The sequence below is a fragment of the Ixodes scapularis genome, unplaced genomic scaffold (assembly GCF_016920785.2).
Source record: "Ixodes scapularis isolate PalLabHiFi unplaced genomic scaffold, ASM1692078v2 PGA_scaffold6__148_contigs__length_123643588, whole genome shotgun sequence".
Classification (NCBI taxonomy): Eukaryota; Metazoa; Arthropoda; class Arachnida; order Ixodida; family Ixodidae; genus Ixodes; species Ixodes scapularis.
In genome coordinates this window covers 56,177,216-56,321,394 of record NW_024609881.1, presented here as the reverse complement: position 1 = coordinate 56,321,394, position 144,179 = coordinate 56,177,216, and the positions used below count along the sequence as shown (strand labels likewise).

At 45.5% G+C, this 144,179-nt stretch overlaps 3 protein-coding genes, 1 non-coding gene and 2 pseudogenes across 4 annotated transcripts; 1 reads left to right on the top strand and 5 right to left on the bottom strand.

Annotated features, from left to right (window-relative positions):
* LOC121838302 overlaps window positions 1-13,791 on the bottom strand; it is a 14,925-nt pseudogene extending 1,134 nt beyond the window's left edge.
* A 6,764-nt stretch (window positions 13,792-20,555) lies between these two features.
* On the bottom strand, window positions 20,556-45,217 carry LOC115331988. The gene is made up of 6 exons (XM_042294769.1): window positions 45,120-45,217; window positions 37,740-37,995; window positions 35,564-35,643; window positions 24,564-24,673; window positions 21,151-21,342; window positions 20,556-20,747 (listed from the first exon to the last, which is right to left on the bottom strand). Exons 2-6 carry the CDS (start codon window positions 37,772-37,774, stop codon window positions 20,556-20,558), a joined length of 609 nt encoding a protein of 202 aa, XP_042150703.1. The 5' UTR covers window positions 37,775-37,995; window positions 45,120-45,217.
* A 9,755-nt stretch (window positions 45,218-54,972) lies between these two features.
* Window positions 54,973-68,840, bottom strand: LOC121045885 (annotated as a pseudogene).
* Window positions 68,841-79,853: 11,013 nt separating this feature from the next.
* On the bottom strand, window positions 79,854-102,266 carry LOC115327221 (zinc finger protein 782). Its single transcript, XM_042294478.1, is given in 7 exon segments — window positions 79,854-81,065; window positions 81,067-81,686; window positions 89,862-89,927; window positions 90,552-90,617; window positions 93,704-93,769; window positions 100,337-100,402; window positions 101,786-102,266. Coding segments are annotated over 6 exon segments (909 nt in total). The 5' UTR covers window positions 100,353-100,402; window positions 101,786-102,266; the 3' UTR covers window positions 79,854-80,990.
* Window positions 102,267-102,291: 25 nt separating this feature from the next.
* Window positions 102,292-143,299, top strand: LOC8023266 (RNA polymerase I-specific transcription initiation factor RRN3). Its single transcript, XM_029988159.4, has 14 exons — window positions 102,292-103,038; window positions 110,560-110,806; window positions 113,162-113,251; window positions 114,473-114,605; window positions 117,917-118,010; window positions 118,844-119,012; window positions 121,255-121,338; window positions 123,921-124,050; window positions 124,767-124,909; window positions 126,173-126,303; window positions 127,381-127,562; window positions 135,928-136,189; window positions 139,565-139,643; window positions 143,109-143,299. The coding sequence occupies exons 2-14, from the start codon at window positions 110,609-110,611 to the stop codon at window positions 143,223-143,225; spliced, it is 1,812 nt and encodes a 603-aa protein (XP_029844019.3). The 5' UTR covers window positions 102,292-103,038; window positions 110,560-110,608; the 3' UTR covers window positions 143,226-143,299.
* Trnas-aga lies at window positions 132,095-132,176 on the bottom strand. The gene has a single exon. It is a non-coding gene; the product is annotated as a tRNA-Ser (tRNA).
* Window positions 143,300-144,179: the final 880 nt, after the last annotated feature.

Genomic DNA, 144,179 nt, shown 5'->3' with positions numbered 1-144,179 from the left:
GGACGTTCAGGCTATGCGTAGCAGTAGTGCAGACAGTTCACATTACCTTGCATGCAAAATGAACGCAAAACGTAGAGGGGCTGAGAGGGATTTTCTACATTGATTCTAGTCCAACGCCGACACGATGTCCTCATCGAAATCGGAATTATCTGAGCTAAAATCCAATAACTCAGTTGCATCGCTCTCACTGTTCGATGAAAGATTCATTTCCTCCTCTTCTGAATCTGAAGACACGTCACAATTAATATCTTTGTTTTCGCCCCAATTTTGAGGCAAGATCGTCACTACGAACGCAGCGATGAGAAGTTGATGCCGCCATTTTTACATACCCTGTTGCCTGTGTTGGAACAATTTTCTGCCAAATTCAAAAATTTACCAGGCTTTTATTTTTCGTGAAGCGCCATCTATCCACGGCAAAGCTCACTAGAAACCCGTGGACTAGCCCAGTTCGTCCATGGCAGCGTATTAGAGCCCGAATGAACGTGGACAAGCTCAGCTCGTCTTCGGGGGTTTCAGTACGAACGGTGTGGACGAACCCAGGTCGTCCATGGTAGGGAAAGGGTTAATGCAGATTTGCTGAAGCTATGCAGTATATGTTACTGCCCTTCTGAATTCAGCTCATGAAAGCGCTCAAACACAACTGACACCATTAATTAAGGAGAGTCCCTAGTCTTTAAAAGCAAAAATCGTAGGGAAAAAAGTTCTTTTTAAGCATTCTTTATCTCTAAATCACAATTTACATATCTTCTATTTACTACACTCAAAATGTGCGCATTTAGTTGCGTCTATCAAAAGTTTGATATCTATGGTGCTTAGAACCTCGTTTTACAAAATTCTTCCCGGTTTTTAGAAACATCTTTTTTTTCTGACAACAAAATGTTCTTTGCACGGTATTTTTGGATCTAGAATCTGGATCTGAATACTTTTGGGGGGCTGGATACTTCATTATTAAAGGAGCAAAACAAGATTTCAGGAGACAGTTAGATGAGGTTTTCTAATTGGCAAAAACTTAATGACTTCCTTCTAGTTATCAGTGAAAGAATTTCAACATGGGATGCAATCATATCTTATCCTTCAGGACTTTCACATAAACCGCCTGTTTACAAGCTCGCATGCAGCCGAAAATTATAGTGTCAGTAAAGATTCTTCTCCAAAATCAAAAAAGAAATATTAAACACTTATAATATTTAAATATTTAATTCAGTACGAAGAGACTGCCTGTGCTAGAAGGCCAGAGGGTCGCGGCTCATTGCACCTTTTATTTAGCAGAGGTCTGCCACAGTAAAGTTACCCAGTCAATTACAAAACATTACAGCACTGCAGGAAGCAAGTGGGTAGAAAAAACATAAAGGACCGATTTAATCGCGGAACAACAAACGAAACATGGCGGAGAGGTTGCCCTTTAAAAGCATGCCAACAATACCCGAACCAGAAGTAATCTTGGCTCGCTGTCATAACAGCCGGAAGTGGCCCGAATACCATGTATAGACCAGTGTCTGCTGTTTCATGGGTGCCGTCATGTCTGTTTGTTGACGCCATGACACAGTAAGGGGCTCCGCTTTTCGCAAAGATTTTGATTCTTTTAGAAACCTTCACACATATCGTGTGCAAAAACGTCAGAAGGCATAGTCCCGAAGCGCAAAGAACACCGATGGCAGAGTGTTGTAAAAAGCAAAAATCTTGTTTTATGTGCAGCCCCTTTATTTATAAAGCCTGCATTTGAGATTACTATTTCCCATTATCGCAGGGGGGCTAGGATTTTGGACACTGGTCTATACAGGGTGTGTGGAGGTTAACAAAAACAAATAATGGGGGAACTTTCGGGGGTATATGTTAGTTCCAGTCGGCTATTGTTTTTGCTTGTTTTTGATGACGTGCAGTGAGTAGCGAGTGCTTTAAAAGTCACACCGTAGAGTGCTAACAATGGTACTTCCTAGAATTTTATTATATGTGATCGACATGCCTTCTTGATTCCTTCAATGAAAAGAGCACTTTTTGTTTCTCAAATAAATAGCAATCTGCCAAAGGTATTGCGGGCACATCTTCAGGACTACCCGTTCAACTAGCCTGGTCCATATATTTGAGAATGACTTAAAACCTACAAATCCCCAAACGCATTAAACCGCCTCGATGACGCCTCAAACGCTTTATTGAAAACTGGCAGTTTGTATTAAAATGAAAGGAAACATTCACTCAGCCCCTGGATGTTTGTTGCTCTCCAACTTTCTGAATGTTTTCAACAGTACGACATGTTGAAAAACTATTCATTGGACACTTCAGATGGCCAGGAATATAGTATGCGAGTAACAAAAAAGATCTGGAGGACAAGTGAATGTTTTCTCTAATGTTAGTGTAAAATACAAATTTTCAATAAAATTTTGTGGTACTTTTTAGGATTAAAAAAATTAGGATGCAATGACTGACCTTTTATACTGTCCTTTGTTGAGAACATTAGCCCAGAGCCTGGCAGAGAGTCTCTTCCTCTAGCTTGTCTTCACGTGTATTGGCGAGGAGATCGAACTATAGGGGGTGCTCTGACCCGTTTGTTGTCCCCACACCTTGGTGTTTACCCAACACAACGCCTATGGACATGCCCACAGGCCTTGTAGGCATGTTCACGACTTAAAGTAAAAATAATAACCACAAACAAAGTGATGTCTATTGTTAATGCCGCATCTCTCCCGAATACAGTCGTCAGAGAATGCGAGCTGGGCATATGCAATGTGCATGCTGCATTGTTCATGCACGCCGGAGTGGTAACAGAATGCTCCTCCTCCCTGTCAGGCGACCGTAGAACACAAACTCCAGCCAAACGCTGACGTTGCGTTTGGTTAAGTCAGCCGAGCGCTGAGTCATTGTTACTTGTCCCCATCCATGTAGTTCTAAATTTAGCCACTTGGGGCACCACAATCTAATCTCCTCTCTAATAGGACACAAAATTTTACATCGCCCAATCCCCATTGCCATAACCTTCTGCGAAAATTCAATCCAGCATTACCATGCACATCTTCATCTGGGCTAGACTGAGGAAGCGTCCCTGGTGAAGGATCAATGATCCCGGACAAACCCCTGGGAGTCGGCGGAAAGCTGAACAAGCGCTGCTCTAGCCTAAAACTGCCTATTAGCCCCGAGAGCGAACACAAGCGTCGCTGCGGTCGCCGCGCTCTGATTGGGTGAGGTGTACCGTGACCGTCAGGGGGAGGACTCCGCTCCGCAATCTCGCATCGGCTCGCTTCCCAGCACCGGTTTCCTGGTTTGGCGTTGTGTGCCGCAAGCTCTTTGAGGAGCTGGACTTCGTTTACCCGGTGTACAAGACGTTGAGTTAGGCCGATATTGACGTGCTTCCGTACATTTCATAAACCTACTTGTCCCTTTTACCTTTAAAATTGGGTTACAAATCCCGAAAGCTATCGGCGGAGGCAATTCTGCCAATGAACCTCTCCGTCCGTCCACACGACAGAAGGCAATCTTGCGAGGGGTCGGTGAAGCGGTGGCGCAAGTGTTTCAGACGCTGGAATTCTCTTCCTTGCATGTTCATGATTTAGGACAAGATTACATCCCGCTTTCAAGGCATTTGAAGTGGCATTTATATCATGGGTCTTTGGGTGGTCGTCAATTTAGCTCGCGACCCTGACTCTGGGCTGCCACTCTGCATGCGCTAATTCGCAGATGTTTTAAAGGCCCTGCGTCCGATTATCTTTGAAGTGCTCGTGGAACAGGGTTGTTTTACATAAATGCAGCTTCTTCGTGAATTAATGATATAGTTCATACACGTGTGCAGGCATGTTTTATTTTTTTTTTAAATGCACAATTACTGGAAGTTAGTTTGTATGGTAGCAGCAAAAACGGCCGAATTACCCCCATTTGCCTGTATGATATGTATTGAACTGCCCAAAATATGCACAGCAATAGTGCCGTAATATGGAATGTTTATACTTTTTCCTGACATTCTTTATTCCAGCCTTGGGTATTCCGAAAATACACCGTTTAGTCGGAGTTGTCATTTCCAATTAAAAGAGACTGCTGCAGGTCCCCAAAAACTTCCTCAGCCTCCAAACTCCCTACAGCAGAACGCTCCGACGACAGAGGAAAACAGGAGTAAAAGCAAGCATTCGAACGGCTGTCCAGTGTTAGGTGCAGCACTAGTAGCAGAAAATGTGGAACCTGTGAAGGGCGACAGTCTGCGTGAGAAAAGTTTCTGGTATTTTAGCTTCAGGACAGTTCGATTTAAGTAAAATCTCAATTTTGGGGCTTAAGAGACTAATTATGAGCTAGACACCTTCACTTACATTTGTTATACATTACTTGAGGGCCGATATAAACAAGTCCACAGATACCACCCGTGTAGTCCATTGAAATACTATCCGAATCCAGTAAAGAAAATGTTCGTGTTTTTTTTTTTGTTTTTGGTTTTTTTACTTTGCCCCTGCACTTGGGCTGTCTTACTTGTGATTCTCTCCCCATGGCCCAGACTTAGTATGTTGCTCGAGCAGCATGCAGCTTTCTGCTTCGGCGACCTTGTTTAAAAACAGATACAAAAAAAAAAGAAATAGTATACACCAACTCAACTCTCCTACGTCACGCTGCGGTGGTGGCGCGCCGGACGCACTTCCGGTCTGGGGCGGTGGGCAGAAGTCGCCGTGCGAGACATGCATTCCTGTGTTCGTTTGGAAGAAACGAGACAAAAAACCTGCCTTCTCGTCAAAATGCTGCGATGGGGGCTTTACCAAGAGAGTCTGGAAAGGTTTGAAGATCAGTTTTCATGTGTTTCTGCCCCCTCCGTTCGTCTGAGAACGTGGATAGCAGCCGTGAAAAGAGCAAACCAGAAGCTGTCGAACTACGATTGCGTGTGCGGGCCACAATTTGTGGTCACCAGATGTATTTGCTTTGTTCCAACATGGACGAGAGAAAACCCCCAAGTTGTCCGGAACACCCACGGATTCAGTGCGTCTTCAAATTCACACGGCCGCCTGATCGTTCGAACTTTCGTCTGCTCTTTCAAAATTGTCTGCTTTTTGTCGTCTGCTCGTTCAAACAAAAGCGGCCCGTAGACCAAACTTTGACCCGGTGATTGCAATAAGAAGTAATTGCAGGCCTCAAAATACTTAAGTAGGCTCGGTGTAAACAGTAGATACAAGATGTTAATTATTGGTACCGGTGGCCATCACCTACTTGTTACGCTTGGTCTGTTTCCACTTCCGATTTTCAGTATTGACGTCGATCATCGCCGCTACCTTTTACACTTTTGCGGCACGAGCGACGTCAAATAGCTACAAGAATCTCATCATGGTTTTGGCGTCCATTCTGCAGCGTTCATGCGAATGAATCCCCGCATTACGGAAAGTTCAGCGGCGTAACGAGCCTTGATAATTTCGCTCAGGCGATTGAAGTGGTAAGACATTGCGATGAGGACGTAGAATCGACAACCACAACTCGAAAAAGAGTATGCAGACTCACACAGACGCCGACAACGTGACATTCGAATGGTTTGTTGACGCGGGACGCGGTGCTTCTTGCCCGTACTCCATTGCGCGTGCGTTCGAACTGTCGTCTGCTCTTTCAAATTTGGCTGTTTTTTGTCGTCAGTTCGTTCAAACAACAGCGGCCCGTAAACCAAACGTGGGCCCGGTACTTGCGATAAGAACTAAGTGCAGGCCTCAAAACACTTTTGAAGGTTGGTTGGGGTAAGTCGGCTAAGTGTAAACAGATACAAGAAGATGTTGATCATTGTTACCAGTGGCCATCACCGACTTGTAATGCCCGATTCTACTTGCGGTTTTCAGTATCGATGTCCACCATCTCAGCTACGGTCCACGCTTTTGCAGTCCGAGCGACGTCGCGACTGTAAATAGCGAGCAGAATCTCGACGTGGCAGTCAGGCTTTAGCGCCCATTCTGCGGCGTCCACGTGAAATGAATCGCCGCACGTCGCATTATTCACGCAAAGTTTTGCCTCGATAGTTTTGCTGAAGCCGCTCAAGTAGTCAGACATTGTTAGGAGGACGTAGAATCAACAATTCCAACGCGAAAAAGAGCACGGGGACTCTTACCGACGCCTACAACAACGCAATTCAATGGTTTGTTTATGGGCGACGGCGGGCTTCTTGCCCACCATCCACCGCGCATGCGCGGCGCCGGTGGCGTCCGCTAGGGGCGCTCCGGTTTGTTTGTAAACATGAGTTGGTGTATACATAACCTGCCAATTCATTCAGACCATCAGCAGCATGTATTGTGCGAGATGGAAATCTATAGTGATGCTCCTGCAATCCTGACCATATTTCTTTATTTTCATATACCAACTGTGATTCATGCGTTACCTACCGTCAACCGTGCTCAAAAAATTTGTTGAAGTTTCGCCTGTAGCTACAGGCCATACCTCAATAAAGGCACATATAAAAATTTACACTTCCTACGAAAAACACGCGCATAAAAAACTAAATAGAAACAAGCGTGCCGTCAGCTAGCGTCGTCACAGCCTCCACAGGGCGAGCGGGGCGAGTCGGGGAAAAATTCTCTCCTCGCCGTGACGTCACCCCCGATTCGCCGTAAGGGGGCGCCACGCGAACTTCTCGGGGCTAATAGTCTAGACCAGGGGTGGCCAAGCTGCGGCTCGTGAGCCGCATGTGGCTCTTTGCGTGTCAAAGTGCGGCTCGCGGCTCCGTCACCAACCCCCCCCCCCCCCCCCCCCGCCTCCCTCCCGTTCACACGAGCACTTCCCCAAAAAGAGCAATGGAACGCGTTTCAAATCGAAAAAGAGGTTGCGGTTCGGTAGTCTTGGTGCTACTGCTACCTTACGCACAGTTGGACTGCTTTTGACCCGGATAGCTTGAAAGTAGTTCAAGTTTCGTTTATTGCTCTGAAAAGAAGTTTGCCCCCCCCTCCCCCCCCCTCCTTCGCGGCTCTTGGAAGTTTCGTGGTATTGTTTGCGGCTCTTAGGCCGGGTCAGCCTGGCCAACACTGGTCTAGACACTGCCAATGTCCTCCGTTCATGAAAGAGGTTAGAAGGAAAAACATACCACAACTTGAGGGCAGGATCGGTTCCATTCGAGTTGCTGTCTGCAGTGAGGCTCCTAAGTACACCGGGACCATGAGATGACTAGAACCAAATGCAGAGAGTAGTGACATTAGTTAAGAAGAAAGTGGGCACACCCTCCAAGCACATCAAGCTAGCCAGATAACTACGAAGACAACACAAACAAGACACACCCAGAACTTTGCTACTTCCAGATAACAATGACGAATGGATGAGGAAATGGAATGCTTGTGTGCCTAGCAATGCGGAGAGGAAGTTCATCTGCTTCTTGAGAAGGGGTTGCGATGACGTCAGAACGCCAAGCTTTGACTTATTGGAAGGATGGTGGCTAGACTTCAAAACAGCTAGCATTGAGGACAACCCCCCCATCCCTCCATCTGAGCCAATCAGAACTCGGCATTCTTACAGCAGTGCAACCCCTGCGCAAGAAGCAGACAAACTTGTGCTCCACATATACGAGGGGGGACCCAAAAGAAACCAAACTAATTCTTTTTTAAGCAGAGCTTTTGCAGTACCGCGTTTTGCCACCAGGAGTTGATAGAGCGAACATTGCTGAGTCATTAGGCCTAATTCCGTCCTCGAAGAAGGTTAGGACTAGTTGCGGCTGGGTTTATAGTGGCAAGTGTTTTGTGTGGCCGTCGTTTTTGCAATGTCTGATTTCTGTGAACAGCGTGCGGCGGTTAAATTCTGTTTTTTGCTCGGAAAAAGTGGAACAGAAACTATTGAACTGTTTAAAACGGCGTACAAGGACGATTCCATGGGGAAAACTCAAGTGTTTGAGTGGTTTTCCCGTTTCAAGAATGGCGACATGTCAATTGATGACAAACCTCGTTCTGGTCGTCCTTCCTCGGCACGAACACATGAGAACGTTGAAAAAATTCGTGCAAACATCAACAAAGATCGACGACGGACCATTGACGAAATTATGGAGCTGCCGGGAGTGAGTTGGAGTTCATTGCAGCGAATTCTGACAGAAGATTTGGGAATGAAAAGGGTGGATGCCAAATTCGTGCCACGACTGCTGACTGCTGAACAAAAGCAAGGTCGCGTGGAAGCATGCTGTGCTTTGAAAGAAGAGTCCCGAAGTGACCCAAACTTTTTTTCAAAAGTTATTACAGGTGACGAAACTTGGTGCTATGGTTACGATCCTGAATCAAAGCAACAATCAAGCCAGTGGAAGACTTCAGGTTCGCCTCGCCCCAAGAAAGCTCGTCAGGTGAAATCAAACATCAAAACAATGCCGATTAGTTTTTTCGATGTGAAAGGAGTCGTCCATTCAGAGTTTGTTCCGCAGGGTCAGACAGTTAACCAGGCTTTCTACTTGGAGGTTTTGAAAAGATTGCGCAACAGTGTGCGGCGGAAGCGGCCCGATTTGTAAAAGTCGGGTGACTGGTTTTTCCATCATGACAATGCCCCGGCTCACACTGCCTTGTCTGTACGACAATTCTTGACCAAAAATGGTATGACCCCTGTTCTTCATCCCCATACTCACCCGACCTTGCCCCGTGCGATTTTTTTTTGTTTCCTAGAATGAAAAGAGAAATGAAAGGAAAGCGTTTTGCTGACGTTGCTGAGGTGAAGAAAAAAACGACGGAGGCGCTGTCAAGCATCACAAAAGATGAACTTAAACAATGTTTCGACACATGGATTAAAAGATTAGACAAGTGTATTAGTGCAAGTGGACAGTACTTTCAAGGAGATTGAACGTTTATACTTAAAATGGGAATAAATAAGTGCAAAAAAATTTAGTTCGGTTTCTTTTGGGTCCCCCCTCGTATGTGGTAGTTTGCGTCATCTAAAATAAACTTAGAAAGTATGCTAACACAATCAGTTTTCTTCCCCCCCTTTTTTTTCCACATTGCCAATACAATAAAAGTCACATCAGTAAAGAGGATAGGACTTGCAAAAGGTAAAATTTGAGATAACTATGCCGCTGGAATCCACCAGTTTTCCCCATATTTTTGCTAAATTTGTTTTGTAAGCAGCACTTTAGTTTTGTGGATAAATTTGATTGAACAGCGGGACGCTCCGGTTCACCCATTCAGGAAGGCTGCCATGTTCCTCTTTGCACAGAACGTTTAGAGTGTTGCTTAATGCTCAACATAACGAGCATTCATATACCAGCCATTTCTGTTGAATCTTTTAAAAATTTCTTCAAGCTGATTGAGAAAACAAGAACTCTTTTCGGAAAGTAACTTCTAGGCACAATGGACGTCAGGGATTACAAGGATGCACTAATTAGCAAGATAATTCCTTAAAATTTTATGAAAATAAACATCTGGTTTCCATTTGAAGCTTGCTATTTTTGTGACCTCTACATTGTGAGAGCTGATTTTTCCTGCATTCTCCCCTCCCACATTTTCCTTTCTGCCTCTTTCACTCCCTTTCCACTGAAGAAGTCTGTTCAACCCCATCACTTGTGTGCAGGTATTTAAAGGTAAGCTTTCTGGTTTAGTTTGTCCATTTCGTGTTCAACGTTTTGTGTATAAGTGCTTGAATACCTTCCGTGACTACCGCGTATCATCAGTTTCGGTTCACTTTTGTTCCCTGCACTCAAAAAAAGACCAGCCCATGTCCCCCACACTCCCCGATTTTGCGTCTTTCCATGTGCTTCCAGAGCCCATCTGCCTACTGTAATTTAAAAAGTAAAACCCACAAGAAGAGTGGAAGGCCCACGTGGGCCTACGGTAGTGCCATCCAGGTGTAAGTAGACTAACTGAAACAAAAGATTAAATACTGCACCTAAAATTCTTTGTCGAATTTCTAATGCTGATATAACTTATGATTTCATGCACAGTATCCGATCGCCAAAAGACAGTCCTGGTACCGTCACTCCTTTCCATATACCAGTGACCGCTTCAAAATGTGAACTTAAGTGGTAACCTCTCGAAGCCCGTCGTAGAAATTTTTGTTTATAACTTCTTTATAGTATTAATTATGAGCATTGCGGCGTCAACAAAACGAAATATTTATTGCAACCCCCTTCATTTCTCACAGGTGGGATCACTCCAGAAAAATTAGGTCCTATACATCTAAAGCCGAGATTTTTAAATACTCCTTTCTCCTGTGCAGTATTGCCACGCGCGTCGGCGAGCGAGTGCGTGCGTGGCCGAGTGGATACCGCGCTTGACTGTCACGCGGAAGGTCTAGGTTCGATTCCAGACAGCAGACTGCCCTTTTGTTTATTCATTCAACTTGGTGTTCTCGCAAGTTCGAGGTCCGAATGTTCTACGCCAGTGGTCTCGAACTCATTTAAGAGTGGGGGCCAGATACCCAACACTGGGAAGGCCGAGTGGCAACGTTGACGGGGGGGGGGAATGGGAGGGGGTGTCAAAAGACTTAAAAGAGGAGAGACCTCGTGTTCTATGCTTTTTGAAAACGCAGTTTTGCCAGTGACATTTTTAGATTTTATTTATTTATATGACCACTTTGGGCCATGACCCGATGTGATAACAATAATTAAGATAAAACCGCCCCGCCAACGTGCTCACATTTTTAATAGAGCAAGAGAGCAAGTACAGTGTCGTTCCCGTAGCTCAATTCACTTAGGAATTAACCAAGCTCGACATGTCTCTAAAAAACAAGCAGTTATTTGACAGTTCTTGCTTTCCTGGCGATTTGGATTACAACACCCATACTTGTCTTTTAATGGCGATATATATATATATTTTCAAGGCGAGAGTCCCGAGCTCGTACCTTGGTTCTCAGCAGCTACTCCTGCTGATCGAGAGTTTGCGCAGCCATGATGCATCCTTCAACAAAGAGTTCGAGCTTGCAGCCTAGCAGCGGAATTGTTATACATTACAAAAAGCTAGGAAGCAAAAGATAAAGCGAAACAAAGGCCAAAGGACCACAGATGAGTAAAAACTATATGAATATGTTCAAAGAGCGGAGCAACGTTTTGAGCGAAAATGAATCGGCGAGACGAGATCACGATGGCACATGCCATTTCTAGCGCTCGAGACATGGGAACCAGGACTTGTAGCCGGTTGTCAGAGGGATGCGTGGCAGGTGGAAGTGGGAGGTTTTCTACGTAAACACTTGTCTGCGTTGGAGCTGGGGGATCCTTTCCTGGTCAGGAATTCTGAAGAAATTTTAGAGTTCCTACAGGGAGGAGTCCTTTAGGGGCCAACAGGTTTCTCAATTGACGTGGAAGACCTTTTTTTTATTCGGTCTTCCATGAACACCTTTTTGAGGCTGTCAGACTTCGTATTGAGGAAAATGGAGAGGCCCCATTTCGCAATGCGTGTGGTCTCACAGTCGAAGGTTTTTTGGAGCTGCTGAACCACTACCTCAACTCCACTGTCGTTTCCTCCAAGGGAGAGTTGTTAGTGCAGAAACGTGGTATCTGCATCGGTTCTGCTGTAGCACCGGTACTGTGTGACATTTTTCTTGCAAATTGCGACAAGCGTATATCTGAAAAAATTCAACAGAAGGAACATGTTAAAAAATTTTCGTTACATAGACGATTATTTGGTGTGTGTTTCCCGCCCTGTAATTGCGGATGATCAAGCGATCGCCGGTTTTCTTAAAACTGTTCGCAAGCTGCGCTTTCGGCTTAAAATTCACCCACAAGATATCGGTCTCTGGTCGGCTGCAGTTTTTGGATCTTGGGTTATATTTCGGTGCGGAGCATACGTGTTGGGCGTATGAGCCCCGTTCCAAGAAAGGAATGTTGCCATTCAGCTCGGCGCACTCCAAGTTAGTGAAGAGGGGCATTGCTTCATCTTGCCTAAGGCCTTGCCTTACGTTCACAAGATGTCCAACAATCTCAAGAAGGTGGCCCATCGCTTTGACATACCAGTCGTTTTTTCAGCACCGAATAAACTATCTTCACTGTGTAAAAGGATAAGCAGATTAGGAGAGGAATCGGATGTGCCACAAAAGTCGTGCAAAAAACGACATGTCACCAAGTTCCGCGAGTGCGCCACTAGTGTCACGTACAAAATCCCCCTGTCATGTGGTAAGGTGTATGTTGGCCAGACGGGGAGGTGCATTAATGATAGGGTCAGAGAGCATGCGTTGACGATCAGGCAGTCCCCGCCTGGACACTTAGCGGTCCAATGTGACCGTTGTGATTGCGGGCCCAACTCTGAAAAGTGCAGCCCCATCTTTGGTGACACCTGTGTCATGGGCCATTACAAAACAAAAACGGCAAGAGAAATTCACGAAGCCTTCCTGATTAGGTCCCACCACGACAATACTTGTATAAGCGCTCCCTCTTTGTCCTTGACTGATAAAGGTTTCTACTATTTGAAGAACCAATGACGCTGGCATTTGAGGGGGGTGAGTTTTTAGACCATATATTTGGTGTTCTGCCAAGTGTGCCTGCTTTTATATTTTATATATTTTTTCAAATTCTATCATCCAAATAAACAATTCAGTTGAAAGTTACGCCGCGTCCTGTCTAGTTCTCCCTCCATTTTTTGTCCTGTTGTTTTGGCGTATTACACCATGATGCAAAACCAACTAGCTCAACTAGCCATCCTTATATAAATGTTGGTTGCTGCAATCTGTAGTTTATACATGCGATGACTTCCAGCAACTCGGCTGTCGTGGAGATATTTGCAGATGGCGTAAATTTCCGCAACCAGCTGACTACAAAGCAGCTGGTTAAGATCTTTCAATTCTTAAAACCGTTTATCCTGTTGAAAACTGATGATGCTGCCCGCGCAGAAGCGTGATCCGTTTGATCTTGGTATTATGCGTGAACCACTGAAAGGCTGCTGCTTAAAACTTGTTTGTTGGAATATCCAGCTAAACGTTTGGTAGGACACTCGATTTTGATCGTCGTGACAGGTCGATCAGATTTTAGCCTTGGTTAGGGCGTCGAGAACGTGAGTTTTCTCAAAGAAAATACGACGGGGCAAGATAGCTGATGTAGGTAAATGTTAAACATGATTATGTTGCCAGAGTCTCGGGTAAAGTCACTATGTTTAGCTTTCTCGGATGCTTATTGGGCGGTCACAGGCTCCTGCTGGGGTAGCTTTGTCGAGAAATGTTCAATTTTTCACCCACAGACGGATGGTGATAAAGATGTCGGGGGCCGCTGGTGCGTTTGTTCTGAGCATTTCTTTACACACCGATGTACTTGAGTCTGTACGGGAACACAGCGAATAAAAGTTGCAAATAAAGCACGGGTTGTCAATTGCTTCCTTCATGAAATAGCAGACGCTTATAATTCAAGCTCGCGTTTGATTCCGTTGCCCGCACGACACGATTTCTATAAGAAAATCTACTTTTTTTTTTTTTTTTTTTTTCTTTCGGTTTCGCTATTTGAACGACAGATCGTAGCAAACGAACACTCGTCGTCTGCTCACCCCTCCTCGCCGGAGCGAGGTATGACGGGATTGCACTTTGGCGCACGCTCGATTTTCTCGGTGCAGCGAGTGTATGCACGCTTGGGGTGCCGCCGCTGAAACGAACTCGGAAAGTGCAACCACTCGCGGAGTGCCGACCGAAACGAACCCGCTCCACGCTGCGAAAGGGCACGCGTGGACAAGTGTGCCGTGAAACGAACTCTCTATAAATAATTGCGCTGCACAGTCGGATGGCGCCAACTCAGCCATTCCAGAAGTCAAGGCACGACCACGAGCGGGACCATCGCCTAACGCTTCTATCGATTCAGTCTTGAGACAGTACCTGCATGCCGAGAAGTCCCCGAACGTGAAATTTAAATCGCCGACTTCACAATCATATGAGGGCCACTGCCTTCGGTTGAAGAAACCTGTGTCGTCTGTTGTCCGGCGGCTTTTGCAATTGCAATCCTAAACAAATAATGGATCAATGAACACAGCTGAAATTAAAGCCTCTCAATCGGGCGGTAGCTCGCGCCACCTCGTTACTATGAATGAATACACAAATTAAGTACCATACATTGCCTATAATAATAATAATAATAATAATAATAATAATAATAAAAATAATAATCTTTATTAGCACAAAGAGCGAACTGTGTTTTGGGAGGCCTGCGAGGCAAAGCAGATAAGCGAAAGCCCGTAAAGGTGTATCCACACGACGGACCAAATCGCTGTTTTGGTCCGCGGGCCGCGCATCACGTGATCTTACGTCACCGCTTTTCGAGGTCCGCCGGCGGTCCGCGGCCCGCGCTTGTGAGAAATGCCAAGCACTTTTCTCGCCCGGATCTTGGCGGCGGACCGCGGCGTTTTTAGTATAATTTAAGTGCTAAGTCTGGCAACAAGCTGACTTTTGTTGTTTAGATTGGAATCCAAATCCAAAGTCGTGTTCTTTTGGCGCCAACTGTTGAAGACGAAGAAGACGAACCTTTTGTTGTGCGACGATGGCGGCATGGTGCGACGTTGCAACTTTTTACTTCATCGCGCTCGTGGAGCAATTCCACGCTCTGTAAGACAATAGATGCATGCCCTCTTCGGTTCACTTCAGTCCTCCTGGTCCTCAATACTCAACGCCAGGACCACCGCGGCCAAAAGTCTCTTTCGTTCAACCTCCATCTTGGCTCTTTACAAATAGCCTCAAGGCAGCTCGTTGCATGCGTTGGGCGGAGCTGTGAGGTCGAGGGTTAGACCGGCCCGTTCACTCTGTCGTCTGCTCTTTTGGTCCGCGGTGTGGATGCTCATTGCAGCCGGGCGGCCCGCGGGCCGCGCATCACGTGATCAATCGGTCCGCGGCCCGGTCCGTCGTGTGGATACACCTTAAGCGAGAGCGTCTGCTGGCCGCGCTGGCTGGCCGACCCCCAGGAAACAAGGAATCAGAGAAACAACAATCAAGCAACCGGGAAAACAAACAATCACAAATTTCGAAAAGTTAAAAATGAAATATGATTTGCATGAAGTTCCTCTCTTAGCGTGTACAATCATTTTTTCCTTCCTGCTTTATAACAATAGTAGGGAATTTTAGTGGCACGTACGCAAGAGCCTTGCGTAAGCAAATGCACGCGCGCAGAACGCAATATTGCGTTTTCGCGCATGCACCTTCCGACCCTCAAAGCTCTTACGTACGATGCACTAAAACTCTCAAATATTGCGAAACGCTTCTTCATAGTGCTTCAGACAATTTCAAAATCCCTACAAGGATACACAGCAGTGGAAAATTGTTTATTAATCTTCACATCTTCATCCAAAAAGACATCCACGCCATGAAATGAACGAGTAGGCCAGGAGAATTACATATAGGTTGGTTCAAGTCGCCAGGCTCGATCTAAAATGAACCGTAAAAATCTACGCCTGCACGTAGCCATCTAAACTTTTCGTCAAAGGTGTATTTCACAGGTCAGTTTTTTCTTGTAAAATTACAAAGCATAACTCTCTTTCTGTAAAAAATAGGGCCAAGCAACTTGCCAGCGTCTATGGTCGGTGGCGACCCAGACGACCAAGTCCAGTAGTGGGGTGCGTTCGGAGTTCGCATTGATAGATGGCGTTGGGAGCAGCGTCTGAAGGTGCAGCCGACCAGCGAAAGATAGCAGACGACATGCAGACGAACTCCGTTGTCAGAAAAAGCGCCGCCGTTATGCAGACGCGTTTTTTTACTTTAAGTTTGTTTTTATTGTTCGCATTTATTTTTTAACCAAAGGTGCATTTCAGAAAGATTATATTCATTTTAATAAACCACGGTGGTTGCGAGCCGTCACGATAAGGAGGTAGCGCCATCTATCAATACGAACGCCAAACACACCCCGCTACTGGACCCCTGTCGTCGGCGTTGCTGCCCGCCGTCGACCCTGGTAAGTTTCTAACGAGCACTTCCTGCATGGAAGCGACAGATGCGGGAACAGAATGAAGAAGTTCTGTATACTGTAAACAACAAAAGTTTCGTGGGGACCTAGTTTTCGCAAAATTGCCTACAATTCGCGAAAAATACGTCCCGCGAACAATTCGGGCAATAGGCGAACGCTACGAAAGCTACATTCGATTCGAGAAAATTAGAACCCACAAATAATTTCAAATTTTCAGCTTTGACCCGATTCGCAAAAATTGAGTCGTTTACAGTATTTTACTACTTGGTTAAGGGGGTCACGAATTTTGTCGGATTTTGTCTGTAGTATCCTCAATATGGCTTCAATGGACCTTTTCCGAGAAGTGTTCTGCGCACGCGCGAGCGCCCGATGCCAAGCGGCGGAAGTCGGAACGAAAAATCGAGGAAATTCGGAAGGAGGTTGTATATCAGCGAGTAGAACACGTAACTGCAGCATATACATAACTGTGTTACACACAAAAAGAATGTCGACGGAAAGGAAAACACGACGTTTGGGTGGACGCCACGGATTCCGCCCTTTAAAGTCGCACTGGGCACGCGCAGCTGCTCAGAAAGCGAAGAAACTGGTAGTGTAGCCTCCATAATCGATTGGTAGCGCAGGTAGGTCACTTCCTCGATTTTTAGTTTGTGCAGCCACCGCCTGGTGCCGTCAGTATGTGAAAAACGTACATTGTGAGGGAATCAAGGTTGCATAACCTTGATTCCCTCAATTAACGCCTTCCCCCGGAGGCGTTAATCAATGCTTTCTAGTTTTACTAGCTGCTTCATACCAGGCTGTTCAAAATTAATGCCACTGAGTTTCGCTCATAAAGCAGTCTACAGCCGCAAAGTAGTCCTTCCGTAATGCTGCCTTGCAATCAAGTACGCCTGGCGGAGAAGGTGTGTTGCTCATTTCAAACCTTTTTGGCGGTTTTGTCAGCCTTGCGCTGCAAGGATCTCTCAAACCTAGCCGCATTGCAGTTAAGCTCGTGCAATCCCCCACCCCTTCAAACGTGACTTCAAACCGCAAACGGGGCATTGCCTCGCAGAGTCCCTGCAGCCTTTGATACCTGCAGCGCGAAACGTTGAACGTTGCATTACCCTTGCAAATTCTTCGCATGGACCGAACAAAGCTATAGAAATGTTTATTCCTAGCAGCGTTTCAACCTTTTCAAAAGCCTCTCATAACCCTTCAATATGGCCCCGCTGTTGCCTGCAATCGAATATTATCCTCAGGCACGTAGCCAGGGGGGCGGCCCATGGGGACTGTTCCCCCACCGAAATCTTTGATTTTGCTGGGACCTCCTCTCCCCCCTCCCCTCATACAGCATTTTGTCATGGGCAGGCCCCCCCTCCCCCCCCCCACCGAAACAAAATCCTGGCTACGTGCCTGATTATCCTTGTAGCAGCTTTTTCAGTGTCTCCTGAACTCTAGGCTAGTTTTTCAGCAAACCTCATTGACTTCACTCTGGCAAAACGGAAGGAGGTTATTTGGCATTGATCCGGCCTCTTCCGCCGCCTCGCGGACAGCAGGAATTACAATAGATGAATATGCAGCTTTGCGTTTCTTTGGAGTCAAAGTGGGGGGGCTCAGCCCCATCCTGAAAAATCTGGGGAAGGCTCTGGCCCCCCCCCCCACCCGCTTCCGGGGTCCCTGACCAGCATGCTCCATTTCCACGAACATGTATCCTTTGCTCAACTTGTGCCACCACTGAAATAGCCTCTGCCTGGTTACCCCCACATTCTCAGTCTATTTTCTCTATACTTCGATGCTTTCGTGGAATCAGTCTCGCTTTCAGCTGTTCAGTACAACTTTGGGGTTAAGTCAGTGGAGTTGGGTGAATAGCCCACCCAGATGACAAGATCACCAACTGTGTTGAGCTGGGCAGTCCTGTTATCCGGAGAGAGAGTTTGGCTGCTTTTTTTGCAGGGGTTTGATGGTATCAGAAGACTGAACCAGCAGCATAGACTTTCCATTTTCCCGGGGGGGGGGCAGGCTGAGAAGTTTTTTCCGGGGGGAGGGGGGGGTGCTTTTCTACGCAATTTTTTTACACCGGCAATTATTAGTAGTTTATTTTAGGGTGTACAATTTTACAGCGTATGTATATCGCCATGTATCCGTCACTGTGTGTCAATGTCAATCACCGTGCAAGCATAGCCCTGTGTTCATCGCAGGTACCACGGCGCATGCGCCGGCGAGCTCAAATCTGAAAAACGAAATGCTTGTGCCAGCTGCTAAGTTCGGGGAGTAGAACCCAGGCCCCTGCCTGGGTTCTACCCCCTAACTTAGCAGTAAAATTTTTGCGTCCGTATTTGCTCGCATAATGAACGGACCTATTATCCTGAAAAATCGAAGTAACTTCATATATCTTTGTGCGCGGCACACGACCCCCTTATCCAAACTGCGCTGTGCAAGAAAAAAGAAAAAAAAGCTCCTTTTTCTTTTTTTTTCTCAGTTCGTGTTTTTTTTTGTTTTTCTTTTTGCCGCCTTTCGCAAGCTGTTTCGTTTGCTTAGAGGGCTTCTCTACTCCTTTCTTACCTCCTTGCGCACGGCGTGCGACCCCCCCCTTCTAACCAAACTGCGCTGTGCAAAAAAAAGCTGAAAAAAAAAAGCTCCCCTTTGTTTTGTTTTTTTCTCTTAGTTCCGTGGGTTTTTTTTCTTTTTGCCGCCTTTCGCAAGCTGTTTCGTTCGCTTAGAGTGCTTCTCTTTCTTACCTCCTTGCGCGCGGCGTGCGAAACCAATGTCCAGACTGCGGTGTGCAAAAAAAAAAAGCTCCTCTCCATGTTCTTTTTTCTTGCTTCCGTTGGATCTTTTCGAATTTTTTTAACGCCTTTTGCAAGGCGTTTTGTTCGCGCACGCTGCCCATGCATTCGCGACCTCGCTGCACCAGGATAGAAAAGTGCGTTCATTTCGCGCTTGTGAGGGGGTCAAAAGTTTGACATCCGAGTTGGGGGTGCGTTTATTACGAGAGTGAAAAAAAAAAGTAAAAAATTTTGAGAGCCAACTTGAGGGGTGCGTTCATTGTGCGAGTAAATACGGTATTCTGATCAGCTCTCTTTGAAAAAGAAAATGTGGCAAACACAAGTTTGCGATCGGATAGACCGTTCATGACATCTAATCTGGTACAATTAATTGTAGAGCTAACAAAGTAAATCAAGAATGTGGCTTGATGAAGCACCGACTCTGGTAAGGGTATCAACAATTTGTGCTAAGTCACATGAGAAGGCAGTGTTCATGAGGAGTTCGGAATGCTTGACATTACTTCCCGTGGCACTCATATTCAACCAGTCAATATGCGGTAGATTGAAGTCACCTGCCAAGATAAGTTTTACTTGGCCAACCCGAAATTGTTGCAAGTAATCATATAAATCCTCAGGAAACACTAGAGTTGCATTTGGCGGCCGATATACCACACCAATTACAATCGTGATACCATAAAAATCTATTTTACAGAACACACTTTCGTGATTAGAGATGCCTGCTGGTAGAATTACCTTTACATCTTCTTTAATTACTATAGCGACTCCACCTCCGCGGGATTGTCGATCACACCTGAGTATTCTGTATGAGGGTGAAATAATTTCACTGTTCAACACATCTGCATGCAACCATGTTTCAGTCAGTAACGTAACGTGTGGGTCAAGATCAATAAGGAGTGCTTCAAAATCAGTCACTTTATTTACCATACTTTGAGCATTAAAAGAAAGTAAACGCAGTTGCTTGTGCGGTTGTGCTTGTCATGCCAGTATCACATTAGTTCTTTTCCCTTTGGTCCCGCTTTTATCTCTAATAGAGCAAGTAGATATAGCCGTGTCATTTGTCTCGACTCCGCCATCCCGCTCATGACTAGGTAGTTTAAATCTTCGATTTTTTTTCCTGGTCCCACACGTATGTCTCCTGGTTGATTACCAACTTATCATACCTAAGATACACTTTATCTTCGGGTTTCCTATGATCCTTCGCAGTCGACCTAAACAACTTTCGTATTTCACGAATTTTAGGCGAGAAGTCTTCCGATAATGACAATCTAGTGCCCTTTAGTTTGTAGGCGTTCCTTAGCAGCTCCATTTTTTCATTAAAATCAAACAGTCGTATAATGACAGGCCGAGTCTTGTTCACTCTTTTTTTTCCCAACCGATGAATACGTTCGTGACTGTTCACTTTGATTCCCAGCTTTTGTTAAAAGATTTCTGTTAAAACAGCTTCCCTAAGTGAATTGGTCGTTTCTGTTTCATTTTCACTGACGCTGTAAACAATCAAGTTATTACGTCGACTGTGGTTTTCTAGAACATCAATTGTCTCCTTTAGAGATGCAATTTTCTCGTGAAGGTCAGTAACCGAACGCTCACAATTTTCTATCCTCTGAGCGGTTTGCGCAAATGACTCTATTTTCCCTTCGATTGATGCTAATCTTCTGTTTGTATCGGATATGTGAGAGTCAAACTGGTTTTGGATAGCTTTTAGGTCTCTGGTGTTTGCCTTCTGATTTTCAAGAATTGCTGCCAGTTGCTCAGCTATCTCCGGCCCGGGGTTCATTTCCACATCACCGCTCAGGAGAAGAACAATAAAGCAGAGAGTCAAAACAACTCGCAATAGAATCGAGAGTCAAAACAACTCGCAATAGAATCGCACAACGCGCCTGGGCAAGGCAGCACAACCAAACACATAAAATCGCTCTTCAATTCACAACAATTTTGCGTCTTACTAACCTGTATCAAAAAGACAAACAAGTTTAGCTGTGGCCGCATGATTCGGCTGCTGCCTTGCCCACTGGCGAAGAACGCTTGAGGGGCGGTGGCCGTTGGTCCAGTTACCAATGTTGCCCGATGAATTCTATGCAGGACCAGAAAATGCACATGGCCACGGTCGATCCATTTCGTGATGCAGTGTCAGCGTCGTTGAGGGTTATCACTGGCAATTGCGCTTCCGATTCGCAGCAGCAGATATCGCTCGGGCCGGTGACATCTTCGTAGGTGACTGGGTCAATACCAGCAGCAAGAACCTGTATCAAAAAGACAAACAAGTTTAGCCGTGGCCGCATGGTTCGGCTGCTGCCTTTGCCCACTGGCGAAAAACACTCGAGGGGCGGTGGCCGTTGGTCCAGTTACCAATGCTGCTCAATGAATTCTATGCAGGACCGGAAAATGCACATGGCCACGGTCGAAAGTTCCATTCCGTGATGCAGTGTCAGCGTCGTTGAGGGTTATCACTGGCAATATCGCTCACGACTTACAGCAGCAGATATCGCTCGGGCCGGTGACATCTTCGTAGGTGACTGGGACAATACCAGCAGCAAGAACCTGTATCAAAAAGACGAACAAGTTTAGCCGTGGCCACAGGGTTCGGCTGCTGCATTGCCCACTGGCGAAGAACGCTTGAGGGGCGGTGGCCGTTGGTCCAGTTACCAATGTTGCCCGATGAATTCTATGCAGGACCGGAAAATGCACATGGCCACGGTCGAAAGTTCCATTCCGTGATACAGTGTCAGCGTCGTTGAGGGTTATCACTGGCAATTGCGCTCGCAACTTGCAGCAGCAGATATCGCTCGGGCCGGTGACATCTTCGTAGGTGACTGGGTCAATACCAGCAGCAAGAACCTGTATCAAAAAGACAAACAAGTTTAGCTGTGGCCGCATGGTTCGGCTGCTGCCTTGCCCACTAGCAGGAAAGCACAGCCGCTGCAACCTCGCACGCTGCCAGTACGGTTGGCTCCGTTGCCTCCACCGTGCTATCGGTACCGACGACGCTTGCCAACATTAAAATGGCGATACTCAGTGTCGTCAGACCACCAAGCAATTTCACATAAGGTCTATTCAACTAGCGATGTCCCAATAGGCAGCAGAAAGCACTGCGAGGCATCACACACTCGGATATCGACCCTCATCGAGGTAAATGCCACAAAAATGCCTTTGCTTGGTACAGGACACCAAAACGAAAAATCTCGGAAAAAGCTCCTTCACACTTATTTCAGTACTCAAAGCTACAAATGATGGAAGAAACAATAGTGTCAAGATTGAAACTGCCAATGTTTTATTCATTTTCACAGCAAAACAGAATTTTACTTTTTATTATGTTTACTTTCTGCAGGCTTGTTTCTTTAACATAGCAGGAGCTCTATCAAAAGAAAACAATAGATACTTTTTACAAACATACTGAACCTTACCTCAAAGCAGTACACTTCGAGCGAGTGCAAGGAAACTTTGAACAAGAGCTAAAGCATTATAATGCAATTAAATGTAAAGGTGCAAGCGAGCTGGACAAGAATGATGAAAATAATCCCTGGAGAAGTGGAACAAGAGGGACAAAGGACAAACACAAATCTCCAAACACAGCTAGGTGACTGGTGCGCCACAGAGTTTGCTCTACTGAAGTCTAACCCCTGGTTAGCTCAGTTGGTAGAGCGCTCCACCTGTAATGAAGAGGTCCCGGGTTCAATACCCGGACCAGGCGGATTTTTTCGGTCGCGCACCAGTCACCTAGCTGTGTTTGGAGATTTGTGTTTGTCCCTTGTCCCCCTTGTTCCCCTTCTCCAGGAATTATTTTCATCAGCTAAAGCATGATGCAATCTGTATTCTGATGAACAACATAGAGTATACTGCTGTAAAAAACGTTAAAGTTTCCCATTAGATTGCCCACCCTATTGCAGCTGGAAAGGAATCATTTCCTACTCTCCAATGGCTTTGTGTGATGACAAAAGGTGGCATTTGGACGAAAGACTCGTGAGCAATATGCCAGTCTAGCTCTGTGTGCAAAATCTCTGTGACCCACCACAATGGAATTCAAACTGGGCCTTCTCAGATATTGCTGGCATTTAAAAAAGCTATTTGCTGCCAATGTTTTTATGAAAATGGCCTTAGACTTTTAAAACATCAATTGGCATGTGTCAGATGAGGGGACACCATTTAGAAAATGACATGGGATGCTGCTGGCCTTAGTGACACTCATTGCGTACAAGTGCTTCAGTGTGGTGAACTTAACTATTAATCTGAGCATTGCCTTCAGATATTTTGTGCACTCGGGTATATATACATTTAAATGAAAATCTCATACAATGCTGCATGAGTGAAATTGTTACACGCATTATAAGGCATAGAAGGCTCAACTTACAGGTCAACCACAAGGCATTCAGCATATGCGCATCTGTAAAGTTCTTGAACAGTGTTCGAAAATGGCAGTTCAGACAATTTTGAAAAAAAGGCTTGGGGACAAAGTTTGCACTTCTGCCTTCTCAGATCTGAATTCAGAGAAAAGGCTTTTGGGCAAAGCTTGCACTTAAATGGCTTTTAAGCAGTCATTTCGTCGTTTACCCTGAGACTGGGGTTTTTTTTTAGAAGAGCAGAACAGAAAAAAAAACAGGACAGGTTTTCTGTTACTTCTGCTCTTCTAAAAAAAAACCCAGTCTCAGGGTAAACGACGAAATGGTTGACTTCCACCAGCAAGCCTGTACTTTGACTCTTTTCTTTTTAAGCAGTGTTTGGTTATGTTTTCTCAGAGCTGAATACAGAGCAAAGGCAAAGTGTGCCACTTAAATGGCTCTTCACCAGTGTGGGTCGCCGTATGGCTTCTCAAACCTGAATTCCGAGCAAAAGCTTTTGCACAAAGCTTGCACTTAAATGGTTTATTCCCAGTGTGTTTGATTATGGTCTCTCAGATGTGCATTCTGAGCAAAGGCTTGGGGACAAAGGTTGCATTTATATGGCTTTTCACCAGTGTGTGTTCGGTTATGCCTTCTCAGATTTGAATTCAGAGCAAAGGCTCGTGGGCAAAACTTGCACTTAAATGGCTTTTCACCAGTGTGTGTTGAACTATGGACCTTCAGATCTGCATTACGAGCAAAGGCTTGTGGACAAAACTTGCACTTAAATGGCTTTTCACCAGTGTGTGTTTGAATATGCCTTCTCAGATCTGCACTCCGAGCAAAGGCTCGTGGGCAAAACTTGCACTTAAATGGCTTTTCACCAGTGTGTGTTAGAATATGGACTTTCACATGTATACTCCGAGAAAAGGCTTTCGAGCAAACCTTGCACTTAAATGGCTTTTCACCAGTGTGTGTTTGGTTATGCTTTCTCAGATATGAATTCTGAGCAAAGGCTTTTGGGCAAAGCTTGCACTTAAATGGCTTTTCATCAGTGTGTGTTTGGTTATGCCTTCTCAGATCTGAATTCCGAGCGAAGGCTAGTGGGCAAAACTTGCACTTAAACGGCTTTTCACCAGTGTGTGTTAGAATATGGACTCTCAGATTTATACTCCGACAGAAGGCTTTTGAGCAAAGTTTGCACTTAAATGGCTTTTCACCAGTGTGTGTTTCACTATGGACCTTCAGATCAGCATTCCGAGCAAAGGCTTGTGAGCAAAGCTTGCACTTAAATGGCTTTTCATCAGTGTGTGTTTGGTTATGCCTTCTCAGATCTGCATTTCGAGCAAAGGCTAGTGGGCAAAACTTGCACTTAAATGGCTTTTCACCATTGTGTGTTTGGTTATGCCTTCTCAGATCTGCATTCCGAACAAAGGCTTGTGGGCAAAACTTGCACTTAAACGGCTTTTCACCAGTGTGTGTTAGGATATGGACTCTCAAATTTATACCCCGAAAGAAGGCTTTTGGGCAAAGCTTGCACTTAAATGGCTTTTCATCAGTGTGTGTTTGGTTATGCCTTTTTAGATCTGAATTCCGAGCAAAGGCTCGGGGACACAGTTCGCACTTGAACATATCACTCTTGTGCTTTTGAGCGTTGCTTGGCACTTTGGACCTAGAGCCAGAGGACACGGAAGGATGATGGCTCTTGAATTGTTTATCACCATGGGCAACCAGGTGGCTCACGATTCCACGCTGATCTCTGGTGACGTAGGTGCAGGAACAGCATCTGAACGAGATGTCCTCGGTGACTTTCAATGGGCTGCTGGTTTTCCTTAACGATGCAGTTCCATTATCTACAAGAAAAAAAAAACCTTGTGTAGTAGCACACACAAAAAATGCCCAACCAAGATAGCCACCACTTTGTTCAGAAAAGAGTAGCCATTAATGAGGTCTTGCTGAAGCTATGGAGTATATGTTACTGCCCTTCTGAATTCAGCCCATGTAAGCACTCAAACACAACTGACAACATTAACTAAGGGGAGTCCCTAGTCTTTAAAAGCAAAAATCCTAGGGAAAAAGTTATTTCTAAGCATTCTTATCTTTATCTCTAAACCACAGTTTACATATCTTCTATTTACTACACTCAAAATGTGCACCTTTATGTAGTTATGTCTATCAAAAATTTGATAGCCATGGTGCTTAGAAGCTTCGTTTTACAAAATTCTTCTCGTTTTTCCGAAATACTTTTTTTCCTGACAAAACATTCTTTACACGGTAATTTTGGATCTAGAGATTGGATCTGAATACTTTTGGAGGACTGGAAACCTCATTATTTAGGGAGTGAAACAAGATTTCAGTACGCAGGTGAGGTTTTCTAATTGGCAAAAACTTAATGATTTCCTTCTAGTTATCAGTGAAAGAATTTCAACATGGGACGCAGTCATATCTTATCCTTCAGGACTTTCACATCAACCGACTGTTTACAAGCTCGCATGCAGCCGAAAATGAACTTCAGTAAAGGTTGTTCTCTAAGATGAAAAAAAAGAAATATTAAACACTTATGTAAATATTTTATTCAGTATTAAGGAACTGCCCGTGCTAGAAGGCCGCAGGTTTGTGGCTTGTTGCACCTTTTTTTTTTTGCAAAGATCTGCCACAGTAAAGTTACCCAGTTAATTACAAAACATTACAGCACTGCAAGAAGCAATTGGGCACGAAAAACAACAAAACATCAATTTAATCGCGGAACAAACAAAACACAGCGGAGAGATTGCCCTTTCAAAGCATGCCCACAATACCCGAACCAGAAGTATTCTTGGTTCCCTGTCATGTCGGCCGGAAGTGGCCCGAATACCATGTATAGACTAGTGTCTGCTCTGTTCCATGGGCGCTGCCATGTCTGTTTATGTTGACGCCATGACACAGTAGGGGGCTGCGCTTTTTGCAGATTCCGATTCTTTTAGAAACCTTCGCACATATTGTGTGCAAGAACATAAGAAATGCATAGTCACGAAGTTTAAAGAACAACATCGATGCCAGAGTGTTGTAAAGCAAAAATCTTGTTTCATGCAGAGCCCCTCTATTTATAAAGCCTGTGTTTGACACTATTATTTGCCATTATCGCAGGGGGGCTAGGATTTTGAAAACTAGTCTATACATGGTGTGTGGAGGTTAACCAAAACAAATAATGAGGGAACTTCCGGGGGGATGTTACCTCCAGTCGGCTATTGTTTTTGATGACACGCAGTAAGTAGCAAGTACTTTAAAAGTCACACCATTGAATACTAACAACGGAACCTTCTAAAATTTTAATATGTGTGATCGACGTGCCTTTTTGATCCTTTGAATGAAAAGAGCACTTTTTGTTTCTCAAAGAAATAACAATCTGCCAAAGGTATAGTGGGCACATCTTCAGGACTACCCCCGTTACTAGCCTCGTCCATATATCTGAGAACGACTTAAAACCTATAAATCCCCAAACACATTTAACCACCTCTATGACGCCTCAAACACTTTCAGTGATGTGACTGACCTAAGCCATTTTGGGGCACCTTTTGGAGCAGCCAAAACAGTGTTTTGGAGCAGCAAAAGTGGCCTTTGGAGGAGCCAGTACAGTGTTTTGGAGCACCAAAAGTGGCTTTTGGAGTAGCCAAAACAGTGTTTCGGAGCAGCAAAAGTAGCGTTTGGAGCATATATTCTTAGAAAAATAAAAATATTTGTTTTAAGTGCTGGACGAACGAAGGACAATTTGTGCTGTGTTGGGATGGAACTCACTGTTTGTGTTTTTACTGCTGAGAAATCCCACAAGTAGAGTCCTGCATATCCGCAGGAAACTGTCGGATGTGGACAAAAATTAGACGGATTTCGGCAGATTGCGGATCGGATGCGGATGCAGTGATGTGATTGGCCTAAGCCATTTTGGAGCACCTTTCGGAGCAGCCAAAGCAGTCCTTTGGAGCAGCAAAAGTGGCTTTTGAAGCATCCAAGACTGTTTCGGAGCAGCAAAAGTGGCTCTTGGACCAGATGTTCTTAAAAAAAATTAAAATATTAATTCTTAAGTGCTGTACAAACAAAGGGCACTTTGTGTTGTGTTCTGATGTGACGATGGAACTCGCTGCTTGTGTTTTTACTGCTGAGACATCCCATAAGTGTACAGTGCTGTAGGCATTGCCGAGCAATTCCAAAAAACCGCTTGCCGCCGTTCTGCTGGTTCCTGACGTGCCAGATTTTTGTCAAAAGTAAGGAAACGTAAAACGATGGATTGCAAGCGAACTTGATTGCAAGCAAACTTGATTGCAAGCGAACTTGATTGCAAGCGAACTTGATTGCAAGCGAACTTGATTGCACGACAGAGGCTGTCGCCTCTGTTTTGCAATCAAGTTCGCATGCACATGAGGGAAACTTCGGCAGGCTTGCAGTTGCGCGTGCCTCGTCGTGCGAGCGGAGACAATGAATGTTTGATCGAAACCGAAACCATGCCACTCAGCTCCGCCGCCAACTGATTCCCAAAAGTGTATGCGAAATGTAAATGTGGGGAATATGACAAAAAAAAAGGTCCAGCGGCGCATACTTGCCAGGCCGGCAAACAAAGTACAAGTTAAACGTGCACACACACACACACACACAAAGAACCCGAGCACATCGCATCGCGAGTCAGGGTCAAAAAGTTCTTGGAGCGCTTTGTGCAACGACTGAACTCGAGACAAACAAGCGGGCTGTGCGGGTTCAGCGTGCAGGCATTGCCCTTCTTTGCGTTAGCTCACTTCTCTTCAACAACTTTCTTTCACGGCAGATTTTTCACACACCGTGGTCCCTCTCAGAACAAAGCCTGAGAGAAACCTAGGTTATCAATACTTCGACAAAGGAGTCTTTCAGTTAAAGAGGGATTTTTGTAGTAAAGTATGATTTAAAGAACAGGAATGTTGATGAACATGCGGCGGTACTTAGCTTCATTTTAGAAAGCGCCAAATCTGCAGCGACGCGGCGAAGGCAACACCCAACGTTGCGCGACCACGGTGAATAGAAGGGACCAAATATATTTTTTCCACGGTCGTTACTTTCAGGAGAGAGTGCTTCAGCTCAGAAAGTAACTCCCGTCGCACAAAAACATGGTTTCGTTTCACAGCATGACTGCATGGCTGGTACCCGGCACGCTAGCGTCGGAGCGTCCGCGCGAGACGAGACCCGCGAGACGAGACCCACGAGACGACCCCTAGCGCGATACGCGAGACGGTGGGAAAACTATGCAAGACAGGATGGACGATTGATGCAGGGTAAGGACAGAACGAGCGGGTTGGTATAGGATAATTCAGCTTGAGGAAGAAAACGAGAAAAGCGGCAGTTTGCACCAGATAGCACACGCAGGCTCAATTATGGTACTCAGTTTAGTTTGGGTTTTGAAAGACGACTGAAATTGCTTTTTTGGCGCAGGGTTAGCCCCCTGGCGCAGTTTGGCACAATTAGTGCAGCAATCACATCATTCTAAATTTTTGCCCTGTGGCATTCAGTCCGTCGAGTCTGGTGACGTTTCATCTACAGATCGTTTCGTCGACATGCGACGTTTGATGGAAAGGCTTCCCATGTTCGTTTTGTCGAAAGACCTGAGACGTGTCGTCGCACACAGCCCTGCTATTTTCGTAAAAAAACTTTTTGTGTCTCGCCTGGATTACAAGGAGGAGGGGGACATGGTTTGGTTAAGCACGCCTTAGTGAATCGCGCGCTAGCTTTTAGCGGCCCCGTGAAGAAATACATTGTCAACAAAACGTCGCAGGGGCATGTGCCCACAAAACGTACAGCGTCGACGAACCGTGTGTCCATGAAATGTATGTCCGTGAAAAGTTGTCCACGAAACGTATTTCAACAAAACGAGTTTCGAAGAAACGATAGAGACGCTAAGAAAGGCCCGATTCTCACTGAAGATTGCTTAAGTTAGTGCATTTCGATTCATCAAAAATGCTATTTATAGAAAAAGTTAAGAATGCAAGGCATCAATTGTCTTGATAAAGCTAGTTCTTTGGCAAGGAAAGAGCAAAAAACTTTCTCGGGAGAAAGAAAACCTCAAACGAATAAGTCACACGAAAGTAGAAAAAACCTCCCCCTCTCCGCAGAGAGTGGTGTGGTCATGATACGGATACCACAAACAAAACTGCTTCGACAGTGAGCGCGACCCTGTGGCACCAGGTTTGCAAAGTTTCGGAATCAGCGGTGCACACACAGGCAGCCAGTAAACTGCCTGTTTCTTTTTTGTATGCTTAGAGTTCTAGCCAAGAAAGTCTGGTAGTTGATATTCGTCCGGTTATGACGCCAGGGGGCCAGGGCGCCAGTTATGCCAGCGGCTGCAGCGCGCAACCTCCAAAACCACCCCAAGCAAAAAAAAAAAAAAAAAATTCTTTTAATATTTATATTTGGGCGCCTCCAGGCCGCGATCTTTCTCTAACAATACGTTAGTCGATCCGATCAGGCCTTGGACTCTGACTTAGCGGCACATCTGCCAGCTGGCTGACACGAAACACCGTGAGACTCGAGGCGGCCGCATACGCTCGGTAACATCACAGAAAGGATTTTGTCTTCCTACCACTGCTTCTCCTTCTCTCTTTCCAAACTTTTTTTTTATGACTTTTTTTTTTTTTAAACAATGAAAGATTTCAGGGTAGAGTTAAGGGGCCTCAGATGAAAGTTTCCGATTCTGCGTGCGGCGGAGAAGAACGCGGTCAGCGTTATTTCCGCTGATTTTGCTAGTCTAAATGTAATCGTAACCTCTGGTGGTTAGCAAGAACATCGACATGGTTCCACATTTTGCGAATGCAGTTCGGATATGAATACAAAGTATGCGGATGCAGATCGGATACGGATACAATGTAAAAAGTTGGTGGATGCGGTTCGAATGCAGAAACAAAGTCTGCAGATGCCAGTTCTCGTGCAAGTGGGCCAGTTGCCTATGCTCCGAGCTCACGTCTCCAGCAAAAATGGTCAGAACAAAACGCAAAAATCGACCTGAGCCAAATGGTGAGGCACATCCACAACAAAACACCATCGCGTTGAAAAATGTAAAATTGCCTGTGCGCCGTTAATGCCTTGTGGGGTTTCAGAGGCCAATTACACATTTCATATGTGATCAGATTTATACGACGGGCAGGCCCATTTGTTGAGCATGTAGTTTGGCTCTTTGTGGATTTCCAGGAAAACGTGATGACGTGATAGACTTGGGTTCCCAAAATTCTAGCTTGAGGAATTAAATACCTAAAAAATTAAAACAAATGAACTATTTTTGGGGCGGTCAGGTGTCTTATCTAGGTAGCTGGGTGATTATTTTGACCAAAACCACGAGACTGAAAAACACAAAAAATGACACACAGGTCGAGATATTGAGTTTGGTAAACCTAAAGTAGGACTGGTGCGGGAGTCATAATAAAAAAAAAAAATGCCGAGGTAAAAAATTAACTCGCAGCAATAAATGATAAAAATTAATTATAATAAGAGTTCAACAATAAATGCAATGACTGGCCAGGCAAAGATTCTGGGTCTGTGGATAGCTTTTGCACAGAGGTTAAAGCAATGTACAAGTCTTAATCTGGTTATTTTTCCGTGCCAGTAGTGGTGTGCAAAAATGAAAAAGATGAAAACGGGTAGAGTTTAAGGTTGTATAAAATATAGTGTAAGCACGAACATGGTACGCTGATTAAGACTGAAAGAGCACTACATTTTACAGTACCGTTGAGCGTATCAAAAGTTAAGGGTGCATCGAAAGCTAAATCTTGTACAAATATACTGCTCAGGACGTTATGTTTGAATGTTCATAGTACTTTATTACCCTCAGATTTGGTGTAAGTTGTCTCCTGATTGCTTACAACAGAAAGAAACATCCTAACTCTGGGTTGATAGAAAGACTCCATCTGCTGACAGCTACAAATCATATGATCGCCGATTATGAGTATTCACTGCATGCCAACAGTCGCGTGCTTAGAAAGAGTTTTTCCCACGTTATTTCATACAATCGCACTTGTTCTTGACAAACAACACTGTTTGCTCACGCAAGCGGCCACATGTGAAGTTTAGAATATTTTTATTGATTGTGGCACACGTAACAAATAGCATAGGCTTTTTTTACAATCCGCGAAATAGAATGCTCCAGGGTTACCTTGGTCTCTAATGCATGTAGCACGCAAAAGAGCCCGAGCTGAATCGCAGTGGGAAACGAAAACAATAATGATAAACAAGTGTGTAATCACGTGAAAACTGGGGGCATTGCATATATGCTAAAGGTAAGCTTTGTTTCACTAAATTCATTACCAATAATTAGTGTGCGAGTGAAGCAGAACATACAAGAACGAGCATGCTGCCCTGAACTACTCTTTCAGTGAACAAGCACACCATTCAAAGCATGGAGCTCGCTTTTATAGCTTTTGGTGCGCTTTTTTTTTTTAATTTTAAGAGCCATAGGCGCATTAATAAATGCGCCTATGGCTCTTTTTCTTCTTTACGTCTTTTGCGTTTCCGTGCCATTTTTTTAGTTATATAATCTCCTTCCAGAAGTCCTAGAACTATAGTCTGTTTCATCATAAGTAAGAGCCGCATAATCGAAGATGTAGACAAAAAAAAAAGATGTGAACGTGCAAACACATTTTAAAAATGCAATGTAATGGCGCATTCAAATTTAGGTGTTATTTTTTTAGAGAGCAGGAGTTTCGTAGGGCGACATTGTTACCCGTTGTAAATTATAAAAGTGCAGTACAACTGTTTTGCAGGAACCCAGGGTCCCTGCTAAAGCCCCTTGATAAAGGCCATTTTTACAAGCAGCGCCAACCACTGTTGTGGAAACACGCAAGACACGTGCCACGAGCGGGTGCTCCGCCGCCAATGTTTTAAGGGGCCAGTCATTTTAGTGCTGTGCCCCCATTTTCCTCCAGAGGCCGCTCGAGGCACGGCCCTCGTGCACTGGCACATTTGATGTTACTTGAAAGACCAACGCAAACACATCGAGGGGCTTTAGTCCCTACAGGTTCTGCAGCGTGAGCTCCATGCTTTGAACGGAGCTCGCACTCGCGCATTTCTCCACATGCTCTGATCTGCGGTGCCACAACACACTCGGCCAATGATCCCCCACCGTACTTGGTTTACCTATAGGATGCCTTCATGTGCGCTTTGCTTAGGGTGGAGACATCTGGCCATTTTGTCCCACACTTTTATCTTTATTTTCTGTTCAGAAGCCCAAGAAAGAGCATGCCCCTGCACGCGTTTGTGGCACCAACTGTGCTGTGGAAACATTTCGTTTTCATCGGTTTCTTTGTATTTTACCCGTCAGCTCGCTCTATTGGCGTCGGGTACTACAAAGGGCGGCATCACCCTAAACAAAAGGACATTAAGGCACCCTAGGTTTAGCCTGTAAGCTAAACCAAAGGAGCTACGCTGAGTATCAGTACTCTTTTCCCCAATATTTTTATGGGTGCCGCCATCTTGGAGGTTAGTACAAATTAAACGCAACTACCAATAGTCATGATTCAAACGTATGACTTCCTCAGCATTAGTTTTGGAGTTAGGAAGCACACGTATACGTGAGCTTCCTTACATCTTTGGGTTTTAAATTTTGGGGTTTTGCAAGTCAAACAAACAAAAACCACTTAACACACCCCAATAAAAAAAACGTGTTTATTTTGACTAACTGGATATCTTTTGACATGCAACTGAAATCTCAGATTGGCCTCCGTCAGACTGCGGGGCACCTCAACCGGTATATAAAGCCTACAAATAGATTCATGGGCTAGCGCGTTGGCTTAAAGATGCTGAGACGTTTTAATGTTTTGTGTTTTGTTTTAATATAATTGCCACTTAAGAGCCACCGAGGTGGTTTTTGAAACAAAATATTGTCGAACCATTCCGACAAGCAGTTTAACTGCAAAAATAATTTTTGCAAGTGATAAAAACATTCAAATGTTTTCGCACACGTGGCAGAATCCCAAATGGCGGAATCCTTTTCATGACGCCCATTTCATTTGGATAGCGTCGGGTATGTGTATTGATGTTCAGTAGCACGCGTGCAAAAACAGCTGTGGTGCACCCACAGCCACGCGCTTGTTCTGACATCTCTGGCTCGCTCACTGCGGGCATCCAGGCATCTGACACCCTGACATCTGGCGCTTTTTCTGTCGTTCACGTGGCGTCCCAAACGGCACACGATGGAAAATGCACATCAAGCTATTCTTGAACAAGCGTCACCATCCGTATTTTACATTAAGAAACTACAATTTTCCGTAACTGAATGGGAAAAGTTTGAGGTCTAATAACATTCTTAACGTGTTATATATCAATATGGAAGTTCTGGAAAATGTAATATCGAAGGATGTTTTATAATTTAATGTCGTGTAATTTTGATTAGTTGAAGTGTTGAAGCGCACCGATCTAGGAGATCGGTGCGCGTGATTTGGGAAATTCGGTGGTGCTAGAGGTTGAAGAAGACAAAGTTAAATAAAAAGAGTTGTCAGTCAGCGCGGTTTGTTTGAATTTTGCTTTATTTTTCGTGTGTAAGGTGTGAGTGTTGTTTGCTATAGTGCGCTGTGGTGTGTGTAGTTGAAGTGATTCCGTTTTTTAGCACCATTTTAAACTTTTTTTTATTTTAAATTTTACAATATTTGTAAGGCTTGTTGGTTACTTTTTGATTCATTATATCCATCGAAATGCTTACGTAAACTATTGTGGATGATGGGACGTTATAATTAGAGAAATCATTTTTTGAAGATTAGAAAGTGCGGTCTATTGAAAGCTGAATATTTAACTAACAATTAAAAATAAACCTATATAATTAACTAACAATTAAAAATAATCGTAATATTGAGACATTAAAGTATCGCTGAATAACAGCCCTTTAATTCGACATTAACTTTATAATTGTAGGATACGTAGAAAGAAAGTTATAAACCGTCAAAAAAGCACCTAAACATCATGCACGGTGGGGTTGCACCTTAATTTAGCTCACTTCTCTTCGCCAATTTTCTTTTGCGGCAGAATTTCCACGTACCGGGGGTCCCTCTCGAAAGAAAGCCCACTGAGAGAAACCTAGGTAATCAATATTCCGACAAGCAGTATTTGAGTTAAAGAGGGATTTTTGTAGTAGTGTATGATTTAAACAAGGACAGGAATCTCGATGAACAAGTTTAGAAAGCGCCATATCTGTAGCGACGTGGGGACGGCAACACCCGACGTCGCGCGACCACGGTGACTGTGGTCACGCGAGCATTTCAGCTCACAAAGTAACTTTCGTCGCCCAAAAACGTGGTTTTGTTTCACAGCATGACGGCATGGCTGGCACCCAGCACACTAGCGTCGGAGCGTCCGCACACGCCCGTGTCTATAGTTGAAAAAATTTAAAAAAAGACGCGAGACGAGATTTTCGAGACGACGAGGGCGCGAAAACATCGGGAAAAACCATGCAATACTGAGTGGACGATTAATGCAGGGTACCTTGTGTCGGGCGGCAGCTTGAGCCACCTAGCTCACGCATGCTCAATTACGGTTCTCAATATAGCTTCAATTTTGAAAGGCGACCGAAATTGTTCCTTTGGCGCAGGCTTGGTGCAGATTACCCATATTTTGGCAAAATGTAGCAGTATGTAGCAAGATTAGCCCCTTGGCACAGTTTGGCATAATTGGCGCAGCAATCACATCACTGCACTCTATTGAAAACTGGCAGTTCGTATGAAAATGAAAGGAAGCATTCATTCAACCCCCGGATGTTTGTTGCTCTCCAGCTTCCTGAATGTTTTCAACAGTATGACATGCTGAAAAACTATTGATTGGACACTAAAGATGGCCAGGAATATATTATGTAAGTAAAAAACAAGATCTGGAGGACAAGTGAATGTTTTCTCTAAAGTTAATTTAGAATACAAATTTTCAAAAAAGTTTTTCAACTTTTTATGAAAAAAAAAAAAAAAATTAGGATGCAATGACTAACCTTTTATACTGTTCCTTTGTTGACAACATCAGCCCAGAGCCTGGTAGAAAGTTTCTTCCTCTAGCTTGTTCTCACCTTCACATGTATTGGCGAGGAGATCGAACTATAGAGGGTGCTCTGACCCGTTTGTTGTCCCCACACCTTGGTGTTTACCCAACACAACGCCTGTGGACATGCCCACAGGCCTTGTGGGCATGTTCCCGACCTAATGTAAAAATACTAACAATAAACGAAGTGACATTTATTGTTAGTGCCGCATGTCTCCCGAATACAGTCGTCAGAGAATGCGAGCTGGGCATATGCAACTTGCATGCTGCATTGTTCATGCAGGCCGGAGTGGTAACAAAAGAGCCCTCTCTTCCCCTCGGGCGTCCGGGGAACCCGAACTCCAGCCAAACGCTGACGCTGTGTTCAGTTATGTCAGCCGAGCACTGAGTCATTGTTACTTGTTGTCCCCATCCATGTAGTTCTATATTTTGCCGCTTGGGGTGCCACAATCTAATCTCCTCCTTAATAGAAACCAAAATTTTACATTGCCCAATCCCCACTGCCATAACCTTTTGTGAAAATTCAATCCAGCTCCTAGCCTTCCTTCCCTCGAAGCAACCCGCTTTACCATGCACATCTTCATTTGGGCTCAAGTGCGGAAGCGTCCCTGGTGGAGGATCAATGAACCCGCACAAACCCCCGGGAGTCGGCGGAAAGCTGAACAAGCGCTGCCCTAGATTAAAACTGCCTATAGTCTAGACTCTGCTATGTCCTCCGTTCATGAAAGAGGTTAAAAGGAAAAACATACCACAACTTGAGGGCGGGATCGGTTCCATTAGAGTTGCTGTCTGCAGTGAGGTTGCTAAGAACGCCGGGACCATGAGATGACTAGAACCAAATGCAAAGGGTAGTGACATTAATTAAGAAGAAAGTGGGCACACCTTCCAAGCACATCAAGCTAGCCAGACAACTACGAAGATAACACAAACAAGACACACCCGGAACTTTCCTACTTCAAAATAACAATGACAAATGGATGAGGAAGTGAAACGCTTGTGTGCCTAGCTATGCGGAGAGGAAGTTTGTCAGCTTCTTGAGAAGGGACTGCGGTGACGTCAGCACGCCGAGCTCCGATTGGAAGGATGATGGTTAGACCTCAAAGCAGCTAGCATTGAGGTCTATCCCCTATCCCTCCACCAGAGCCAATCAGAACTCGGCATTCTTACAGCAGTGCAACCCCTGCGCAAGAAGCAGACAAACTTGCGCTCCACATAGGCGGTAGTTTTTTCCGCCAAATGTAAACTTTGAAAGTATGCTAACACAATCAATTTTCTTCCTTTTTTTGCCCCATTGCCAGTACAGTAAAAATCCATCAGTAAACAGGTTAGGACTCACAAAAGAAAAAATCTGAGATATCTATGCCGCTGGAAACCACCAGTTTTCCCCATATTTTTGCTAAATTCGATTGAACAGCGGGATGTTTGGATCCACCCATTCAGGAAGGTCCACCATGTTCCTTGTTGCACGAAACATTTCGAGTGTTGCTTAATGCTCAACATATCGAGCATTCATATACCGACCATTTCTGTCAAAACAAAAATTTCTTTAAAGTAATTGAGAAAACAAGAACTCTTTTTGGGATACTAAACTACTAGCAACAATGGACGTCAGGGATTACAAACACACACTAATTATAAGATAATTACCAAAAATGTACTAATTAACTTTTGAATTTGTGAAAATAAACATATGGTTTACATTGGAAGCTTGCTATTTTTGTGACCTGTAAGAGCCCATTTTTCCTGCATTCTTCCCTCCCACATTTTCCTTTCTGCCTTTATAACTCCCTTTTCCATTGAAGAAGTCTGCTCAGCCCCACCACTAGTGTGTAGATATTTAAAGGTAAGCTTTCGGGTTTGGTTTGTCCATCTCGTGTTTAAACGGTTTGTGTATAAATGCTTGAATACCTTCCGTGACTACCGCATATCATCCGTTTCGGTTAACTTTTGCTCCCTGCACTCAAAAGACGACCAGCCCATGCCCCCACACTCCCCGATTTTGTGTCTTTCCATGTGCTTCCAGTGCGAAGCTGCCTACTGTAATTTAAAAAGAAAAACCCACAAGAAGAGTGCAGGGCCCACGTGGGCCTGCGGTAGTGCCATCCAGTTATGTGTAGACTAACTGAAACAAAAGATTAAATACTGCACCTACACTTCTTTGTTGAATCTCTAATGCTGACATAACCTACGATTTCATGCACAGTGCCCGATCGCCAAAACACAGTGCTGGTACCGTCACTCCTTTCCATATACCAGTGACCGCTGCAAAATGTAAATTTAAGTGGCAACCTCTCGAAGCCCGTCATAGATTTTCATTCAAAACTTATTTATAGTATTTATTATGAGCATTGCAGCATCAACAAAAAAAATATTTATTGCAATCCCACATCATTTCTCACAGGCGGAAATCATTCCAGAAAAATTAGGTCCTATACATCTAAAAGTGACATTTTTAAATACTCCTTTCTCCCGCGCAGTATTCAATACTGGAACGATCTACCAGAGGATCTGGTGTCTAAAGATGTGAACTCAGTTTTTTTTCATGCACTCATAATGTTTGTGAAATATTCATGTTCACATGCATTTGCGAAGCAAGTTTTTACTTGCATGCAAGCTTCCCTTAAGCTGGTTGTGTCTGCTTTGCGTTTCACTTGAAGTAGCACACAATTTATTTTCTTATTTTTTATGCAAGTTTTTTTTATGTCATTTCTATGTTTGCCAGTCCCCTACTGTACTGCCCTTACAGGCGCTGTAGAGTATCTGAAATAAATAATAAATATATATTATAGTTCCATACCGCCATGAAATTCTAGATTGGTGCGTATTAGCTGGATACACTGCGACGGACAACATGGCGGCACGCAGCCCGTCCGTCTTTGTCTCTTGCTTTTGCTTTGTGCATTCTTGAACTCCATTGCCTCTCACCTATTGCAACAAGACACGATGATTGCCTGGCTCATCTTCAGGTACGTACGACATCGCTTGCACGAATCCCCGACACTTCCCGTGCTCTGGGCTCGCTCGGCTGCCGGCCGAGTGCTGGGCCTGAAAGAACTCCGATTCGCCCCATCCTCATCCGCCAGCCACAGATTCTACTGCCGCTGCTTCTTGCTGGTGACGAGTCCTCGAACCCTGGACCGCGTCCCGCGTGCCTCCCTTGTTATACAGGGGGGCCTGCGTCCTGCACAGAGTAACAAATGGAAGGCCTAGCTGCACTGCAAGTGTGAACAGGTCCCACCTCGCTCCTACAGGCATTTCATTGACAAACGAGGAACAGTATTCCTCGCTTCTACAGGCATTTCATTGACAAACGAGGAACAGTGGCACTTGCCAACTTCCAGAATTCTACGATGACCTGATTTAACGCCAGCTCCTCAGTGCTGTTCTGTGACCCTTAACCCTGAAACTGTCAGCACACTGCACAGCGTAGACCCCACGCCAATCATGCGGTGTGGCTTTTGAATGTCCGTTCCATAAAAAACAAACTTTCTGCGGAGGCTTTTTGTGGTGCCGCAACCCTCCAGGGTTCAATAAAGATTATTATTATTATTATTATTATTATGGACAAATTCTTATATATACTGCGAGTATCTCAGCGACACAGCGTGTACTCCTGACTCCGCTCGTCACGGTTGGATTCCGGGAATTCCTTATCCCTTTTCCAATAGACCAGGGGTGGCCAGGCTGGCCTGGCATAAGAGCCGCCAATAAAACCATGGAACTTCTAAGAGCGGGGGGGGGGGGGGGGGGGGGGGGGGGGGGGGGGGACAAATTTAACTTTTGTTCAGAGTCTGACGCTACGTATGGGGGCACAGGGCTGTACGACTGTACGTATGGGAGTACAAGGCTGTTAAAGTGCAAGCTGCAGTGTGCTTTATTCTGAAATCCTTTCTTTTTTTCCTGGGGAAACGCGAAAAGGGGCGAAGGGGGGGGGGGGGGGGGGGGGTCCCCTTACGAGGGATCCGCGAGCCGCACTTGGACCAGCAAAGAGCCGCATGCGGCTCGCGAGCCGCGGTTTGGCCACCCCTGCAATAGACTGTTGCAAAACATACAGCGCCAAGACAGTAAGTAATTTTGAGAACCCTTGGTACAGATCACACGCTTTCTCATTGCGCCTCCACGACTGCGCGTCAGTCGCGGAAGCTACCACCAGCAAACGTCGCAACCATCTCTGCCACCCCACCCATCCGCCGGAACGCCATTGACAGTATACCACACATGTGGCGCTGAAATGCAATGCAACAGGTGAAGCTATAGACCCTTTTTATGGTAAATGCCACCAGGTAGTGCTCCAGTGTTTGACATTCCAGAAAACTTCTAGTTTATAAAAAGAATGAACAAAGGCTACCTTAAAGGGGCCCTGCAATCATATTTAAGCATTCTAACTTTTTTGCAGTTTCCCCGTCTCTTGGGGTTTGGGCAAGCCAGCGAGCACAAAGAGAGTGACTAAATATCAGTGCATCATATTTTAACTGGACAACGCAGAAACCTCCTCCACCTACGGGGGCGACCTGCGGTGCCGAAAGCACGCCATACGTGAAGTCTTTGGTCCTGGCCTTACCACTGGTCATAGCCGCTAAAAGATTCTTTTTAGATGAAATACAAAATTTAAGTTGTGCGAAGCGTTTTAATTATTTATGAAAGTAGTTTTTGTTCAGTATTTTAGATTAGAAAAGAAACAAATGCAGTTTATGAAGTACGGAAACAAGAAATGACCCGTCAACATACCCACCACCGAACAGTGGAAAAGGCGGCGCATACTAGAAAGGGGTACTGGGATCAGGCACCGACTAGCGGCGAGCGTAGAAAGGTTTCGGATGTACACGGCGGCGCTGCGGGCGTATACGGGCTCGAAGATCCGACTGCTTCGAAGCGTTTCGAAGGCCTTCGGCGGCAGGCTTGGCTTAGGGTTTGGCCGTTTGGCGGTATGGCAGCGCGAAGTGGCTCCCCCTCTGAACTATCTTTGCCCCTAGTATGTTGTCGTTTGCCGTTTATGCTGAATTAGTGTTGAATCACGCAACAAATGCAATGTGAGCCGCCCTGGCCACCTGCTTCATCCAGCCTATCCAGCACGCTTTAGTGGCGCCCTCTCGAGCCGTCGACACAAAGTGCGGCAGCCGTAAGTGCTCGCTGAGCTCACTACCCCTCCTCTAGTTTACGGCCACTCAAGCTGTGACGAAGGACGTAATGAAGGAGGTTATTTTTCGCTTGTTTTTATCATTTTAATTTGCCTATAACTTTTAAAATAGAGCGAAATTCAAGAAAAGAAAAGCTTCATCAAGTTACTGCGTTCAGTGCGCTCAAGTTCAGTGCAAATTACAAACCAGTCAAAAAGTCACTGCAGGGCCCCTCCGAGAGCGCTGCTTGAAATGAAGATGAAACGTTAACCACCAATTCTCCAGGTGAATGCCAAAAGAACGAAGGAGTGAGAGATCCGATAAAATCTTTCGAGTATTCTTGTAAACCAACTTGGCATCCTCCAAGATGTAATATCGTACAGCCAAAGGCCCTCGTTAAATCTCTAAATTTATTGTTCGTGCAGCATTTGTGCTTTCTAGCACTGGTGACATAAGCAAGTTCAACAGGCTTGCAAAGACGGTGTGACCGGAAGTCGCTTAGGTTACAAGCAGCAGTTCATTTTTGTAAACGGAAAAAGGGTCTATTCATTATTTGAACATGTTATTCTTCGTAACTTACCTTCATGTCTTGCAGTGTCACCGAATCTACTTACTTTGCACAACAACCGCGGCAGGGTTCGACTAGGTTCGACAAAACGTCGGTGTAGCAGACGACGGAGCCAATACAAAGAAGAGGGATGAACAAGGGGCAGCCTCGCAAGATAGCCAACGCGATACCCTCAACCCCCATCCCCGTGCGCTCGTCGCTCGTTCGACTCGGCTGCTCAAATGTTGTTGCCTTGGGAACCTATATATCACATGGTTGCGGGAGGACAGATGATGAGAGGAGCGTACCGAGGACTCCCAAAAGTGGGCTCCTGGGATTCTTGCAAAGGGTATATTGCATTCCTCTCGATATTTGCTTCCCTCATCCAGACTCCCAGATATTTGTATTTTTCCGGCCCAAAGAGCGCTGGTTGCCTTTGGCAGTGCTTCAAGTGCGCGCAAGCTCAAGGTTCACAAGTCACCAAAGTGTTATCGAAGGAAGGAAGCTAGAGCTGGAGGCGGGAATGCTGAACGCCTTCTTCGCCGTTCGCATCCTGAGAGTGGGTACAAAGGTGGAAGAACCTGCTAGTCTGTTTTTTTTCTTTAGTTTTGATTGAACTGTTGTATTTTTTTTTATTATTGCACTTTTATTACGCAGTGCCGCTTGGTGTGCAGGTATTCAGGGAAAAGCAGGCGCCCATACACGTTTCGTGCCCCTGACACCGAGTGGACGGCGCTATAGGTTGACTAGGGAGATAGAAAATATGGGGGAACAGAAACAAACAAGTCCAGAATAATAAATGGAGTTGTGTGGATATTTATACAGTGTGTAGTCGGTCAGCCATTTCAAATATGCGACGAAGCACTCGCTGTAGATGAACAATTTAGCCAGTGCAGTACTGTATGGTGCATGTTAAAGACCTGGGGTCTTTAACATGCACCACACAGTAGTGATACACAACCTCACGCCTGCACGATGCTCATCCAGATCGAAACGGGCAGGGGTGGGGATTGAACCCAGGATCCCTGGGTTCTGCAGAGCGAGCCTTCGCTCCATGTGCTCCGAGCTTCTGTGCGCTAGCCCACTCGGCCACCGATCCCCCCAAGTTTAGGCACACATAATGTACAGTACCTAATAGCAAGTTTGTTTCACATGCACTGGCACCGTTCGAGTTCTCTCCCAGAATGGATCGCACTTGTGGAGTGTCACATGGAGAACTGGCCTCAAATAAACTTGCCAAATACACCGAGTGCAGAAGACTGACGGTGTCGCAATCTATGTTGTAGAAAGAGTACCGACTTCAAACCTAAACTAGCGCCTTTCTGTTCGACATGATAAGTGGAATGCAAGAGTGCATTCGCTGCCAATGTTTATATATAAATATTGGTTGCTGCAACCTGTAGTTTATATATCCTATGACTTCAAGCGTGGAGATATTTACAGATGGCGTACATTTCTGCAACCAGCCGACTACAAAGCGGCTAGTTGAGATCTTTCAATTCTTAAAACCATTTATACTGGAGAAAACTGATGATGCTGCCCGCGCAGAAGCTTGATCCGTTTGATCTTGGTATCATGCGTGAATCACTGAAAGGCTACAGATTAAAGGGACCATGAAGGCAGTTTCGAAGTTTTATTCGACGATTGAAATGGATGTCAGGCACGTCTTAGATACTGTTGACCAAGTTCTAGCCCGAACAGAAGTTTGGGTGCCGCACCAATCGAGAAAAACAGGCGCGGTAATAATAGCGCCGGGAACGATGCCTGAGACCCCACCGAGGCGGCGGCAGAAAGGTGAACTAAAGTGCGCCGAAGCGTGACGACAACGGGCTCCTCTTCTGGCGATTGGTTCAAACGATAGACGCGCTCTTGGTTTTTATTTCGTTGGTGAGACGTGATAAAAAAAGTTCATTTGAACATTGAATAATCTTTTGAAGTTGTAGTTGGGAATTAATAGGTTTCATACTGTGTATAAAAGCATAATCTGAAGCGATCCCTCAGTTTGTCACTGGTTGAACGCATACCGCACTGCTACCTCGGGCGCGTAACAAGCATCGAGCAACCATGGACAAAAAAAAAGGAAAAAGAGGTAGGAGCGCCGGGGGCGGCGGACTTTTGGTTTTGGTTTCGTGCGTCGTCTCGTGTTCGCTTTACGAACTGGTGTCTCACCAATCATGCCGCGTTTATGTGCAGTAGTACGTTGCAGTAGTATGTTGCGACCGATGCAGCAATGCGCAGCATTGCTGCATCTGTCGCCAGTCCAGAGTTTTGCGTCCTTAGCAGCATCTCCCGTTCAGTCGGCGTGAGGTCGCTGAAAAACAGCTCAAACTCGTTTGCGAGCGCGGCGTTGTCGTCCATTTCTTCCAGGTTTTCTTCACAGACCGCCGTGCACTAGAGCGAACCACGGGAACCACACTGAGTGTGCACTAAATCCTACCGATGCCAACAGTGCTCCCTGACGTCACTTCTCTTTCCAGAGGCGAAAAAGGGAAGAAATCTGAATGTTTGTTTCGGTTTCGCAAATTTATTTGCAGGTACAGAAATAAGAGTCGCAACGTTCTAGAAAAAATTGTGTGGCATGCCTGGACCCCAATGCTTCCGAAAACACTTTCTTTTTTAAAAAAAATTAAATTGCCTTCATGGTCCCTTTAAAACTAGTTTGTTGGAATATCCAGCAAAACGTTTGGTGGGACATACGATTTTGATCGTCGTTACAGGTCGATCAGATTTTAGCCTTGGTGAGGGCATCGAGAACGAGAGCTTTCTCAAACAAAATATGGCGGGGCAAAATTGCTGACATAGATAAATGTTAAACATGATTATGTTGCCCGAGCCTCGGGTAAAGTCACTGTGTTTAGCTTTCTCGGATGCTTATTGGGCAGTCAGAGGTTTCTGCTGGGGTAGCTTTGTCGGCAAATGTTAAAATGTTCACCCGCACACGGATGGTAATAAAGATATCGGGGGCTGCTGGTGCGTTTGTTCTGAGCATTTCTTCACACACCGATATATACGGTGATCCAAGTCACCAAGCTCGACGTAAAATGGACCATAAAAATCGACGCCTGCACGTAGCAATCTAAACTTTTCGTCAAAGGTGTATTTCACAGGTTGGGTTTTTCTTGTAAAGTTACAAAGCATAGTTCTCTTTCTGTAAAAAATAAGGCCAAAAAACTTGCCAGGGTCTACGGCGAACAGTGATGCGGACGACAGGGGTTCAGTAGTGGGGTGTTTGGCGTTTGTGTTGATAGATGGCACTCACTCCTTATCGCGACGGCTCGCAGCCACCGTGGTTTATAAAATGAACATATTTTTGAAATGTACCTTCGGTGAAAAAATAAGTGCGGACATAAAAAGCAAAACTTGAAGTAAAAAAACGCGTCTGCATAACGGCGGCGCTTCTGCTGCCAACGGATTTCGGCTGTGTGTCGTCTGCGCCTTCAGACGCTGCTCTTGACACCATCTTTCAATATGACTGAAAATTTCAATGGGAAAATGGAGCCCATTTTAGCCCGTTTTCGGGTTCTGGTGCCATAGAGCCCTATGTATTCGGAAACTCCATCCGCTGCCATTTTTTCATTGAAATTTTCAGAAAATCACTTGCAACTTTTGATTAAGTTATCGGACCAGGCTGAAAGTTTGGCATCTGGCTGTGACCCGGTCCCCTAGCGCTACCTTTGGGCCGAGAATAAGCGTTCGGCAATGCCTAGTTTATTTTTGCGGTAAAAAAGACCATGTAATTTTTTTTTTTTTTGAGACCCAGTATACTTCGGCGTCCGTACCTGAACAGAGCGCGCGCGACTAAAAACTTGCAAATAAAGCAGGGGTTGTCAATTGCTTCCTTCATGCAATAGCAAACGCTCACAATTCAAGCTTGCATTTGATTCCGTTGCCCGCAGGACACAATTTCTATCAGAAAATCTACTTTTTTTCCCTTCGGTTTCGCTATTCGAACGACACATTATAGCAGACAAACCCTCGTTGCCTGCTCCCCTTCTTCGCCTTAGTGAAGTATGACCGGATATCATTTTGGCCCACGCTCGATTTTTGTAGCGTGAGCTACACTGGCCGAGGTTGAGCAGTTTCGCGTGGCTCCCAAACAGCGTGCTGCGCATGCGCGAGGAGCAGTGACGTCACACGGCGCACAGCTGGCGCGCCGGAGCCGCCGCCGCCGCCGCAAAGCGCGCCTCGCCGGTCTGCGCATTCCAGAGTGACGTCATAGCCGCGGCAGACGTACTCGCGCCGCCGCGTGCCCAGCTGTGCGCTTCCGTTGCGCAGTAGCCAAGTCTGACGCTGCACCGGAGCCGCTTGATAGCGCCTTTAATTTTGTGCGCATAAGCTCACGCTACGTGTATCCTGGCATAGCCGAGCTAAACCACCGCAATTTTTTTCTGTGCAGCGAGTGTATGCACGCGTGGGGTGCCGCCGGAGAGTGCAACCACTCGTGGAGTGCCGACCAAAACGAACTCGCTCCAGCGGCGCCACGCTGAGTGGGCACGCGTGTATAAGAACGCCGTGAAACGAACTCGATTGGCGCCAACTCAGCCGTTGTAGAAGTCAAGGCACGACCATGAGCGGGACGTTGCGAATTTGATTTCAAAGACATCGCCTAACGCTTCTATCGATTCAGTCTTGAGACAGTACCTGTTTGCCGAGAAGTCTCCGAACGTGAAACCGAAATCGCCGAGCTGACATTCACATACGGACCGCTGCCCCGCTGTACTGGCTGTACTGCCTTCACTCAGAGCCGTATATGTAGAGAGTTTGGTCAATGGGAGGCGCGGGCAGAGCCAGGGCGTGCGGCAGACTCGGAAAGAGGGCTTGGCATGCTCTCTTGACCAACCAGAAGCCGAAAAGAATCCCCTAGCGGTGGTAGCGAGAAACAGTTCTGAGCCGATGGAGCCGATCGATCATCGAAGGTCTATGTTCGTATATGGTTTAAATAAGTGCGTAAGAGTGAAGTGTAGTAACTCTTTGTGGTTGAAAATAGGGTTCACGTGTTGTTTCATCATGATCATGCAGAAAGATGTAAGAAACGAATGCGCCGCTCAACTCTGTTTTGCGCGGAAAGAGTGTGACCGCTCTGATGGGCAGATTCCCGGCGCTCGGCGTTTGGCGTAAGGATTATGTCGATCTTTCTGCTAGTCGCACTCTTCCACCATCATTTTAGATGAGTCTGATTGAAACATCACGTGTACCATATTTTCAGCCATCAAGAGTTACTCCAATGCAGTTATCAGGTTTGTTTCTCGCGACCACCGCCAGGGTATTATTTCCGGCTTCTGGTTGGTCACATTCGAATTTCTGAAGACGCCCTGGAACACGCCCAGCCCGCTTTCGGCCAATGGCGCCGCTTCATTTGTCTCCTATACTTCCCAACGAATGGCCAAACTCTCTACATATACGGCTCTGCCTTCACTTGCAGAAACCTGTGGCTGCCTGTGGCCGCTGTGGCGGTGAAACGAATAGTGGATCAATGAACGCAGCTGAAGGTGACGCGCCTGAATCGGTCGGTAGCTCGCGCCACCTCGTTACTAAGAATGAATGTATAAATCAAGTACCATAAATAAATTTGTACTGAACGCTTTCTACGCTCGTCGCCAGTAATGTTGGCAATAACCACGTAATGTTTGACGGAGGCGCCCTTTCGCAGTCGGGCCTGCTAGAGCCTGCGTTGTCGTCGCGCTCCTCGCGCCGAACGAATTAACCCGCAAATGAAAATAAACATTTATCGGCGTTAGAGGAGAATGACAAATAGAATAACGTAGAGAATACCACCGTAACATTAAACAGAACGCTCCATTTCCACGAACATTTGTGTTTTGCTCAACTTGTGCCACCAGTCAGATGGCGTCTGCCTGGCCACCCCCAAATTCTCAGTCTATTTTCTCTACACCTCAACGCTGTCGTGGAATCAGTCTCGCCTTTAGCTGTACAGTCGTACAGTGTGGAGTTGAGTGAAGTGCCCACCCAGAAGACAGCATCATTAATTGTGTTGAGCCGGAAAGTCCTGTTATGCGGAGAGCAAGTTCGTCTGCTTTCTTTTGCAGGGGTTTGATGGCATCAGAAGACCGAACTGACCGAACTCTGATTGAAGGATAGGGGGTAGACCCCAAGCTGCCTTGAGGTCTCCAATCAGAGCTCGGCGTTCTGACGTCACCACAACCCCTGCAAAAGAAGCAGACGAAATTGCGCTCCGCATTTCCGCAGAGCACAGCTGTGCTCGGTGACAAGTGCACTGAATCGCCCGGGGCTTACCCGCCGCGATTATGCAGATTAGGCAGCAATGCCTTCACAGTCCGCGTTCATCATTTTTTTTTTTTTTTTTGTTTAAAATATAAGTAAAAATATTTGCATATAGCAGGCAGGTCTATATATCCCCTCGATTAGGGTAGCTGTAACAAATCTGCCGTTTACATGCCACAGTTATATAAAAATTAACCGAGCAGAACTGGAAGGTTAAAAACAACCTTCACGAGATCAGCTGAATTTTCATTCAATATTCAATATAAACATAACAAATATTATGCGATGGGGGCAAGTTTAATTTATTTTTTATTTTCGAGGATATTTTATATAAAATCAGATGTATCGTCGAAATTTAGATTTACAAATTATTTTAATCCACTTTATTAAAAAAAAATGTTTTATTTCATTTAATTTTTTTATTATTGCTGCTGATCATATTAACTTTCAATTGGCGCAATGCAATTTCCCCCTCTTCTTGGTGTATTTGTATCTTGTCTAGAAGTGATCAAAATCGCACCCACACTCTCGGAACGGCCACACGCAGCCTCCTCAGGTTTCGCTGCGAAGATTATACTGCTTGTTTTCGTGTTAAAATGCAGCAAGTAAATTTATTTGGATTGAGAACACTCGTGCTTGGCTAGATATTGTAGTTCCTTAATTGTGTAATGATGGCAACCGACATTTAATACTTCGTTTTAGCTTCAATGGGAGTGATCCTATGACTTATTCAAGCGCATGCATGCAGCCTAAATTGTTGTCCACTCTTTACAGGCCATGTGCGAGACAGGGAAGCACAGAGCATTGGTGCACGCACTGTAGTTTTGGCTTAGCTCAGACCTGAGGTGAAACGATGTAAAGAACCTTTGTTTTTCTGCTTCGACCCATTTGCCTGAAGAGATAACTAAGCAGGCGCTGATATCCATGTCTTTGTCAGAAGCGGATTTAGAGGTGGGGTCCGGATGTTTAGACCCTGCTCTTGATTTCTGCATCTGTAAATATTTAGGGCGTGGAAACGGGGAAGGGGGGGGGAGGGGTTCCTAAACACATGTTGCGCTGACCAACACCTGACCCCTCCCCTCTAGAAATCCCTGCATCCGCCCCGGGTCTTTGTCCAGAACCGACACTAAGTTGTTCGAGATGTGAATGCAAGGAATGTACGAATGCCCGTAATCTCACATCTCAAATTTTGGAAAATTTAAAAGAGGAACATGTCACATGCTGCATGTGGGAAAGAGGAAATATAGTCGAGAAAAGGACCAAACCACGTCTTCCTCAAGGAGCTGCAGGACTACATTCGGAACCTCCAGAGAGACGCGCAATCTGATTCGCCAAAACCAAAATAGCTCAGAAGCGCGCTGTGCTTCATTCCGATTTTACAGAGAATCTGACAGTTGCGCTACTGAACGAAATTCAAGAGTATACCATTGGCACTAACACGACATCTCAATTCTCACGTGTGTCGCATCAACTGCTAAGGGTTCTCAGAGCTTCGGCGTCATGTCTAAAGATCTCTCACATGACACACTACACGCTTCGCTGGCAATTCGAGTGATTGAAGACTGGTTAGAAGACAATGTTCCCGTTTATTCAAGCATCACCTACACGTCTGATGGAGAAGCATCCCACATTAAGAACAGCTACCTGCTCTTTGAATTTGCGCAAGGCGGCTCCGACAAAGCAAAATGGCTATTCTCGGCACTCAGCCACGGCAAGAGCTCATGTGACGGAGTTGGCGACCTTCTGAAGCACCTTGCCACAGTACACAATTATCGTTCGCAGGACTGCTCTTTGATATGGACGTCAAAGGACTTTGTTGAAAAAATTAAAACAATGACAAGAAACATTGTGCTTTTCGACTTACCTGAGAAAGCAATCGATACATTCAAGCACAAAAAAGGCTTGAGGTACATCTAAGCACTTCTTACGAGTTGTGAATGCGAAGGCACGCAAGCCGCTCTTCGCGCCCTTTTTTAATCTGCGGCGTACAACGGGCCGACCTTGGGAGTGGAACGGTGGAGCCGCAGCCTCGCGGACACGCAGCGCCATCGGGTGAGCGATCGTTCAAACTGTCTTGAGCCTTGCGGCGTGAGGAAGGAACAAACAGAAACATAGTTCCCAGCAGAACGAACCCCATGGTTTATTTATTCTATGCACCGTATATATTGCCAGGCGCCGTACCGATAAGAGGCGAGCGAACTCGACAATCACTTATAACACAACAGTGTGATAACACAGTCAGGATGACGCCACACAAACTGACGCGCAGCGGCCAATGGGAGCCTCGTCGACGCACGCCAGCCAATGGGATTGAAGTGTAAAAGGTGCCTATGGCTAGCTTTGAGCGTGGTGTCATTAAGGTGCCGTTATGCATGGTTTCAAAGCTGATGACGTCAGATTGCTCCACGAGACACCCAGTTAATGCTTTCGCATTAAAAAAACGGGCCTCCATAGGAGCTCGCAAACGGATACGCTCCTCACATGTGTAGTGCACAGTTCGCGAGCCAGGCCAGGAACCTAAAGTGACATTAACACGAGATGTGCAGTCGCCCGCAATATTAAAGACACATTCGCCCATGCCGTTCATGCAGCGGTGCCAAGTCCACCTTGGCCAGACACCCTTTAGCGTGAAGGAGAAAATAGAACAAACATTTATTTATAACCCAACCCAAGCAATAAGTGCCTAGCCAAGGCGAATCTACCGATGCCACCTAAAACTAAATCATAAAATCGGCTTTCCATATTCCCAAAAGCTGTACACATCTTTGCACTGAGCTCGGTGCAACGAAGTAGATAAACTACAAGTCTACAAAGACATAAAAAAAAGACAAAAATTTTTTTTTTATTTGTTTGGGACACGCGTGTCGAGAAATAAATTTTACGATAAAGCAAAAAAAGTTTTAGAGCAATATTGACGGCGAGAGATTTATTTGAAATTCTGCATGTGAAGTCCATGACCTCACTGGTCATTCCAGAATGACCATCTCGGTTGTGAAGGCAAAGCCGATTTACCTCTCCTCCACGCGCCCCAAATGCCGAGAGAAAACAAGGGGAAAGGAGGTGACCGCCGATTAAATCGCGTCTCGCTTTGTCATTTTTTTTCGCATAATTTAAATTTTTTTTACACGCGTGTCCCAACCAGACTTAGAAAAAACATTGTTTCTTCTATTCAGGGGCCCTTCAAGTGGCTAATTTTGCTGCCTTCTGTGCATATTGCGTGGCTCGTGAACTGGACTATTTAAAGCACAGCAATATATTGTTTTACAAGTGCATCCTAAACATAGTATATATGCCTTAATTAATAAAAGTGACTTTTTATTACAAATTGGCAATTATGTTCTGAAAAAAATTGTCTTTGCTTCAAGTATATTTGGTTCGTTTTCCCTACTTTTTTTCAGTAAACTGCTTTCCCTTCTTAAAGAGGGGCATATCATATTACATATCTTTGATATACATACTGCTGATAAAGAACAGGCATTTACATAGTTATTTGATCACACGCGAAAAGACACATCACGGGTTGGCGGCCCGTGCCAGGTGCTTCCGGGGTGTAACGGATGGGCCAATAGCACGAGGGGCCAGGCATGCTGTACGTGCCCGAATCTGGCGACATGAAGAGGTCGTTCCATTTTCTCTGCCTTTTGTGCCCTGGCTTTTCAGACCGGGTAATGGAACATCCGCTGCACCGGCTGGTAACGATCAGACTGAGGAATGTCAGTTGCCATAAATAGAAAATTCAGAAAACACCATGTGTAGCCAAGCACGAGTGTTCCCAATCAAAGTATATTTACCTGCTGCCTTTTAAAGCAAAAAACAAGTAGTGTATTCCTTGCAGCGAAGCCGACCTGCAGAAACTGTGTTTGGCCGTTCTGAGAGCGTGGGCGCAATTTCGATCACTTCTACAAAAGATGCAATGAAAAAAAGCGGAAATTGCATCGAGCCAATTCAAGGTTAATATGATCGGAAGCAACAATAAAAAAGTTGAACGATATAAAAAATAATTTTTTACAGCGGAGCTGTTAAGGGCTAGTTTGCCCAGGATCGTGTCCATCAGTAAAGAAATGATGACATTAAACTCTGGACAACTACCGCCGCCCATGAGCAACGGCAGCAACCAGAAAACCGGCTTGCTGGTTGTCTGGTTGCCGCCGTCGCTCATATATGGCGGCAACCTCTCCCGCATTTCCACCCTGGCTTGCCGACTTGTGGCCAGCCATTACTTCATTCCCACCATAGTACAGCTTCGCTAGTCCTCCTTCTTCACCAGAGTGGAAAGGCTGAAAGGTTTTTAATAAAGCAGGTTCAAAATATAAAAAATCTAATTTTTGATGATATTTCAGATTTAATATAAAATATTTCATACAAATAAAATAAATGTATGCTCGTCGATAGCACGTGGCACGTGGCGTCCATTACATGTATTTTATCTTTATTTGTGCGTCACGACGCTACAGTATTTATACTTGATGTTAGCACGAATAAACTTTGGCTGTAAGTCAGCGCCTTGTCCGTGTACCTTCTTGTTCTTGTTCGTGTCCTTGCGTTGTTTTAAGTGTTAATCATGAAATACCAACTAGCCCAAACATCTACACTAATCCACGGTGAGCTTAATGTGATGCCAGTTGTCGAATTATATAAATCTGATAGTTGCTGGCTCATCCCTTTTGCAAATGTTTCAAGCGCTGCTAACCACATTACCAGCATGTGGTTTGCAGTGGAGTGACGTGTACTTTGGAGGATGTTGCATCCGCTATACTGGTTCAGCTGTCATGTGAGCAGAAGAAAATATAGATGTTAGTGTACACTTTTACGTGGATAAGGTACGATAGAAGCGCAAGTATTGACGTCGCTAGCCAGCATTAAGGCAGAGCCTCCTCTGCGGGTGGGACGTAGGGAGCCCTTTCATCGGAGCAGCACAGCGCCAAGGGAGCAGCGGTTGACGGCTGCTGAGAAACTGTGGCTCGGCCTCTGGCATGCTGCAAGCCCTTGGTGGTTCCGACAAGGCTTGGTGCAAGCTCGAGCCCAACATTATATTTCATTCTCACCGAGCGCGCGGTCTGCTTGGCAGCCCAACTTGCCGACTGTTTCGATTAGCCGTTGGCTTCCAAAGAGGAAACGGTCAGCAAGCTCGGCAGCCAAACGGAACATACTTCTCATGATCACCCCTCGCCTCTGCTCGGAGATAATAAAATATAATCTCAGGCTCGACCTTGTACCGTGTCTCCACAGAACCTCCAAGGGCTCACAACATGTCGGCAACATGAGCGATCTTTTCCCACTCTGCGTCGACCGCTGCTCCCTTGAGAGAGTTCCCCAAGCCCCGTCCACCGAGGAGGCTCCGTCTTTTTGTAAGCCGGCGACGTCAACACTGAGGCCTTCTCACACAGCCGGCACCTTTCCCACTCCCATCTCGGCGCCGTCTCGGGAGCACGCCGGGGCGGTGACACGACGGCAGGGTGTCCGGACAGGCCGCGCAAGCAAAGCGACGGCAGCCGCGACGGCAGGATTGGATTGGATTGCTTATTTATCCAACCTAAATTATAAATGAACGTTAGTGCGCTCGTTTCTTTTTTTTTTTGTAAATGAAGTATTTGCATCTATAAGCAATTCCCGCCGAAAAGGAACAAGAAAAACAACAAAACAAGCGTTGGCTGACTGTTGGACACTGAACAATGAAAACTCTTCCAAACTTAGCGAAACATTACTATTTTGTGATTGGTCGGTTTTCGATGGGGGCGGGACTCCGTCATCTGTCAGGACGCCGGTGCCGTAGAGCAGCTCCCTACGTCGCGCGGCACAGCTTTCGGGCAAAAACCGGGACGGAAATCCTCTCCCCTGCCAGGAACGCCCTTTGAAACGACGCTGGGATGGGAGAAACGCCGGCTGTCTGAATGAGGCCTGAAGGATCATAATCGACCGTTTAATTTTTAAAAAGCCTAATCGTTGGAGCTGTAGACGTTTACAAGCAGCCACATTTCGACAACTAGTCTGACCACCATGGATGAAAAACGCTTTGTTTGGGTGCCAGTCTGGAAATCGTTGCGGTGCCCAGAGGTCGTACTTGCAGACGTCTTTTACTCTGGACCAATAGTTTGCAAATGCCTTTTACATACTAGACCGATCATCCTGTTACATTGTCTCCTCAATGTCCCAGGCTTCTTAAACGTTCCGTAAGCAGAGGCGGTCATGCGGCACTCTAAAGTGGTAGCCAGGCCGTCTGAAGGGCATGGGACGCGACCGGCCGCACTCCTACTCCTTGCTACATCTAGACACATTCTTATGGCCGCTGGATGTCCGTGCTTAAAAAACGGCTCATGAATATGAATGGGTGCAATGTTAGCGAGCGCCGACTTCATCTTCATGCAGTGCTGAGATTCATTATGTCATCGACGAGGCATTCGGAACTGAAGCCATGCCACTCCTCTCCATGATCACAAAGGTCCCACAATGCAACGCGTGCAGGGTTGCGTGCAGGGTTGCATGCAGGGATATCTGGGAGTAGTTTATTACAAATTGTTTTACGACGGTTCCTCCTTTTTTCCCATTAGCTCTTTAGCATTTATTACATCGAAACAACAGCCAGGAAGAAGAACATGAAGCAATGAAATACTGAAAAAAACCCAAAGATTGGGGAGAGTGATGTCTCAAAGTAGGTGCTGTATAAATGCATGATTCCGAGAGCCAGAGTTGTGACGGAAAGGGAATGAGTGCAGGCGTGTATGTTCCAAGTTCTCTAAACCTTTAGTCAATGTAGTCCTCAAGAGGCATTATGCAACATCGAATATGGGTACAATGTCGAGTTATAGAAAAACCTGCTGGGCAGTGCAAGAATAAACATACATATTATGCGAAATTGCTTGGTGGTCTGACAACACTCGGAGTCTTTTTTTTTTGTTGGCAAGCGTCGTCGGTACCAAAGCACGGTGGAGGCATCAGAGACAACCGTACGGGCAGTGTGCGATAATGTGGCAGCAGTGTTTTCCGCCTTACGACCATGGAATGTGGACGAACAGTGTAAACAGCCTACCGCAACTGTCTGACGAAACTGTCGGAGACTCCTCCGAGCCAGCGGGTCATCCGAAAAAGCTATGAAATGCAGGTAGAGCGCTCGTCCAACACACATATAATATACCCGCACTCATTCAATTAACAACTTTTAAGCACCACGCCTATTTACAATGTTAAACAAAAAACTTCCACCTTTTCCACTCTGGTGAAGAAGGAAGACCAGCGAAGCTATACTATGGTCAGACCATCTCAAGAACGACTTCTTGGACGGCTTCAAGGACGCCGCCTAAGGATGACGTCTAGGACGACCTCAAGGACGACCTCGAGGACGATGCCTAGAGGACGACCTCAAGGACGACATCTCGACAACCTCAAAAACAACGCCTGAACGACCTCAGGGACGACGTCTAGGACGGCCTCAAGCACGACTTCTGGGACATTTTCAAAAACGACCTCGAGGACGACGTCTAGGACGACCTCAAGAATGATTTCTAGGACCACCTCGAGGACCTCTCAGACGACATCAAGGACAACCTCAAGGACGACCTGAAGGATAACTTCTAGGACGACCTCTCAGACAACCTCAGGTACGACGTTAGGGACGACCTGAAGGACGACTTCCAGGACGACGTCAAGGACGACATCTAAAACGACGCCTAGGAAAAATCAGCCTTACCAGTCTGGTGAAAACCAGAGTGGAAAAGTTGTCGCCATCTATGCGCAAGGCTGGCAAGCCGATTGTCCGGTTGCTGCCGTCGCTCATACATGGTGGTAGCTGTCCAGAGTTTTGTGTCGACATTTCTTTGCATGAGACAGAATCCTGGGGAAATTAGCCCTTAACAGCACTGCTGTAAAGGGCCACAGTTTATGTATCTTGAATTGCAGACGTTCGTCCGTATAGAAAAAGGCAGTGTGTATGCTTTCTCCACTGGCTTCCACAGCGAAGGCGCAGGACTTTCTCCGCTGCCCCGACAAGGTTGTCGCCAGCATGCACAGGCCTCCCAGAGTCTCGTTAGACAGTTGCGGTAGGTTGTTTAAACTGTTTGTTTACATTACATGGTTGTAAGCCGGAAAGCACAGCTGCTGCAACCTCGCAAACTGCGAATACAGTTGGCTCCGTTGCCTTCACCGTGCTATCGGTACTGACGACGCTTGCCAACATTAAAACGGCGATACTCTCAGTGTCATCAGACCACCAAGCAATTTCACCTAAGGTGAAATTGCTTGCCTCCCAATAGGCAGCACAAAGCACTGCGGGGCATCACACACTCGGATATCCACCCTCATCGAGGTAAATGCCACAAAAATGCCTTTGCATGGTACAGGACACCAAAACAAAAAATCTCTGAAAAAGCTCCTTCACACATACTTCTGTACTCAAAGCTACAAATGATGAAAGAAACAACAGTGTCAGAATTGAAACTGCCAATGATTTATTAATTTTTACAGCAAAACTGAATTTTACTTTTTATTATGTTTGCTTTCTGCAGGCTTGTTTCTTTAACATAGCAGGAGCTCTATCAAAAGAAAGCATTAGATACTTTTTACAAACATAATGAACCTTACCTCAAAGCAGTACACCTCGAGCGTGTGCAAGGGGACTTCCGACAAGAGCTAAAGCATGATGCAATCTGTATTCTGATGAAGAACATAGAGTATACTGCTGTAAAAAACGTTAAAGGGCAACTCCGGCCAAAAATCAAAATAAAATAAATTACTAGCATCGCTGTAGTGACACAAAATACGACCCCAGCCAAAATATTACGTCCGTGGAACGCCGCATTCTCAACTAATGCCGATAATAAAATGCGACCCGCCGCGAGCCACTGCTCCTTAGCGGGCAGCCAGCGGGTTGCCGATCGCTAAAGCAACATTGGGCCGTGACGTCAGTACCGTTTTTTTTTTTGCCTCCAGTCCGGGCGTTGCACGAAGTGCGCTTCTTTGAACCGCTACCACCGCTACTTCGGCTTGTGATTGGTGTGTTTAGCCGCTGCTTTTATCTGTAGCCCGTGCAGCTTCGGGATAGCCTTTTGTTTATTTGCTTTAAAGGACTCCAAGACACGTTTTAGCGAGCAACTCAGTTCGCCCAAGACTGCCCAGCTGTTCCTCGAAAGATGCTGAGTGCAACTTGTAGCGCTGTGGGCTGCTCAAACAAGCCGCTGCGCAACTCTGAGATGCTTTTTCACAAGTTTCCAACGGACTGGAAATTGGAGAAGGTGTGGGTGAACGCTATTCGATGACTGGACTTTGAATTTCCGCTTTTACGCGCCCGAGGAAAAAAGAATGATAAAACAGACGTGAACAGCCGAGCACACGTGTGTTCGGGCGCCACGGCCTGCGCCGGAAAGCCTCAACCTCAAAGCTTCGTGTCTTGGACTGACCTGCAGCGCGAAATCGAGAGGGCCCCCAGTGCTGTACGTCACTGGCAGCGCAGTGTAGAGCAACGCTGCTCCGTCCACGGGGCCACGATGACTATTTAGGCCTAGAGACGAGTACGGAAGATTGCACACAGGGCGACAGCCGCCGAGTACGCCACCGTACGAGGTCAACGGTTTTCCAGTTGCTAGCTTTTGGGTATATGCACTAACTCTTGCTACATATGTTGGATAACTACCACGCATACAGAATTAAAACAAAATCAGCTTACGTCCTATCTTTAGACAGCTAGTGGAACAGAGGTAGGTGCTGCTCGGCCTGCACACTCGTTGAACGAGAACGATCCTGACATCACGTTCACATAGCAGCTGATTTCTAGTGTTGTCAGGGCCTCGAGTGGGTAGTTTCGGTTTTGTTGGCCGTGCCCCTAAACAAAACTTTGAGGGGTCTTTATCGTTAAAACTACGCACAATAACGAGAAAAAAATCACACCTTGCAATTCAGGGACGCTGACTGCACTAAAAACAATCATAATCCCAAAATCAAAAGTATGGACCGGAGTTGCCCTTTAAAAAAAGTTTCCCATTAGATTGCCCACAATATTGCAGCTGGCAAGGAATCATTTTCTACTCTCCAATGGCTTTGTGTGATGACAAAAGGTGGCAAAATCTCTGTGTGCAAAATCTCGGATCCACCACAATGAAATTCAAACAGCCTTCTCAGATATTGCTGGCATTTGGAAGGGCTATTTGCTACTAATGTTTCTTTGAAAATGCCTTTAGACTTTTAAAACAATATTGGCATGTGCCTGATGAGGGAACACCATTTAGAAAACGACATGGGATGCTGCTGGCCTTAGTGATGCTCATTGCTCACAAGTGCTTCAGTGTGGTGAGCTTAACTATTCATTTGAGCAATATGCCTTCAGATATTTTGTGCACTCAGGTATATATACATTTAAACGAAAATATCTTACATTCTGCATGAGTGAAATTGTTACACATTATGAAGCATAGAAGGCTCAACTTACAGGTCAACCACAAGGCATTCAGCATGTGCGCATCTGTAAAGTTCTTGAACACCGTGTTCGAAAATTGCAGTTCCGACAATAATTTTGAGAAAAGGCTTGGGGAAAGATCTTGCACTTCTGCCTTCTCAGATCTGAATTCAGAAAAAAGGCTTTTGGGCAAAGCTTGCACTTAAACGGTTTTTCAGCAGCGTGTTTGGTTATGCTTTCTCAGAGCTGAATACAGAGCAAAGGCTTTTGGGCAAAGTGTGCCACTTAAATGGCTTTTCACCAGTGTGGGTCGGCATATGGCTTCTCAAACCCGAGTTCCGAGCAAAAGTTTTTGTGCAAAGGTTCACTTAAATGGTTTATATCCAGTGTGTTTGATTATGGTCCCTGAGATGTGCATTCTGAGCAAAGGCTTGGGGGACAAAGGTTGCACCTAAATGGTTTTGTAGCGTTAGCTACACTCACCGAGGTTGAGATGTTTCGCGTGGCTCCCAAAGAGCCGTGCTGCGCATGCGCGAGGAGCAGTGACGTCAGACGGCGCACAGCTGATGCGCCGGAGCCGACGCCGCCACGCGCTCCGCCGCCACCGCGCGAGACACGCCGGTCTGCGCATTCCACAGTGACGTCATAGCCGCAGCAGACGTACCGGAGCCACCGCATGCCCAGTTGTGCGCCTCTGTTGTGCAGTAGCAAGGTCCGACGCTGCACCGGAGCCACTTGATAGCGCCTCATTTTGTGCACATAAGCTCACGCTATGTATATCCTGGCATAGCCGAGCTAATCCACCGCAAATTTTTTTCACCAGTGTGTGTTCGGATATGCCTTCTCAGATTTGAATTCCGAGCAAAGGCTTGTGGGCAAAACTTGCACTTAAATGGCTTTTCACCAGTGTGTGTTTTACTATGGACCTTCAGATCTGCATTTCGAGCACAGGCTTGTGGGCAAAACTTGCACTTAAATGGCTTTTCAGCAGTGTGTGTTTGGTTATGCCTTCTCAGATCTTCATTATGAACAAAGGCTTGTGGGCAAAACTTGCACTTAAATGGCTTTTCACTAGTGTGTGTTTGGTTATGCCTTCTCAAAGCTTCATTCCGAGCAAAGGCTCGGGGGCAAAGCTTGCAATTAAATGGCTTTTCACCAGTGTGTGTCTGATTATGGTCCCTCAGATGTGATTTCCGAGCAAAGGCTTTTGGGCAAAGCTTGCACTTAAATGGCTTTTCATCAGTGTGTGTTTGGATATGCCTTCTCAGATCTGAATTCCGAGCAAAGGCTCGTGGACACAGTTCGCACTTGAACAACTTATCACTTTCGTGCTTTCTAGTGTTGCTTGGCACTTTGGACCTAGAGCCAGAGGGCATGGAAGGATGATGGTTCTTGAATTGTTCATCACCATGGGACACCAGGTGGCTCACGATTCCACGCTGATCTCTGGTGACATAGGTGCAGGAACAGCAGCTGAATGAGATGTCCTCAGTGACTTTCAATGCGCTGCTGGGTTTCCACAACAATGCAGCTCCATTACCTACAGGGAAAAAAAACCTTGTGTAGTAGCACACACAAACAATGCCTAACCAAGATAGCCACTTTGTTTACAAAAGAGAAGCCATTAATGAGGTCTTGCTGAAGTTATGCAGTATATGTTGCTGCCCTTCTGAATTCAGCTCATGGAAACACTCAAACACAACTGACACCATTAATTAAGGGGAGTCCCTAGTCTTTAAAAGCAAAAATCCCAGGGAAAAGAGTGCTTTTTAAGCATTCTTATCTTTGTATCTCCAAACCAAATCTTCTATTTACTTCACTCAAAATGTGCACATTTATTTAGTTATGTTTATCGGAAATTTGATATCCATGGTGCTTAGAAGCCTGTGTTTGAGATCATCATTTCCCATTATTATCGCAGGGGGGGGCTAGGATTTTGGACACTGGTCTATACAGGGTGTGCGTAGGTTAACAAAAACAAATAATCAGGGGACTTCCCGGGGTATATGTTACTTCCAGTCAACTATTGTGTTTGCTTGTTTTTGAGGATACGCAGTGAGTAGCGAGTACTTTAAAAGTCACACCGTGAAGTGCTAACAACGGTACCTCCTAAGATCTTATTATATGAAATCGACATGCCTTCTTGATCCCTTGAATGAAAAAAAAGCACTTTCTGTTTCTCAAAGAAATAACAATCTGCCAAAGGTATTCTGGGCACATCTTCCGTCTACCCATTCAACTTGTTCAACTAGCCTGGTCCATATATCAGAGAACGACTTAAAACCTATAAATCCCCAAATGCATTCAACCACCTCTATGACGCCTCACTTTCAGTGATGTGACTGGCGTAAGCCATTTTGGAGCACCTTTTGGAGCAGCCAAAACAGTGTTTTAGAGCAGCAAAAGTGGCCTTTGGAGCAGCCAGAACAGTGTTTCGGAGCAGCAAAAGTAGCTTTTGGAACATATATTCTTAGAAAAATAAAAATATTTGTTTTAAGTGCAGGACAAACAAAGGGCAATTTGTGCAGTGTTGTGACGGAACTTGCTGCTTGTGTTTTTACTGCTGAAAAATCCCACAAGTGTACAGTGTTGTAAGTGTTGCTGAGCAATTCCGAAAAGAACGCTTGCCACCGTTTTACTGGTTCCCGACATGCCACATTTTCGTCAGATTAAGCAACCGTAAAACAATGAATTGCAACCATCCCGGCTGGTGCCTCTGTCATGCAGTCATGTTCTCATCCATGTGAGGGCAACTTCAGAAGGCTTGCAGTTGCACGTGTTTCGTCGCACGAGTGGAGACGATTGTTTAATCGAAACCGAAACAATGCCACTCCACTCTGTCGCCAACTGGATCCCAAAATAGTATGCAAAATGTAACTCCAGCATACGAGAAAAAAAAAAACAGTCTTGCGTCACATGCTTGCCAGGCCGGCAGGCGAGGTACAAGCTAAACATACAGAAAAAAGAACTTGAGCGCATTGATGCATGACATCGCGAGCCAGGGTCGAAATTTTCTCGAAGCCCTTTGTGCAACGACTGAACTCGAGACAAACAAGCGCGATGTGCGGGTACAGCGTGCAGACATTGCTTTCTTTAAGGTGCAACCCCACCCTTGGTTTGTAATTCTGAACCAACAGATGGCGGTTGGATCGCCTTCCAGGCCCTTACGTCAATGCGAGAAATTGTGTGTGGCGGCACTTGAATGTACCTAATTTGACATCCCTGGTCCTTCGCTTGTTTTTCTCTGCATGAGCTTTCTTTGGAACGCGCACAGCTGTGCCAGTTCTCGTGCAAGTGGGCCAGTTGCCTACGCTCTGAGCTCACGTCTCCAGCAAAAATGGTCAGAACAAAACGCGAAAATCGACCTGAGCCAAATGGTGAGGCACATCCACAACAAAACACCATCGCGTTGAAAAATGTAAAATTGCCTGTGCGCCGTTAATGCCTTGTGGGGTTTCGGAAGCCAATTACACATATTTCAATGTGATCAGATTTATATGACGGGCAGGCTTATTTGTTGAGCATGTAGTTTGGCTCTTTGTGGATTTTCAGGAAAACGTGATAATGTGATAGACTTGGGTTCCCAAAATTCTAGCTTGAGGAATTAAATACCTAAAAAATTAAAACAAATGAACTATTTTTGGGGCGGTCATGTGTCGTATTAGGTAGCTGGGTGTTTATTTTGACCAAAACCACGAGACTGAAAAACACAAAAAATGACACAAGTCGAGATATTAAGTTTGGTAAACCTAAAGTAGGACTGGTGCGGGAGTCATAATAAAAAAAAAAATGCCGAGGTAAAAAATTAACTCGCAGCAATAAATGATAAAAATTAATTATAATAAGAGTTCAATAATAAATGCAATGACTGGCCAGGCAAAGATTCTGGGTCTGTGGATAGCTTTTGCACAGAGGTTAAAGAAATTTACCAGTCTTAATCTGGTTATTTTTCCGTGCCAGTAGTGGTGTGCAAAAATGAAAAAGATGAAAACGGGTAGAGTTTAAGGTTGTATAAAATATAGTGTAAGCATGAACATGGTACGCTGATTAAGACTGAAAGAGCACTACATTTTACACTACTGTTGAGCGTATCAAAAGTTAAGGGTGCGTCGAAAGCTAAATCTTGTACAAATATACTGCTCAGGACGTTATGTTTGAATGTTCATAGTACTTTATTACCCTCAGATTTGTGTAAGTTGTCTCCTGATTGCTTACAACAGAGAGACAGATTCGGGTTTGCTCGATCGCAGTGTTTACTTGCGTTAGTTCCGACTTTGTCTTAAAAAGAAGTTTTGGACTACACATCGATTCGGAAACCGCAAGCGAAAGTCTCCGATGGCGAGGAAGCGCCGGAAAGTAGTTGCTCCTCCAACGCCCGTAAGTGAACCCTTTGTTGGAGCGCCGCTAGATGCCGCCTCCGAGCTTGCGTGTCTAGTGACTGGCACTGCAGACGTGATGGGTATGCTGGATGTAGCGGACTCAACAAACAGCGATCACACTCTTCAAATTCACTTGCAACCACAGTTTTTGTCGCCGGAAATATCCCGCAAGCGCACCGCGGCGGTTCGCGAGCCACTCAGTTCAGTGACCGCAATGGAGCGAAAGATGCTGCTTACCGGCCAGGGCAAAGATGCTGTGGGACCAGAGTGACCCGTGAGACCAGAGTCAGCTGATGAAGAATTATTTTGGTTCAGATCTCAGCAATCAGTGCTCTGTTGAACAACACGCCGTGCCAACAATGCTCGCGACCCGGCTTGGCCATCAAATAAGCACAAGGCTCAAGTTAGTCTTCAAAATGATCCTCACATGCCCCACATGCAATCCCGTCGAGAGTGAATGCTCATCGCCACGAAGAAACGAAGGCAGAACATTTGAAGTGAACCTGAGGTCCATCCAAGCCATCCAAAGTATTAGGGAAGGTTCTACAGCTTCTGGTCTATTATGAATGTGCCTCATAAAGGAATGCACCATAAGACATTCCAGGGCCACCTCAAGGCAAGCTTCAAGCCTGCTTCAGAGGCAGCTGCAGCGAGTGTATTTGTTGATGCTGTGGCAGCTGTATGCAAGGTCTACACAGGCATGGATCCCACATTCACAAAAAATGTGACCGTGGTCTACGACGGAACGTGGACGACTTGCGGTCACGTCTCGCACGTCGGTGTAGGAACTATCATTGAATTTTACACGGGTTTGGTCATAGACTCTGTCGTCCTCTGTAACTTGTGCCTTGGTGCAAGCTGGGCCAGAACGAAGAGCACGTCTGCCAAAAGAACACTGATGTGAAGTCAGGAAGAATGGAGGTTGAAGCTGTGCTGCTATTGTTTCGCCGTTCCCTGGCCAAGAACGATCTCCGGTATACAAACATTGTTTGTGATGGGGACAGCCGCACTTTCTCGGCCCTCAACGAGGATGCTATGTACGGATTCATCCCATTCACGAAGGAAGATTGTGTGAATCATGTTCAAAAGAGAATGGGTTCTGCTTTGCGAGCTCTCGTCACCAAAGCCAAGAAGGGAGAGCCGCTCGGCGGAAGAGAGGGCCTCACTCAGGACCTCATCAAGCGACTCACAAGCTACAACGGGATGGCTCTGCGGAACAACTCGGATGTAAAAGAAATGCAAAGGGCAGTGATGGCGACGTTCTACCACATCACGTCCACGGATGAAGAGCCGCGTCACAACCTCTGTCCTCTCGGTCCACTCAGCTGGTGCAGGCACCCAGCAGCACAAGCTGAACAGCGACCTCAACCAGTACACAAGTACAAGCTTGCAAGCCTTGGTTGCCACCGCACTCCTAACCATCTACCAGCGCATTTCAGAACCTCAACTCCTCAAACGGTGCAAGGGAGGGAAGACCCAGAACGCAGCTGAGAGCCTTCATTCTGTCATTTAGTCTATCCTACCCAAGGAAGAGCATGCCTCCTTGATAGCAGCAGAGACTGCTGTCAGCGAAGCAATCTGCCGGTTAAACTCTGGTGACCTGCGCGCCTACGAAGAGTTGTGCTACTCTCTCGGGATCCAACCAGGAGCACTGGCACTCCGCAGGGCCTTGGGGAAAGACGTCTCAAGGCAAAAGAAGGCTTCACGAGCTCTCCAAGCCAAAGGAAAGAGGGCCAAGAAGAGCCGCGCTCAAAAGGACACCAAAGACCATAACCCTGGAGGCTTTCGGGGCGTACAATGAAACTTTGAATATTGAACCTTTTTTTCTTAAAACTATAAATTCGGCTATCCACTCGGCTTGTGGAGCCAATATCTTGGGAAACACTTGGACTATTTGGGTTCTGTTTGTTTAGTATTACTCTTCTGGCTATTGCATACATCATGACATTCTCAGTTTTCTAAAATAATGTTCAAAAACATTGTAAAGCCTTCTTCAGAAAGTGCCACATGTGCATTCATTGAGCCTGGTGGAAAACAATGTTAGTTAAAAATAACAATGAAAAAAAATTCAAAAAGCAGAAATGTCATGATGTGGGACATGCATTTGGGCATGCACTCAGAGTCCAAGCAACTTTTTATATGTTTTGAAAAACCTGGAGGCCCTCATCTAACATTCAAAAAGTAAAATATTGTAAATAAAATGTTAGCAGATATATCCCAAAGAAAACTGGTCTGTTTTATAGCATAAGCATTGCCACTATGTATGCAAAGTTTGATATAAATCCACCCACAAACAAAAAGTTTATTGCCCATCCCCACCTCCTCCCTTAATTAATATTTTGCTACAGAGTCACATTATTTTTTTAATAAAGCCAAAAAACGCAACTGCTCAAAACCAAAACTCCCGTACTGCATGAAGAAGTGAAGAGGATACAGTGAGTGGCGGAAGTCACGTGGCTACACCCGACTGTGCGGGTTTTTTTGTTGTTTTTTTCTCCGCCTACAGCAGACGAAATGCGTTCGTTTGCCGTGCGATTCCTTTGCAGTTACGTTTGTTCCGCTCGCTGTTCTGTACTTCAAGATGAGTTGTGTTGTACATTTAAAGGACACATGCAAAGAAAAAAACTTTTTTTTTAAACAGCTTAGATGGAAAAAGGATGTTATAAAACAATTTTACAACGAAGGAAAAAATTTTTAGAGCTATATTTACGGCGTTATACGAATTTGTAGTTTGCACCCGCGGGAGCCGCTGCTGGTCACATGGTAGGCCCACGCGCCGCCGCGCTGCATCGCTACCGGCGCAAAGTCACGCTGCCACCGCACGCTGAGCGTTGTGCGAACGCCACTTCAACACGTTTCTCCCCGCCGCTATCGCCGCCGCCGCACAAGTTCATCTGCTTCGGGGCGCCGCCGCCGTCGTCTGACCGGCGCACAGGTCTATCACGTCTGCTTGCGCTTTTTCAGAAGTTTCCTTTGGGCTCTAAACGTTACCTATTAATCTTAGTTTTTTGTTATACTTCAAACAAAGATGAATAAGTTACTTTTAGACGCCATACGAAGCTTCCGAAAGGGCGCAAGCACCACGTGATAAATAAGGGGCAGTCACGTGATAAATAAGGGCCACTTTTCCGCGGTGCCGGCGGGCGCCAACTACAAATTCGTATAGCGCCGTAAATATAGCTCTAAAATTTTTTTTCTTCGTTGTAATATTGTTTTATGACATCCTTTTTCCATCTAAGCTGCTTAAAAAAAATGTTTTTTTTTTCCTTTGCTTTATGACATCCTTTTTCCATCTAAGCTGCTTAAAAAAAATGTTTTTTTCCTTTGCATGTCTCCTTTAAGTGTTGGCAATTAGTAGCGAGTGCCCGAGTGCCGTGGTGAATTCCCGTGATCGGCTCCGAAAAGAATACTCCCAAGATGTTGCGTGAAGAGCTGCGTCACATGTCCTGAATCTGAAAGTGGCATATTGTGCGACAGAGTGCACAAGTTTCCGAAAGGTCAACGGGTCGGGATCAATGGCTGGCTGCAATTCCTGTAGAACAGTTACGCGAAGCTCGGAAAGCGGACGCTACCCGATTCATATGCTCCTTGCTTTTCGTGGAAAGTGACTACATTGAGTTCGCAGGTGTCAAAAATGGAATCCCATACCATTTAATTCAGCGACGTATCGTTCACAACCATTTTTTTTTTTGCAGTAATGATTGTTAAAAAAGAAATGTAAACATTGCAAAACGCTTGACCAAAAAGAAAGAAATGGTACACCCACACCAGGGATCGAAGCCGTGCCCGCTGCGTGTGAATAGGACAACTTTCCCCTGAGCTACTGAAGGAACTCTTTCAGGCGTACAAATAAAGCCGGTAGACTGTATGTCGGAAGTTTGCTGCCGATTTCCCTTCCATACATGCACCCCCGGCTTGAAGTCGGGCCAGGTCACATTCGCACCTCGTAAAGAAACAGTATGCGTGCGTATTCAACTCTAAGTACGCATTTCGTGCTTGACGTTTGAGCAAGCGATGTCTTCAGCCACAAAAAGGGACGACGGCTCACCGACGTCTTCCTGCAATCGGCTCGCTGGTCGGGCATGTCGTACGGGATGAATATCAGTTCTTTTGATCGGTCCAAAACTTCTCTTTCGAAGGAAGACGGAATTCCCCGGTACTGTGAACGACAGTTCTGAAGTAGAGGTCCAACGCCCGCCGTCCGCTGCCATCCGCTAGTCCCACGATACGCGAAACGGCGCCATGTTGAGAATAATCCAGTGAACGCACAGAATGCTTGCGGTTGTCTGTGCTACCTTTCTTTTCAATCAACGTATTTGCAGCTTTTTGAAAGCCACAAAAAATGGGTTTCATATTTTTTTCTATTTCTAACATTGACTGTGTGTCTTCAATGACCCACGACTTTGATTAAATTTGGTGGTCGCGTCGAAACCTAAGAAAACGGCCCGCAACCACAGAAAGGAGAGTGAGCGTGACTCAAACCTGCCAGTTCTCGATCGGCGGTTTTCGGGCGGAAAAAAAAACAAATTTCGAGCCACAATTCTGCTCTGGGTAGTTGGGCTCTCACATGTCATGTACAACTAAAAACCTCGGCGAGCATAAATACCCTGTCAGTGTCCCTTTAAGAGACACTGAGGTGGTTTTTGAAACAAATGGTTGTCGAACCATTCCGACAAGCATAGTTTGATTGCGAAAATGATTTTTGCAAGTGATAAAAACATTAAAATGTTTTCGCATACGTGGCGGAATCCCAAATGGCGGAATCCTTTTCATGACGCCCATTTCATTTGGATAGCGTCAGGTATGTGTATTAATGTTCAGTGGCACGCGCGCGAAAACAGCTGTGGTGCACCCACAGCCTCGCGCTTGTTCCAACATCTCTGGCTCGCTCACTGCGGGCATCCAGGCATCTGACACCCTGACATCTGGCACTTTTTCTGTTGTTCATGTGGCGTTCCAAGTGGCACACGACGGAAAATGCACATCAAGCTGTTCTTGAACAAGCATCACCATCAGTATTTTACATTAAGAAACTACAATTTGCCGTAACTGAATGGGAAAAGTTTGAGGTCTAATAACATTCTTAGCGTGTAATGAAGTTACGGAAAATGTAATATCGAAGGATGCTTTATAATTATGGTTTCGCGTTTTCGGTTTTTATTTGTTCAAAATTCGGCGTACTTTTTTCAATGTTTATTTTAAAATTTTTTTTTTTTCTTCGGTGTATAAGTATTTATTCCCAAAAAGTTTACCTTTTTTTTTCCGGTGAATATGAAAGAAACACTATTGGACACCGGAGCAGATGATCCTTGTAGCTGTGATATTTGTGATCACTCAAAGAATAATGACACATATATACATACGTGGTCTTCGCTGCAACTTCCGTCAGGACACTCCTCAAAATCGCGGAATTCGCAGGCATAATCTTCAGCGCACTTCTTTTCCCTTCCCATTCTGACGACGTGGCCGTCTCAGGTGATGACCGTACAAAAACCAGCGGAATGGCAAAAAAAAAAAAAATATCCATAGTACAGTTAAACCTTGATTTAACGAAGTCACCAGGAGTCCCTAATTACTTCGTTAAATCGGGAACTTCGTAAAATCCAGGAAGGGAGACCTCGCGCATAGGCTGCGCAGGGAATTCAAACTTTTTCGCTACATCGGGAAATTTGTAAAATCGGTTTTCGTTAAATCGAGGTTCAACTGTATTTATGTTTTTAATTACATGTAAGTTTGAGTGAGGGTGTTAAGAAAGGCATGAACGGCTTTCCTCGATGCCCTCTGAAGTGCATGATCGAATAACCTTATACTAGCCCACATCCGAACTTTTTTTTTAGGACCAAGAACTTGACACACCCAGCCCGATCACAGAAAAGACACAGATGTCCCCGCGAAGGCCAATCCAAGACCTCTTTTGTTGAATGTTGAACCTTGGAAGAGGGCAATCACGAAGACGTCACACAATGTCGAACCTTGCAAAGCCCCCTCTCTCTCTCTCTTCCCCCTATCCCACACATCGACGCTGCCATAAAAAACTGACCTTTTTTGGTTAGAACCGAATTTCCAAAAATGCATTCGGCGCACTTTATTGGTTTTTATCGGTTTAAACCAAAAACTCCAAACCCTATTTATAATTTAATGTTGCGTAACTTTGTTTAGTTGACGGGATTCCGTTTTTAGCACCATAAAATAATACCATTTTAAACTTTTTTTTTTAATATACAATATTTGTATGGTTTGTTGCTTACTTTTTGATTCATTATATCCAACCGAACGCTTACGTAAAATATTGTGGATGGGACGTGAGAACTCGAGAAATCATTTTTTCAAGATTAGAGAGCGTGGTCTATTGAAAGCTAAATAATTAACTAACAATTAAAAATAATCATAATATTGAGACATTAAAGTATCGCTGAATAACAGCCCTTTAATTCGACATTAACTTTATAATTGTAGGATACGTAGAAAGAAAGTTATAAACCGTCAAAAAAGCACCTAAATATCATGCACCGTGGGGTTGCACCTTATTTTGGTTCACTTCTCTTTACCAACTTTCTTTTTTGGCAGATTTTCCACGTACCGGGTGTCCCTCTCAAAAGAAAGCCCACTGAGAGAAACCTAGGTAATCAATATTCTGACAAGCAGTCTTTGAGTGAAAGAGGGATTTTTGTAGTAGTGTATGATTTAAACAAGGACAGGAATGTCAATGAACAAGAAACGAAGTGACGTTTAACGTTAGCGCCGCATCTCTCGCGAATACAGTTGTCAGAGAATGCGAGCTGGGCATATGCAACGTGCATGCTGCATTGTTCATGCAGGCTAGAGTGGTAACAAAAGAGCCCCTCCTTCCTGTCAGGCAACCGTAGAACACAAACTCCATCCAAATGCTGACGTGGAGTTTGGTTAAGTCAGCCGAGCGCTGAGTCATTGTTACTTGTTGTCCCCATCCATGTAGTTCTAAAGTTAACCGCTTAAGGCGCCACAATCTAATCTCCTCCCTAATAAGAACCAAAATTTTACATTGCCCAATACCCACTGCCATAACCTGCGAAAATTCAATCCAGCTCCTAGCCTTCCTTCCCTCGAAGCAACCCGCATTACCATGCACATCATCTGGGCTCGAGTGAGGAAGCATACCTGGTGGAGGATCAACGAACCTGCACAAAACCCTCGGAGCCGGCGGAAAGCTGAACAAGCGCTGCTCTAGACTAAAACAGCCTATAGGCTAGACACTGCCAATGTCCTCCGTTCATGGAAGAGGTTAAAATGAAAAACAGACCACAACCTGAGGGCGGGATCGGTTCCATTCGAATTGCTGTCTGCAGTCAGGTTCTTAAGTATGCCGGGACCATGAGATGACTGGAACCAAATGCAGAGTAGTGACACTGATTAAAGAGAAAGTGAGCACACCCCCAAGCAGATCAGGCTAGCCAGACAACTATGAAGATAACAGAAAAGAGACACACCCAGAACTTTGCTACTTTGAAATAACAATGACGAATGGATGAGGAAAAGAAATGCTTGTGTGCCTAGCTATGCGGAGAGGAAGTTTGTCAGCTTCTTGAGAAGGGACTGCGGTGACGTCAGCATGCCGAGCTCCGATTGGAAGGATGGTGGCTAAACCTCAAAGCAGCTAGCATTGAGGTCTACCCCCTATCCCTCCATCAGAGCCAATCAGAACTCAGCATTCTTACAGCAGTGCAACCCCTGTGCTAGAAGCAGACAAACTTGCGCTCCAGATATATGCGGTAGTTTGCTTCGCCAAATATAAACTTAGAAAGTATGTTAACACAATCAATTTTTTTCCTTTTTTTTTTTCCGAAATTGCCAATACGGTAAAAGTCCGATCTGAGATAACTATCCCGCTGGAATCCACCAGTTTTCCCCACATTTATGCTAAAATCGATTGAACAGCGGGATGTTTGGATCCACCCATTCAGGAAGGCTGCCATGTTCCTCTTTGCACAAAACGTTTCGAGTGTTGCTTAATGCTCAACATAAGGAGCATTCATATACTGACCATTCCTGTCGAAACTTTCAAAAATTTTTTCAAGTAAGGCGATTGGAAAAACAAGAACTTTTTTTGGGATACTAACTACTAGGAACAACGGACATCAGGGATTACAAACACACACTAATTATAAGATAATTACCAAAAATGTACTAATTAACTTTTGAATTTGTGAAAATAAACATATGGTTTCCATTGGAAGCTTGTTATTTTTGTGACCTGTAAGAGCCCATTTTTCCTGCATTCTTCCCTCCCACATTTTCCTTTCTGCCTCTTTCACTCCCTTTTCTACTGAAAAGTCTGCTCAGCCCCATCACTAGTGTGTAGGTATTTAAAGGTAACCTTGCGGATTTGGTTTGTCCATTTTGTGTTTGAACGTTTTCTGTATAAATGCTTGAATACCCTCATTTTGTGTCTTTCCATGGGCTTCCAGTGCGAACTTGCGTACAGTAATTTAAAAAGAAAAACCCACAAGAAGAGTGCAGGGCCCATGCGGGCCTGCAGTAAAGCCATCTAGGTATGTGTAGACTAACTGAAACAAAAAATTAAATTCTTTGTCGAATTTCTAGTTCTGATATAACAACCCATTTCATGGACCGTACCAAATTGCCAAAAGACAGTCCTGGTACCGTCACTCCTTTCCATAAAACAGTGACTGCTTCAAAATGTGAAACTGGCAACCTCTCGAAGCACGTCATAGATTTTTGTCTAAACTTCATTATAGCATTTATTATGAGCATTGCGGCATCAACAAAACAAAATATTTATTGCAATCCCACTTCATTTCTCAAAGGCGGGATCATTCCAGAAAAATTATGTCCTTTACATCAAAAACTGACATTTTTAAATAATCCTTTCTCCTGTGCAGTATTCCGTATTGGAACGCGTTCTTGCATTCTTGAACTTCATTGCCTCTCACCTATTGCAACAAGACACAATGATTGCCTGGCTTACCTTCAAGTACGTACTTACGTACTACATCACCTGCACGGATCCCCAACACTTCCCGTGCTCTGGGCTTGCTCGGTTGCCAGCTGAGCGCTGGGCCCGAAGGAACTCAGATTTGCCCCATGCTCATCCGCCAGCCACGGGTTCTACTGCCGCTGCTTTTTGCTGGTGACGTGTCCCCAAACCCGAGACCACGTCCCGCGTGCCTCCCTTGTTACACAGGGGGGCCTGCGTCCTGCACAGAGTAACAAATGGAAGGCATAGCTGCACCACAAGCATGAATTGGTCCCACTTCGCTCCTACAGGTGTCTGTCATTGACAAAACATTGACAAGTATTATGGCACTTGCCAATTTGCAGAATTTGACGACGACCTGATCCAACGCCAGCTCCCCAGTGCTGTTCTGTGACCCTTAACGCTGAAACTGCCAGCGCCCCGCACAGCGTAGACCCCATGGCAATCTTGGAGAGTGGTTTTCGAACGTCCGTTCCGTAAAAAACAAACTTTCTGTGGTGCCTTTCTGTGATGCCACAACCTTCCAGGGTTGAATAAAGATTATTATTATTATTATTATTATAATAGATGAATTCTGATATATATTGCTAGTATCTCAGCGGCACAGCATGTACTCCGGAAATTCCTTATGCCGTTTCTAATATCCTGTTGCAAAATGCATAGCGCCAAGACAGCAAGAAATTTTGTGAACCCTCGGTATAGATCACGCCCTTTCTCGTTGTGCCTCCACGACTGCACGTGAGTCACGGCAGCTAATGTTAGCAGACGTCGCAGCCTACTGCCATCCCACCCATCCACCGAAAGGCAGTACGTCGTTGATGGCGTACCGCACATGTGGTGGCGAAACGCAATGCAGGTGAAGCTATAGACCCTTTTTATGGCAAATGCCACCAGGTGGTGCTGCACTCTTTGACGTCCCAGAGAACTTCTGGTTTATAAAAAGAATGAACAAAGGCCACCTTAAGACCGCTGCTTGAAATGAAGATGACACATTTAACCACCAATTCTCCAGGTGACTGCCAAAAGAATGAAGGAGTGCGAGATCTGATAAAATGTTTCGAGTATTCTTGTAAACCAACTTGCCTCCTCCAAGAGGTAATATTGTACAGCCGAAGGCCTGTGTTAAATCTCACTCTTCGTTCTCTGTGTAGAATGTTTGCTTTCCAGCACTGGTGACACAAGCAAGCTTAAAGGGGCCCTGCAATCATATTTAAGCGTCTACATGTTTTGCAGTTTCCACGTCCCTTGGGGTTCGGGCAAGCCAGTGGGCACGGAGAGAGTAACTAAATATCAGTGCGTCATATTTTAACCGGACGACGCGGAAACCTCCACCGACGAGGGCGACCTGCGGTACCGAAAGCGCGCAAAATGTGACGTCTTTGGTCCTGAGCTTACTACTGGTCAGAGCCGCTAAAAGCTTCTTTTTAGTCGAAATACAAAATATAAGTGGCGCGAACCGTTTAAATTTATAAAAGTAATTTTTGTTGACGATTTTGGATCAGAAAACAAACAAATACACTTTATAAAGTACGGAAACAAGAAATGACCCGTCGACATACCCGCCACCAAGCGGTGGAAAAGGCTGCGCATACTAGAAAGGAGTAGTGGGATCAGGTGCCGACACGGAGAGGTCCCGGATGTACGCGGCGGCGCTGCGGTCATATCGACAGGAGGATCCGACCGGCTCCGAGCGTTCCGAAGGCCTCCGGCAAGAAGCTTTGTCTCGCGGATTGGACGTTTCGCGGTATGGCAACGCGAAGTGGCTCCCATTCTGAACTGATCTTTACCCCGCGTTTGCTCTCGTTTGTGGCCAATGATGCGTCATGCCGAATTAGTGTTTAATCGCGCAGCAAATGCAATGAGAGCTGCTCTGGCCGCCTGCTGCATACAGCCTATCCAGAACATGCTTTAGTGGCGCCCTCTCGCGCCGTCGACACGGAGTGCGGCAGCCGTGAGCGCTCGCGATAAGCCCACTACCCCTCCTCTAGTTCACGGCCACTCAAGCAACCAAGGACGTCACGAGGGAGGTTATTTTTTGCTTGTTTTTGTAATTTTAATTGGCCTATAACTTTTAAAATAAAGCGAATTTCGAGAAAAGAAAAGTTTAATTTAGTTACTACGTTCAGTGCGCTTAGGTTCGGTGCAAATTAAAAACCAGTAAAAAGTCCTTGCAGGGCCCCTTTAACAGGCTTGCAAAGACAATGCGACAAGAAGTCACTTTGGACGCAAGTGGCAGTTCATTTTTGTAAACGGGAAAAGGGTTTATTCACTAATTTGAATATATTATTCTTCGTAACTTACCTTCACGTATTGCAGTGTCAATGAATCCACTTATTTTGCACAGCAACCGTGGCAGGGTTCGACTAGGTTTGACAAAGCGTCGGTGTAGCAGACGACGGAGCCAGTACAAAGGAGAGGGATGAGCAAGGGGCCGCCTCGCAAGATAGCCAACACGATAGCCTCAATTCCCCTTCCCATGCGCTCGCCGCTCGTTCGACTCGGCTGCTCGGACATTGTTGCCTTGGTAACCTGTGCCTCCTTGCGTATGCGTGGTAGCGGGAGGAAAGACGATGGGGAGGGGCGTACCGAGGACTTCCATTAATCGTCACATGGCGTGCGCGGGCTTTTAGGATCTTTGCAAAAGGTATATTACATTCCTCTAGACATTTCCTTCCCTCATTGAGCCAGACCCCCACATGTTTGTATTTTCACAACCCCAAGAGTGCTGGTTATCTTCGGCAGTGCTTCAACTGCGCACGTGCGCTCAAAGCTTACAAGTAACCAAGGTGTCATCGAAGGAAGGAACCTAGAGCTGGAGGCGGGAACGCAGAACGCCTTCTTTGCCGTTAGCATCCTGAGAGCGACTACAAAACTTTGTTTACCTGCGAGGCCTTTTTTTTTTTTTTTTCTTTTTGTAGCTTTTGTAGTGTAGTGTAGCAGTTTCGCGTGTCTACCGAACAGCCGTGCTGCGCATGCGCGAGGAGCAGTGACGTCACACGGCGCACAGCTGGCGCGCCGGAGTTGCCGCGCGCGCCTCACCGGTCTGCGTATTCCAGAGGAGTGACGTCATTGCCGCGGCAGACGCACTGGCGCCGCCGCGTGCCCAGCTGTGTGCCTTCGTTGCGCAGTAGCCAAGTATGACGCTGCACCGGAGCCGCTTGATAGCGCCTCTCATTTTGTGCGCATAAGCTCTCGCTACGTCAACGTTACTAAAACACTCAGTTGGGAAACTCGCCGTCGAAACCTGGGCCGCTGGCGTCCACCGAGACCGAGCTAAATGCGACAACAGCGCCACTCTTTATCATTTGTCTGTACTGTGGTCACCTTGAGCTTTTTGAAAGCCTGTTTTTGCGTAAAAACAAACGGAAAAGACTCTTTTTGTATTAAATTTATTGGAGTTTAGTAGCAAATGATGGGCGCGTGATGTTTTTATCATCTCTATTTCGCAAGGTTTTTCGGAACAATTAATATTGTTTTTATAAAACCATGCCTCAGCGGGCCTTTCAGGTAGCGCGTCCCGACCTAGGTGCATTTTAACTTCGCTAGTTCGACGCGGCGCGTCCGCCGGGGAGACGGGGGTCCACCCCTGTCAAAGCCAAAAATAGAAGTCACGTGCAGTTTCTCGAGTGGCCGCTGCGGGAGAAATGGTGGCGTTGTGTTCGTCATTAGCTCGATGCTCGGAGACAGATTGGGGCCATATTTTTAGGGCTGTCTCTATGGGAGTTTCCCAACTGAGTGTTTTAGTAACGTTGCGCTACGTATATCCTGGCATAGCCGAGCTCAGCCACCGCAATTTTTTTTTGATCAAACTGCTGTATATACATTTTTTTTTTTTTTTTGCACTTTAATTACGCAGTGTTGCTCGGTGTGCAGGTATTCGGTGAAAAGCAGGCGCCCATACACATTTTGTGCCCCTGACACCGACTGGGCGGCGCTATAGGTTATCTAGGGAAATAGAAAATGAGGCGGAACAGAAACAGACAAGTCCAGGCACACATAATTTACTTACGGTACCCAAATAATTGCTCTGCAGAGTCGGATGGCGCCAACTCAGCCGTTGCAGAAGTCAAGGCACGCCCATGAGCGGGACCTTGCGAATTTGATTTCAAAGACATCGCGTAACGCTTCTATCGATTCAGTCTTGAGACAGTACCTGTTTGCCGAGAAGTCTCCGAACGTGAAACCAAAATCGCCGAGCTGACATTCACACACGGACCGCTGCCTTCACTTTAAGAAACTGTGGTAACTGTGGTGTGGTTTTGGTGTGGTTACAGTGGTGTGTGGTGTGATCAACGAGCTTGAGTCTTACCTTAGAGCGGTAAACCGGAACCCACTGCCTGCAGCGGAAATGGCACCCCCCCGGTTGCCGCCATCTTGCCTGTTTGCCACATTAGTGATCACGTGACGTTAAGATGGCTGCGCCCAAAGGTGGGCCAGATCAGGTTGGCCAGATCGCGGTCAGCAGATGGGCACTCTGGGGCTGCGTTCGAATCTTACTCGAATGGCGCCGAGTTATTCCGGCGGATCAAGTCACGTGACAAGACAGATGCAGCAACGCTAGACGCCGGTAGGTTTTCGAACGCAACGGGTATGAGAACTTCACCCAGGAGTGAGATAAAAGCTGCGTTCGATTAACTTGCACCTCCTTCGCCGGTGCAGACCAGCGATCACCTGTCTTTACTCCTTTCTCCCTAATTTCGTAGTTCAGCTGGTTTAACCGTTGTAATATGCAGACAAGTGTAGGGCAGTCTACTTCCGGTCTATCTCAATACATATACCGGAAGTAGACTGCCCTACACTTTTCTGCACCGGCGAAGGAGGTGCAAGTTAATCGAATGCAGCTTTTATCTCACTCCTGGGCAGGGTGTAAGATAGACAGGTGGGGAAACGGCCCATAGAAGCCTACCGCAGCGCCGTGACCGGATTGTGTACTCGTCTGCTTGCGGGTACCCCCGATTTGCGACAGATGGCGCTGCGGCGAGAGGAAAAAAATCGGAATTCGTATTTGCATGGAACTTTATGGGAGAGTGCGCAAAATAAACTGAGAGCACGACATTCCTTCATTGAAAATCCACGAGAAATCATCTCCGTCAATTTAGCCGGTCGCCACCGGTCGCCTACCGAGAGTGAGAGTTCGCGGTGCTCCACATAGATGGCGCCACAGAAAAAGAGAAACCCGAGGGGGACACAATCCGGTCGCTCATGCCGCTGTCGTTTCCCCACCTGTCTATCTTACACCCTGCTCCTGGGTGAAGTTCTCGTACCCGTTGCGTTCGAAAACCTACCCGCGTCTAGCGTTGCTGCATCTGTCTTGTCACGTGACTTGATCCGCCGGAATAACTTGGCGCCATTCGAGTAAGATTCGAACGCAGCCCCAGAGTGCCCATTTGCTGACCGCGATCTGGCCAATCTGATCTGGCACACCTCTTGGCGCAGCCATCTTAACGTCACGTGATCACTAATGTGGCAAACAGGCAAGATGGCGGCAACCGGGGGGGTGCCATTTTTGACCGCTGGTTTACCGCTCTAAGTTTACTCAAGCTCGTTGGGTGTGATGGGTTCTGCAATTTGCAATCCTAAACGAGTAGTGGATCAATAAACACAGCTGAAGTTGGAGCCTCTGAATCGGGCGGTAGCTGGCGCCACCTCGTTAGTACGAATGAATTGATCCAAAAGGGTCTTTGTTCACTTGACTGATTGACTGACTGGCATAAATCAAATACCATATATAAATTCGTGCTAAACACTTTCTACCCTCGTCGACTATGTAGCAGTAACCAGTAGCGTTGCTGAAATGCCCAAGCATCAAGGAGTATTCAGGGATTGGTGTTCCACGCGCCACACGCGTGGAGAAGAAAACATTGAACCGTTTCTCGTCGTGTCTGTTCATTTCTTTTCGCGATTTTCTCCGTCGATGAAAGCCGTTTCAAGCGTCCGTAAGAAACGCACCGGTATTTTGAAAGTAAATAAACACCGAAAAACATACTATATGATGGTCATAAGTTTATTTTATTTTCACGGAATATTTTATATAAATTCAGATATGTCATCGAAAATGAGTTACCAATTATTATAATCCACTTTATTAAAATCCACTTTTTATTTCGTTTAATTTTTTTGATTATTGCTGCCAATTTCCCCCTCTTTCTGTTGTATTTGTATCTTCTCTAGAAGTGATAGAAATCACACCCACGCTCTCGGAACGGCCAAACACAGTTTCCATGGCTCGACTTCGCTGCAAAGAAACATTTATTTATTCCCCAAACCAAGCAATGTGTGCCACGCCAAAGCGAATCTACCATTACCACCTAAAATGAAATCGTCAAATCGGTTTTCCGTATTCCCGAAAGCTGTACAATCTTTGCACTGAGCTCGGTGCGACAAAGTGCATAAACTACAAGTCTACGGAGACATTAAAAAGCCTCTAAAAAGAAAAACAAAAAGTTTTTTTTTTTTAAATCCGTTTGGTTGGGAGTTGCGTGTCAAAAAATAAATTTTACGCAAAAACAAAAATATTTTTAGAGCAATATTGACGGCGAGATTTATTTGAAATTCTGCATACGAAGTCCACGACGTCACTGGTCATTCCGGAATGACCCTCGTGAAGGCAAAGCCGATTTACCTTTCCTCCATGCGCCCCAAATGCTGAAAGAAAACAAGGGGAAAGGAGGTGACTGCTGACTAAATTGCGTCTCCCACTGTCTTTTTTTTTTTTTCCGCATAATTTAAACTTTTTTTACACGCGTGTCCCAACCAGATTTAGAAAAAACATTTTCTTTTCTTCAGGGGCCCTTCAAGTGGCTGATTTTGCTGCTTTCTGAGCACTCGTGAACTGGACTATTTAAAGCTAGGGGTGTCGCGAACCGGCCGCGGTGCGAGTTCGACCAGGTTCGACTTTTTCGAACTTTTAGTGGAAAGTTCGTCGAACCTTGTATTGAGGTTCGACTCGTGTGCGCATGCGCGACAGGCTGGCCAGTTGGCTTCGGATTGGATGGTAATGGCTAAGAGATGAATTAAGTGCAGCGCTGATCGGCTATTTCAGTCAATACAGTACTAAAATTTAAGTTATTAACTTCTTCAATGAATAGAATTAGTTTCTTTTAATTGCAGTTGTTCACACAATAAAATAACCTTTTGCATAAAAAACGAAATTCTCCAAACCTAGACATGCTTGTATCAAGGTCTGGCCACACTGTCCACAAAGTCGAACTGGCCGAAACTGGTGAAAAGGTCGAAGGCTCGTCAAACCGGTTCGACCCAGTCGAACCCCGAAAGTTCGACCAAAAAATCTGGTTCGACAAAAGTTCGCGACACCCCTATTTAAAGCACAGCGATATATTGTTTTACAAGTGCATCCTAAATATAATATATATGCCTTAATTAATAAAAGTGACTTTTTATCACAAATTGGCGTTTTTGTTTTGTAAAGAATTGTCTTCGCTTCATGTAAACTCGGTTAGTTTTTTTCCGCTTTTTTTCATTAAACTGCTTTTCTTGGCATATCATATTACATATTTTTGATATACACACTGCTGATAAAGAACCAACACTTACATGGTTATGTACGGTACAGGCCGCATCAGGGATTGGCGGCCCGTACCGCGTGCTTTCGGGATGCAAAGGAGACGGGCCAATAGCATGACAGGGCCGAGCATGCTGTTTGTGCCTTAAAAGCTATGTACAGCGCAGACAGATATATGACCCTGGTCTGGCTACATGCAGAGGTCGGTCCGTTTTCTCCGCCTTTCGTGCCCCGGCTTTACACACTCGGTAATGGAACATCCCCTGCACCGGATGCTAACGACCAGACTGAGGAATGTCACTTGCCATAAATAGAAAATTCAGAAAATACAATGTGTAGCCAAAGACGATTATTCCCAATCTAAGTATATTTACCTGCTGCCTTTTAAAGCAAGAAACAAGTAGTATATTCCTTGCAGCGAAGCCAACCTGCGGAAACTGTGCTCGGCCGTTACAAGAGCGTGGGTGCAATTTCGATTACTTCTAGAGGAGATACAATGAAAAAGGTGGAAATAGCATCGAGCCAATTGAAGGTTAATATGATCGGAAGCAATAATGGAAAAAGTTTAACGATATACAAAATATTTTTTTACAGCGGAACTGTTAAGGGCTAGTTTCTCCAGGATCGTGTCCGTCAGTAAAGAAATGATGACACTTAAGACAGCTACCGCCATCTATGAACGACGGTGGCAACCAGACAACCGGCCTGCTGGTTGTCTGGTTGCCGCCGCCGCTCGTATATGGTGGCAACCTCTCCAGCATTTTCACTCTGGCCACTTCAACGTGTGGCCGACCATTACTTCATTCCCACCATAGTACAGCTTCGCTGGTCCTCCCTCTTCACCAGGGTGGAAAGGCTGAAAGTATTTTTATACAGCATCTTCAAAATATAAAAAAAAAATCTCATTTTTGACAATATTTCAGATTTATATATAAAATATTCCGTGAAAATAAAATAAACGTATGCCCATCGATAGCCCATGTATAGGACTACACCCACATAGTATTTGGCAAGTGACAAATGTAATAACTCATCAGATTCAAGGCTCTGATTATGCCACCAGATTGTCAGAGAGACAATGGGTGGCATTTTTCACCTCGGTCAAAAACGAAAATACTAAAGTATTTTCCATTGAACTAAAAAAATGGTTGGCATGGTATACAAGCACACAAAAAATTTCTGTCAGTTTTGTATGCTTTTTGTGTTCATATCAGGGTAGAGAATGGGGTAGAAAAATCATATAGTAAAATACAGATTTGCTCCCTGCTCCACTTAATACTTCTTGGAAAAAAAAAAAGTTCTTTTTTTTTAATTTTGAAAAGCAGTTTTATCTTTTAGACCTGAAGCAATTACATATATTTTTTAAAAAAAATTGAAAGACCTACCCCGACAAGTGTTTTCGATTTCAAGTGAAAACCCCCGTCTAGCATTTGTAACATGGAAACAACAGCCAGGAACTAGAACACGAAGCAATAAAATACTGCAAGAACTCAAACAATAGAAAAAGCAATGTCTCAAAGCAGGTCAAATTTTCTGACAGCCAGTGTTGTGAAGGAAAGGGAAGTAAGTGCAGGCATGTTAGTTCCAAGTTCTCCATACCTTTAGTCAGTGCAGTCCTCAAGAGGCATTACACAATATCAAACTACAGAAAACATGCTGGGCAGTGCAGGAATTCCATTAGCAATGCCCCAATTGGCCGCAGAAAGCGCTGCAGGGTGCATCACGCGTTCGGAAACTGATGCCTCGTCGAGGTAAATACTACAAAGAGGCCTTCCCATGACACAGGACATCAAAACAAAATATCTCGCAAAAAACTACTTCATACTTACTTCAGTACTCAAAGCTAGAAACGATGGAAGAAACAAGTGTGTCAAAATTGAGACGGCCAACCTTTTATTTTTCTTCACAGCAAAACTGAGTTTGACTATTTTTAATCATGTTTACTTTTTTGCAAGTTTGTTTATTCCACAAAAACAGTAGCTCTATCAAAAGAAAACAATACAGACATTTTTACAAACATAATGGACCACACCTCAAAGGAGTACACCTCGGGCGAGTGCAAAGGAACTCGGAAGAGCCAAAGCATGACCCAATGCGCACTCAGATGAACATGAAGAGTATACTGCTTTAAAAAACGTAAGACTCCCATTACATTGCCCAGCCTCTAGATTGCAGCTGGCAAGGAATCCTTCCCTACTCCCCAATACATTTGCGTGATGACAGACGGTGGGATTTGGGCAAAAGTCTTGGGAGCAATATGGCAGACAGTCGGGCTCTGCGTGCACAATCTTTGTGACCCACCACGTCGGAATTTAGAATGAACTTTCTCAGATATTAAAGGCATTTGAAAAAGTTATTTGCTGCCAGTGTTTTCATGAAAATGACCCTAGGGTTTGTCAACCTCATCTGTTGGCATGCGCCTGATGAGGAAGACCGTTTAGAAATTGACATAGGACACTGCTGGCTTTTGTAAGGCTTATTGAGCATAAGCACTTCAGTCTGGCGAGGTTAACTTAACCAATTATTCTGAGCAACGACCTTGAGATTTATCTTGCTCTAAGGTATATGTACATTTAAATCAAAATAGCACACAGTTCCGCATGAGTGAAATTATTACGCAGATTATAAAGCATGGCAGGCTCAACTTACAGGTCAACAGCAAGGCATTCGGCATGTGTGCCTCTGTAAGGTTTTTGAACACTATGTGGCTGAAAAAACACTTTGCGAATGGTTTCTCCACTGTGTGTGTTCGACTATGGTGGGCAGATAGAAATTTTGAAAAAAGGCTTGGGGGCATAGCTTGCACTTAAAAGGCTTTTCACCTGTGCGTTTGATTATGGCTACTCAGATGTGCATTCCAAGTAAAGGCTTGGGGTGGAAAGCTTGCACTTAAATGGCTTTTCACCCAAGTGCGTTTGGTTATGCCTTCTCAGATCGAAATAACGGGCAAAGGCTTTTGGGCAAAGCTCGCACTTAAATGGCTTTTCACCGGTGTGTGTTTGGTTATGCTTTTTCAGATCTGAATTCCGAGTAAACGATTGTGAGCAAATCTTGCATTTAAATGGCTTTTCACCAGTGTGTGTTTGAATATGGTCTCTCAGATATACATTCCGAGCAAAGGCTTGGGTGCAAAGCTGGCACTTAAATGGCTTTTCACCAGTGTGTGTATCGTAATGTCTTCTCAGATCTGATTTCCGAGGAAAGGCTTGTGTGCAGACCTTGCAGTTAAATGGCTTTTCACCAGTGTGTGTTTGAATATGGACTCTCAAATTTGCATTACGAGCAAAGGCTTTTGAGCAAAGCATGCACTTAAAGGGCTTTTCACCAGTATGTGTCTGATTATGGTCTCTCAGCTGTGATTCCCGAGCAAAGGCTTTTTGGCAGAGCTCGCACTTATATGGTTTTTCACCTGTGTGTGTTTGATAATGCCTGGTCAGTCGGTAATTATGAGCAAAGGCTAGAGAACACAGTGTGCACTTGAACAACTTATCACGTTTGTGCTTTTGAATGTTGCTTGGCACTTTGGACATAGAGCCAGAGGACATAGAAGGATGATAGCTCTTGAATTGTTCATCACCATGGGCAACCAGGTGGCTCACGATTCCACGCTGATCTCTGCTGACATAGGTGCAGGAACAGCATCTGAACAAGATGTCCTCAGTGGCTTTCAAAGGACTGCTGGTTTTCCCCAATGATGCAGCTCCATCACCTGCAATAAAAACCTCATCTGTATTTGCACACACGAGAAATGCCCAACCAAGATGGCCACTTTGTTTAGAAGAGCAGCCATTAATGCAATCTTGTTGAAGGTATGCAGTATATGTTGGTGCCCTTCTGAATTAAGTTCATGGATTCACTCAAACACAACTGACACCACTAATTAAGGGGAGTCCCTAGTCTTTAAAAGCAAAAATTCTAGGGAAAAAAGTTATTCTTAAGCATTCTTATATTTATCTCTAAATCACAGTTTACATAACTTCTATTTACTACTCAGAATGTGCACTATTATTTAGTTATGTCTATTAAGTTTGATATCCATTGTGCTTAGAAGCTCATTTTACAAAATTCTTCCCCTTTTTCAGGATTTCTTTTTCCGACAACAAAATGTTCTTTGCACAGTATTTTTGGATCTAGAATCTGGACCTGAATACTTTTTGGGAGCTGGATACTTCATTAATCAGAGGCAAACAAGAACAAGATTTCAGTAGACTGCTAGATTAGGTTTTCTAATTGGCAATAATTTAATGACTTCCTTCTAGTTATCAGTGAAATTTCAGCATGGGATGCAGTCATATTTTGCTAACATGAATGCCTCGCTATAGACAAAATTTGGTTGGACCGATTCCTCCCAATGCAAATCTGTCCCATTAATATAGGAACTTGTGGTCTGGACTATGCACAGCTAGTTTTGGGAACAAACTGGGTAAATACATGCCGAGACATTCATTACTCTCTGCTGCTCGTTGCCCTTCCTTCGAGAAGAGATAAGACATGGGCACAGAACAATGGTTTCATTTTACGAGGCAGTCTAATCAAATGGGTCACCTGCCCTTCTCTCCCTATGTGTCACAGCCATGAATGACAAACATGAGGAACATGTGTTGTGTGGCTTGCAGTGCAACGAAGGAACAGACGACAACGTAGTTCTCAGCAGAACGACCCCAGAGTTTATTCTGCATGCCGTATAATAGCAATGCGCCATACCTCCGATACGAGGTAAGCGAATGCAGGCATGAGCAGAGATCAGTTAGTATGACACGTGAGTGATGATAAAATCATGATGACACTCCATCTCCCTCGTTTTTCCCATTAATACAACATATCAATTATAAAACATCCAGCAGTGAGAAACAGAACAATGCAACAAAACAAAGCAACTTCTGTAAGTCAAGATACAACCATAAAATTTAAGCCTCTTCACGGGTCGTTCAGAACGAGTGATGTACGCGCCCTGCGTACTGCTCTCCTCTGGAGCTGCTGGATCAGAATTGGGTGCGGAAGGCTCTGTCAAGATCCCCTGGTTTCCTCGCTCTCCATCTCCCGCTCTCCAGGATCCTCTGGAATTTCACAGGAGGAATCGCCTTGTCCCTCTTCTTTATAGTGTCAGGCCTCGGCGGTTCTTTGCAGCTGTGCTCCTGTTTTTGTTTGCACCGGATAGGACCGTCGCCAAAAGGCTGGTCTCAGAACAGTAGCCTAGACTCGACAGTCCTTTACCCAGACCCAGTCTCCCAGTAGCAACCATGGAAGCGATCTCGCCGCGTGGCGGCGGCTGTAGTTGCGCCTTTGTGTCAGAAAGCTTCATCCTTCACTCTGAGACTCTGAAGGCAACTTGGACTTGACGGTGTAAATTCTTTAGGGTGCACAGGCAGCGTAGAGTGCAGGCGTCTGCCCATGAGCAGTTCCAATGGGCTTTTTGCCAAAGGACCGGGGGTACTCCTGTACGCCAGAAGCGCCAAGTATGAATCGGCTGATTTCTCGAGCAGCCGTTTCACGGTTTGAACTATGCGTTCAGCCTCTCCATTATATTGTGGGTACCTAGGGCTCGACGTCACGTGACGGAACTCGTAGCTTTTCGAGAAAGCTTCAAACTCTGCGGATACAAATTGACTACCGTTATCAGAAACTAAACGTTTTTAAATACCATGCATGGCAAAAAAAGCTTCTGAACTGTACAATTACAGCAGCAGAAGCTGTTGACGACAGCACAGCTACCTCTGAAAAACAGGAAAAATAGTTAACCACCACAAGGTACTCTTTTTCCTTGAAATGAAACAGGTCTGCCTCTAGCTCTTGCCATGGCAGAGCAGGGGTTTCTGATGGCAGCATTGGTTTTGCTCTATGAACCCAAAGCTTTGCACATTCCAGGCAATCGTTTACCAGAGATGCCAACTCTGAGCTCAGATCGGGCTACCAGACCACTTTGCAAGCCCTAGCGCGACACCTGACAATACTCTGATGACCTTCATGCAATGAAGAGAAAACTTCAGACTTTCTGAGAAATCACAAGGCGAGACCCACACATAAGTTCAACACCGCAAATAGCAAGGTTTCCACTTTCTGACCAATAGGGCCTGAACCAACTGTTCACATCTGTGAAGCACGGCCAGCCATTACAATACAACAAAAGCTGTTGGCATAAGCCATCTCGTTCTTGTGCCCTCCTTACTTTGTCAAGGAGCCCCGACAGCTTGACCTTGACCTCACTGATGAAGCCGGTTACAAAACTCAACACGCCCTCAAGTGGCAAATACCCCAAAGTGAAATCAGTTTCTCTCCGGGGTGCCCGAGAGAGGGTATCTGGAGTAACAATCTGCTTTCCGGGCACGTAAACAATTGAGAAAGAAAGTCGCATAAGCCTCTACCAAAATCCTTGTGCTCTTGGTGGAAGAAAATCTACTGGCAATTTCCCGAGGAGCGTCACCAATGGCTTGTGATCAGTCTCAAACAGAAAGTCAAGCCCCCTCAGAAAACATTCCAATCATTTGGCTGCCCACGTCAATGCCAGTGCTTCTTTTTCTACTAGTGCATATCGTTGCTCGAATTGCATTAACGACTGAGAAAGATGGGCCACGGGTAGTCCTTGCCCATCTGGCTGCACCTGCGTCAGAACCGCACAGATCCCGAACGATGACGCATCGGCTGATAAGACAGTGGGAAGCTTTGGATTGAATTTCGCGACACATTCCACACAAGAAATTAGCTCCGTCAAGGAGTCGAAAGATTTTTGCTGTGACAAGTCCCAGCAGCAATCCTTATCCTTCACAAGTAACTCGCGCAGATATCTCGGAGAGATTCGGAACAAACCTTGCCAGGTAGTTAATCATTCCCAAAACCCTGTGCACATCTGCAATGGATGAAGGTGTAGCCATATCTTTAAGGGGGGACGCGGGTTTTAAAACAGTAAAAAATCGCGAAAAAAACGTTTTTGAGAAAATTGTTTTTTTGAGGCCTTCATACTCTAAACTGCCTCTATGCAAAAGATCTATGCCGAAAACTATCTCAAAGCACGATAAAAACAACTTTATCATGAGCCGCGCTACTCCGGAGCGATGCACGAGCGTCGAAATGAGGCTGCACTTCGCGCAATCGCGATTCCGAAACTGCTCCACGAATCGCCGCCATTTTGATATCATTTGAAACCTTGTTTCGCGCCCTTTCTTTTGCCACCACTCAAGATGACGTCGGCGCGGCGCAGCCGATGCTGTCGCCGTTTTCCCGCGGCACGATCTCGAGCCGCTCATTGGCTGAAGCGCGCGCTCCCGGGAATGCGTCGCGGCTATTGGCTACTCTCCCCCCGTTTCTTTTTCCCGGCGCTTTCCACTCGCACGCGCCGGTCTCCGTCGCGAGCTCTGTCGTCTGCTCTTGTGTCTCCGCATGGTTTCGTTTTTCTGCTATTGGAGCGTTTTTCAAGATCGTCAAGCTTTGTCTTTGTAGATGTCTTGCTCGTCTGAGTAAGTTTTTCTGTCGTTGTTGTTCACGCACTAGTGTACACGTTTTCTGCGAACTTTCTTTCCGCATTTCTGTCACGCTGCACGTGGCGAAACGTGGTTACTGCGAGGAGCTGTGCTTTGTTTGAGAGCCTCGCAAGCAGCATGCGCGGAGATCATCGCTTGAGGTTGCGGACCCGTCAAGCGTACGGCAAGAAGCGCAAACGTGCTTGGAACAAGGGAGTGAAAGAGCCGATCGACAGTGCGCTGCATTCGTCGGAGCTGCGTGGGGATGACTCCGTCGATGACCCCGTCGACACCAACCCCGTCACAGCCGATCTCGAAGCTACGCCAAGTACGTCGGGCTTCGATGGAAACCGGATTGACACCACGTACTACACTGCGGAAGAGGAGTCCGAAGCTTTGAAAGAAGCTGAAGAAAAAAAGCGCCATTTGGCGTCGCAGTCTGCGAGTCAGCGGAAGTTCGACCTGCTCAACGTCGATTCGGAGAGAACTGAAGTTGACGGCGGAACGGAGTTCATCATTGTGAGCATGCAAGTACTGAACGATTTTTTTTCGCGAACTGCAAGGGGTGTGGTGCAAACACTGTGACCCTTGAGAAACGCGGGTCCGACTACGGCTTGGCGCACAGACTGGTACTAGTGTGCTCAACGTGTGAGGTGCGTGAGCAGCGCTTTTCATCGCCAAGGGTGGCCGGCGCCAACAAGATCACACCTTTCGAGGTGAACATAAGGGCGATGCAGGCAATGCAAAGCATCGGGAAGGGGTCGGCTGCCCTCACCGACTTTTGGGCGTGCATGAATGTGTCTCACCGGGGCCTCCATCACAAAACTTTCAATGGCCATATGGACAAAATGTTGCAAGCTGCTGAGGCAGCTGCTGCAGCCAGTGAAAATGAAAGTGCTGCAGTAATCAGGAGTCTTTACAAAGACTTCCTGAACCCTCCAGGTAACATTGATGTTATCTTCGACGGGACCTGGAAAACTCGGGGCCATGACTCGCAGATCGGTGTGGGATGCATAATTGAACTCTACACCGGCCTCGTGATTGACCACGAGGTGGTATCGAACTTTTGCTTGGGGTGCACGGTGGGGCCAAAGCCTGACAAGGAGAACTTTGAGGAGTGGCAAGAGAGGCACAAGTGCCAGAAGAGCAGCGACTGTAAGGCAGGCCGGATGGAAGTTGAAGAAGCCCTAGCCATGTTTCGTCGGTCCCTCGCCAAGCACGAGCTGAGGTACACGACCATCCTGTCAGACGGTGACAGCCGTACCTTTCATGCCCTGACGGAGGAGGAAGTGTATGGCTATGTGACCGTGCAGAACAAAGACTGCCTAAATCATGTACAAAAAAGGATGGGGACAGCTCTGCGCACTCTTGTGGAGAAAAAGAAGGCCCAAGGGAATCCCCTTGGAGGAAGAGGTCGGCTAACACAAGATAAAATGAAAAAAATAACCAACTATTATGGCTATGCCCTCAGAGGTCACAAACACGACGTGCCAGGAATGAAGAGGGCGGTGCAGGCTACGCTTCTGCACATGACCTCAACAGATTCTGCACCTGACCACAGCCTGTGCCCACAGGGTGCAGAGTCCTGGTGTGGCTTCAACCGCGCCCTCTCCGAGGGCAAAAAGCCACCTGTGCACAGGAACAGCCTGCCGACTGATGTCCGTGTGGCTTTGGAGCCAATATTTGCCCGGCTGAGCGACGAATCCTTACTGCAGCGCTGCAGTGACGGAAAGACTCAGAATGCAAGCGAGTCTTTACATTCTGTGATTTGGAGCCTTTCACCGAAGACTCAGCATGCTTCCCTGTTCAGCGTGCGGAGGGCAGGGGCAGAGGCAGTTTCCCGGTACAATCAAGGCGTGATGAAGACGAACAAGATTGTCACAGAGAGTCTCGGCTTCGCTCCTGGACATTGCCTTACCCGCAGGAGTCACGAGAAGGACCAACATCGGCTTCACAGGGCCAACAAGGTCCACTCAGAGAGTGAGAAGACTGTGAGGAGACTGGCCAAGAGGCACACAAGGGACAAAGACCAGGACTACAGCCCTGGACTGCTTTGAGATCTCATAAGGTGTTCGTGAACTTCGGGTGCCTGTATCTCTGTTCGTGTTTTCTTGAATATAACCACCACCTTACGGGCTTTTTCTCAGGTTTGCCTTGGGCGGTCAAAACAATTTTGGTATCATTTGATTCAGGATGGATAGAACTGTGCGGTGATGCTATTTTCCATTTATTATATGTTATGTAATGAACACAATTAATTATTTCTTGAAATTAATAGCAGGCCGATTTTGCAGCTTCTGAACATACATGTTTTTATACATATGTCACCACTAATGTTGGTCTAAAATAGCATCACCGCACAAAGCACACCTTGGTGAACACATTTCTATAAAAATTTCTGAAACTTTATGAAAACTTTTGCACTAATTACCCGTAACAAAGGGCCCAATTACATTTGACAAATTTGTTATAATTCAAGTTCCACTAGAGCTATCCGAAATCTAATTACATATTTGAAATCAGCAAGAAAAACCATGCTTACATGGTGAATATGATGAAGATCCTAGCATAAATAAAAAAAATGGCTCAAGAACCCACATGTCCCCTTAATTGCTCGTACCTTTTTCGAATCTGACCTCATTCCCATGGTATCCACAACGTAGCCTAAAAACGCCACTTCACGAACCGCAAACATACATTTGTCCCAATTAAGCATGATACCAGCCGTTTTCAACCGCTCCAGAACAGCAAGCAGCCTCACATCATGCTCCGTCTTTGTGGCTCCGAAAATTAAAATGTCATCCATCATGTTTGCTACTCCCTGCAACCCATCTGACTTTACCCATCCACTTCTGAAAAGATTCTGGAGCTGAGCTGACTCTGAACGGTAACCGCCGGAAGCAGTAGCGCCCAAATGAGATGATGAATCTCGTCAGCGCCTGACTTTGCCCTACCAACTTGATCTGGTGAAAAATCGAGTTAGTGTCTAACTTTGAAAAATAGGAAGCACCAGCCAATCAGCCTAAAGTGTCGTCCACTGTTGGCACTGTTGGCAAGACAAAGCATTCAAGCCGTACACTCTTGTTCAATTGAGCCAGATCTATGCAGAGGACAACTTCGCCGGAGGGTTTTTAGTACGGGCACTATGCCTGCACACCAGTCGTCTGGACTGTCTACCTTCCGAGTCACTCCATTGGCTTCCACCTTAGCCATTTCCGCTCTTACGGCATCCTTTAAGGGTATGGGAATTCACCCGGGAGGGAATATAGTGAAAGGTATCGCGTCGGCCTTCAAGCAAACGGTGTACTCGCCCGACATCGCGCCAAGACCAGAGAAAAGCTGGGGGTAGCGTCGCTCATACTCTTTATCTTCAAAAACATCCACAAATTTTACAACGCCGAGTGCCTCAATGGTTGGAAGCCCCAGCAAGACGGCGTGTGCCGATTGCACGACGTACAAAGTCTGTTGTGTAGTTTTGCACCTCCAAAAGACGTTGTCTTCAAACGTGCCTTTCAAACAAAGGCGCCGATTTCCAGCGCCAGTTAACACCGCAGTTGATGCTGTTAACTTAGACGGCATGCCTGGAAAGCTGGGTGGAACTATTGACGCTTCTGCTCCCGAGTCCAACCCTGCCGACACCAGCACCTCATTTATGAATAGTCAAACAAACCTAGCCTTTGAAGCCACAACCAATCCTACAAAATAGCCAGGCTATTCACACTCAAGCAAAGAAACGCCGACCTTCGGGTTCTCGAACTTACTGTGGCAAACTGCAGCAAAATGTCCCCTGGTGCTACAATGGTGGCAATGCGCCGAGCGTGCGGGGCACCGAGTCCTGATGCGATTCAAGCGTTTGCAATACTGGCAGAGTTGCCACCGCTGGTTTTATGGCGAAAGTTGCCGCTGGTGCTGAACTGTAGGTCGCTGACTGTGCATGTCGCCGAATGTCCTGTTTGCGCCGGCCGTCGCTGTGCGAGCACTCTGTTGCCCCATGGCGTCCACTTTCCCCGACGTTGCTGCATCGGTGTTCGGCCGTAGCTCCTGCCGCCTGATGACGAACAGTCTCCTTGAGCCGGGCCATAGCTGGTGCCGTTTCGAGTGTGAGAGCGGCATCCATTTGGAAGTCTTGGCATTTGTGTAAATGTATGCACCTCGCACGATTTGCGAAGACAAAAATTTATCCAATGTCGACAGAATGCAAGAGGCTGTACATCTCATTCAAGCATTGCCCAGAGACAACCTACGAGCTGTGGCCACCGTCTATCATCAATTCTCAATAGGACTACCTTTGTGGTCGAGACACTAAAGATTACAAACGTCTGGCAACACAAGGGCCATGGCTCCTCAAAAGCAGGCGTCATTTAAGTATGAAGTGACTGACACTGATAACTTGTACGGTGAATTCATGAGACTGAATTGATGTTACTTACCTTCGGCCATTGCCGAGGTTGATTCGTCACTCACGGCTGGGCTCCAAGGCTGCATGCTTGCGCCATCTGTTGGGACGATAGGCACACAATCACATCATTTGTGTAAATGCATGCTTCAGCTCGCACAATTTCTGAGGACGAACTTTTACCAAATGTTGACAGAATCCAGGAACAAGCTGTACGTCTCGTTCAAGTATTTCCCAGAGACAACGTACAAGCTATGGCCACCATCTACCATCAACAACCTGTGTGGTTGAGACACTAAAGATTGTTAACGTCTAGCAACATGAGCGCCATGGCTCCTCAAAAACAGGCATCCTTTGAGTATGAAGTGACTGACACTGATTGTGAAAAAATTGTAAGGGTGCAGGCGAGCTGGTGGAAGTTAACCATAGTTTTGTTTAACCCGAGACTGGGGTATTTCGGAAAAGGGACGAGAAGAAAAGAGGCCACAAGGAGGCGACACGCCTCCTTGTGGCCTCTTTTCTTCTCGTCCCTTTTCCGAAACAGACGTCGCCTCCTTGTGGCCTCTTTTCTTCTCGTCCCTTTTCCGAAACAGACGTCGCCTCCTTGTGGCCCCTTTTCTTCTCGTCCCTTTTCCGAAATACCCCAGTCTCGGGTTAAACAAAACTATGGTTGACACTGATTACTTGTACGGTCAATTCATGAGACTGGATTGGCGTCACTTACCTTCAGCCATTGCCAAGATTGCTTCGCAGCTCATGGCCGGGCTCCAAGGCTGCATGCTTGCGCCACCTGTTGGGACGATAAGCACACAATCACATCATTTGTGTAAATGTGTCCTTCAGCTCGCACAAGGACAAACTTTTACCGAATGTCGACAGAATGACAGAATGCAGGAACAAGCTGTACATCTCATTCAAGTACCGTATTTGCACGAATATAACGCGAGGGCAGGTTTTGATGCCCTCAAGAAAAAAAAAAATATTACTATTAGAACGCGAACCGAGGCCGCGTCAATTTTTCGCACTTGGGGGCATAGCAGATGTGAAAAGTCAATGGAATTAGAAGAAATATCAGTTTATGTTTTGACTGCACTCATCCTCACTGCTCAGGTCCTTCCGTTTACAATCCACTTGGCGACTACGCAGATAAGCAGCAGCACGGCACCTGCTTGTCTGGTAGTTCCTTTTTCTTCCGTGCGAGCTCCTCAACAGCCCACAATCCAAACAAGGCACGAAGCACAAGCACCAACACACAAACACCAGATCACTCTGGAGCAGAAACTAAACAAGGCGCAGAAGAAAAAAGACTGCTGAATCCGATACACGATCGCACTTCTTGTTCTGGTCCCTCTGCATAAACAAATGCCTCGTGTCGCACGATCGCGTAACGCGGTTGGTGGTCTTGGCTTGGCTTGTGTTGACTTGACTTGCCCAGCTTGGCTTGGCTCGAATTGGCCAGTGCCCGCATTCCCGCATGGCGTGTGCGCGCGCTGAGTTTCTGCGGCGTGCGCGCGTTGTACAAACGCAAAAAAGATAAAAATATTTTTTTATGTTTTCTATTTGCCCCTGCACGTGGCCCAATAGCTAATAAATTCCCTTCCCCGCACTCACTTCTTTTCTCACCGGATATTTTGCATTGAGCCAAAGGGATGGCTTTCTCCTCTGGCTTGCACCAGACTCGCGCACCTCGTGGCCGAAATCTATACCGAATATAACGCGAGGTGCGTTTTGGAGCACGTAATTTCGAAAAAAAACTCGCGTTATATTCGTGCAAATATGGTATTTCCCAGAGACAACCTACGAGCTGTTGCCACCGTCTACTATCAATTCTCAATGGGACGTATTTTCGCAATTCTAAGCACCACCCCACTCTCAAACATAAACACCTGGAAAAAAAAGTTTGTATGCGAACGTAAGCACCCCCCTCCCAACAAGAAATATGAGATTGGAGACGCCGGTATCGCTGAGCGCCGGAGCCGCAAACGGCCGCTGGAGCTTGGTTTCAACGTCAGTTAATAGATGGCAGCACATAGCGCCACTTTCCACTTTCGCAACCGTGCAGGTAGTGTAGGGAGTGCAGGTGCGTTGCAGAGTTGTGGTGCATTGCCGTACCCTCTATCGAAGATGTTTTGTCTGTTTGGTCTCCTTGTGCTTGTTGTAGTCGGTTTAGTCTGTTAAGCCTATTCACCTGCGTAGATCTCGCAATCGCACTCCGTTTACTGTATGCACGTGGTTTGCGGAAGTCGTCTACCATGAGTGCGAAAAGGACTTCATACACAATGAAGTTCACGAGAACGGGCATTTCTTACAAGGAAGACAACGGAAATCACGGCGCTGCTAAACAGTTCGGAGTGGACAGAGCATCTGTGATTCGGTGGAGGAGACAGTGGGATCAGATTTCCAAGGGCTCCGCGACCCGCAAAAAGTTTTAGGGGACTGCGCAGGGGCCAGCACACGGAGCTCAAGAAGGAGGTCTGCGAATATGTCCGCAGAAAACAATGCGGTGGCTTTGCTGTCACTGCCGATTCCATACAAAGGAAGGCTACGGAAATCGCCACACGAACGCAAACTCCCCGTTCGGCATTCCACGCAAGCCGAGGCTGGGTAGAGCGGATGATGAAGAGGAACGGCTTCTCTTTGAGATGCCGCACCACTATCTGCCAGAAGCTACCGGTGGACTTCGAGGACAAGCTTGTCAACGCTATGTGATGAAGCTGCGTCGCAAATCTCGCTATGGACTCGGGCAGATCGGTAATGCCGATGAGACCCCGGTGTACCTCGACATGCCAAGGATGTGCACCGTGAACGAAGTAGGCGCTCGAGAAGTAAAAGCGCGTACGACTGGCTATGAGAAGCAAAGGGTGACCATGATGCTGTGCATCATAGCCGACGGTCGGAAACTTGCACCCTACATCATCCTCAAAAGGAAGAACATGCCAAAGAACAAGACTTTCCCGAAAGACGTCGTCGTAAGGGTACAGAAGAAGGGGTGGATGACGAGTGAGCTGATGCAGGACTGGATCAGAGTTGTGTGGCAGCAGCGGCCGGGAGCATTACTTGGCGGTCCCAAAGGCACTAAGTACATGCTCGTGCTTGATCCGTTCGGCGGTCACCTAACCCCGGAGGTGAAGGCAACGCTGGACAATAACTGTGACCTGGTGGTCGTTCCAGGGGGGATGACGTCTGTGTTACAGCTCCTGGACGTCTCCGTGAATAAACCGTTCAACGAAACCTTGCAGCAAGAGTATGAGAAGTGGATTCGTAGCCCCGACCGGAAGAAGACGGCGACGGGAAAGCTACAGAAAGCCTCTCCATCGACCGTGGCGACGTGGATCTCAGATGCTTGGAAGAAGGTCTGTGCCGATGTTGTGGTGAAGTCTTTTAAGAAGTGTTGCATCACCAATCGTCGTAAAGGCACCGAAGACGACCTCTTTTGGAATACCGACAGCAGCAGGAGCAGCAGCTCCAGGCGGGGGCACCGACGACTCGTCGTTAAGTGATAGCGAGAGCAACTAGTCGACCGTGGTGCAAACTGACGGCAAGCGGGCTACTCTCCACTCTTTACTTTATTTCCTCTAGAACATTTATTCTTTCATTTTGATTATAATAAATTCATATTTCTTTTGCAAATTTCGTATTTTCGGGACATGTTCCAAATCTAAGCACCCTCCAATCTTTGAACATCGCGTGTGCGAAAAAAAGGGGGTGCTTAGAATCGAGTAAATCCGGTACCTTTGTGGTCGAGACATAGAAGGTTTTTAACGTCTAGCAACATGAGGGCCATGGCTCCTCAAAAGCAGGCATCTTTCGAGTATGAAGTGACTGACACTGATAACTTGTACAATGAATTCATGAGACTGAATTGATGTTACTTACCTTCGGCCATTGCCGAGGTTGATTCGTCACTCACGGCTGGGCTCCAAGGCTGCATGCTTGCGCCACCTGTTGGGACGATAAGCACACAATCACATCATTTGTGTAAATGCATGCTTCAGCTCGCACCATTTCCGAGGACAAGCTTTTACCGAATGTTGACGGAACGCAAGAACAAGCAGTTCATATAATTCAAGTACTGTCCAGAGACAACCTATGAGCTGTTGCCACAGTCTATCACCAATTCTCAATGGTACAGAGCCAATAGACTCAGAAAAAGATGCCATGAACAGCCATTACCTTTCTGGTTGACCCATTGAAGGTTTTTAAAGGAAGCTGAAAAGCTTTTAAAAAAAAAAGAGTTAATGGTTGATTTTGACACGTTTCTGCCTGCCGAGTCCGAATATCACAACCGTTTAACCCAAAATAATCACTATACAAGAAAAAAACAGAAGCGATCGCCGCAGCGGCACGCCATGGGCTAGTCACGCATGACGCGCCATTACGTCCCCATAAGAGGACCATCTCGATTCTCAATTGAGGAAGTGGCCGTGCGCCGAGGCTTCTGCTCTTGTAAATCGGGTTCGGCTTTGATTTTTAGAAACCTTTCGGTGGATCCGACAGAGAAATGTGTCCAGAGGACCCTCGACATGACAAAGTATGCGTTCCAGCTGTTGGCAAAACAGAAAAGTTACCCCCCGCAGTGATGAGGGCGGACACAAGGAACCGCTTGCGCCAACGCGGCATGGTTGACTTCATTCGTTCAGGGACATACTAACTGCTACTTATTGTAACGTAAAACGTTGACAAAAAACGGAGTGCTATTGATGGGACGCGTCAAGCCAGATTTGCGTGACCCTCCCCGAAATGGTCGCCAGAGGACAAAAATTCTGCACACATCGGCCTTCATGCTTGGCAGCTGCTGGACACGCGAGTGTGCAGGCTGCATTGTTCACCAAGGCTGAAGTGGTTTGAAGGGACATTATAATCGGCTTTGGGTGACGGGAGAGCTTCCCCTGAGGCGAGACGGGTGATGAGACAGAGTCGCCGTTCTTCCACCATGATGTCCTTGCATACTATGGGAATAACTGCGTACAAGGTCCGTCCATGTGATAGCGATACCCTCTACTGCATTTAGTTTGTTTGCCATCAACTATTACGCCATTACAGCTTTAGAAAAAAGCGGAGATGTGTGCCCGGCAGCCGTCATTTTGATGTTGGATTCGTGAAAGCTTTCTGGGCCTCTACATTCACATACTTCTATAAAGATTTGTTGCCTGCATTAGACCGCCACCAAGCATTATCATTGTATGATCACATTTCTACAGCACAAAGAACCATTGCATGACACAAACTTTATACAGAAAACACTGCGTAACTTGTAAAAAAAGAACTCAATTCACAACAGAATGTCACATGCTTTGTATCTCAAAAAAACTCTCCTGAAGAGAATATGGATCTATGGAAGGAAAATTTAACAAAAAAACAAACTTGTAAAAAAAAAAAAAAAATCTTGGATAGTGGAGTTGGTCCAGGAAATATGATAAGAAACCAACATTTAAACACTAATATATGGCGGTTAACACAAAAGAGCCAGTGGAAGCCCGGTCAATATTAAGCCACATGATAGCGACTTTTCTAGTACACTGCACAATTTATTATTGACGCTCTATCGTTCTCCTTTAGTGACTTCTTCAGTGCTTCCAATACACATGAGATTGATGCTAATTTTTAGTGGCAGTTTTTTTCATATATTGTTCTTGACTGCGTTTAAAAATTTGTGCTAAAAAAAGTGAAGTTTATGAATGAAAAAAATCCGTGGATAAATAGGGAAATTATTCAAATGCGCCGTAGACTCTTTAGACTTTGCAAACGATCGAAAGACGCAAACCTCGTTGACCAATTAAACCACAAGCTTAAGGATACAATCAAAGAAGCCAAGCATTGACTCTTTAATGTAACAGAGCCCTCCTTTCTCAAGTCCTCGCCTGATAAGTTTTGGCGTTCTATATCGCCCTCTAAACCAAAAGCAAACGAGTTGAATGTTAATAATGAAACTGTGGATGACCCCTATTATATTGCTCATGCTTTAAATAAATATTTCACGCCCGTTTTCAATTTGGACAATGGTCACAGTCCGGTATTTGATGCAATTCGAGAAGACAGCGATTGCGCTAGGAACTGTTTGCCAGACACAGTGATGTGATTGGCCTAAGCCATTTTGGAGCACCTTTCGGAGCAGCCAAAACAGTGTTTTGGAGCAGCCCAGACAGTGTTTCGGAACAGCAAAAAAGGCTTTTGGAGCAGATATTCTTAGAAAAATAAAAATATTCGTTTTTAGTGCTGTACATACGAAGGGCACTTTGTGATGCATTGTGTTCTGATGTGGCGTATTCTGACGGAACTCGCTGCCTGTGTTTCTACTGCTGAGACATCCCACAAGTGTACAGTGCTGTAGGCAGTGCCGAGCAATTTCGAAAAACCGCTTGCCACCGTTTTACTGGTTCCCGACGTGCCAGATTCTAGTCAAAAGTAAGCAAACGTAAAACAATGAATTGCAAGCGTCCCGGCTGGTGCTTCTGTCGTGCAGTCATGTTCGCATGAACGTGAGGCCAACTTCGGCAGGCTTCCAGTTTCGCGTGCTTCGTCGCGCGAGCTGAGACAACGGTTGTTCGATCGAAACCGAAGCCATGCCACTCTGCTCCGTCGCCAACTGATCCCCAAAATTGTATGCAAGATGTAACTATCGAGCATACGACAATAAACAGTCCAGCGGCGTGTGCTTGCCAGGCCGGCAAACAAGGTACAAACTAAACATACAAAAAAAAAAAAAAAAAAAAAAAGGGGGTGGGGGAAGTACCTGAGCTATCGATGCAAGACATCGCGAGCCAGGGTCAAAAAGTTCTTGGAGCGCTTTGTGCAACGACTGAACTGGAGACAAACAAGCGCGCTGTGAGGATTCATCGTGCAGACATTGCCTTCTTTGCCTTAGCTCACTGCTTTTCATCGACCTTCTTTCGCGGGAGATCTTTCACGTAGCTGGTTCCCTCTCGAAAGAAAACCCACCCAGAGAAACCTAGGTAATCAATACTTCGACACAGCAGTCTCTGAGTTAAAGAGGGATTTTTGTAGCAACGCATGATTTAAACAAGAACAGGAATGTTGATGAACGTGCGGCGGTACTTAGTTTCATTTTAGAAAGCGCCATATCTGCAGCTTCGTGGGGACGGCAACACCCAACGTCGCGCGACCACGGTGACTGGAAGGCAGGGACCAAATATAGTTTTCCTACAGCCGTTGCTTTCAGGAGCGAGTGCTTCAGCTCACAAAGTAACTCCCGCCGCGCAAAAACGGGGTTTCGTTTCACAGCATGACGGCATGGTTGGTACCTGGCACGCTAGCGTCGGAGAGTCCGTACCAGGGTGTAAGATAGACAGGTGGGGAAACGAGAGCCAAATGAGCGACCGGATTGTGTCCCCCTCGTTTTTCTCTTTTTCTGTGGCGCCATCTATGTGGAGCACCGCGAACTCTCACCCCGGGTGGGCGACCTTTGGTGACCGGCTAAACTGACGGAGATGGTTTCTCGTGGATTTTCAATTGAGGACTGCCGTGCTCTCGTTTTATTTTCCGCACTCTCCCATAGAGTTCCATGCAAATCCGACTACGATTTTTTTCCTCTCGCCGCAGCGCCATCTGTCGGAAATCGGGGGTACTCGCAAGCAGACGAGTACACAATCCGGTCACGGCGCGGCGGTAAACTTCTATGGGCCGTTTCCCCACCTGTCTATCTTACACCCTGGTCCGTACACACCCGCGTCTATCATAATAATAAAAAAAAAAAAAAAAAAAAAAAAAAAAAGGCCCGAGACGAGATTTACGAGACAAGAGCGCGAAACGCGAGACGGCGAGAAAACCATGCAAGACCGGATGGACGATTAATGGAGGGTACTTAGTGTCGGGCTCAATTGCTCATGCTCAATTACGGTACTCAGTTTAGTTTCGGTCTTGAAAGGCGACCGAAAGTGGTCCTTTGGCGCAGGCTTGGCACAGATTACCCGTATTTTGGCAAAATGTAGCACGATGTAGCAGGGTTAGCCCCTTAGCGCAGTTTGGCGCAATTGGCGCAGCAATCACATCACTGCAGACATAACAATTTCGGAGGAGGGTATTCTAAATTATATCTTGAATATTAACATTAAAAAGGCAGTTGGGCCGGACGGAATTCCCGATGCTTTTCTGAAAAGGTATACAGAATGGAGCGCTAAGTATTTGAGTGTAATATTCAGAAAGTCGCCAGAAACTTGCACTGTACCTTCAAAATGGAAAATAGCAGAAGTGATTCCTATCTTTAAAGCCGGTGACTCAATGGTTGTCTCCAATTATCGACCTATTTCCTTGCTCAGTATTTGTAGTAAAATTTTGGAACATATTGTATTTAAACACATATCGGCATATCTGGAGCAAAATAGTTTTTTTACTAAGGCGCAACATGGTTTCTGACAAAAAGTGTCTACCATCACCCAACTGACGGAAACAGTGCACGAGTTGGCGTCAACAATCCATACTCGAGGGCAAACTGACGTTGTATACTTGGACTTTCCAAAAGCGTTCGACCGCGTTCCACATGAGAAGCTACTAACAAAATTGGCGGTTGTCTTAAGTAATACTAATATCTTTAGGTAGCTAGAAAGTTATTTGACTATGAGACAACCATTTGTACAATTTAATAGAGCGTGTTCCGGTACTACACACGTTACGTATGGTGTTCCTCAAGGATCAGTTCTCGGGCCTCTCTTGTTCTTAATATTTGTTAATAATATTGTTTGTGAAATCCCAGTCAAGATATAATTGTTTGCAGATGATTGTGTTGTTTTTAAGGAAATCAAAATTCTCGGAGACTGTGAAGTATTAAATTCCTAGCTAGAAAGATTGTCTAAATGGTGTGCCGATTGGCAAATGTCATTGAATTCATCATAGACTTGTTTGTATGTCTATAACTCGCAAGAAAAGTCCTATACTTTTTAATTGTTCTATTGGTAACTATAGCCTTCTTAGAGTTTGCTCATCTCACTATCTGGGTTTGACTATAACATCCGACGTAAAGTGGAACACGCATGTTAGTAACATATGTGGTAGAACAATGAGTAAGTTGGGTTTTCTTCGCAGGTATATGAAGGATGGCCCCCTGAGACAAAGTTATTATTACTATAAAACTCTGGTTAGGCCAATGTTAGAATACGCTAGTGTCATCTGGGATCCCCACACATCATGTTGTACTTCAAAACTCGAGAGATTTCAGAGATTAGCGGTGCGTTTTGTGTACAATATGTATTTTTCTTATGTGTCCCCCACAAAACTTTGTACTGAGGCGGGCCTGGAAACCCTACAGGAAAGAAGAATGAATTGTATAAAATTTCTCTATCTTCTTGTTAAAATGAGCTTGGAATAGACAAAGATGATTACATTACATTTTTTTGCCACAGGTCTAATAGGCATTTTCACAGCAAAACAATAAAACCATATAGTTATAAAAATGACGCATTTAAATACCCTTCTTTCCTCGAACAATTATTGATTGGAATAGTTTGCACCTGATGTTGTAAATACTACTAACTTTTTAGATTTTTGTTTCAAGTTATTGCAGCAAGTGCAACCTGTGTGATACTGTTTCATCCACTCCTGTAACAAGATCGAAAGAGGTTAACAGTATTAATAAAGAAAGAAAAAGAAAACTCTAATAACGTAATAGCTTTTTTCTAGAAGAGTCGACCTACCATTCCTACCTAGGTTCATCTCCTCTTTGCGTGTTCCTTTTAACGCACTGAATTGCCTTCTACCTTCAAAGATGGTCGGCAGAACGTCGGGTTCAGGCGAGCCTTCTTCAGGCCCAACCGATACACACATTGTTCTCATATGTGCCGTCCGGAACACGTTCCGAACCAAAAACTGTGTACTTGCTCAAACTCCTGTTTGCATAGCGGGAATCCACCCCTTTAAAATCTCGGTGTCAGAGTCAAAAAGGCGGTAAGCGGGAAGAACAATTTCAACGAGCGCTGTACGGGGGAATTGATGGCTACACATGAGTAAGGCATTGTGCAACAGCACGAGTCAGTTGGTTCGGTGCCACGAGAATTCCGCAAACCCGTGAACAAACAAGAGAACAATCAACACGTCAGGCGATTAAGTCAATAGTAAGAGCGATCAATGGATAAAAGCAATTGCGCTATGCAGCGGCAGGACGATGACGGCTTGAAAAGTCAGTAGAGCAGCCTATGAGGGAAGCGCAGCCAGCCGCGGCGGGGTCCCCCAGCCAAACTTTTTGTGACGTCGGCCAGCGGGCTTCCTTCTCTCTCCACTTTCCCTCTGCTTTGGAAGGGTATGGCTTCAGCACTACTTTGAAGGCGCTTTTCCGGTTAATCCGTGCATGAAATGACCAAACGAATACAATATTTGTGATGGCTGAGGTCTAATTAACTATGCTCAGGTGTTTTTTCTCATATTTAAAACTGCTTCAGCTTCCCTTTAACAGCTAGCAACATGAGAGCCTTGACTCCTCAACCACAGGCATCTCTTGAGTAAGAAGAGAGTGATGCTGCAGAGCACTGATAAACTCAAAGGTGAATTGATGTCACTTGCCTTCAGCCATTGCCATGACTGCTTCGACGCTCACAGCCGAGCTCCCAGGCTACATATTTGCATCACCTGTTTGAACAAAACATACAATCCCAGAATTTGTGCAAACGCATGCTTCGACTCACACTATTTCTGAGGACAAACTCTTACCAAATAACAGAATACGAAAAGAGCTTGCACCTTGTTCGTCTATCGCTCGGCAGATCAATGCCACCTATATTGCATCAATTTGTCTTGTTGTGGTATTTCAATACTCGTATGCTTCGCAAGAGTTAGTCGTTTTCAAATGTGTCAACAATTATCGTCCCGCCAAAAACATGCCAGTAATGCCTTTTTGAAGACATGCCTTCTGCAAACAGTAACACGACCAATTATGTATTAAGCATTTTGACAAACTAGGTGTAAATCAAATAAACTGCAACCAAATATGTCCCAGTTTTTCCTGATTCTTACAACTCACCTACTGCAGTCGCTAACTTCAGAAGAGCAGGTGTAGAAAGCACCTCACTAAGAGGCGAAAAATCAGCTGAAATCGGCCCAGTAGCATCCAAACTATGCCACTGTACCGCTTGTTATAAAATGTCCTTAATCATTTTAAAAACCTGACCCTAAAACCCTAGCTAACTAGGATGAGTAAAGCTATGCACTACGTAGTGCATCTCAACCGGAAATGGACATACGCACAACGCATTGAGCTCGGGCCATTAGGATCACGCTTTTCGGATGGCGCGTGCATCACAGGGGAGTGCGTTAACCCACCCTCCTGCCTGCAGTCATGCCGCTTTGCGGCGACGGTCTGTGGCTGCTAATTACAAGACTATTGACCCACTTGGCCCTCCAAAAAAAGCTGCTTTGCGGCGTCCAGCCGGCAACCCGAGCCCGCTGTCCCTCATTGCGCCTCCATACCATTTAGTTCAGCAAAGTTTCGTGGACAACATGTGGTTTTTTTTACAGTGATAATTGTAAAAAAGAAATGTCAATATCACCAAACAAATGCTGCAGATTAAAGTCGGGACCGCTGCATATAAAGCTTATATAACAAGACACCTCTCTACTATGCTACGCCACCACTTCAGAAACTTTAGTTTTGACCAGTCGTTTATACGAAACCGAACAAGTTTCGCGTCATGCAAGCCTATAGCCATTTCTGGTCGAAATGCATGATGTAGTGCGTATAGCTTTACTCATCTAAGATAAACAATAAAAAATAAAAAGAAACCCTCCAGAGTAGTGATAAACACATCTCACACGAAAAATGACCGAATTGCGAACCAAAATAAACAGTCCTTGGAAAGAAACTCGAGGTTAGTTATTCTTATTAAACTACCGGAAAGCGAAACGATTTAATACGAGATGCAAACATCTTTTTTAAAGGCGCGCAGAACGAACAAACGGCCATAATCACGATCGTAGGAAGAATAAGTATAGAGTTCAAAGTACAACTGTACTTACATCACACAGATCTATGTCGGGGAGGCCGCCTTGCATGCGTCCGTAGTTTCAAGTGCGCGAAAATCGAAGGTACGGCGTTCGGTTTTAGCTTGCGTTTTCCGCCTGTTTGGTGTCTTTCAAACGCGTCTGGCGTAAAATGATCTTGTCGGTTAAAGAGGAACGTGCATGCCCGACGAGCGACGATCTCGCTTGCCCGATGGCCTAAAAGCTTGCCCTAAAAGACGACGCCACAGGCCACAAGGTCACCGCGCTGCGATGACTTCGGTCGTCGGAGCTCTTTTAGATTTGCTTTTCAATAAACGTTTTCATCCATCCATCCATCTTCCTGTCGTTCCTGACGAAGCCTGGCAGATCGCCACGAGAAGCGTCCGCCGAAAAGGAAAAGGTGGAGCAGCGGCACGGCGGCACAGCGGCAGACAACGGATGAGAGGAGAGCCACGTGACTGGCGCCCCGCTGCGGCTAGGGTTGTACGAGTTGTAAGGGGACCAGGGGGACTATCCAACCTGTCCACTTCGCGGAGAGGAAGAGAACGAGGTTGGACCTGAGTTGGACGCTTGGAACGCTTGGAACGGGACGGGACCTGCGGATGCAGACGACGACGTCGCGCGGAGGGAAACGGAAGACACGAAGCGCTGCCTGGTGATGCGGGAGAGACTTTGCCACAATATGGAAACTCGCAACGGCCGTGGACTTCAGAAGTGAACTGAGTGAACTTTCATAAAGTGAACACTTTATTTTATTATGAAACCAGAGGCACTCTTCGAGAATACCCGCCCTGATCTAAAAGGGACTTTGTTTGCTTTGTTCACCTGAGCTTCAGTCACCTGGTGTGGAATGCTTAAAACTTTTTTTTTAACCCATATATTATTTGTGAAACAAGTCATAACATCTATGGGTCGCCCTATATTTAGGATAATAATCTCATTACTGGTGGAATTACTAACAACAAGGAATCTGACGGTTCTTTGAACATTGTTTGATTGAAGCAGTTTTATTTATGCCAGTGAGCCAAGTCAAGTCGAACCGAGCCACAAAACATCTCTCTTCGTGCAGCCATCGCAACATCTGCGGTTTGCGATTACGATGTGCGTGTTTATGTCAAATTTAATATTTAGACGCCGGCCGCATTATATTTTCAATCGTGCCTGTGCCTTTCGAGACATCTTGAAGAGCTTCCCAACTTCCTTACGTCCATCGGAACGTTAACCGGGGCAGAGCGAGCGACAGAAAAAACAAGTTACAAGCCGGGCACGTGAGTACACCTTCCTGCAAGTCCGTCGACTGTCCGTGTTGTCCGGCATTGATCGATTCGTCATCGGTTGTTTCGTTCGTCTAGGATAAGCCTACACACCCGCCAGTGTCTCCTCCTTCCTTGATAACTCATGTATGTATGTATGTATGTATGTATTTCTGACGGCAATTGCTCTTTTTAACGAGCGTCTATAAAACACACCCGTTTGTGTTTGGGTTCGGACATTTCTTCGAACGCCGTTTCATCGAACACCGTTTAATCGAACGCAGTTTCATCGAACGCCGTTTCATCGAACGCCGTTTACTAGAGCAGTAGGAATTCTACATCTAGGAAATAGGTTTCTTTTAAGCGCCGGGAGGGTAACAGCGTTTTAATATTTATTATAATTTATAAACTTATCTATATATAAAAGGAAAAAAAACCTTTTTTTGTCGCCTTCCATTTTTTTTTTTTTTTAGTAAATGATGACCTGTCTTAATGTGGCCAATAAGAAACGAGAACACTGACAACACTCTTTAAAGCTGTGATCATCAGGTGCAGTGATGAACCCATGTCTGTTCAAGGGCGTATATATCTTCGTCCTTTAAGAGACCTGCTTCAAGACGAAGCCGTCCTTGAAGCAGTGATCTGTCTCTGTGTCCCATGATACGGGGGGGGAGGGAACGTGTCTCCCCTCTTTGTTAATTGATTGTAACTGACAGACCCATAGACCTGCCGGATATTCGACATATACAGTATATATACTGCATGTCAAAGATCCGACAGGTGCACGGTTCTGTCGGTTACAATAAATTAACAAAGAAGGGAGACACATCTTTTTTAAGAACATATATGTTCTGAAAAAGAAAGCTATTCTCCTAGGATAAAATGTAAACACTGGTAAATCGACAATTACAAAACAAAAAAGGCGCTGCGCAGAATAGTTGTTTCTCTTAAAGACCGATGACTAGTTCGCGCTTTCCACTTTTCCACCGCTTCCTCATCTGCCCCTTCTACCCTGTCTACCGTTGCCTGTTTCCTCCTCTCCCATGGTGAGGTGAATTTTCTGCCTTGCGGAATCTCGAGTCTGGTCGTCGGCCTTTGAGCAAGTGCCTTTCACGCGTGAATAAATAGAGGGATGAAGTAGGGACAAGTGTGTGGCTGAGAACAGCCACCTACCTCGCAAGAAAATAAGTGGCGTATCCAGTCAAGTTTTGACATTATAGTTACCTTCTATGATTCAGTAGCCAACGTTTAGGTCGACAAAAAATTGACCGGGTAATTCTATTTCTGGTAAATTTAGAGCAGCGTCGAAACTATTTCAAAAGTGATAGTAAATTATGTAAAAAGTTCTGTATTACTACGAAATTCAGTAAAGGGAAAATCAATGAAACGGCGTCAAGTGATTCAATGAAACGGCGTTCGATTAAATGTCCACTTATTCAATGAAACGGCGTTCAATAAAATGTCCGGTACCAGCTAGTGTCTCCTTCTTCCATGATACCCCATCTGTATATGTATGTATGTATGTGTTTCTGACGGCAATTGCTCTTTTTAACGAGCGTCTATAAAATAGACACACCAATTAAGAAAAGAGGAATATAATGAAAATAAAAGGAACTACAAAGTCAGAGAAATGGTTCTTAGTCACTCCGAACTATCACGAGTAGAGTGTCCACCATGCCTCGAGCTTCCTCTTTGAGCACATCACCATGTTTGTTCCCCTCCGTAAAACCTAGGACCTGCGCAATGCGGGTGCAGACGTCTGTCGCAGGTACAATTGCCAGACACTCAAGGAGCAAGTGTTGGATAGTTTCTTCCACCTAACCACATGCGCTGCACAAGGGTTTCAATCACGTTCACGTTGGACCGCTGCCTGTAGATGCGGGTGCGCAAGTCACCACCGCAGGCCTCGGCAAGGAGCCGGCTGCCCAGTGTATTTCCACACCAGTGGACGGGAGCGGTGTTGGTCTTGATAGCCGCATATGGTCCATGCTGGAATGTTCTTCCATGTCAGCTCTCCACCGGCTCTTCTCGGCGGTGTTTATCTGTCCTCTCACCTTCGCAACCCAATCTTTCTTTGTAGGGGGCTTGTCGCTCATCGAGAAGGTGCCTTACTTTGTCTCTAGTCAATTGGTACGCCGCCTTCATGTCGTGTGTAGGTTCTTTAAAATGAATGTATATAAAAACCCTTCGTGCCCAGCGATCTCCACTCATATGTCGCAGTCTGGCGTAATACTCCAGCTTGCTGCTGGCCTCCCGTGCCTCAAACGAGGGCCAGCCAAGGTCAACTTGGACAAGCCGATCAGCCACTCTCCCGTGGCATCCCAGCGCCTGACGCCCAATCTCTCTTTGCCGTCGCTCAAGGTGTTCCCTAATCTCGCTGGGGACACGGCATTGACGAAAGTAAGGCCTGGCACAGCGACAGCTTTCCACAGTTCTCGGGTTATTAAATAATGGTCGCAGCTCCACAGGCTCTTTTGACGAAGCGCATTGCATTTTCTCAGTGCCGATGTCTTGAGGTTCTGGTGGTGTTCTGCCAGATAATCCGCTGAAGTAGTTAGGGTCACCACGAGGTGTTTGTACTTGGTACTAACAGGAAGCAGAGCGTTCTGAATGACAAGGAATTCAAGGCCTTCCATTTTTCCAGAGAAAAGGACAATTGCAGACCTTTTGGCATTGAACCGTAGTCGAAGTCCAGCCACTTCGGTTTCACAAGCAACCCACAAGCTGCGTCTTTTTTTTTGGCTATACAAACAAACAAAGAACCCCTCAGTCATGCAAAAAATACATAAAATCTGACGTTTTACTAGCCATCCCGCACGGCACCATACTCGCGCTGAAAAATACAGGTAACCTTGATTTGCTGCATAGTTCAGCCCTGCACGTGTAGCTGTGGCTGTCTGCTGTCATGGTTGTGAGGATGGCGATGTGCCCAAAATGCACCGCTCATGCGCCGCACATTAAATACACCTTTTTGTTTATTAAAAAAAAAAAGAAAAAAAGGTGTTGGTTTTTTTTTTTATGGGACTGGGTGGGGACCTTTTTGTCAAGTCTGAGCCTCACCAGCTGGTTTCAAAAGCCATTTTCAAACGAAAGGTGCAGCGAAAAATTGCTCCCATTGTCAGAAGGCTGTTGTTTTGTCGAACAGTCAAAATGTTTGCGTTCGTTGTGCTGTTGGGACTGGACCACAAGTCGGCATATACAGCTTTTTAAGAAATACTCAACCCCAGGGGCAAGGGAATGTTTTCCAGACACACTCTCTGTGTTTGAGGCTAGTCTCTTCCCGACATTCCTGACAACTTTCGCCGAGCGGGCTGTGGTTCTGCTAGCTGCTGCCTACGTAGGTGCAGTTTTGGACACTGCTGGCAGTGAAACTATCACTTTTTTTCTTTACTTTTACGTTTCATGGTATATATTTTTTCTCGAGGGCATTGAGAGAGCACTGCACCATCTTTGGAAGTAAAAACAAACAACTCTGAATTATTTTTGTCAAATATGTGCGCGGTAGAAAAAATGCAACTAGAACATTTGTTACATTAAATTTTCAGACCGCCACGCACTAAGTTTTTCATCGTCGAAAATAATTGACAACATAGAATAGTCGAAAGGCATGGGTATTCGTCACACACAAATTACGTATTTACTGCCTCACACAGAAAATACTGTAAGTCTCGGCATTCAAATAATATACTGTGCATACCACACGATGCCGCATCATCCGGACAAAGTTTATTTGAAAAAAAATCTCAAATAACTGAGCACATCCAGTCAACTGTATTGACGTAATTCACTTCGCAGCGATCGGACGGAATTCAAAAATAACTTGCTGCGGGCACACTTGGAGAGAGCTTGCTTTTTGCGCAGCAGCAAAGCAAAGGAATCAACACGAGTGATCTGGCTCCCTACCTTAAGCCGATGAGCTATTTTAGGGAAAAGCCAAGGAATCTCCGGGGGTTATTTCGATGGAAAACAGTTCTCATCGTTTGCAACGTCGTGGGCTGTTCGACGTTGTTATTTCTGTTTCCCCGGAATGTCAAGCAGGAATGCCCAAGTAGCAAGCACTCGGGCTATGAGCACTGGTTCTCACAAGGAAGATGACGCAAAAAAAGTACTTAGCACAAATAAAAAAAAAAGAAAAAGGAAGTGACAATTTTTAAGAAAGCTTGGAATGCACAACACAGGTGGAGAGCTGCGCTGAGCGGGTGTCAGCGGCCCAAGAAGGTGGCCAGGCCCTTTCTAGCCACTAGCGGTCGCAGGAGTCGCTTTACTTGCATCATCGTTGGCAACGTGGCGGTAGCCTAGGAGCTTTTTTTTTCGAAAAGGTATATTTCAATCTTGAAGGAACCATAAAGGCAATTCGGACATTTTCTTTAGCAATTAAAAAGGGCATGAGGTATGTCTCGGACACTGTGGTACAAACGTGAACTAAAGGGCACTGGGTGAAGTCAAAGCACGATGACAACAAACTCCTCATCGGGCGATTGGTTTAAGCGAATGCTGCACTTTGGGTGTTGCGGCAGCATCGGAGAGCTCGCATCCCACCACCAAAAAGTCGGTGGCAAGTCTGGGGCACCCTCGTAAAGCGCCGGTCCAGAGTTTCGCTTCCCGAATGGCATCTCTCGTTCTGTTGGCATGAGGTCGCCGAACGTGAGTTTAAACCCGTCTGCGACCGCGGCGTTGTCGTTCATTTCGTCCACTTGACAACAACTAATGTGGCCGCTTCTTCGCGGACCGCCGTGCACTGTTGGCGACGAGATGTTTTGGTAGCGCCACCTCGCGGGCGCCCTCCTGTGACGGAGCTGGTGGGATGCGAGCAGACGACGCACTGTGTCAAAGCACGGAGTGGCTATGTTAGTTCGCACCTATGCCGATTAAAAATGAATTTCTTAAAAAAATGCGTATGAAGTTTTTGAGAGTGATCTTTCTAACAAATAACAGTGCCTCCCAGTTGCTTTTTATGTTAAAAAAGCTTTAAAATTCTTGTCTTTTTTGGGGGGGGGAGGGGAGGGATCTGTGGAGGCTGCTGTAGAAAAACGTTTTTCATTCGCCTGAGTAAATGGTGTGCTGTCATTGGTGTGCACGTGTGCACAGTTGTGTTGCAGAGCTCCGCACACTTGGTTTAGCTGCATCGAGCTTGACGATACCGGCGTTTCTACCCAAGTGTGACTTGACAGTTGCTGAAGAGCAAATGCTCGTCAGCAACTGACGCTTTGCTCTTCCTGCATTGGATGTGTGGCAAAAAAGTTTGTCTTACCGCGACACTTGCTGGAAAGAAAAGCAGAAAATTTCATAACTTCTTATATTGTCTGACATGGCCTGGCAAATTCAGGCGATTGATTAAATTGCTCTATCCAATTTTTACTATAAATCGTTTACAAATTTAAAATGGCTCGCTGAGAAGTGCATTACACATTTTGTGCATTTGGGTTAGCAAAATTAAACATACAAACGGTAGTAATTGATAGCAGGCGTATACCTAATTTTTTGGGACGCTGAAGTGTCACCGACTTACTAGGTTTAAGACTTTGATCGCAAGGGGGTCTCACGCGTTTCATACTGACCAGGTGAACAAGCAGATATTTCATTGAAACGACTCAGGAAGCCAGCCACCGCTTCTTCCTGCCAGTTATTTTGAGGAAATGTTTGTTTACTGGTTTACAAAATTCAAGAAAAGGAATCAACTTGGAACTAATAAGCGACCAGCATTCGCAGAACACATTGAATATGTATACACAAAGTCGCCTTCACTTGAGTGTTTACTACATACACGAGACAATCTCGAATTTGGATTTCCTATTTTAAATTTGATGAGATGTTCCTTTCTCAGTTTTATTTTGTCCAAATCATAATAAAAAAATACACCCTATTCATTGTGGCAGACGTAGTGGAGCGCTGGATATTCTATATGTAGGGTTCCGCGTTTTCTGTTTCTATTTTTTCCAAGTTCGGCATACTTTTTTCGGTGTTTATTTTAAAATTCAATTTTCGGTTTTTTTCGGCATATATTTATGCCCACAAAAGTTTATCAGCTTTTTTCGGTGAATATAAAATAAACACCAACGGACACCGGATCAGATGATCCTTGTAGCTTTGATATTTGTGATCGCTCAAAGAATAACGACACAAATACATTGAAAAAGAAAAAGACCGAACCTAAAACACAGAAGTACAATCAAGTCAGATAGGAAGCCTATGCCCAAAAAACATGGAACTTCACCTTCTGTACATCAGGATTACTTGATCTCATTATAGTTCAGACACATGTACTTTCCCAAGTTTTCTTCGTTGATCCGCACTCTTCCTTTCCTGTTAATATGATCCTGAGCTTTGAGAATGCCCTCTCAATGCTAACACTGGACACTGACTGGCTGAGGAGATGAAGCGCTGCCTGAGCCAAAATCGGCGAATCAACCAATTGTGACCGCCAAAAGAGACACAATGCAACGTTTTGAAGCACAACACAACATGCAGAGCTTGCATCAAGTCAGTCTTCCTTACAACCAGTTTGAAAACACACTCGTACATGGCGAAGTCATGGGGTATTTCAGACTTCACGTTCCGATCGATGATACGCACATTAAACCAAAACGTCGTGATGGCATCCATGTATCCCATACATTCAGACACGTTTCGATAGACGCTGTCGTTCCACTTTTTCGCCACGGCTCTGCGGTACGACTGGAAGGTCAAAGTGACCTCTTTTGGTTAAAACTGAATTTTAGAAAATGGGTTCGACATACTTTTATCGGTTTTTATTGGTTTAAATCGAAAATGCCAAACCTAAAACTGACTTGTTTTTGGTTAAAACCGAATTTCCGAAAATGAATTTGGCGTACTTTTATCGGCTTTTATCGGTTTAAACCGAACACTCCGAACCCTATCTATATGCAATATCCAGTATTTTGTGCTGGGGTGAGGACAGCACACCACCATCCCAGCACTTCGACACCTCAGCGCCAAAAGTGTTTGTTAGCATGACTACGGATGCCACGTTTTCAAACTTTGGTAAAATGTCCTACTACAAATATCACTTCACCAAGTAAACACAATGCGTGAAACAGGTTTTGCCGCACGTTACCCAAACAGCACGTGAAGCGAGCTGACAAGCTGAGCGATCCAAGATCTGAGCGGTTTGTCTCTGACTGTCCTATTTATGACGTCACAAAAGATGATGATGATAGCTAGAGGAGTGCCCCCTGTAATTCGCACACGCTGCCAATACCCATCCGCTGGAACGGCACTGAGCGTCCGCTAAATCCTACCGAAAAATAACAGTGCTCTTCGACGTTACTTTTGAACGTTTCTTTCGATTTAGCAAACTTATTTACAAGCACGAAAATGAAAGTCACAGAATTCTACAAAAAAATTAGTTGCATGCTAGGACCCCGATGCGTATGAAAACACATTCTTTTAAGAGATGTTGTAATTGCTTTCATAGTCCCTTTAACCTACCAATTGCCCGTGGCTAGAAGGTACAAGCTACTTCCCAGTACAAGGTACACAGCCACCATATTCATCCATCCATTCATGCTTTTCCAGATCGTCAGTCTCGGGGGCTTCTCGGAAGAAGCGAGCCAACGAAACAAAGATGGCTGTGCCGCCTTCGATCCTGAAGAAGAGGGGCAGCAATGCCACGAGCCACGCGGAGTCGGCTAAGGTCGGATTTCGACTTCCCTCGGCCGACGAGGTGGACGTGGAAAAGGCACTCTTAGAGGGGTCCAAGTGCAGCTCAATGGACGGCTCGTACAGGAACCTGCTCAGCGTCCTCAAGTCGGAAGACACCGACGTAAGCGGGGTTTCTATAAGTTGGGAAGGGGGGTGAGCCGAAGTTATAGTGCCCCATCAAAACTCAACTCGCGGATCTGTTCACTTGCCTCAGAGCCTAATATCGAGAGAGTTTGGTCAATGGTAGGAGCCGGCGGAAAGTGGGAGTGCAGCGGCGAAAGTGTCGCCGCCGGCAGCGCTGCATGTTTCCCCTGTGACAATCCTGCGAAGTAAAATAAAGCCGAGATGACCTTGAAGGAGCCGCACATTGCAGCGCAGGTATATTTTGTTGCTGGATGAGGCTGAGAGTACATAATTGGATGATATTAAGACATTGTTGGAAATAGGGAATATCAAGGTGCTGTGTGTGTTTACTGAGCCAGAAAAGGTGACATAAACGAGAAAATATTCTGAAACATGAGGGGAAACTGCGAACATAAGGTGCGCGTTCAGGGTTAGGGCCGAAATTCCCACGGAACCATGGCCACGGTTTCAATCGTCCACTCGATTGTTGCCACGGCTGCGACTGCAATCAAAAAAGAGATGGAGTGCATTCGGAATGTCGCTGTGACGCTAATGTCGCGTGCGTTGCCCTTCCAGTTACGAAGAGTCGCAAACTTTGACTCTAGCATGTTGAAATGAAATGCTTGAATTCATTCTTACCTAGATATTGTGATTGGAGGGTATTTGTTAAGCTCATTGCCTCCGCTAGGGGAATATTTGTGACTAGTGGTTGGTCACAAGAGCTGCCAATCATCACGCCCAACGTCATTGAAACAATTTCGGCCAATGACGTGCCCTTAATTTCACCCTATTCTTACCAATTAATGACCAAACTATCTACATATACGGCTCTGACTTGCCTCACTCTTCATCACCCTTGGACGTGAGGTTAGGGTGAGTTCGTCAACCTCGAAAGTTTGTGAGTTTGAGGTGTAATCAGGAGCATGAGATCAGTGAGGAGCGCGAGTTCGGTGAGTGCATGAGTTCAGTGAGAACCCAAGTTTGACGGGTTTGGCGAGTTCACGAGTGAGGGATTGAACACAAGTGCTTATTGTGAGGGGAAATGAGTTTCAAGTTTGTTTCTGGTCGCATGTTTGAGGGCGAGGAAATGACTATTCTGTTATGACCTTGGCGTAAGTGAGTGAGTTCAATCTTGTGATGCCGATCTCTGACTGAAGTAGAGGCATTTGTGCGCGTAGATCCCCAGACTAGTGCACTGTTGTGTTCTGTTTTTGGCAGCCAATTGGTTGAATGTGGCAATGGAGAGCATTTTCCAGACTTGCAGTCGGTTTGGCAGGCTTGTGATCTCCGCTTTGGTTTTCTCTCCGAGTGAAGTGGAGCGTTGGCTTGAAGGGGCACCTAACTCCCACAGTTTACTTTTTTTTTCGGACGTTGAGTTAGGCCTAAAGCACGAAATGCCTTCATTAAAGACGTCGCATAAGTATTTCCAATTCTAAAGCGTGCTATGTCTTTGTGCAAAAACAAAACAAAAAGCATTATTTGAGCCACAAGAATTTTCGCGAGCGGTAGAGCCCCTGTAGATTCTGTTTGGGTACAAGGTCTTGGCAGGCGTAAATACTTCAGTCTGTGTTTTGCTAATTGAAGGTGCTGCCGTGGCTTGGCATTTCTTGTCGCGAGGAGGGGAAGGCAGAGGAATTACTTTATATGTCTAAATAGGCTTCTTGAGTCCCGATTCTTGCCTGCCTTAATTTCTGCGTAGGTACAGAAGGCATGGGGTTCATTCGGCCACTTTCTTTAGTCTGGAATTGTTTCATCACGCCATGGGAAAGTTTCCCCTAGGAGCAAATTGGAACACCAGAGGCGCGCTGCCGACAACAGGAGTCGGGCAATCAGATCGCTCAAAGAACCTAACGGATGGACGTAGGTTTGGAGGAGCCACCGCGGAGAAAGTTGCCGGGTGTGTCTAGTCTTCTGTAGAACCCCCCGAACCCGTCGGAAACACAGTCCATACTTGACACTTGGGGGGCACATTATTTCGTAATAACGAAATGCTTCGTAAAAAGTGCTATATATTATTGAAAAACTATTATCCAAATTTGAACTGAATATCAGGGTGCGAATAAACTGGCAAATATTAAGTGTGACAAAAACCCCACTTGCATTATCGCCACTTGCGAGGAAATCTACTCGAAGTTTCCAGAACAGTTGGTACTTTATCTAAGGAGCGTAACTGAGCTAAGGGAAGAGACTTGACGGAAAAAATTATCAGTGCAAAGGACAAGGGCCAGTAGAAGTAGAAGACAGGCCAAGTGCTGGCTGGCTGGCATACAAACAAACTGAGGCACTTGACTGTTTCTTTAGTGGGGCAAAAAGTGTGCCAACCTTTTTACTCGTTGACTTTTGCAATGCGAAGGATGCAGCCCTGGCGAGGCTTCTGCGAAGGATCAAGAACCATGCGCAGCTCATCGAGAGGCACAGCGACCAGGTGGCAGAAACCTTGCTCGTGAGTGTCCTTGCACATTCTTTTCGTCATGAGGGCCACATCGCCTTGGCCCGGAAGGTCCGCTGCCACTGCTTTTGCCCAGGCAGCGCGACCTGTGATGTCGGGGCGAGGCAAATCCCGGTAGTGAAGTTACGTAGGGGAACTGTAAGAGAGTGCTGCAAAAACCTCTCGGCACCATTACAGTCTAAGCTGTTATAACAGACGATTTTGACCAAGATTTCGGTCTGTTGTAAAAGGAGTATGTTGTATGCAGATATTAAGTTAGTCAATAGTGCATAGAGGAAAACCAACCAAACTTCACAAATCAGTATGTTATATCCAAATGTCTGTTGTAACCAGGTCTTTTGTAATGAACTTAGACTGTGTACTGTTCGCCCCTAAACTGACGGCGCGGTGGGAGCTACCAATCGCGGTACCGGTTGGCCGCCTTCCTTTCGTCGCCCAACACCGCTCTCTACGTGTGGGTGCGGGAGGGAGCGCGATTGCGTGGTGGAAGATGCACGTTTGACCGGCCCGGCCAACGAGCACACTGCTTCCGCCACATTGTCGGCTTAGGGTTAAACAGAGCACAGATCGCGTGCATACATATTTTTATATTCTTTTTTTTTACTCTTCCCTTGTGATTGTAGGCTTGAAATAATTCTGACAATGTAAGTGTCCATCTATTTTATGAATAGTGCGAAGATTTGGTTTTGCAAGAAGCACAAAACGTTTGGCCTCGCAAGTAGCACAAAACCTTTGGTCTAGTCATACGGTGGTCAGACGTGTTGCAGGGCTGCACGATCGATGTTGCCAGTGTGCCAGTTTGTTTCCTTTTCTTAAAGGGTTACAAGCAGTTGCAAAGCAGTCACTTGAAGCTGGTTCATTCGAAACACTTGCGATTTTGCGTATGTCTTCTCATTTTTTTGGGGCTCTTACCACGGCTCGAAGAACTTTTGACTGCTTTACGAATGACCATTTTTCGTAGACAATACATACATTTGATCTTGCAAATACTGAAAAACCATAACTCTGGTTAAATGACTCTCGGGGCATAGACGACGTTAGTGTATTCTCCTGTAAGTGTTTACAACGAAGGACGATGCTACACAACGCACTCGGTTGCCACAAAATGCAAGTGCGTGAGCCAGGTTTTAAACGCAAACATGCGAGCCACCCTCGAATCGGCAACGGGCCGGCTCTCTCGTGCCTCAAGGCGGTCCGGTGCCTTGTCTTCCACAGAAACTGAAGGTGCTGCGCAGGGGTGCAGACGTGATGGAGATGTTTGCCAAGCTCGTCTGCGACCTCGTCTGCCTGCACCCGTTCTTCTTGCACCACGTCATCACGGCAGTCCTCGGCATCTTCATGTCCCCAGGTGAGGCCTCTGGGGGCTGGCACGGCGAGGTGGCGGGCAACGAGCGCCCGACACGATCGGTTTGGCCATATTCTCGAATAGACCTTTCCGGAAAATCCCGCGAGGCCTCTTACCAACCCCACATTGCACTGCACGGTGCGGGGAATTGTGAGGCCATCTTGACGTACGCTCAGGCCGGCTTGTATGCTTGGTACACCCTCCGAGTTACTGAGTTTTTTCTCTCTTACCACTGCGAGTTCGGAACACTGAGGAAACAAAGCGTACGCATCACATAGCCGATGCATACCGTTTTGTTATCGTTCTGCTTTCTTTGCCTTTGGAAATCTCGAAATACTAAACAAACATTAACCGCTCCTTCTATTTATGAGCGCTCCTTCACGTACTGTATATTGGATTAGCATAGTGCATCAGAAAGACGATGGGAGGCTGTGCTAATTTCTGGAATGGTCTATTCATTGCACCCAACTGCTTCGTTAAAAATAGGCGATCGCTCAGGATAGGGTGCCTTCATGTGCGCTTTGCTTTTGGGGTGATGACATCTGACCATTTTGTTCCAGATGCTTATTTTTATTTTTTGCTCTCAAGCGCTTGAAAGAGCATGTCCCCGCACGCACTTGTGGCGCGGACTATTCTATGATGACATTTTGTGTTCTGCAATTTTTTTGTATTTTCTCTATGAGATGTGCTGTCGGCTACAAAGCATGGCATCACCCTAAACAGGAGGACATTGAGGCAGCTTAACTTGGGACAGCTTAAGCATGGTTCAGCCTGATAGCCAGGCTTGGGACAACATACATTAGTGGTGGGTCGGTTTTTACCGGGCCTACATCTGGCCTGGGTCTGGTGTGCCGATGAAAATTTGTCTACGTGAACAACTTGGTGAAGGTTATCTTTAAAAGCCTATTTGTGCTGCCTTGTACCGCCTCTTAAGCAAGACAATCTTTCATTGGTACCATGTCGGGCCTTGTCCAGCCTAGATCAGATCTGGGTCAGGCAAGTGTTTTTAAAGTCTGCTGTGTCAAAAACGTCACGAAATAGTTCTCCAAGGCCCTATTTTTAAACAGGTTGTCTATCAAATCATTCCTGTTTTTCCCTGCCTAATGTCAGGTCTGCATGCCAGTTTGGTGGTCACACCAGGACCACCTAGAAAATGGGGCCTTTCCTCCCCCGACATGCTTGCTAGAGACAGTTCAGGTGGGGTTCTGTGTTTTCGGATAAATCCAATAAAATCCGAAAAACACTCGCCAGTAAATATTTCTTTGATTCAGATTTATCGAAAAAACTCCAAATTCCGAGGTCACAACTACAAAAAACAAAAAGCAAGAAAGACGGTGTTTTGCAAATAAGCTTTATAAGAGCACAGGGTCAGTGGTCCTGAGGAGGTGCCACTTCAGTTTCCTTTGAAATCTAGAACTACTGACAAAGGGGTTTGCCTTGAAGCACGTCGAGGTTTCCTCAGCACAATGGGTCATGACACCTAATGTTTTTGAGTTTTGTTTTTGAATTTTGAAAATGTAAGAACCCTGTAAAATAAACTCAGAATTTCAGACAGTTGGGAATCTAACAAAAATAAACTCTGATAAATCCTGATAAAGAGCATTTCTTCTCAGTTTCAGTACATTGAACATCTTTGTTCGGGAGTAAATACTATTTGGGCAAAAACACCATAGAAGTCCAACTTTATCGTGAAAGAGGCTATGCATATGGCCAAGAATCGAAAAGCCCTCCCTGATTGAACAGAAAACTAACTAAAACCAACATTTGTTTGTAGAAAGTCATGTGCGATTGTCTGCTTTTGTATTTTGACGATGCTTGCTGATGCTGGTTTGTGTATTGCAAGCATGTCCCAATTCGTCACTCGTTTCATTATCAATGTCCACATGTCGACAACAAAATGACACTCAAAGAAAGCGTTTTAAGCTCGGGCTTACACAGCAAGGTCATGCAGGAGACCGGGTGTAAGCAGAAGGGGCACCGCCTGTGCTCTTGGTGCCTTTTAGTTGCCACCACCACGAATAAAATAAAATGTAGTGGTGTGGAAACTTCAAATAGGTTTCTCTCAGTTTCACTTTTTTGCAGTAGCTTTTGTTTTAGGAAATGTGTTATTTCAAGGAATTACAGAATTTATTCTTTGCTGTTGATGTTTCTGAACTGAAATTTAATGAGGAATGAGGCTAAACATTTATTTTTCTATTTATTTAGATGATGTTCTTATTGCCAAAAAGTATGGTTTTGATGAAAACAAAATGCCCCATTATGTGGAATGCCTTTCAAATTGTCATTTTGCATAGAAAAAGTGCTGCTTCCAGGGTAAACGATAGGCGCACCCCCTGTTCAATATTTTGCAGCAATTTTATACGACAGATTTCTTTGCCAAGTGAAGCAACTTACATCAGTAGCTGTATACCTCCCCCTGTAGCTTATCCGAAAATTGTCCAACGGAGATGAAACATCATACAGTGCATTTAGGCAACGAGATGAATAGAGCCTTTAAAATATGTCAATATTGGGCGACTGGTTTAAAAGTCCACAGTTGAAGGTGGTGTCAACCGTGAACCTATGACTGACTGTGGTAGGTCCAAGCAGTGTGCCTGGCCAGTGTCCAGGTCAGCGCGAGTGCAATGCCATTACACCGCGATGCCAAGACGGGAGTGTTGGCCGTTTTTACGCATTCTTTTGTCATGCGTCGGCGAGCTAGCTGCCGAGGCGGGTCGGAGATACACTGACAATGACATTGTGCTCAGGCCTCGCCTTCTGGACGCCATGCCGAGAGCAAGTCGTCTGCTTCTTACGCAGGAGTTTCAGTGCAGTCAGAATGATGCCGAGCTTCGATTGGCTTTGATTGAAAGGATAGTGGGAAGACCTCAATGCTAGATGCCTCGAGGTCTTCCCACTATTTTTTTTATCATCCCATACGAGCTCGGCATTCTGACATCGTCACAAACCTCGGGCAAGATGTAGATGAACTTGCGCTTTGCATCGGCTGCCCCCACGTAAAACGATTTTACTAGCAGTCGTCTTTCGCGTATTAAAGAATAGTTCTTGTCGCTGTGCACACTGAGAGTATTCTCGCTTTTCCAACGTTAGTTTACGATGGTGGCATTTTTGAGAAACAAGCGTTTTTTCCCTGCACACCGTAAAATGCCGAGCATCTGCCCGTTCAACAATAAGCTTTCATCCCCCAGTTTTGCTCGATTATCTCTAAATTTTGAGTGGGCGCTCGCTCGGGATTTTACGGTAAATTTTTTTCGGTTGGTGGCACTTCGGGGAGCTACTGGGGTTTGCATGGCGAAACCTCTGAATGTGCGCAGACGCAGTGTCGGACGAGATACCGGCGTCGCAACGTCGGGAGCGGTTCGACCAGCTTCACGGCATCTTCCGCGAGATCTTCCGCCTTGTGCCAACGTGAGGATCTTTTTGTTTTATTTTGTGTCTTGCCGATCGTTGCTTGTGATTTTTCTCTAGTGAGCTTCTAGCTTTGGAGGGGATATAATGTATGGGCTCAGTGAGAAGAGGCTAGAGTCACTGAATGTTCCCGGAGGCCTATTACATCATACTTTGTAAAACCAATTTTTACAGCGATGCCTGTCATGGGGCTCTTCGCATCACTGGAAATGATGTTCGTTGTTGATGATGTGGTTCTTGTCATTGATGTTATAGTTGGCATAGTAGGGCGTAGGGTGTCCGGTGTTGATGTTGCGAAATCCCGAAGGAAAAAGCGCCCGCCGTTCGCGGGAATCGAACCTGGGTCCTCTGCATGCGAAGTGGAGACATTACCACAGAACTGTGCCACTGCACTAACAACCCGGTTTATACTTAGGGTTTTTGTAGTACCCAATACCCACTGCACACATGCGCAGACTCTCTGAAAGAATACAAATAAATAGCCAACAACAATATACCATTGTAGTGCTGTCAATGCCGAGAGCTCGTGTCGAGAGACGCGCTTTCAGGTGCTTCAGGACAAACAGGAAACAAAAGCGTTTGGAACAAGATGGTCAGGTGTCTATTTTGCTCCAAACGTTTTTGTTCATGCACCGTACTTTGCGTGAACGTGACGCCAGTGCCCAACAACTTCGCCGCGACGTGTTGCAGCTATTGCTGTGACCGTGCTCTGGTTAACTCAGGACTGCTAAATTTTTCACTGTATTTTGAGCGGTTTCGATCCATTGTGTAGATCTTCACAAACTTGGTTCGTGGACTGGGAGCCGAAGCGTGTGCCTTTCTCGCCGCCGCAGGGCCCCCTTGAGTCTGGTGTCGGTGGCGGCAGACACGTTCCCCTACCTGAATCGGGCCGGCGTGCAGCAGGCATGCCTCGTCAGGCAGCTGCTCGTCGTGGCATCGTACATCCCGGACCAGCGCCCGGAGCTCCTGCAGCTCCTCGCCTACAAGGCCCTCCAGATAGACGTAAGTTGATCCCGCAGCGACTTGGTAAGCTACGCGTCGGAGTATCAGCCAGTGTGGGCAAAGCGACACCACCTAGGGGACAAGGCAAGCGCCACTCCCCTATCCAAACATCGTCGCTAGTAACAGAGCCGTATTTGGAGAGTTTGGTCAATGAGAGGAGCCAGTGGAAGACGGGGTGGAGCGGTGGAGCTAGCGCCGCACATTCCTCCTGTGAGGATACTGGGAAGTAAAAATATCTGAGATATCCACCGCAAGTGTTTTTTGTTTCTAGATGAGCTTGAAAGTATAGGAATAGATAACTGAAAGCGTTTGATGGAAGTAAGGCGTCTTCAATGTGCCGAGTGCGCTTACTGAGCTGGAAGAGGCGAGGGAAGCTTCCTGAAAGACGAGGTGAAACTGTGAACTTGGGATGCGCGTTCGGGGTTGGGTCAAAACTCCTACCGAGTCACATCCGTGGTACTTACTGTCCGCTTCGCTGCAGTCACTGCCGCGACTGCGGCTGCAATTGGAAGAAATATTGAGCACATTCTGACAGTCACTGTGACGACGTCACGTGCGTCACCCTTTCAGTTATGGAGAGTCGCAAATTTCAACTGTAGCGTGCTGAAATGAAATACTTCAATACATCCTTACCTAGAAATTGCGATTGAAGGGTACTTGTTAGGCTCATTGCCTCTGCTAGGTTCATATTTATGGCTAGTGGTTGGTCACAAGTGCAAGTCAATCATTGCACACAAGGTCATGGGAGCAATTTCTGTCAATGACGTGCTCTTATTTTCGCCCTATTCTTACCGACTAATGACGGAAGTCTACACGTACGGCTCTGGTTAGTGGACCCACGCAGCGCCGCCTAGCTTGCGTCATCATCGCCATCACCATGCCTCGCGGCGTCCCGCAGTGAGCGCGACGCTGGCACGCGGCGGATCAAATAATCAAGGCGGACGTGTTTGCCGCTTCGCGGTGTCTCTCGTTGACCTTCGGCGCGGTTGCCACTTGGGTCGGGGTGGAGATTCCAGTAACGGCGACGTTGCATGCAGGTGGTATTAGGTGAAGACGGGAGCAGAGCGCGGCAAAGTGCAAGCGCTGTCGTAGGCGGTCTTGAGAGAAAGAACAAGAAAGAGGGCAACGGGAAAGCGGAGGAAGAAAGCAGACGGCGGGTTAGGCACGTTCGTTTTGCCGCGACGAGGTAAAATGGCTCAAGAGCTCGTCGACTTTATTTTTTAACTATGAAGCGCGGGACGCCGGATGTTTTTGTGTGAATTAAAGCTATGGAAAACTAGACGCATACCTCGGAAGGGATGTTTCCCTCGTCCTTTGCGCATGTCAATGCATTGTCGACAATAAGGGCCCCTCTGGACAACCACTGTTGATGGCTATGCCCGGCCGTGGCAAAGCAGCCAAAAGGCGTGGCGCCTTTCCCTCTAGAATATTGCATTAAAGGGGCACTAAAGAGGATTCTGCGATCATCTGTTCTTGGTTATAACTGATTTTACGGCCCCTGAACATCCTAAAAATCCAAAAATTACAATCGCACCACGCTGATTTCTTTGTTAAAAATGTGATGAAACGTTGGGACGCACCACTTTTTGAGCCAATTTATCTGCTCAGGACGGGCGGGGCACACCCGGGCAGCGGTGTCAGCGCGGTGACGATGGGCGCTCGTTGGCCAATCGATTGAGAGGCGACTTGCAATTGGCCAACAAGCGCCCATCGTCACCGCACTGACAGCGCTGTTGGGGTATGTCCTGCCTTTCCCGAGCAGAAAACGCAACAAGACAACTCGTGCGCGACTGAAAAGTTGTGCACGAGTCATCAGAAGAGGATAACGATTGTTACTGTTATTCTTGTCCAGCTTGCTTGCACATTTGCTTGAACAACATTATCATTGTGTAGTCATTTCGGAGAGTGGAGAAGAGCACACTGTTAAAAAAATTTCCTCGCTAAATTTAGCGGAGAAACTGGCACCACGCGACTCAATGTCACGTGGCATCATGGCATTCCGCGACGGCTCTGTGACCTCGATTTCCTTGCTAAATTTGGTTGGGAAGTTGACGGCACTAGACGTCATGACCTGATGAGTCGTGACTGCGTCGAGTGATGTCGTGTGATATCGTGAATGGGGGATTTCGTCGAAAGGCATTCCGTGATTTAGAAAACGTATGCACCTGGTTATTGTTGCTGCGAGCTGATGCGAGCGAGCCTTTTATATTTTCTTTTTGCGTCGTCTTGTCTGAACGAACAGTTGCACTGCCCCAAGGACGACATCCAAGAGGCAGAGGAGGAGGACGACGAAGAGGACGACATGGAGACGGACGTCTTTGCCATGGTACGTCGACAACCTTTGCTCGGCGTTGCAGCCTGTCTTCTGAGCACCATATTATCCGAGCTCTAACCTGCACTTGGTATATAACCTGCAAAAGCAAATTAAAAAAAAAAAAGAAAAGAAAAATAAAAGTTTTTTTTTTACAGTTTGCATAGTCTGCACTTAACAAAATTTTCCATAGCACACTAAAAAAAGTGCTCGTTTTATTATCACACAAATAAGTTTGTAGCATACAGAAATCATCATTGCCATAATCTGTCATTCACAAAATTTGTCTCGTCATAATGAATAACCTTGAAAAGTATGAATTCCTGTTTTTTTCCGCACCTGAAAATAGGCCGCACAGCATAAAACTTCAACTTTGAAACTTTGTGTTCTGCAGGCTATGGCGCGGTGAATAAGGTGACTCTCTTGGCCTTTCGTTTCTTGCGTGCGGGATTCTGTTTCGTCGATTTGCCACGTTTTTGCGGTGCGCGACGCTTGCAGCCGCATAGCGTGTGCCCTCGAGGATGTGAGGGTTCTGGGAAAGTTGCGCCGGTACATTTCACGCACCAATGTATTATGCAGTACTAAAACAAACAGTTGGCCTAGTTCTGTGTACCCGCTGTCATAAAAAACAGAACGAATATAATCACAGAGGAGAGGAAACAGTGCCTTGTCCTGCGCGTTCTGCTGTCTATGTCCTTGCATTTTCACGCTATTTTTATGCAGTTTCGAAAAAACCTAATTATGAGAATTTGCGTATGAATTTTTTTTGTCTTGGAGGGAGGTGTAATTTGTCCTTAATTCTGATCTAGCTGTTTCGTCGGCTAAATAAGTTGGGAGAGATCGGTAACCGTGCGTGCTAACGCGCCTCAGCTCAGAGCACGTGGACCGGAAGCTCACACGCAGAGCCCAGGGCTTGGTCCTCACCACCGTTCATTATGATCAGGATGAGCATTGTACCGGCACGTGTTCATGTAATTTCTACTCCCTCTTGCACATTAAAGGCCCCGGACTAGCGGTGGTACTACACTGTCCTAATTTCTCATATGCAGCGGAGACTCCAGACACCCATTGGGGCCGACTAATTTTCCGCTCTCTGAGCAGAAATGCAATGCAATTACTTTTGAACGAAGAAAGCACAGAAGCACTTTAAAATTTGTGGTCGATATCGGCATGTTTTTGGGGCAATTCAAAACACAGTTGTTTTTTTTTACTGGAAGTGTCGTACACAAGGTTCTTAATTGACAGAACCAGGGAGTTAAAAACAGATTGCATTGGAATTGCAGACGGTGTTCCGCGAGAGAAAGGGACATTGCAACTACCTGATGTGCAGCAAATTTCCTGCCTTTCATGAAAGCATGTGTACAGTTGAACCTCGATTTAGCGAAGTCACCGGGACCCAATAATTATTTCGTTAAATCGGGAATTTCGTAAAGTCGAGAAAGACATTCTTCGGGATAGGCTGCGCGGGGAATCCGAATTTGTTCGTTAAATCGGGAAACTCGTAAAATCGGGTTTCGTTAAATTGAGGTTCAACTGTATATTGAATCGACATCCACTGGCAGCAAAAGTATGAAGTCGGCTTTGCGCCCCGCGAGAGTTCAATGTTTCGCAGTCTGCTGCGGCGGTTGCAGCATGACCTGCATGCTTTTCTGGCTGCTGGTACAGACGATTGAGATACTGAAGATAAAGTGAAACATATTTTAATGGAAGCCAAGTTTGAATGTGCGTTGCACCGTCGTCACCTAGTTGTATCACGCCGATGAAAGCGACGCGGAAGTGACGTTATCAGATAAATTCGGCGGGTTAATGCCCCGTCAAAGTTTAGCAAGACGCCACTGTTGACCACACGGTCACATGGCTGACACAACTGTAGGACACGTGGTAACGTGACCAGGTGACGCGCGGCAGGCCACGCCAGTTCACAGCATTGCGTGGCGCGACGTGAGGTCGTGTGTTGTTGTGCGACTCGTGAAAAGTCAGAGTGTCGACAAGCTCATTAGATCTCAGTAACATTGGGTGTCAAGCTGCAATGTCATGTAACCAGGTTGCGTGACACCACGGCGTCATGTGACTTCATGTTGTCGTGCTGCACAGATGTGCGTACTAGTGCCACTAAATAAGCTACGCTTCAGAGTAACGTCACTTGGCCATATTGTGTCTTAAAATCATGGTTGCCAGTTATCTGAAGCTTTATCTGAAATCACAGGAATCGCTTTTCCGCCCTCCACAAATGTTCAAACAGTTCGCGGCAGAGCAAAGCAATGTTACATAACCTTTCTAACACCGAACCGAATGCCGAGGAAGTCGCACTTTTGAATCATGACGATCGGCAGTTGCGTCTGCTCTGCATACGAGCCAAAATGGCGGCGCCCACAACATTGTCGGGGAACGGAGTGCCGATACTCTGAGCGTAGCTCATTTAGTGGCTCTAGTGCGTACGTATCAATAGTGCGTCATGCATACGGGATGTTTGCGCGGCAGTTCGAAGGAGTGCCTTATTGTTTTGGTAAATTTGTTTTACGATGGTTTCCGCCGGGTCCCGGAAAGTATACCGTTATATCTTAGCATTTTGTGCGTGCGCATTGTGATTTTCGTAGGACCAGGACGCCAAGTCGAAGCCGAATGTAGAGCGCTGTCCGGACGAGATGAAGCACAAGCTTGCCGACACCTTGGACCGGGTGCTGGAGCAGTTTTATCTCTACATCAGAGAGCAGTGCTGCGTAAACGGTAAGACCACCTGTTTCGGCTTATTAGAGTTAGCCTTTTAAAAAGATCCTGCCTCCTTTTCTTTAAAATTTTATTGAGCCTCTTAAAGAAGAAAAAAAAGGAAAAATAAAACCTTTTTAAATGACTCATATCATTGTCACAAAAATAATGCGTACCAACCAAGGTTTTATCACAACCAATGTGCTTTAACTCCACTTGCTTGCACAAGGATTTACAGCAAACCTCAGAGTGATTATTTCACGATTATGTGCCGTGAAGCCTTAAATCTAAAAACTACTTTTGTATGACCTGTCGATCCAACTTTTTTCCTTTTGTGTATTGATGTCGCTATGTCATTACTTTTTTTGGCAACGTGCCTTTTCATTAATGAACAAGTGCCCTTTTTCTTAGTTAAAGCAGATATGTATGATTACCTAAAAGTAGTTTTTTGTCCTGATAGAGTATGAAATGTTTGCAAGCATTTATCTTTCTGAAGTACACGGCTCAGCTGGAGCACATTGCTGTGCAGCGGTGTCTGCGTCTTTTGACAATGTGCTGAGGTTCTTTTTGCTGTCTTTCGTGTTTAAAGAACCTCTCTGGTTGAGTAATGTGTTGTTGTTTTGATGCAGCAAGCAGGTTAGAATATTTTTTCATGTTCAAAAAATTTCTAAACGCGGGAATTTTTGTTTGGACTGCTCTTTTAGCCGTCCTCATTGTAGCCCTGTCTAAATATCCAGACAAGGAGTCCTCGTCAATAGACTGGGACAAGACCAAGGTGGTCTTCAAAGACTTCCTGACGGTCTTCGACAAGATTGTGCTACCCACCCACAAGTGCTGCCACCTTCAGTTCCTGCTCTTTTACCTGTGCAGCCTCAGGCCTGTATGCCACCCTTTTTCCATATTCTCATTTCACTATTTTACTGATTTCTTTGGGGTTTTTTCTTGACCATGTTCAGAAAGGGGCATCTGCAGAAGGCTACATTTCTGGTACTGCAGTTCCCTTACTCAGAAAAAAATTGGCAGCTGGAAGTGATTATACAGTAAAACCTCGTTATAACAAAACGGGATATAACAAACTAATGGATATAACAAAGCAATCATAATTCCCCTTGCTTGCTAATAGTGGGAAGAAATGGACATTGGCTATAACAAACTAATGGTTATAACGAAATAATTACGACCGCTCCTTCAACTTTGTTATAACGAGGTTTTACTGTATATGCATAACACACATCATCACGGTGATTATTGAATCATGATGATGGTGATGACTATGATTAGCATTTTTTAATGGCACATGAGCAGCCACTGCACGATACTACTTTATAGCTCTATGTGAAACAGTAATGTCCCATTAATATGAACACTGCTATAAATAGTTTCTGGGAACCTTTTTGTTCCCACACAGTTCTGTGCTGTCAATATAGACACCTGCAGTTTGAACTATGGGCAACCAGTATGAGAAAAATCTGGGTGAATACAATTTTTCATCTCATCATTATGGACTCAAGTTTTCTCTAAAAAAGATACTCAAAAGTGCCTTCCCCCCCCCCCCCCTCCCATCCCTGTAAAAGAATATTAGTAAATTTGTTTGGGTTATGCGACACGCTCCCTTTGTGTTGCAACGTGTGGTTGCATTTTAATAAAGAAGGCCATGCATGATTGTAATTTTGAGTTCTCTGCGATACTAAGGCATGCAGGTTGAGTTTGCACCGTAACAAGACTGTCTCAATGTCCACTTTAGTACCCCTTTGATATCGTGGAAGGCCCAGCTCCTAATCTGTTTCCTGTCAAAAATTCTGTTTCAATAAATTTGCCGGCTGCCGTTCTCGGCCTAAACCAAACATCCAAAAAAAGCCCAAAATTTTGTGGACGATAAACAAAAGCTTAGATAAACTATGCATTCAAAGTAAAAAAAAATAAACTCGGAAAAACACCCTCCGATTTTACTGAAAAACAAACTCAGAAAACCAAAACCCTACCTACGGTATTTTGTAATACCACTTTGGAATATAGTGTAAGATATTAATGTGCGATGCTACGTAAATGCTACGATACCACTTTGTGGTACCATGCAATACTATGTTACTGCTATATGACCTGAAGATCATGCCTGTAGTAAGACCTTGCTCCGCCATCGCAGGCTCTAGCAGACGCGTTCCTTGACTACCTGTGGAAGAAAGTGCAGAATCCGAGCACCGCAACTGTCATCCGGCAAGCGTCCGCTTTCTACATTGGAAGCTTCCTCGCAAGAGCCAAATTTGTGCCTCTCAGGTGAGTGGCGACTGCTCCCTCGCCATTGTTGGTGTGGCATGGCTATCGCGATGCCTGCTGGAAGTCTGCCATGTTTCGTCTGGAACAGAATTTCCGGCATTTTTCTTCCTCTTCGGGTTCCAAGCGAGCGACGAAGTCGGCATTGGCGGTATCTAATCTGCTCAAGCGTGACCGGAGTGCATGAAATCTGTGCGGTGAAGTATTATGCGAAGAGATTTGCACAAAAACAAGAGATTGTTCAGCAATACTTAACATAAGGATTGTACTCTTCATCATTGGCTTCTGGAGGACTTTTGATGTTGTGCATCCTGTGAAACTTCCCATTGTCATGTCTGTTTGCTTTAGAGTCAACTTAATGGGTTTTTTTTATACAAGATGGCAGGGATAATATAATGGGGAACATAAAGCGCCTACTGATTCCTGGGTGCCCATCTTTGTTTTATGATTCATGAAATTAAAGGGCAGAAATCTTCACGTGGCCTAAAACAACTAAAATACCACATTAAAAAAAATTTCTGTTGGCTGTGCTTCTTTCGTAGGTTGTAGTGATTGTTCCTTTAGGAAAAGATCAATTGCAGTGGACAGTGATGTGGGATTGGTTTTCTCAAGGACAAATACATAGCATATTTGTAATTAATCGTGCCAGATGACCTGTGGCATTGGCGGAGGACTGATCTCAAAGCACATCTGAGGTCGACCCTCTTGGATGCTCCCTTCAACTGGCAGAGAAGCAATCGGAGAGGGCATTTTGATTTGGTCCTTTGTAGTCTCTGGGATTGGCGGAGTACCAATTTTATACTGTGCCTGGGACCGGCACTCTCGAATGTGCTCGGCGTTGGTGGGGGACCAATCCATGACTGCATCTCTTATTGGTTCTCTACAAGAGGAGTAGTCGCCAGAATGCAACGATCTGACACCGGCACTTTCAAGGACCGATTCGATAGTGCATTTTGGGATCGGTCCTCCCACATGCACTCTGGAGTCGGCAATGAACCAATCCCCGAGTGCAGCCGAGATCGGTTCTTTGAGGAGGAATCTTGGATGTACTCATTTTCTCTCTCCCCGGTGTTCGTGCAGCACCGTGCGCGACTGCCTGTCGCTGGTGTGCCGCTGGGCGCATGCCTACCTGTCCTCCCTGGAGGAGGGCAGCGCTCTGCTTCACCCGGACGTGGCGAGGCACGGCACTTTCTACGCCGTCTGCCAGACGGCCCTCTACGTCTTCGCCTTCCACCACCGCAGTCTCGCCCATGGGGACAAGGGTGAGGAGCGACTTCCCTTGTGGTTGTGTTATCATGAAAGACACGGACTTGTTGGCGATTGTCGCCCGAACGTAGCCGATGGGATGGTAGTTACGTTTTGGAGCAATGGCTTTTCAACTACAACCAGATGTCCAGTTTGGGTCATGGTGAGAGCGAGAGCACTATTGTCTGCTGATGGGACGTGATGCTACAGCTTGCGCATAATCAATCAATGAAACATTTTTGACCCAATCGTCCTAATCGGGTAATGTATTGGGGAGAACATCTCACTAACGTACAAATAGCTAGAGAAGTCTCGCGGCCTCTCATGGGTTTACCTTTAGCACTCCTTCATCCATCGGTCAATGAAAGCATTTCTACAGCAGCAGAGCAGCTTGAGATTCCCAAACGAAGCATAGGTTGTTAATGGGCTCCAACAAAAAATAGGAGACAATCACAATTTCAGCCTCTGTCCGATCCCACTTTGCCTAGGCGCTCGATTCGTAGCAGAAAATCAAGTTCTTTTTTTGTGATATCTTAGCAGACGACATGCAGTGTTTTGTTGTTTTATTTTTATGCCTGCAAATGGCACTTCGTAGCAGACGAATTGCGTTCTTCACTCTCTCCAAGAGGCAAGTGAGCTCTCGCTCTCACATTGACCAGGATCGACTCCTGAGGTGTGTAGGTGGCACAAGCTGCCAACCAATTCAAGGGTTTCGGCCACATTCGTCCATCAATCTAGGCTAGAGGAAGTGCAAAGGATGAGTAGAGGTAGAAGACCCCAAACAAGTGCGAGCTAGCAACTGACATGTTATTGGCAAGCAAAAATAGTCTTCCGCTTTACTTTTCATTAGGGGTGTTAAAATAGCAAATAGTAACAAATCAAATACCAAATCGAATTAAGGGGGAACACTACCCAAGGGGGTTAACTTTTAAACCTACGGCTCAATATGAATGAAATTTAAAGTCTATACTGGAAGTTGCAAGGCAGAATGCAGTGCAAAGCTTCATCAGTGTACATGAGCTGTAAAATAACTTGTAGTCATTTTTATTAGGAACACACCGACATTGTTTAGGAAAACTATCGTAAGGAAACTAATGTAATACCCAACATTTTTCTACTCTAGATCCGCAGCAGAATGCTTGGAGAGCGCAGCTGTGAAACGAAAATTTCCAAAAAGTAATTTACTTTATGCTAACATCGCAGTGAAAAATCAAATAAATTTTTTTGCCTTTTATGTCATCCACAAAATCTTAACATCTTTTATAAAAGACATCCACAAAGTCAAAAAACAATTCCACAATTGCACTGCCCATAAAATTCCACTTAGGAACAACAATGAGCGAGTCTTTCCTCTTGTCCCATTAACAAACAATAGTTTTCCTAAAATGAAATTTATGCCAAAATGTGGAACGGAGAAAAATGTGTTCAAAGTGTTCCAACTCCTACCTTTTCTTTAGTTTCAATGGACCGAAAATTATTTATAAAAAATTAACTATGCGGTGTACACTAATGAAACTTTCTGGAAATACTCTCCAGGTGGTGGTTGATGTAAATATGACATTTTTCAAAAATCAAATTTTTTTTTTTTGGGTAGTGTCCCCCCTTAAGAAAAAGAAAAGCTGCATATTGAGTCGAATATTTAATAGTGATTTTATTTGTAGGAAATTTTCAGTGTGCTGTGAATGAGAATATTCTATGTGTAGAGCACAGGGATTTTGAGATCCAATTTTTATGGCGCAGACATAATCTATCTACCCTAAGCGTCATAGAAAACCCAAAGTTTGAGACATGCGTGACTTTTTTCCCTTCATTAAAAGCACGAACTAACACAGTGACATGCCCTCTTTCTATATCAGAAAAGGGGAGTACCACGGTGCTTGGTCCCAAATTTAAAGGCCGACGACCAGACTCGAGATTCTGCAAGGCAGAAGACCCTCCTCACCATGGGAAAGGAGGAAACAGGCAGCAGTGTAAAGGGTAGAAGGGGAGAGAGGAGGAAGCGAGGGAAAAGTGGAAAGCGCGAACTGGTCGTCGGCCTTTAAAGGTGAAAAAAAAACGTAGGATTTTAATTTATAAAAATAAACGGGTAGGGTTTAAGTATGATTAAACTGGATTAGACAATATTTAGTCTGAAGAAAAAGAAACGTGCGCTTAGGGTGGTGCAAGTCACCGTCCCAAAATCCGCTATGCATCTGTTTCTCCGCCCATCTATTTTGTTTTGGAGAGCCTACCGTAATCTCCTTGAGTCAACGCCCACACCACCTTTTGGGCGAACATTGATTTAAAAAAAAATGCCGTATGATCGCCCATCTCCACCCCTAGAAATACCCCATTGCGGACTCTGCAATCTGCGAGCATTCATCCTGCCCGAATGACGCAGCTGCGGTGGCTGCGGATTTTACAGTTAGAGGATGTCCGTGACAAAGTAAAACTTCCCTTTGTTTACGCATTTCCTTCCCGATTTTTGCGACCCCAAAGTCATAGTATGTGCGTGCGAAAGGAAAATGATGAGGATAAGAGAATGAAACTTTGTTTTACTTTTGAAAAAGGTTGTTCGGACAAAAGAAACAAATTCGGAAAAATAACAGAAGCAGTAACCCATTCAGGGATTACGAGGTGAGCGAACGCTTCATACCTTGGGTAATGCAACCGCGGAGTGTAAGCTCAAAGTCCGTCTTCACCGAAGTAAGGCCACCACAAACTCGCTCCTTCCTCCGGAATGTCGCGACCGTGGTTGGTAAGGTTGTGCAATGTTTAAGACAAAGCCAACGGATAAATACTGATTTGCTAGAACGCCGCACGCGGACGTTCGTGGAGCGTCCCATTTCGACCTCCATGTTTATGGTGCTCTCCGTGCTGCGTAGCAACTCCGCCTTAAGCCGCGTTGATGGCACACCACGCGCAGGTGCACGCACGTATGCTCCGAACAAGAAAGTCGTGCAAGAGCCTGCTCCTTGCAATTGACAAGGCTTGTATCCGCCCGACTTGTATCAAAGTATCCGCCAACGCTATCGCCGGCGTTCCTGCATCCCAAACATCGCTCTTCATCGCTTCTTTCGTCCGCTCGCTCGTTGTGCCTGTTTTTTTTTTTTTTTTTTTTTTTTTCTATTTTTTTGTTGGTCTTTTTTTTTTTTTTTTAAACTAATGACGAGAGCGTGGTAGTTTTAGAAACGTGCTTTCACGAAACAAACGTCTGCACCGTGTGCCGATCGGCGGTGTTCATCGCATGTATGCAAGCAACGACCTTTGCGATTGTAAAACATGCTTTCACGGTCATTTTTCACATGAAACAACGAAACTGATTCGAGCTTCGAGCTTGTTGCATCTTCTGCGCAGCCGCGCTAGATACATACAGAAAAATAGAAGTTTTCTTAGCTTCTTCTAAACTTTTTCCGCTTACCCACCGGGACATGGCCCACTCCACTTTTCTTATGAACTTCGGGCGGCAGGGGGGTGGTAGACTTATCGGGACATCGCGGTAGATTCTGAAGAGGAAGCGAGCGAAACCGAAACCCCGGAGACGGCTTCTGCACGAATTGGCCGTAAGTGTGCGTGTATTGTCGCGTGGAAGGAAAGGAAACGGAAGGAAAAGGGACGACGCCGAGGATGCCTGCACCTAATCGACGCTTTCCTCCTTTCATCGCCTTCTTGCAGTTTGTATTTCAGACGCGGCAATCGCACTGTTGGAAACACTCTCAAATCTGGGCACGCCATACTTTTTCTGTTCCGTCTCGTTCCGAATTTGAACTTGCGGCTTGTGGTTCCAAAACGACGGCTACGACGACTCGGCTCGTTCTGTTGGCGTGGTTAATGTTTTCTTTTTGTGATCTGGCAATTGCCTCTTTCTGCTAGTGTGCCAAGCGCGTTCTATGTCGACGCTTTAATTTGAAACAAAGGGCTTTACTCGCAAAAAAAATTGGGCACGGCGTGGGATTCCTGTCGCCCATCAAGTCGTACCTGCAAGCGGTGCTAACGGGACGTTTTGGTGGTGATTCAAGTTTAGATTGCGTCGCGATCGTGATTAAATATGCAAGCTACGTGGGTTGTGGCGTTTGTAATCTTTTTTTTCCAGCCTGTGCGCTAGATTTTTTAGGAATGATAGGATCAAGAAGGGTTTCTCGCATGGTCTGTACAACATTGCTGCACTAACATTTAGGAGAAAAAAAAAACAGCTGTTTCGACGGCTCCGGGCCGACCGTGCTTCTTTCGCCGAATATATGGGATATTCGAGTGACTGAATACTGGGAATTCGATTCGCGTATCAAATTATTCTGGAACTTAGGCACTATTCGATTTGCATTTGTATATTCCAGTATTTGTATTAAAATTATTTGCCTTTTAATAAAACAACATTTGCTTCTTTGTGCTAGCCTCGTATACTCCTACTCCTTGTCTTCGGCACTTTCTGTGTCCATGATATTTACTCGACACGTCTATCGGGCTCTTGAGATATTAGGGGCGAAGCTCCTTAGGGTCTAGCCTTGTCCGGCGTCCGTGCTCACATCGATTGCCATCCCATTTGTCTTCTTAAAAAAATAAAAAATGTTTGCGCAGTCGACAGGATTCGAACCTGTGCGGGGAGACCCCAATGGATTTCTAGTCCATCGCCTTAACCACTCGGCCACAACTGCAAGACGAGTAGGGGGCTCTGAGATGGGGTAGTAACTCAAGAGCTGGGGATGTCATGGATGAAACGTTGCATGTAGCCGCTCAACGTCTATACAGGAGAGGGTACTGCGGTCAAATATGTATATGATCGCGTTAAACTTTGCATGCATTGGCTCAACGTTTTATGCTCAAGTGCGTATATAACCACGTTCCATACCACACATTCTCTTTCTGACATGGACCGTTGACTTAAGCGGTGGAGATGCGTTCCCACGGCTTCTAGCATGATCCAAGCTGATTTGCTAGAACAGTGGTTTTCAACCATCAATGTTTCGCGGACCCCTTGTGGATAGGCGGAGACGATGGAGGACCCTGTTTGTGGTGAGGGGAGGGGAAAGGTATAGGTTAAATATAATAATGATTTAATAATTAGGTATAACTAAGGGCTAGTGTGAAGTAGACCTCTGTTATTGACATATACACCAGAAAACTTGCCCGAAAACTGAAACATTACTTCTCGGCCTCAAAAAGATACAATTTTTATTGCTGGGTTGACTAACTTCGCGGACCCTTAGAGTGCCTTCGCGGACCCCAGAGGGTCCGCGGACCCCCATTTGAGAACCGCTGCGCTAGAATAACCACTGGCTCTGCATTTCACCGACCATAAAGCAGTAATAATGAAGTCGAAACGCAACCTGGAACTCAGCACTACCTATGAGCAATAAAAAAAAATCGGCACCATCAGCACTACCAATCAACAATAAAATCAGTATCATCAGCACCAACCAGAGCTTCGCCCCAATCAACATCATTCACCACATGGAGATACGGTCATTTTTTTATCAGTCCGGAGCAAATTCGTTTGTGGCGATGCTTGCCTGTTGAAGAAAGGCCAACTCTCATACTAAGTTTGGTGGACCGCAGTGTGTCGTCATCTATGTATCCAATGCATTCGTTTAATGTTGCACAACTTCTCACTCTTTTTTTTGGTAGATGTTCAAAATGTAATAAAATTGCTGGAATAGAAACTATAGCCAACTACGAGCAGCTTGTATATTCGAGCAGTGTTTTAAAATAGAAATGCTCCATATTTTTACTGAAAGAACCGTTGCTTTAAATAGCTTGTTGATGCAGTTGCTCCAAATGCTCTTACAAAGTAGTTGAAAGGCCCTTTTCTGACTCGCACACATGCTACCTTGTTGGCACTCTAAATGAAACTGCAGCGATTCCTCGATTTCCGCCCGACGATGCCACGAAAGTAACGTGACGTGGCCTGCCATGACCTTGGGGGGGAGCACGGCTGCAGAGGAGGATTAGGCTGGTGCCTGTCGTGCCGCAGGTCGCTCTCCGGCTGGAAGCTTCACGAAAGCTTTGGCAGCCAGGAGTTGGGATGCCACGAAGGCAGCGACACTTGCGTTCCCTTGCCTTTAACACAGAACTGGAACATGTTCTGGGGCTGCTGCTTTATAAGAAAGGCAGTTGGCGCTGACCCCCAAGTGTTGCGCCCAACCGACAAACAGGGAAGGGTCTGCCACAAGACACCGACTTGCATGATGTCCGACTCACGTGACCTCATGACGTCAAGTGTAATCATACGAACGCAGTAGGTGCCCGGCTCACTCGCAACATGCTTTGCGTGTCTCCGAGCTTAATCGGATACGATCGAGGCACATTTAATTTTGTTGCGACTTCTACAATCAACTGCCAGGACCGTGACATCCTACAGAGGATGCGCCGTCCTTTACATGTTATTCGTTGCCACTCCAAGACCCCTTTCGAAACGTGGGCAGCATAGGGCGCTAGACACATCGCTTGGAGCCTCGTATTGGACACTGTAACAAAACTTTACTTTGGATCGTGACGCACTGATCTTAAGGGGGGACACTACCCAGAAAAAACAATTTCTGCAAAAAAAAGTTGATTTTGAAAAATGTCATATTTACATCCACCAACATCTGGAGAGTATTTTCAGAAAGTTTCATTAGTTTACACTGCATAATTAATTTTTTATAAATTATTTTCGGTCCACCGATGCTAAAGAAAAGGTAGAGGTTGGAGCACTTTGAACGCATTTTTCTCCATTCCACTTTTTGGCATAAATTTCACTTTAGGAAAACTATCGTTTTGTTATTATGCAACTTAGATTAATTTTCATGAGTGTTTCTGGGGTGAAATTTTAAGGGGAACATAACTATGAGCTTGTATTTTTTATTTTTGTCATTTTTCATGCTCAAGAACTAAAAGTTTGGACAAAGGATGGAAATCTAAAAAACTGTATTTGTGTTTATATGGCTTTTTTGTCATGAAAGATGGTGTAACATAGAAATATAGCTCCATAGTTATCTACTCTGAACTTTCCTAATGCAATGTAACACATGAAAACAACAAATTTATAAGTAATTTCAAAACGATAGTTTTCCTAAGCAGACACGCCCACTTTCGTCTTTGAACGTTTGCAATTTTTTTTGTACTTCACCCAGGTTAACAAAAATTGGCAGAAATGTTCTCAACATCAACAGAAACAAGCCCTGTAAATATAATTTAAATCAGACAAGTGGTTCAAAAATTTACTTTTTTGGGTAGTGTCCCCCAGTAGGTGCCCGGCTCACTCGCAACATGCTTTGCGTGTCTCCGAGCTTAATCGGATACGATCGAGGCACATTTAATTTTGTTGCGACTTCTACAATCAACTGCCAGGACCGTGACATCCTACAGAGGATGCGCCGTCCTTTACATGTTATTCGTTGCCACTCCAAGACCCCTTTCGAAACGTGGGCAGCATAGGGCGCTAGACACATCGCTTGGAGCCTCGTATTGGACACTGTAACAAAACTTTACTTTGGATCGTGACGCACTGATCTTAAAGAGGTACGGAAACAAAAATTTTAATATTCAAATTTCGTTCGGAAATCAGTCAAGCACGACAGATAACAACTGTAGATGATATCTGTCGTGGATTTTGGATTTTGAACGACTGGCTGTATTTTTCGTTCCAAACGGTGCACTCAAGCAAGCACTCCAAGAGAAACGAACGGAGAGCGCGATGCGTCATGGGATATCCGATGCCAACAAGAACAGAAAGAAAAGATTTCCCATATTCGTGACGTAGCAAGGCTGGCGTGGTTATGCTTTGCCGTTAGTGGCTTTGTCAGCGTTTTGGTGGTGTCAATAGCATCAACACGTTACAACCGAGCCGTTCGAAGCACCCGTGGGGTGATGAGCGTGTGACTGGCCCAAGGAGCAAGTAGCTTCCACAACACTGTCAGCTCAGGGCTGTACGGGGTGGGGAAAGCAACTTTTGTCCGAGTTTTGAGCGACAAGCTAATCTTCTAGGGGAGAATGGCTCTGTCCAGGTACACAAACGAGGGTCCGAGAAAGAGGGAAGTCCCTCCTTTTCGTCTTCATGGACTGTTTGGTACAATGCGCGATTTGTGAGTTGAGGAGGAAAGCTAAGAAGGAAAATGTTGAAATTCCAAAGAGCGGCACTGCTTCGATGGAACTTGCTACGTCATGACTATGTAGCAAGTTCCCCAACGTTGCTAGGTTACCTCCCAAATAGGCTCCACATGCATCCACCATGCACATTGAAAGATTGTTTAATTAGTTCTAAAATTAGTTTGCTTGTGCCTTTCAACGAAAGACTGGTATTTTTGAGGTTATGCTGCAACATGTAACACATTAAAGCTAAAAAATGAGCGCTGGAATTTCATTTCCGTACCCCCTTAAAGGTTTTCGCTCAATTCATTTGGGGGTTCTCATCCCGCGTGCATGCAGGTCTGCAGTTCCTGCGGGACCTGAACCTGGAGGCCCTGGTGATGTGTCCGCTGAACCCCCTGAAGGTGTGCCTGCCTGCCGTGGTGCAGCGCTTTGCCTCAGTGGCCCGCCACTACCAGCTGGTCTACTGCTACAGCGTCATAGAGCGCAACCAGCGGAGCGCTTTGCCGGTGGAGGCCGGCATCATGCTCTACGGGGAGTCCCGCGGCGACGACGTCGCGCTTGACGCCTTCTTCCCATTCGATCCCTACCTCCTCAAGAGGTAAGGCTGGCCAACACTGGCGCTTCATTAGCCGACACTGGCACTTCATAGGCTGACACTGGAATTTGATGGCCTGACACTGCACCTTATTGGTCAACACTGACGTTTTACTGGCTGCCACTGGCACAGATCGTCAACACTGGCATCTCATTGGCCGACATCAACGTCTGATTGGTTGACACAGGCACCTCGTTGGCCAACACCGGCACCTCATTGGCCGACACCGGCACTCATTAGCTATTCGGTTAACCCTTTGAGGGTCGCTGACGCGCATGCACAGCAGCAATTGCAGATTTAAAAGTTGCCGCCTAGTATTTGCGAAATCGTGCGCACCCCGGGAGGTGATGCTGTCAGTTATGCTTTTGGGAAACAGTAGTTGTGTTCACACCATGTTTTGCCTTGTTGGGGCTTTTTATAGTAGTAAAATTGGGTGCTACATGCACGTGATAGGCATTGGCTTTTCGTTTCGACGCTTCTCGGAATCGAATTCAAAGGAGAGCTCCTCATCCCACGAAGAAGCTGCGTAGAGTACCTCCAGGGTTCGGAGTCCGAGACGGCCGGAATGTCGTGGAAGCGGAAGTGCCAAAACAAAACTGAATGGGAGAAAGACGACAACACTCCGTCCTCAATATTTCCATTCAATGCTCTTCGTTCTTCTCATCTTGCAACAAGTGCACGTGTTACTGATAGATAATTCGAACAAAAATCTGTACTGACTTATTCTTTGTACTATCACTTTGAAATTAAAAAAAAAAAAGGCACCCACTAAACCTTGTTTTTTGAAACAAAAAAGAAAAAATGGCTCCTAGTCACTTCCCGCAAGGCATTTTTTTTAACGTAAGAGCGCCACGCTAGTTTGCGTCGGCCTTGGGCTGGCACTCGCCTTCTCCCTGCTCGGAACGCAAGCCCCAGCCAAACTCTTGTGTTCCCGCCTTTCTTTACTAGAGCGCATTACCGGAAGCTAGTTGTGGCTAGCCGCATAACGCATTCTGCATTAAAAAAAGCTGCTTGCCTCAGGCAAGGATCATTCAATTTTATGCCACTGGTTCAGAATCCTTCAAGGTACTCTGTAGTGACTTTTGGGATGTTTGTGCTAAGTCCTATACAATTCAAGAAGAGGTTCTGCATTGCTTCTAAGATTTATTAAAAAAAGGAGGGGGGGGGGGGGGGGATCTCCAACCATGTCAAATTAGGGACCAGATGTTTGATAACCTAATCGGCCTCTTCTTCAGGGGTGACTGTGGCTTTTATGCTTCCAAGATGTTTCTGCTTCACGTCGGGAGCACGCTTGTACTCTTTCAGGAGCTTCCTATGGTCTCTAAAAGTTACTTATTAACCTTAGTGTTTTTGTTGCACTGAAAAGAAAAATGAATAAGTAACTTTCAGAGCCCATTGAAAGATCCTGAATGAGCGCAAGCACCACGTGACTATACCGGCCACTTTTCTGCAGGCTTCCATGGGCGCCAACATTTGTTTTGCGGCGTAAATATATGTCTAAAACAAATTTTCTTTCTTCGTAAATTTATATTATGACATCCTTTTTCCTTCCAGGCTGACTAAACAAATTGTTTGTTTCCTTTTGCATGAAATTTGCTAAGCATAATCATGGCTGGGAAACAGGATGACATGCAAAGTTTTAAGTTTATTTCAGTTTATCCTTCATAGAATTAGGTAAAACTAAATCAAATAAATGCTGCTCCCCCTGAGGAAAGCTACCATTTAAAAAAGATGATAATGGCCAGTCCTGTAGGTGAAATGTACAGTATAGCACCCTTGTCACGTGCCTATGAAAAGAAACTACAAAAATTGCACCAATTTTAATTCAAAAATTTTCTTTTCGGTTTTTATTTTTTGTGTGTATTATGTTGAAGATACTGCAGCTTTTCCATAAAAATGCAAAAACTGGTTCCACACATTGATTCATTATTATATGATAGTTTCCTGAACTGATCTGATACCGAAAAGTGAAACTGAGGTAAACGTGTTTGAATGTTTAGAAAGCTGCACTTGAATGGTGCCGGCATGTCGGAAATATCAGGATATTTGAAAGCTGATAAAACTAAAATACAAAAGTGCAATGGACAACGACAGAACAAAGATACGCTTGTCCTCTCTATCGTTGTTCTCTCCTTGTCCATTGCACTTCTGCATTTAAGATGTTTACCCAACTAGCCCAAAAGTTCATTTTAATTTGATAAAACCATCAGGAGAAATGTTTTATTATTTACAATATTGAAATAAAATATTTACAGTTTTTTCCTTTTCCTTTTCCCCCTTCACCAGATTTACCTTTTCATTATAAATCTGGTGTTGGATTTCATATAGCTTTTTTTTTAGGTTCTCAATCCAATGTATATGCAGAAAAAACCATGTTCTCGTGCACACGTGAGGCATGCCAACACACTTAAAAAAACTAGTAAAATAAACTAATTCATTCCTTTTAAACCACTGAGTGCAGTGGAATAAAGAGATGATGTGTGTGACGCTTCTTGTGTTCAAAAATAAATAAACATATCTAAATTTCCATCTCAAGGGGCTAACAAAAGTTTCTTAAAATTTTCATAACTATAGGTTTCATAACCTGGATATTTGCCTTTTACATAATCTAAAGTATATGCATGCCAAATTTGGTTGTGAAAGGACAGTATGAAGAACAGGATTTTTGTGTACACACTGTAAAGATGCCCAAACACTACATAAAAAGAAAAATGCACGCAAATGTTCCCATAGATTTGTAGCGATACTCTTCCCGTGGTGCGGAAAATAGTATTTTGTTAATAAATTTTCGTGAGAAATTGGATCTACAGAAGACTGCAATGGAGGGGCGACGGCTAGGCCTACTTGTCAAAGTGGACGTGATGGTGGGCGACGTTCTTGAAAGAACCACACAGAGAAAAGTGGCGCAAATTCACGCCGTTCTGGGTCACCCGGAGGTCTTCTTGACTCTACTTTTTTTGCCATCAAAATCAGCACAAATTATTTTTATGCATCAAATATAAAGATTAAAAAAAAAAAAGACAAAACACAATAAAACCCAAAATCAAATTTTTTCTGTGCAAAATATTGCTGTTTTTCGACTTGAATCTCCCCTTAAAAATCTGACTTTTAGAAATAACTTTAATTTTAAAGGTAGTGTCTCCCCCTTAACACACCGGGCCGCCTGCTGGCAACAACCCAGCCGTTGCCCAGTTGGGCACTGCCAAAGCGGCGTCTTGGCAGCCTCATCCTAGCTTTACTGGATTGCTGTCTCGAAGACAAGACAAAGCTTGGTGTTGAACACTAACCAGGTAGTGCCGATTTGTGTAAATAACTGTACAGATTGCACTGTGGTGCCTGAAGTTATGGTTGTAACTGCGTCTCTTTTCCGTTTCCCAGGACTGGCAAGTGGATCAACCCGTTGTACAGACCGTTTGAAACTGCTCCCGATGGGCCCGTCTTGGACGAGGACAATGAGGTGCGACGGATTGCTTCGGTCGAGCCACTACCAGTGTTTGGGTTCTTGTTTTTGCTCATTGCATTTCGAGCTTTTCTTCTGGAAGAATACTGATGCATGCAGAATTTCCTGCTGCAAGTTCTTACCCGTTCAATTCACTTTTGTTATTTGACACCGTCCTTCCCAATAACAAGTTAAACTGTACAGTCAAACACCTCTATAACGAAGTCTCCAGGACCTTGAAACCAATCTAAAAAAGCAGGATAAGCATACTGGATGAAACCGACCTTTACATCGATAGACCGTAGTGTTACCGTAGCTGCAGTCGATCGTAGGAGCGCAACAGAATCCTCCACGCGATTATAGTGTGCACCTGACAGCTGCAGCGTGCGGTGCAGCGAAGGGCGAGGACGGGGTGAGTGGGTTAGGCGCACAACCGAGCCGCCGGAGCCCTAAGGGGGTCGCATTTTTCTGCGTGGCTCTCCCGATTTCGCTTAGATTTTGGCGTCGCAGGTAGAGTCGGATCACGTTTCCTCGACCGCATATTTTCGCTCCAGGGTGGAACAATTTGGGACTCGGACCGAGCAACATTGGGAATCTTGGGTCCTGACAAAGATTGACGCGTCGTTCGAGCAAATGCCAAGACAGCATAAAAAAGTTTTGGCTGCCCATGAAAGTGCTTTCTTATAATATGTACTCTCGTTTGTGCGGGTTCTTTTAAATGCGCCGACGCACATGCAAAACACTCGATGGGAGTTTTGAAAAGCGGAACACCTTGGAGTGGATTGCCGCTGCATTCTATTTTGGCTCGGTTTAAATAGTTTGTTGGTGTGCAACCTTGTGGGTAGATGATGCTACGTGACTATATTGTTGCGCACAGGCTTTCTTAGCAGCAACATAGTCGCGTAGTGCCTTCCAGACACGAGGTTGCGCACACTAACAAATTATTTGAACCCAAAACCGAACGTGCGGCAGAGGGGCGCGGCGGCGGTCTCAATTGTTGCACCTAACCGACAGAAGCTGCCACAGTATTTTTGTTCTCTATGCGCATCACTTGTGACCGATAATATAGGTAGAATTGATTACTATTGACCTAGAAAATCCGTAATTCCGGTCATTTTTTGCTGGTGGGGGGCCGCGCAATTGCTTCATTAAACAGAAATATTTGTTACACAGGAATTCGTTGTAGTAGTCGGAGAAACACACTGAACACATAAGAGATTGGCTAAGACTTCATTTTTGCATTGTTAAACGGACGTTTTCGTAGTAGAGGCGTTCGTTGTAAAGGTGTTTGACTATAGTGCTGATATTTAGAGCTTACAGTAAAGCCCCGTTAACTCGAACACAGATATGTCGAAAGATTGGTTAAGTCTTAAACTTTTGTGTGTTGCGAAATTAATCCCCATAGGCACCACATATTCTGACATCACTTATCTCCAAAAGTTTTTGGAATGGCAATAAAATATCTAAAAAAGTTGCCTGCAAAAATAAAGAATATATCCTCGAAAGGACACTGAAGTCAAAGGAGAAAGCTTATGTCCTTCGCGGACAAAGTGGTCGCGACCTAACAATAATGCTAACAAAGAGAGAAGGTTGTAAAAAAAATAAACAAAAGAAGGAAGCACCGCGAACGCGTTCTGGGTGCACAGAAGGCGATGTGCAGAGAGAAGAAAACGGTTCAAGGAGGCCTGTTTTCTTGGTTTTTGCTTTCTCCCCATCTCCCACGACTTTTCTTTCTCTTTCTGTCTATCTTTTTCTCTATGCTTGTACTGGCTTGTGGCATTCTATCAGCTCTCCCGACCCCGTCGTCACCGTAGTCGCCACGCCGACATGCCTTTGTCGCGTCATTTTCGTTAAACCTCGTCCCGTCACCTAAAAATAATACTAGATTTTCTAAATCTACGGTTGGTACTTCAAAAATTCTGGTACTCCGCTTATTTCAAAATTTTTCCCGATTTTTATGACCTCGAGTTAACGGGCGTTCACTGTATTTTATGGTGGCCAAAATGGCCGCACGAGAAGCAGCGACAGTGAATGGCACAGTGGATCTTGTACCGTAAAATGAGCTGCGAAAATTGGCACCTGCACATAGAAAGCTCAAGCACCGAATCTGTAGCCAGGTGGTCAGTCTTGGGTAGTAACGTGTTACTGTAACTTTGTTACTTTTTTGGTAACTTGTAACTGTAGTTCTATTACTTTTTCTAAAGTAACGATAAAAGTAACGACGTTACTTTTGTCGTTACTTTCCAGTTTTTTATGAATAATACATCAGTGAATGAGTACAGTCTAGCTGTTCCTTGCACATTCCAAATTGTCTGTTCCGACGTTTCGAGTGTGAAGTTGGCCTTGCACAAACTTGTAAATACGTTCTTTCTCGCGAGTCACGGCCCAGATATAGCCACATGTAGATGTGATGTAAAAAAAAAAAATAGTTATCTTTATGCACGCACTTGTACTTTCTGACTGAACACTTTCATGTTAGTATCTTGAAGCACTATCAATGTTGGCGCTGTTCTTTTTTTCTGAGCAAACGCTTTTTGATCGAGTGAATCAACCGTGAAACAGAAATACACGCAGAGGGCATTGCGAATGTTTCGTATTTAGAAAAAGTAGTAGAGAGAAAATTTACTGCCGTTTGCGCGTGGTTTGCCCATTGCTTTGGGTCTGTTCAACAAGGGCAGGGACCTGTTCGCCGTCAAATGAGGGAAACATTTAGACGCTAATTTCGAGAAGCAACTGCTGCGAAGTTACAATATAAAGTAAAAAACATACTTTTTAATTTTATGCAATAAACCTTGTTGATGGGCGTTTTCTAGTTTTTCTAGATGTTTCGTGTTGCAGAAAAGTAACGTTGTTACTTTTTAAAAGTAGCTGTAACTGTAACGAGTTACTCTTTTGTTGCGGTAACTGTAACGGTAACTTCGCTACTTTTTTCTGAAAGTAACTAACTGTAATAAATTACTTTTTAAAAGTAACTTACCCAAGACCGCAGTTGTACCTTTCGAAATTTCAAGGCACAGTTCTTTTCCTGTGAAAAACGAGACCAACAATCCCGCCAAAGTTTACGGGGGACATGTTTGCAGACAACCGAATGATCGACAAACTCCTGGCATCATTTCCCGACAGGTGCAGCTGGCAGAAAGCAGAGTGCGTTGTCCGCTCACCGCACATATCGGGTGATGGTGCCACAAGTCGCATCCATCGCTAACTCGTTCGTCCACGAACACGTTTGCCGTGGACTTGTACAAGTCTGTTAGCCTCGTTTTTTTTTTACACAAGGAAAACTACGCCTCAAGATTTCACGAGAAAAAGCCGACCGCCTCGATGCACATTAGGTGCAAGTGCGCATGTGCCGATTTACCCGGCTCGTCCTGCCGCGCAAATTCCGTGCGCACTCTAAATACGATGGCGTTCATGCTTCCAGAGTATAGAAAAGCTTTGTTTCAGCCTCCGTAGCAGTCGTCGTTCTTGCATTTTTTTTTCCAGGATGAGCCGGAGGAGGCGATGTGCAAGTCTCCCAAGTCTCCAAGCAGCGTTACTGACATGTTCAGCTACGGCACATCTCCAGGCTTCAAGCTGAGCCTGTCCCTCAACCATCGGTGATGCCCCAGGAGGATGAGAGAGAGGTCCTATTTATATCGTTCAAGCAGTAAAGATGTGGCAAACGCGGGATTTTACACCGGTGTCTTTTTCGCGACGACGCAATCAAAGTGCCAACACCGGCGTCAGAACGGGCTGGAATGCATAATTCATACCCTTGGTCTTACTTACTTACTTTGAATATTTTGGCTCTTTTCTTTGTTTCCATGCACATTTTGCGGTCATGTTGAGTCACGTTTTTTTTCTGCTTCATTCGCTCCCAGTTCACACAAACATGTCCCAGTGTTGTCATGCTTTAAATTTTTCCGGCAAAATGTCCCCCCCCCCCCTTCCCCCAAGCTTCATTTTAGTGCAACGGAGCATTTTTGGGAAATCGCCGGCTCAAGAGGCTCCGATATGAAAATACATGAGCATCTGTGTAACTGATCTCTGCTATAGATCTTTTCACCCTCCGCCACATGGGCGCTGCCATCTTGGAGTCACGTGATGCGGCCGCCATTAGGTTGCTTCAACTCGTCGCTCCGCTCTCCCCTCCGTGCTACTCGGCGTCTTGGCGGATGTGTTGAATTCGTTTCTTTCGTCGTGTTTCTCACCTTAGTGCGTAAAGTGTCGTCCGCCACTTATATATTCACCATGTAATTGCATTACAGTATTATGTTCACAATTTATGCAGGTAATTTTGCGACACGTTTTGACAATTTGCACCATCGGTGTGCCGGCCAGATGTGAGGAAGCTATATGGACACATGAATCAATGTTAATGCTCACGCACATTCAGCACATATATGATTCTAAGACAGCACAAGGGTTCAAAGGAGAATAAATTATAATAACTCAGGTTTGCTTACTAATAGTGGCGGAACATTCCTAATAGGAAGCACAATATAAACATATACATGATCGCGCATTTAAGATCTCGAGGAAGGTGAGAAAATACTCACTGTAAATACTCACATC

Excerpts from the sequence above, each read along its gene's own strand:
- LOC115331988 (XM_042294769.1), bottom strand. The coding sequence starts at position 37,774 with ATGAGCCAGGCAATCATCGTGTCTTGTTGCAATAG. Across the intron at positions 24,674-35,563 it reads GATCCCGCCCTCAAGTTGTG|ATAATGGAACTGCATCGTTA; the intron begins GTATGTTTTTCC and ends TTTTTCTTGTAG. Across the intron at positions 21,343-24,563 it reads CCAGAGATCAGCGTGGAATC|GTTCTTGCTGCTGGTATTGA; the intron begins GTGAGCCACCTG and ends TTTTTGATACAG.
- LOC8023266 (XM_029988159.4), top strand. The coding sequence starts at position 110,609 with ATGGCTGTGCCGCCTTCGATCCTGAAGAAGAGGGGCAGCAATGCCACG. Across the intron at positions 110,807-113,161 it reads TCAAGTCGGAAGACACCGAC|GATGCAGCCCTGGCGAGGCT; the intron begins GTAAGCGGGGTT and ends TGCAATGCGAAG. Across the intron at positions 113,252-114,472 it reads AGGTGGCAGAAACCTTGCTC|AAACTGAAGGTGCTGCGCAG; the intron begins GTGAGTGTCCTT and ends TGTCTTCCACAG.